The following is a 129,147-nucleotide window of genomic DNA, read 5'->3' on the forward strand; positions in this document are numbered from 1 at the left end:
AGTTCAGTTTACAATCTTTCAAACTGCGATTTATTCTCCTCCCTTATAGCTGTTAATTGTGTTGTGTGGTTTTCTAGTATCGCAAGAATTGTATCTAATGCACTCTGACTGCGTATCGCCCACGCATTTGCCTTGTGTTTCCTCGCTCACTCCCAAACTTTCCTCAACTGACTTGACCGTTTCCATATTTATCAGTCTCCCAGACCTCAGTTGCATAGAAAAATTAAACTAAAAACTAAACGCATTCCACAGAACGAACAGAGACAGTACAACGCCGATGACAACGCTGGTAACAGCGAACAGAACAATGGAAGTCGTGGAACAGAACATTCACAACAAACTACACAGTCTAAAACTGCATAAAAAAATACAACGAGGCTATGGGAACCAAAACTGACTACACTAGCTACCGCTATATCTACTTCATGTGCTCATTTGAAACGCACTTAGCACAAACAAACACACAATTCGTGAGCCTGATATCTCACACAATCAGGTTACCATATGCTAATAATGGAATGGGGAGTCTTGCTGAGTCGTGTAGAAAGTTAGAAATTCTCACAATAACAACATCGTGAGAATGAAGTCAAATCGAAGCCCCACGTTGGGCGCCAAAAGTGTAGCGTCCCGCTGTATGCTTGCAGAATGAGGCATTGTCCCTCTTCCCGGGGGCTCGACCCAGGGAGTCTGGCCTCTTCCTCCTCCAAGGCAGCTCGCAGCGACTTGGGTAAAAGGGCTGCGGTATTAGAATATCTATAGAAGTTTTGTAGCAACCACCTTTTTTCAGTGAAATAATTTAATTCTAACAGCCTTCAATAGCTGATGAAATGAAATTTGCTTTGAGCTTGGAACAATATATGTGAAGAAATTACAGTTTATTTCTATATATAGAGTGGGAATTTTCATAAACTGTTGAATTGTCTTTCCCCCCTAGTTGCTAGTTTAGTGCACTGTTTCATCATTCTGTCACAATTTCAACTGCATTAGAATCTTAGTGAGATGAATATTTGTAAACTCTGCTATGTTTTGGCAAAAGGAGTAGATTTTAACATGGCAAAAAGAGGAGGTAGGTATTACTCAAAACTCGTCACTGATAAGGTCTCGCTGAAGAAAAATAAGGGGAATAAGAAGTCAGGAGAAAGGAAATTTCTACTTCTGTCGATATTTCAAAGGAATCCTGTATCCCCGTGTTTTTGAAATAAAGAATGATATAGATTGAAGATGATCAAAAGATTTTATTTCTATGTCTCAACGATCTGAGATATATGAAAACATTTAAATTTGCAGAATCCTATTAACTACCCATCAAGGCGTAAACAGATTATCAACATCTTTGATGAACTAAAAGAACTTTTTTGTGACAGATGTAAAAAGACAAGAGAGTCGTCATTGCATCGCAAACTTGAAGCTGGCGTACACCAACTTAAGTAGCCATAACATTAGGTTCACCGCACTCATACCTCCATGGTTCACCTTCACCATGACGTCACTCTTCATACCCGTGCCCAGTTTAGACCATGCTGCGTGTTTTGATTTTGTGTGGAGATGTTGTTGTTTCATCCAAAAAGCCAACTTGCATTGTTTACGGGAGTACTAATAGAATCTGATCATAATGTAAAGCTTAAAGGGATCACATTTCATTCATAAGAGGAGTCGTTCAAGCAAAATTTTCTTTTGTATAGATGAATTATGGATGCGCTGTTCACATTGATTCTTTCCTGTGTTTTTCATTGCCTTCCAAAATGCGAACGCTCTAACATCCAAGCCACAATGTATCAACCGCTTCATCCCTGCACAACACATAGCTAAAAGACTTCTATGCTTGTTGGTGCAGCATCTCATGCCCTAAATTCCTCCTGCCGATAATTATTCATAGTTCACATTTCATCCCTCTATAAAAAGATTCTGGCTATAACAGCCAGAGACAGCGGTCATGTGTGTGTAAATTTTGTGTGTATGATTGTATGGATGTGTAGGTTTGTGTGTATGTGGGTGGGTTAGTGGGTGTTCTTTGCTTCCTTTCTGAAGAAGACTGTGGCCAAAAACTTATGTAAACACTGTTTGCATTGTGTCTGCTCACTGATTGGCGTGTAAGTAGCAATCTAACCGCTTCACAGTATAGTTATTCGCTTGTAATGTTTGTTGAAAATAATACACTGAACTTCAACAGGAACAATGATGTACATCATTACAACGCCAGAAACGAAAAAATGACATTCATTACAGCACATTACAGTTGCCTGTAGCACAAACAAGGGTTCACAAATCCAGAATGAGATTTTCACTCTGCAGCGGAGTGCGCACTGATATGAAATTTCCTGGCAGATTAAAACTGTGTGCCCAACCGAGACTCGAACTCAGGACCTTTGCCTTTCGCGGGCAAGTGCTCTACCAACTGAGCTACCGAAGCACGACTCACGCCCGGTACTCACAGCTTTACTTCTGCCAGTACCTCGTCTCCTACCTTCCAAACTTTACAGAAGCTCTCCTGCGAGACATGCAGAACTAGCACTCCTGAAAGAAAGGATATTGCGGAGACATGGCTTAGCCACAGCCTGGGGGATGTTTCCAGAATGAGATTTTCACTCTGCAGCGGAGTGTGCGCTGATATGAAACTTCCTGGCAGATTAAAACTGTGTGCCCGACCGAGACTCGAACTCGGGACCTTTGCCTTTCGCGGGCAAGTGCTCTACCAACTGAGCTACCGAAGCACGACTCACGCCCGCTACTCACAGCTTTACTTCTGCCAGTACCTCGTCTCCTACCTTCCAAACTTTACAGAAGCTCTCCTGCGAACCTTGCAGAACTAACACTCCTGAAAGAAAGGATATTGCAGAGACATGGCTTAGCCATAGCCTGGGGGATGTTTCCAGAATGAGATTTTCACTCTGCAGAGGAGTGTACGCTGATATGAAACTTCCTGGCAGATTAAAACTGTGCGCCCGACTGAGACTCGAACTCGGGGCCTTTGCCTTTCGCGGGTAAGTGCAAAGGTCCCGAGTTCGAGTCTCAGTCGGGCGCACAGTTTTAATCTGCCAGGAAGTTTCATATCAGCGCACACTCCGCTGCAGAGTGAAAATCTCATTCTGGCTTCGACGGTAAAGTTTCAACACAATACCAATGAAAAGTCTTTGATTTCCTGCGACAACCAGAAAATGGTCTCAACAACTGGGATACAACTCAGTCGATTAATATAACAACAAGTGTTCCTGAAAGGTCAGTTGCAGAACCATTTGTTATTTTAGCTGTGCCTAAAAGAGATCTCTTCCGTACTACGCACCTTGTCTTAGTGGTGTCTTGACACCTGCATGTCCAGCCAGAATGCTGCACAAAGAAGTTTCAATCCGTTTCTAATATGACTCGTAAGTGCACTCAACCTCAGTTGTGCCTAAACAACTGCCTGTCCAGGCATGGTGCACAAACGGTTACGATATGTTTGTATTGCTACACATAAATGCACTGAGGCCATGCAATACCTAGAAACCTGCACAAGTAGATGGGATGTAAAAACAAGAGTCATCCAATTTCTGTACTGTCTCATCCTGCACCTGTACTGTTCAATTACAAACATGTTTTAAAATGTCATGGTAGATTGGATGATTGTATGCTCTGTGTGGATAGAAAACTTCCTTAAATGCTTATCAAACGCATTTGAACATGCACTCTAAACCTACAAGCATTGCTTTTGACCTTCATGGATTCTATACGGAATCTAAATACATTGTTATCAAAGAAACTGCATTAACAGTAGGCTAAATGAGGATTTAATTAAATTTCATTCATTCATCACAATCATATCACTAAGTTTTGTGATCTCAAATCTATGAACACTATAAGAAACACATCTGTGAGGTTAAGAAACAATTATCAAGTATCAGGATAGGAACTGCTAAGCATGGATTATTATATAACAGCATGCATTGTGACAAGACTATATGATGGACCTGATAGTAATGTCTCCATCATAGGAGAACAGAAAGTGAGTTGTACAAAACAGCAGCTATTTCATGAAGCTAATGTACTTGGTATTAAGGAGTATTATTGCCTGTAAATTATGGTCAGTAAAAGTGTGTTTGTAATCCACACAGGAAACCAAACAAGATATGTTCTATGGAAAATGTTCTTTTAATTGTGCATTGGTTAAAGAAACGAAAATTGCTTATCAATTAATGTAATTGGAGTGTGAAGTTTATAATGATATGTGGGAGCTATCGTTCTGTCAGTAAGATGACTGAGTCATACAAAATAGGTAACCTCCAACTGATGGTAAATAATCCTTAAGCAAAAAACAGATTAATAAAGAAATTGCATACCTCCATCTTCGTGCCTCCTAAATATCCATGCTTTAATGATCACACAATTTGTCCAGAGACATAGATAATAGAAAAACAATCAATATTTGTGTTTGTAATACACTTCAGCTCAAAATAATATATATACTAAAAATAACTAGAGAAATAATGTTTTTCGTTATGAATGAACCACTGAAAAGATAACAAGATGAAGCGTTCAGTACCAAAGCAGCAAAAAAACAACATAATGATAATATACAGTTGATGAATATTTAGGTGTATGTGTTTCATTAGTTTTTGACGTTCTCATTTCAGGCGATGTAATCGAACATTCACTGACAAAACCACTGCTACAACAGGACCTATCAGAGGCTAAAGTATCAGTTTTCCACGAATGTTTCAGTTTAAATGCCAGCGACACTAAACATGCTGTTTTCAGAATGTGGTTGGATCATGAATTCAACACATTTGTTACTACTCTTGTTATGCTTGTTATTAATATGTTTGCTTGTAAAAGTCTTGTGTTGTATTTTGGAATTCATGACATGCTCTACACCTGATATGTGGTTATTATGTAAGTGATGTGATGTGGCTTAAACTGTTTTAACCCTAACCTTTAATGATAGTCTGTGACTGAAACCGGTCGATATTTGGATTTAAGATAAAAGCAGCTGATGTTCAGACATGCGTTTTATGCATTGATTGATGGCTGTTGGTAGTCACCTTTCAAAAATGTTTAGTTTAATAGAACTTGCATATCAGATCTACAACGTACAGAAAATACCTTCACATAACATTCTGAAGCATACTGTGCATCAGAACTTAGCACATGGCATATAAAACCCAATATCTTCTCGGAAACACGCAAAATGTACCCCAGCATGCAATCACATTTCTCACAGCAGAAATGCTACAACATACTTTCGAAGAGATCGCCATTTACATGGCAATACCACTGTGCACACTCCAGTACTGATCAACACTGTGCTTTCAGTGTTTGTGGTGTTACTGCAGCACATGCAGCAGGAATTCAGGCTTTCATGTTGTCCATTCTTGTTGGAATCTGCTGATACTCTACATTTTTCTCATGTCCCTAGACAAACAAGTCCATGGGGTGAGGTCCAGTAGCTGTGCTGGAAATCTCTGAACAGGATTGCTTGGCACTATCCGTTGATTTGGAAATTGTTGTTTTTTTTATTTTCACAAGTCCGTCTTGATCACACAGATTTCTTACACTTTATTACTGGTTTCGGCATACTACCATCCTCAGATGATGGCAGTATGCCGAAACCGGCAACATAGTGTAAGAAATCTGTATGATCAAGACGGACTTGTGAAAATAAATTGCCAAAAATGATTGCGGATTCAGTTACAGACTTTATGTCTTCAATTAATAAAAATTGTTGGTTTAGCGCATTTCTTGCTACCATGGTAATATGCTGATACCATATTATATCATCAACATTTAAGACTGATTATTATAGACACATCAAAAAAAGTTTTGCATTGTGGATATTGTATCAGAGACACAGTGTCTTTGACTGTTCAGAGATGTCACTAAACACGCCCAAAGATGTAAACAAGCATGCATGAGCAGCGCCTTTCAGATGGAGGGGGTCCAACAGCCGATCAGTTCCAGTTATTCCACAAGGAAGGCGGTACATGGCTTGTGTTGTCTGTAGTTCAACCATACCTAGACGGTCAATATCACGGTTCCATTGCGTCCACATTGTTACTTTGTGCCAGGAAGCGTTCTCAACAAGGTAAGTGTCCATGCGTCTCGGAATGAACCAAAGCGATGTTGTTCGGACATGGAGGAGATACAGAAAGACAGGAGCTGTCGATGACATGCCTCGCTCAGGCCGCCCAAGGGCTACTACTGAAGTGGATGACCAGTACCTATGGATTATGGCTCGGAGGAACCCTGACAGCAACGCCACCATCTTGAATAATCCTTTTCGTGCAGCCACAGGACGTCGTGTTACGACTCAAACTGTGCGAAATAGGTTGCATGGTGTGCAACTTCACTCCCGACGTCCATGGAGAGGTCCATCTTTGCAACCACGACACCATGCTGCACGGTACAGATGGGCCCAACAACATGCCGAATGAACAAAGCAGGATTGGCATCACGTTCTCTTCACTGATGAGTGTCGCATATGCCTTCAACGAGACAATAGTTGGAGATGTGTTTGGAGGCAACCCGGTCAGGCTGAACGTCTTAGACACACTGTTCAGTGAGTGCAGTAAGGTGGAGGATTATGTGGGGCCAATGCATGCTGCTGGTGGTCATGGAAGAAGCAGTAACGACTGTACGATACGTGAACGCCATCCTCCGAAAGATATTGCAACCATATTGGTAGCATATTGGCGAGGCATTCGTCTTCATGGACGACAATTCGCGCCCCCATCGTGCACATCTTGTGAATGACTTCCTTCAGGATAACATTTCTCGACTAGAGTGGCCAGTCAATATGTTCTCCAGACATGAAACCTACCGACCATGCATGGGATAGATTGAAAAGGGCTGTTTATGGTCGATGTGACCTACCAACCACACTGAGGGATCCCGAGGAGTGGGACAGTCTGGACCAACTGTGCCTTGATGAACTTGTGGATAGCATGCCACGACGAATACAGGCATGCATCAATGCAAGAGGACGTGCTACTGGGTATTAGAGGTACCATTGTGTACAGTAATCTGGACCACCACCTCTGAAGGTCTCTCTGTATGGTGGTACAACATGCAATGTGTGGTTTTCATGAGAAATGAAAACTGCAGAAATGATGTTTATGTTGATCTCTATTCCAATTTTCTGTACAGGTTCCGGAACTCACGGAACAGAGGTGAGCAAACCTTTTTTTGATATGTGTATGATGGGCAAGAGGAGGTAGGCCTCCCATCAGTCCTGATAAGGTACATCCGAAGAACTGCTCATACTGTTACTGGCAAGAATGCCATCAATGAAATATGGGCCAATGACGTGTTGTCCTTCAATACCACACCATAAGTTGACACTCGAAAGACGTTGGTGTTCTACATGATGAAGCCAATGCGGGTTTTTCCGGTGACCAGTGATACATATTGTGTAAACTGACATTCCCATGGTTTGGAAACATGTCTTCATCAGTGAACAGTACCCTTACACGTGAAGTCATAGCCTTGCCACAGAACCCACTGACAACATTCAAGGTGAATTTCGAAAGTCACTGCTATGAAGCCCTTAATGTAGTGAAACGTGTACATGTGGTATTTACACCTGTGAAGACTGCTCAAAACACTTGTTCGGGACCAATGACCATGTAGTTCAGTCCCTTTAAACATCAAACCAACCAACCAACCAACACTTGTTAGAGGGATTCCCACCAGTCTCTCCGTTTCACTAGAATTGGCATGAGGGTTTATTGCAGCTGCCGCCAAGCAGCTACTTCGGTTGCTTCACTGCTTACTGTTTTGTTTGAGATCCGCGTTCGTAGAGACATGCGTCCTGTCATTCAAAAGCATCTACCAATATTCGTGAAGCTGTGGGGGGTGGGGGTCAGATGATATCTATTAGTGTAGCACTGGGCATGCAGTTGTGCCACTCATGTGGCATTGTAGTGAGATTCTCCATAAAGTAATAACAAATGGTTCAAATGGCTCTGAGCACTATGGGACTTAACACGTGAGGTCATCAGTCCCCTAGAACTTAGAACTACTTAAACCTAACTAACTTAAGGACATCACACACATCCTTGCCCGAGGCAGGATTCGAACCTGCGACCATAAAAGTAATAACACGTCATCCATTTTTTCATTTGTGAAAACCATATCAAATGCGAGCTAAATTAATATCAAGTTTACAACATTGATACCAATTACAGTGTACAGTATAACAGTGCCATTTACCTGTACATACCTCAACACCGATCAACCTGCTTTGAAGTGAGCTGATCCCATACACAGCCGATTGTGGTCCGTCCCAGTACACAACTGCAGAGCTGAGAGACTGTATTGGGTGGTGTAAGAATGAGTCAGCGTAAATGATCAGTATTATTCTGTAATGTGCATGTTGATAAATAAAACACGCAAGGGAGAAACCATTACGTACATATCAATGTTTGTGGCACGAAATCCTGTTATTACTTTCGGCCCACCTGATAACAGTGAAAATAATGTTACGTACGCCAATCACATCTCAATTACGAGCAACGTGGGATTCACGCTTGTATCTACGGATGTGCAATAGTGGCCGATATGGTTTATGTCAAGCATCAACTTCGCCTTGCAGTTTCTTAGGGTGTAACTAACATATTGCGATGCAACCAACGACATTCTTTTTTGTAATTTTTCATGTTATTGACTGTGTAAGAAATAACATTGAGTGTCCATTTAAAAAACATTTTGTGTTGAAACTATTTGCTTCCGTTTCAGAATGTTTACTTTCATGAGCCCCTGCCTTAACATTCATACCTGTGAAAGTCGCTCTTCAATGTTTATAGTTGTTCCAGAGGTATGTGCGCTGAAACATTTAAATTGACCATCCTGCACATATCTTGAGGGGCTAAAATGACGACATTAAAAAAATTACTTCTCCCTGTGCGGGAGTCACAAAGTGAGGGCATAGAGAATATGAACAACCGGACAAATAAAAGTTTCGATTGGTCCAATGGGTGTGTATGGATAGCCAAAGTCTGTAAGGTGAGTGGAAATCAAGGTCTGCATCCTAATCTGGCACAAATTTTCGTATGTCACCAATAAAATCTACATCTGATGTCAATAAATATTCACAATTTGGAAATCCATGTCAGACTGCATTAATATAATTGCTAATGTACCCAGATGGAGTTCATTTTGAACATATACATATTTTTTCAAAAACGTTAGTCCAGCCCAAATAAGAGCTATTGTACTGTCAGGTACTGATGGTGTACCATACAAAATACTCACTGGAAGCAGCGATATTCCACTACAAGAAAGAATGAAGCCGAGTATTGTGTTTATTTTTGATGGTGTTGCAGTGCAAATCCGCATCAAATATGAAAATATTTCTGTTTCAGGTGCCATAGGAGGATAAATGCTTTTTGTTTGAGTCAGACTTGCTGTATGATTCAGGAACAGTTGGTAAGTGAAGACACAAACATTATTATCACTTTTAAACAAGATGATATGAATTTATAAAACCTTTAAGAAGCACATGTAGGAACCATTGTGACATTCAGTGACGTGGGACTTTTTAAAAAGATGATGGACATATTTACACAAGTATTACATGTATGTGAAAAGAGCTTAACATGAACAGCACATATATACACACACGCATATTGCCACAAGGCATAGTCCATACAGTGTAGTACACTGGACAGCATCACTGACAGGCATGCTGAAGCTGCCAGTTAAAACCCAGACACCAGAAATTATTTGTTATTTAGTATTTATCATTACTGTGAGATTCTTGAAAGATCTGATGTTTATAACCTTTGTATTTTCTGGAATGTTCGATGTTTGAATAAATAGTTGCATTCTCTGTTCATGAGATTAGTTCTTTTCTTGATGTATGTTGGTGTCAGTAATAAACACATTTTCAACGTGAAGGTAGAACCACTGACAACCCTGATTTCTGATTTAGTCTTGATTGTGGGTTACATGTGACATTGTTTGATGGAGACAAACAGGAACTTCAAAACATTTTCAGCATCATAGCTCTAATTATGCAACACAAAGCTATCACTTAATTGTTGAGAAAAGTTTTCTTCACTTCGGTCTCTAATTTGTCCCAAGTATTTAACTTTTCTTCATTGTTCTCGAACCACTAGACAAGAAACGGACTACAAGCAGTACATCATTTCTAAGATCTTTCCATTCACGTATCAGGTGTATTCCAAAACAGCAATAAGTCTGCTACACGTCAGACATCCATTGGTGTTTTCTGGAGATGCTGGCCAGGTTCCAATGAAATGGTTGAGATCATTAGACCAAGTCGCCAAATATAACATGTGTGATGACATGATGTGATTGGGGAATGTGACCTCCCATTTGGACAGCACAGCCCAGCACTGGTTCGAGAACAATGAAGAGAAGTTCAATACTTGGGACAAATTAGAGGCTGAAGTGAAGAAAACTTTTCTTGGCAACCAAAAGTAAGTCTGCACAGTGGAAGAACGACTGAAGAACAGGGTCCAATGTCATAGGATAATTACGTAGTTGTACATACAGAATGTTTTGGTCAAACACCATATCATACATCGGAATACGCGAGAAAATGAAAAAATATCACACTTGATGAAGGGAGTCACAAGGGAAATTTACAAAGCTCTTCTGACAAAGGATGTCACACGACAGAGGAATCCACCAATTAGCGCCATCGGATTGAGGAAATGAAACAGAAAACAGTTTGAAGAAAAAAGTACGACGAACTACTGAATGAGGCCCCTATGACAATTATAGAAGACCAACATGAGCTCCCTTCTCTCATATGCCAGATAGTAAGAAACGAGATACAACAATGTATGGCAGCCAGAAATGTAAGTCCGAGTAGACAAGAGTTAGCAGCCTTTAATATCAACCTGAAAAATCAGGAGGTATTAGAAAATATTGAAAAAGAGTACTAGTCTCCACCACCAGTCGACTGTGCCTTACAGAATGGATTCAGCCAACTCGGACTCACATCACCACTGCCGCCGTCAAACTACAACACAGCATCCAACCTACACAGATACAACCGACTCCTCCACCAAGTAGGAAGCTCTGCAGAAGAACAGATATTTGGAGGAAGCAGGACAAATGCCAGTCTGTGTTCACTGTGGGCGCCCTAGACACGTTGTGCGTCCTGCAGACAGACAAAATGGATTATTCGACGACTATGATCCCACTACACATTACACACCACAACAGTCCTATTGATGCCAGTCAGTTGCAGACGATTGTAGTCGACATGTGGGATGAATCACATCATGGTTCCCTCGTAGAGTCACTTCCTAACATGCTGTAGCCATTCTGCATCACCATCAAAGGTGGTGGTGTAGGTAAGTTCCTATGGGCCCAAACTGCTGAGGTCATCAGTCCCTAGGCTTATACACACCCCATTCCCGAGGGAGGACTCGATCTTCCAACAGGGGTAGCCGTGTGAATCTGTGGCAAGACGCCTCAGACCAGGCGGTAACACTGCATGGCACTGTCAAAGGTGCCAGCTAATCATGTAGCTGCTGAATTCAGGAAAACCGTGTGAGGTGACCATCTATGTAGATGTAGCCGCCACAGATGAAAAGGCTTCATGGATGACAGTCACCAAGGTGATAGGAAATCTCATCAATGTTATCATCGATGGCCAACCAGTCTGCTGCCTACTCGACTCAGGATTTTTTTCTCTGCATTGTTGAATACTTATGGCTGCCAGTAGAAGAAAGGTATGTTTGGTGTTATGAAATGAATTGTGCTGGAGGTGACAAATGAGTAACACCTCCAGCTGACAGGAACATATAATGCAACAATAACTGTCAATCACAGAAAACAGCCCTTCAAATTTGTCGTTGGGACTTCTTGCTGGTATCAGAAGTAATTGTGTATTATGGAAGGTCAGAACTTCAGACTGATGAAGGTATTCCAACAAGAAGACGTAGCAAAGATTGCTCCAGACGCATGTTTGCCGTTGAAGACGTTGTTATCCAGCCATCATCAATGAAACGAGTTCCAGTCATCATTCAAACTGCTCGGTAAAACTGTGAGGTTCTTTTTTTATCAAAAAAGCTACTCGCAGTCACAAAATAAATTTACGTACCTGCAACGATGAAAGCATTGCAGGTGGTCAAGGATTTCTCAGGAGCAGCCACAAATCATCCTTAAAGGTATGTGAATAGGGATAGCCGAACCAGCTCAGGAAGGACAGCTTAATGTCTTCTACTAAAAATAGTGCTCCACAATCACTGTAGGTAACACAGGGAATGGGAGAAATCAATTTTTGAACTGACAATAGAATCTGGATTGACTTAGGAACAGTGTCAATGGGTAATAGCCATCGTGTATCAGTTTTCAGGAACTTTCAAATCTTGAGTGGAAGAAAAACTGACCAAGCAACCCTTTATAAAATACTGTACCAACACCGAATATCATCCACTAAATTGTCAGCGCTAATATAGAGTGTCGCTGGCTGAACAACAGATAATCCAGTAGAAAATGGAGATGTTACAAGTCAACATCACTGCCCAGAGAGGCCTTAGTTCTCTCAAGTGGTCTTGTGAGGAAGAAGTCCAGCACATGGCGTTTCTGTGTCAACTACAGGCGATTGAATGAAATCACGAAGAAACATGTCTATCCATTTCCATACACTGATGATACCTTTGACTGCTTGAAGAGAGCAATCTATTCCTCTCGCAAGCCAGTATAGGTCATGCAAAACAAATGTAGTTTTTTCTGTTTTCGACTTTAATACATGTCTTCCTCCTTGTCGGCTGTATCCCTGTTAGATGTAGCTCCACACCCCTTTATTGGATCAAAGACATGTGAGTGGATGTCAAGATGGAGTCCATCCAGAACCCCTTTCCTGCATTTCAGAAAATTTGTTCTGTATGACACTCAAAGTTAATGTCTGAAATCACTCAGCAATAAGAGCCCACGGTATCATATCATTATCCAGCCTATGAACGGTGATCATCTCTTCAACACCCGAGTTCTGTTTTGGAGGGGGCATAAGCTCACAGGATAACACTGCACTACGCTTAATGGTGGGATATCGCTAATCGCTAACGATTTTGGGAAGTTTTCTTTCCAAAACAGGTAATCAAACGTCAGTCAAGCGTTCAGGACATGGACAGGATTTCGGTACCCTCCCAAACTATTGTCAATCCTACTGTACAAGATCCTGTTTCCAAATGCACTTCGAACTACAGAGTAATTTAAAGGTGACCTGTGGCTAATCTGATAAGCGTCTACATTATCATTAGTAGGACGGGACAGGGAACTGATGTCAGTCAAAGATGAAATCGCTGTTAGATGACAATGAAGATTGAGACCATCACTTCCACAGTGAACTGACCTTGCATGGCTGTCTGCTTGGTCTGGGATGTGGAGCAGCTGCATCTGTAACCCCTTGATCAAATTCATCAGGCCAGAAGGAACATCCAGGCTGCCAAAATGCGTCATGTGTGAGATGACAAGGCGTGTCGGCCACAGCAGCAGGTGCAACTCTGGAAACTACAAGCCTTGACGCAGTCGGCGGCGTCCTAATGACTGGGCATAGTGAACCAAAGGGCGGAAGCCCACATGCCATTTATCACCCACGTCTGCTAGTGCGATGGCGAAAGTGAGGCAGTGGTGGCGGAGGTGGTGGCGACAGCAGCGGACGTGGTGCAAGTGGCTGCCTATGCAGGACCAAGCCTCATCCTTACGGGCGAAACGTGCCTGATACGGCCACATTCTGATATCGCCTTCATCGCGACTCCCACGCTACTGCTTACTGTGGGGATGGTGGTGGTGGAGTAGGTAGGTATTTTGTGCCACTAGATCTCTTACAGACACTGTTGTCTCACTGACTGTAGAGAGACAGAAAGAATAAAGAAAATAAGTACTCCATTCCAGAAACACACATATAAACTTGCCCAGTGCAAAGAAAGTAAAAGTAGGATCAGTATATAAATTACCTGAAGTAGGATCATTGATGCCATACTGCATCTACGATGACACTATGTACACAGGCTACTGGAAAATCGAAGCTGACAAGGTATAATGGGAAAAGACTACCTTTGTAACTCCTGATGTCCTCTATGAGTTCAGAGTTATGGCATATGATCTATGTAATGCTATGACCACCTTCGAATGTGTGAAGGACAACCTTAAACCAAAGACATGTCTTTCGTATCTGGATGACACTGTCGTTTAGTTCTAAGGCAATTGAAAAACAACTAAGCTGATTGACAAACGCCCTAAAGTGGGTTCAGATTGTGGTGTAGACATGAATCCGAAAAAGTGACTCTTCATTGCCTAGGTAATATAATTATTGGGATACCTAAAGAATTGCGATGGAGTGTGTTCTGACCCAGAGAAAATAACAGCACTACAAATACTTTGAATCATTGGTATAATCCTGGTGCGAGAAATTTTCTCGGAATGAGCTTGTACTACCAGCGTTTCATAAAGGGCTGCTATACCAAGGAGTATTGGAACAAAATTTCTTTTGGTACAGCCCTCATTGTTGCCGAATATATCCAATATGATGGATCCAACATGGTATTGTTAGATGTGGAAATGTTATCCCCCATCCCCTGCCCCGTCCCCTACTTAATCTCTCCCCACATCTTGCCCCCCCACCACCACCACTCCCACCAACCCTCCCCTCCCCATCTGGAAATTGGTGGGGGATGCTCAGAATGTGCTGAGCTGTTGGTGCAATAGGATGTAGGATACACTCTTTATTTCATTATTTTTGGTATGTGCAGATGTTATCCTGTTGGAAAAGCTCTCTAAAATTTTCTTGTGTGTGTATGGGGGGGAGGGTGCTAGAAACAGGTGGGAAAAGCAACCTCACCTCCCCTACCCCACCTGGAAATGGGTGGGAAAAGATCACTCTGTGCTGAGCTGTTGGTGTCGAAGGATATAGGGTTTATTTGGAAGGTGCAAGTATTACCCGACTGGAAAATTTCCTGTCAAACAACTATATGTCCTAAGCCCTGTTACAGATCATCAATAGTAACCCAACTAGATCAGTTAAAAAATCATAAACATCTGTATACACTGCTACAGATCACATAAAGATCCAATACACAGTCCTAAACATATTTAAAAGATCGTGAAATACTGCAAAAAGGTGTACCCCAACACAGCTAATGATAATAAAAAACCTCACCTAACCTTCACCTACAGATCATAAACATGCACTATACGTACTGCAAATAGAGTCTAAATTGACATCTAAACATCCTGCATAATAATACTTGCACCTTTGTGGGAGTCAGAGCTGTATATGTCCAGGCCACTGCGGGCATGGAATGCGCGCGGTCAGTTCGGAACCCACAGCTACCTACATTCACTCACTGTGGCAGCTAGCGGCTGACACCTCATTGCACACTCAGGTGTATAAGCTGCCACATACAGATCATGCAACAGCAAGGAGAACTATTACTTTTCCTGAGATTACACAACTGAGCCATCTAGCAGTCCTTGAGTCAGCGGAGGCCTGTGGGCCATGCAACAGTGACCGCGCCCTTAGAGGTCCCACAAGCGACCAGTCCTGCCGAGGTGAGTGGTCTACCGTTACATGGGCTGCTGGCCTTGCCAGTCCATCCAAGGACTGCGTTGAGTATTGTAATTCTCTGGACATGTGCACTGGTGGTAGTTTGCTTTCTACAGTGCTGACCACTGGTCTACTCCAACATCCTGCTTTGTTGATCTGTGTAATAGTAGTTTGTAACCCCTGGGGGGGGGGGGCCTTGAACAGGTAGCTCATAATGCTGACTACTTGAAACTCCACGCTTCACCAGCAACGAAAAAAGTGATTCCTGGTAAGACAGATGCACTCTTAATCGCCGCCGACCATATGTAACACTGACGAAGAATGAAGAGCTTCCTGTCTTCCCAGACAAGTGGGTGCTTTGAGGGTGGTTCAGAGACATCCCTCAGCTTGTCCAGACTCACAAAAGCCATCCTAGTCTTCTCAGAAGGACTAACTAACAGCCAGGTGGTTAAATGTCACCGGCCTCCAGAACTGTGGAAATAACAGGACGTTTCACTGACAATGAAGAGTATGCTTCCTGTGTTCCCACATGCAAATCGTTAAGCATACTTCCCAGAACGAGACGTTCTGCGCGTGGTCCTAAAGATGAGTTTTCGAGACATGTCTGGAAAGACCAAAGGATCCTCTTCCCCAACGAACAAAAACAAAATACCTTTCTGCAGACCATCCCATCCCAAATGTGCCTGAGTCTGGAGACCTGGGTTTCTCTCCAAGTACCGTCATGTATAAGCATTCCTATTGGTTCCTGTCAAATTAGCGGGCTGATCTTGAGTATATATAAATCCACCACCAACCCTACACAGCCACTCCCATTCAGCTCCTGTCCACAGTTGCATCTGTTAGTCATTCGTCTGCCTCTTTAATTGACTAACATGAAGTGCTCGGCAACAACAAACACCAGCAGTGTCAGCGGCAGCGGCAAACGTCCCAGACAGTCGGAGTATTTGGAGGAATCGCCGTAGAAGGATATATTTTCGTTAAAAAAATCTCGTAGCATGTTTATAATATGTGTTTTTATTTCATCAAATCAGTATGTTAAAATTTCGTAGCATTGAAAGCTTTGACATTTTCTACTTCACGTTATCACAGTATGTAGCCCCCAAATTCTAGGCGATCTCGATCGACAACTGGAGGCTGAAAGGCAGCAACAGCAAGCCAATAATTGTTGGGGGTGGGGGTATAGGTAGCAACCCCCGAGATCATAGAGCAGCCTCCAGCAGCACTACGTCATCCGTCTCAGGTGTCATGAAAGTACATATTCTCATTAAAAAATTCGTCGTTCTGTAATTTACGTGTCCATGTGTGTCTGCAGAATAGTGGTACATTGATTCCTGTAGGAGTGCAAGTCAGATGATGGTGAAGTGCCAAACGAAATTGACAGATCTCTTTATTTCTCTAAATTTGCTGGCCAGCGTGATGTGCATGTAGATTTGCTGCTATTCACTGTGGCGGTTAATCAGCACTACTGATGGATCAAGACATATCCTAACTTATTTCTTCCCAACTGAGCATACACACTCATAAACTGCATTTTTGCTCCACATGTTTGAACGTGTTTTCAGTAAGTGAGTATTCAACAGAGCATTAGAAGATTGCACTTCACATGAATCAGTACATGTTGGCCTTCCCACCAAGGAAAATAGATTCTTAAAAGTTATGAACACACATCAGGAGTGATGTTCCTTTGCAGTATATGCTGATTTTGAGTGCCTCCTCCCTCCTGTGACACTCTATGAGGGCAACCGTACAGCCTCACTTAGCATTTTCACAGAAAAACATGTACCATATGGGGCAGCGTACTAATTTGTGTGTCCATACAAATCGATGCTTAACTGCCGAAATCATTTGTTGAGGTAATCCTACGATTTGGCTGCTTAGTGAGTTCGAAAAACTTTAGTGAGAGACCGGTATGAGGTACAGTAACAATGTTCCATGACTGTATTGCAGGAAATTGGTGATTTGTACAATAAGACATTGGCTATCATGTTTGTGTGCTGCCATTAGACAGAAAATCGGAAACCCCTTGTAGGGACCACTGTCACCTAATGGGTAGGTTCGGTGACGCAGATCATAATAAATGAAGTCTAAAATACCATGACACATATCCGTTTTCCTTTTCAATTTGAGCCGGTATGATGCTCACTTTCTTGTTGAGGACTTGGCAAATTTCGATATGAAGGATGATCAGGTCAGTGTCCTGCGTGAGAGCTTCGAGAAACATACACTGAAGAGCCAAAGAAACTGTTACACCTACCTAATACCGTGTAGGGCCCAGCGAGCATGCAGAAGTGCCGCAACACAACGTGGCATGGACTCGACTAACGTCTGAAGCAGTGCTGGAGGGAATTGACAATGTGAATCCTGCAGGCCTCTCCATAAATCCGTACGAGTACGAGGGGGTGTAGATCTCTTCTGAACAGCACGTTACAAGGCGTCCCAGAAATTCTCAATAATGTTCAGATCTGGGGAGTTTGGTGGCCAGCGGAAGTGTTTAAACTCAGAAGGGTGTTTCTGGAGCCACTCTGTAGCAATTCTGGACGTTTGGGGTGTCGCATAGTCCTACTGGAATTGTGCAAGTCCGTCGGAATGCACAACGGACATGAATCGTTGCATGTGATCAGACAGGATGCTTAAGTAGATGTCACGTGTCAGAGTGGTATCTAGACGTTTCTAGTCCTATATCACTCAAACTACACACTCCCCACACATAACAGAGCCTGCACCAGCATTAACAGTCCCCTCTTGGCATGCAGGGTCCATGGATTCATGAAATTGTCTCCATACACGTAGACGTCCATCTGCTGAATACAGTTTGAAACAAGACTCGTCCGACCAGGCAGCATGTTCCCAGTCATCAGCAGTCCAATATCGGTGTTGATGGCCCAGGCGAGGTATAAAGCTTTGTGTCGTGCAGTCATCAAGGGCACACGAGTGAGTCTTCAGCTCCGAAAACCCATATCGATGATATTTTGTTGAATGGTTCGCACTCTGAGACTTGTTGATGGCCCAGCACTGAAATCCGCAGCAATTTGCGGAAGGGCTGCACGTCTCTTCAGTCGTCGTTCGTCCCGTTCTTGACGAATCTTTTTCCTGCAACAACGATGTCGGAGATTCAATGTTTTGCCGGATTTCTGATATTCACGGTAGACTCGTGAAATGGCAGTACGGAAAATCCCCACTTCAACGCTACTTCGGAGATGCTGTTTACTGTCGCTCGTGCGCCGACTATAACACCACTTTCAAACTCTTGATATCTGCCATTGTAGGTGTAGTAACCGATCTAGCAACTGTGCCAGACGCTTGTTGTCTTATATAGGAGTTGCCGACCGCAGCGCCGTATTCTGCCTGTTTATAAGTCTCTGTATTTGAATACAAATGCCTATACCGATTTCTTTGGCGCTTCACTGTATTTCTTTCTTCAAACAAAAGGCAACAACAATAATGCTCCACTTCCTGGACTCACTTCCTTTCATGCAAGCACAGCTCCAGAAACTTGTTGAAATTCTGCCGCAGGAGGATATGCACATCACTCGAGGTGCATGTCCCGATGCTGCAAAGTTTCAACTTGCGACGAGAAAGGGGATATTCCCACACGAGTATCTGTATTGTATGGAAAAACTAGACGAAACCTGACTACCCGACGTAACTACATTCACCACTAACCTTACAGGCGATGACATATCAGGTGCAGAGTGTGAACATGCTGTGAATGTTTGGCACGAGTTCAACATCCTAACTTTAGGGGAGTATGCAAAGCTTTATGTGGGCAGGGACGTGCGTTTAATTGCTAATGTTTCTGAGAAGTTCTGGAGCGTATCCATTACCACATATACTCTGGATCCCGCCTTTTTTATATAGCACCTGGGTTGTTTTGGGAGGCTATGCTGAATATGTTGACATGCTTCTCTTCTTTGAACTCGGGATCCGTGCTGGATTTCGCCAGTGTGTCCGTAGACACATGGTTGAGAGGTTCAACATATCCAACGATTTGAGTTACATTATGTATCTGGATGTCAATAACTTATAAGAGCATGTCATGCTACATTGCTACCCATTGGCGAGTTTCTATCGGCTCCTGAAGATGAATGAGTTGGGTTAGCAGAAAAAATACATAATGTGATGGTGATTCTGGTGTAGAGTATGTTGTGGAAGCAGAACCCACATACCTATTAGTTTGCATGATGCGCACAGTGATTTGCTACCATGCCCAGAGCAACTAGTTCTGCAAGGAGACTCCAGCTCCAAACTGATGACAATATTGGGGAACAAGCAGAGATACATTATCTCCAGCAGTGTCTCAGCTTATGAATCGAGTTAGTTGAAATCAAGTGCTCTCTAGCATTCAAGCAGTCACCCTGGGTGAAGGAGTATATTGAATTCAATACTGAAAAGAGGAGTTCCACGGTGAGTGATTTTGAAAAATATTTTTTTAGGTTAATGAATAATGCAATTTTTGGTAAGACAGTGGAAAATTTGAGAATAGCACAAAATTCTTATTAGAACATAAAGGGATGGGGTTGAGTCATAAGGAAATGTATTGCCAGATCAAATTTTAATGGATCACTGTCTTCAGTAAGTTTTTTGCTGTGGAGATGGTGAAGGTTGCAATATAGTTCACAAAACCTGTCTATGTGGGGACGTGCGTATAGCTGTAAGACCTATCCAAACTCCACATATATCGATTGCATTGTGAGTTTGCAAAAACTCATTTCGCAGATCCCAAGCTACTTTATATGGATACAGATAGTGATATCACAGTGAGAGCTATTAAATAGTAAACCGCTACTGTTGAGTAGCACACAGAAGAGCTGGGTTGCTCGAAAGTATTCGAAACATAGGATAGTGGCTGTTTTGGGTGCGGTACGGTGTGTAAAATACTGTTGTCTATAGCAACGAACTAGGCTTCAGTTATTGGAACTACCAGATCGCTGCAAAAGGGGGGGGGGGGCGCTTGCTCAGTGAGAAACAAAGCGACTTCGCATGCTTTTTTATGGGTACAAAGGATAGGTGCTGAACACATGTAGTACTTCCCATGCTGGCAGCTTTGCAAGGCGCATTCGGATAGGACAGAATGAGTTCGGCAGTTCTTACTGATAACAAGTATTTCGCGGGTTTTCCACATGACGTGAACTTGTACAGAGGGGCAGTATACTGGAAAAACGTGGATGCGTAGCTTTCAAATTCACTATTAGCACAAGTGACTGGTAGATGAATCTTAGTTTCCAAATAATGGCGGTCTATCTGGACACGGGCTGAACTGTAGCACAATGCAAAAGACAATGCAAGAGTTGCCTCTCGTATGGGATATATCATCTGTAGAGGGGCCCTTAGACAGGATGAAATATTGGTTAAGATTTGCAGAAGAAGTTCAGTGGTAGTAGATGGAAATTTAGCTGATGTCCTAAACCGTTCTGAATGACATTATGTGGAGAGCTAACATGTACTCGGGTAGCCTGTGCATTATATAAAAGTATCTGCAAGGTCTTCATCACCTCGAGCATGGTGGTTACGTTATTAAGTTCCTGATGGACCAAGTTGAGATCATGCTGAATCGAATTACGCATTTCCTCATATTGGTGGACTAACTCAGTAGCAGTTTCGCGTACTTGGTGGGTGGTTGCCAATATGTTATCTTCTATATGTATGAGGCGAACTTCCTGATGTATTATAGCCTCGTGGTTGTTCTCTGCCTGATGTGTGGCATCATTCCAACGTTTCGCATCTGATTGATCGGGAGTACCGAAAATTGTTTTCAAAATTGTACCACCAGCACAAACCAAGCTCGCTTAGTGCGGCGCAAGGGTACGGCGTCGGATATGCTACGCAGGTGTCCCTGGCTGTCTTAAATCGCGCAACGTGCGAAGAGTTTCTCCCTGGTCGGCACGTGCTAATAAGCGCTCACAGGTTAACAATCTGTTTACCACGTCTTGCTACACAGCTTCTTCTTCCTTTAGCGCAGATAAATCCAAGCTGGAAGAAATTACTACCTGGTGCGGAGTATAGAACAGTTTATTCAACCGTTCGAACGTAACTCCTGAGTTAAACGGGTGATTCCGAATTGGTGGAAGGCCGACAACAATAGCAACAAGAGCGAGCACTAAATAATATGTCATTGCGTTAACACTCAGAGGAAGACGTTAAAACACTGACAGTGCGCGTCGTGTTGACAGGTGGTAGAACATAGTGCAGGTGGCCAGGCTTCAGTACCTATAAGCTCGAATTAATCTTGTTAGCTCCAGCGCGTGGTTAGGTTACAAAAGGGAAGTGGATGAAAAAGTAGTAAGTACACTACTGGCCATTAAAACTACTACGCCACAAAGATTACGTGTTACAGGTGCGAAATTTAACCGACAGGAAGAAGATGCGGTGATATGCAAATGATTAGCTTTTCAGAGCATTCACACAAGGTTGGCGCCGGTGGTGACACCTACAACGTGCTGACATCAGGAAAGTTTCCAACCGATTTCTCATACACAAACAACAGTTGACCGGCGTTGCCTGGTGAAACGTTGTTGTGATGACTCGTGTAAGGAGGAGAAATACATACCATCACGTTTCCGACTTTGATAAAAGTCGGATTGTAGCCTATCGCGATTGCAGTTTATTATATCGCGACATTGCTGCTGGCGTTGGTCAAGGTTCAATGACTGTTAGCAGAACATGGAATCGGCGGGTTCAGGAGGGTAATACGGAACGCCGTGATGGATCCCAACGGCCTCGAATCACTAGCAGTCGAGATGACAGGCATCTTATCCGCATGGCTGTAACGGATCGTGCAGCCACGTCTCGACCCCTGAGTTAACAGATGGGGACGTTTGCAAGACAACAACCATCTGCACGAACAGTTCGACGACGTTTGCAGCGGCATGGACTATCAAATCGGAGACCGTGGCTGCGGTTACCCTTGACGTTGCATCACAGACAGGAGCGCCTGCGATGGTGTACTCAACGACGAACCTGGGTGCACGAATGGCAAAACGTCATTTTTTTGGATGAATCCAGCTTCTGTTTACAGCATCATGTTGGTCGCATCTGTGCTTGGCGACATCGCAGTAAATGCACATTGGTAGCGTGTATTCGTCATCGCCATACTAGCGTATCACCCGGCGTGATGGTATAGGGTGCCATTGGTTACACGTCTTGGTCACCTCTTGTTCGCATTGACGGTACTTTGAACAGTGGACGTTACATTTCAGATGTGTTACGACCCGTGGCTCTACCCTTCATTCGATCCCTGTGAAACCCTATATTTCAGCAGGATAATGCACGACCGCATGTTGCAGGTCTTGTACGGGCCTTTCTGGATACACAAAGTGTTCGACTGCTGCCCTGCCAGCACATTCTCCATATCCCTCACCAATTGAAAACGTCTGGTCAATGGTGGTCGAGCAACTGGCTCGTCACAATACGCCAGTCACTACTCTTGATGAACTGTGGTATCGTGTTGAAGCTACATGGGCAGCTGTACCTGTACACGCCATCCAAGTTCTATTTGACTCAATGCCCAGGCGTATCAAAGCCGTTATTACGGCCAGATGTGGTTGTTCTGGGTACTGATTTCTCAGGATCTATGCACCTAAATTGCGTGAAAATGTAATCACATGTCAGTTCTAGTATGATATATTTGTCCAATGAACACCTGTTTATCATCTGCATTTCTTCTTCGTGTAGCAATTTTAACGACCAGTAGTGTAATTAGCTGAAGTTGTAGTGGGGGTGAAAAGTCCCTGGTTAACTTAAATGTCAAATGCGCACTATGGCACTGAGCAATCTAAACTGGCAATTCCAAAGGACGGCAGTAGCAACGGGGTAGTGGGGGAAGGAGGGGGGTATGGTCGTGCTGAAAAGAGGCTTACTCGTCATCTTGATCAGCATGAGTGCAAGAATGTGGGGTTGCATTAATCAACGCCTGCAATCGATGCGTAGGTGAAATTCGCAGTATTTAATGGTTTCGTAAGCGATTTGCTGTCTCGCAAGCTTTAGTAATGGATGTTGTGGCTTAGGAGGAAAAGAGATTTGACTAATGGGAAAATCATGTTGGGTTTAATGCAGAGTTTTTTCTGGGTATAATCGAGGACAGCAGTCTGCGATCGCAACGCCATGGCAGCCCGACATATCGGCCATTTATGCGGAGCAGACCACCCACAGTGAACCGGAAGGGTGTTCATGTTGAAGAATAAGGAATGGTGTATAATCGGGATTAAGTTCAGGTAACGGGTTGCAGAATAAGATTGATTCAGCGGTGATATATCCGCTAGTTGCTGGGTACAGAGATATGAGGTCAGACACGTGTGGCTACTGGGTGATTGGACACTTGCTCGAGTAACTACCCAAAACACAGATTTTCCCCAACAGTAATACTCAGAAAGCAGCTAATGGACCAGTGTAATCAACAGAGGAGCAATACCTCTATAAAATGGCTGGAAAGGCTTGTCTAACATACAGTGTTATATTAGCTCTTGTGGTACTGCCAGAAGGCATAGTGGTAGGATCAGCCACCTAACACTGGCCTAGCAGGAGAGTAAGGAACCGAGTCAACGAAAATTGGCCTCTATTACACTGAGTTTACCATGGGTCAAAACAGGTCTTGTCTTAGTTATTTGGCAGTGAATCGACTATATAGCACCTACGGGGTGTGCAATGTCCTTAAAGAACAAGATAAATGGAAAGTCTCTGGGCACAAGTGTGAGTCAGTTGTAACCATCGTGTAGCAAATTCGCTCATGAGAGCAGGTAATTACTAATACTATAAGAAAATGGGTGGTGGAATTTCGAGAAAACTTCTCGGGCGGCTAGTGGGCCATACAGTAAAATCAGCCACAAACCATGTACTAGCTGGTTTGGAGGTGGGGCATCTCATTGCCTGGGATTATGAAAGTCGCATAGCCTCGACAGTAGGAAGTGTTAGTGTAGGAGGAAAGTGTCAAATATTCGAGGCTAATAGTGTTTGAATGTATGTTTGTGTTGTCGGTTGCAAAACAGCTCTACTTAACCCTCATGCCAGGGAAAAAGAAGAGGGAAGCAGTGTTGCTGCAGTTGTATCATCACTGAACAAGTCCGTAACAAGTTTCCATAAAAGAACCTGGGCAAAAATGGGCGGATAGTTTAAGGGCAAGCGCCTAGAGGAGCTCTGAAGGTCTGTAGGCTGGTGATTAGGGAAGACGACAACAGAGAAATTCTTGGCAGTGTGGCTGGACGTCATATCCTTCCCACTCCCTCTGGGGGGAGGCTATATGTCCGAGTAGCATTGGCTACCAACCAGGGTGCAAGCGAAGGCGAGCCTCGTCGCAAAGTGTCAATGAAGTATAGATGAAAGAAATAGGTCGGCGATCAGTTTATGAAAGCGAAAACTGAAAGAATAAACCGATCAGCTGGGCAATCTGCGGGCGCTAACCGCACAGTGTAAGGCACACGGCCCTAGAGGAGGGAGGTACAAAGTAATGGTTGAGGTTGGAACGAACAGACGAGCGACTCAGAGCAAGTGTAGTTACCTAGCGCAATGCACGGGCGGGGGAGGAACTGTGCTCTGTCTCCATAGGGGCGATTACGTCTCATGGGGGTTAACTACTACAAAATTCCCAGAATCCCAGAAGTAACAGGGTGAGTAGTTCTCGTGGGGGCGCGAACTACTGCGACAGTGTACAATAAAACTTTTATTCGTTTGGGTGGAAGTCTCTTGCTAACTACATTTCCAACAACATAATGCATAACTACGCTTGGGAGATGATATCACGTCATGGGTGCTAATTATCAACAATATAGTCCTTTTTCAGTGGGTGCCTCAATTTATTACGTCATGGGTGTGATTGTTTGAATAAACAAATGGGTGTCTCTAACTTCCTAAACATACGGCGGAGCACTGTATGCAAATGGTAGCAGTGCCGATTTCCGTGCTCGCTCGTAACATCTTCACTTCATCATTAAATTACTTCGTAAGATGTAGGGTGAACAATAACGAAACTTGTGTTCGTCTGGGTGAACTCTTAAATGTGTAAAACGGACATGGGGTGCGAACTACAAGTCTTCACATGTTTGAGTGAAAATTCTTTTGTTTTATCCGATCACAAAATCTATTTCGCTTACCGCTCTACAGCGAGAGGGTAGCACACTTCTTCTCAACTCCAGGAGCGCATTCGACTCTTCTCTATTGAGTAACTTATATGACTTGGGTGCTTCACTTTCTTCTAAACATACCAGTCCGGCTCTGTAAACGAACATGGCACATAATGGGATTCCGGAATCGATGACACACAAAATCGTGTATCACGACTGAAGGGAAATCTTGCGTAATGGGAGTATTGCTATAGAGCAACATATCTAGAATCCAGGACTGTGGTGGGCCTTCACATACTGGGGTCAGAAAGAAAATACAAGTACGTATTGTACAAAACAAATGGCATAAATTTTAAAAAAATACATGCATGGTATAACATGTAGGGCATAACAAGGGCTTTGCTGTGCAGCAAAATGTTTGGGAAATGCTTAAACGTAATACAAAATCATAAGGGGAGAGAAATACAAGTTATTTGGTAATAATTATTAAACAGCAAGCAACTGGCAACGCATAGTGGGTCGCACATTGCTCAACACCTCTAATCATACAAAATACGGATAATACTGGGCCGTCCGGTATATCTCTGGGTAGGTAAAAGAGGTTAGGCATCGTTTACTGGCGGGGTGTACTTGTTTTAGTGTTCTGGTGGTGTATCATGTTGTAGTCACGGGACTGACTTACCTGTTCAAAATGGCTCTGAGCACTATGGGACTTCTAAGGTCATCAGTCCCCTAGAACTTAGAACTACTTAAACCTAACTAACCTAAGGACATCACACACATCCATGCCCGAGGCAGGATTTGAACCTGAGACCGTAGCGGTCTCAGGGTGCCGCCAAAACTGGGTGGTAAAACAATTTATCAAGCTCGGTAGATGGTGTAGCAAGTATCGTTATGAAAGTGGCGAGAGACTACAGCAGACCGCTACGGCGGATGCAGGTGTCACGTTAGTGCTGAGGTAGTGGAGCAGCGGCGTGGCGCGTTAGCGCTGAGATAAAGGAGCAGCGGCGCGACGTGTGTAGCGCGCCGCGCGTGTCCTGAGTGAGCAACTCCTTCGGGAGTTTCAATTAACCATTTATAAAATGCATTTCACGTAAATTAATAATATTAGAGTGGGATTAGTGACTGTTGCGAATAGTATCCTAACTCCTTTCTTGAACGAATTGATATACAGTTTGTTACAAAAAGGTACGGCCAAACTTTCAGGAAACATTCCTCACTCATAAATAAAGAAAAGATGTTATGTGGACATGTGTCCGGAAACGCTTAATTCCCATGTTAGAGCTCATTTTAGTTTCGTCAGTATGTACTGTACTTCCTCGATTCACCGCCAGTTGGCCAAATTGAAGGAAGGCAATGTTGATTTCGGTGCTTGTGTTGAAATGCGACTCATTGCTCTACAGTACTAGCATCAAGCACATCAGTACGTAGCATCAACAGGTTAGTATTCATCACTAACGTGGTTTTGCAGTCAGTGCAATGTTTACAAATGCGGAGTTGGCAGATGCCCATTTGATGTATGGATTAGCACGGGGCAATAGCCGTGGCGTGGTACGTTTGTATCGAGACAGATTTCCAGAACCATGGTGTCCCGACGTTCTAAGCAATTGATCAGCGTCTTAGGGAGCACGGAACATTCCAGCCTATGACTCGCGACTGGCGAAGACCTAGAATGACGAGGACACCTGCAATGGACGAGAGAATTCTTCGTGCAGATGACGATAACCCTAATGTCAGCAGAGACGTTGACCACGTCACTGCATGGAGAGTGCTACGGGAGAACCAGTTGTTTCCGTGCCATGTACAGCGTGTGCAGGCACTATCAGCAGCTGATTGGCCTCCATGGGTACACTTTTGCGAATGGTTCATCCAACAATGTGTCAATCCTCATTTCAGTGCAAAAGTTCCCTTTACAGGTGAGGCTTAATTCCATCGTGATCAAATTGTAAATTTTCACAATCAACATGTGTGGGCTGACGAGAATCCTCACGCAATTGTGCAGTCACGTCACCAACACAGATTTTCTGTGAACGTTTGGGCAGGCATTGTTGGTGATGTCCTGATTAGTCCCCATGTTCTTCCACCTACGCTCAATGGAGCACGTTATCATGATTTCATACGGGGTACTTTACCTGTGCTGCTAGAACATGTTCCTTTACAAGTACGATACAACATGTGGTTCATACACGATGGAGTTCCTGCACATTTCAGTCGAAGTGTTCGTACGCTTCTCAACAACAGATTCGGTGACCGATGGATTGGTAGAGGCGGACCATTTCCATGGCCTCCACGCTCTCCTGACCTCAACCCTCTTGACTTTCATTTATGGGGGCATTTGAAAGCTCTTGTCTACGCAACCCCAGTACCAAATGTAGAGACTCTTCGTGCTCGTATTGCGGACAGCTGTGATACAATACGCCATTCTCCAGGGCTGCATCAGCTCATCAGGGATTCCATGCGACAGAGGGTGGATGCATGTATCCTCGCTAACGGAGGAAATTTTGAACATTTCCTGTAACAAAGTGTTTGAAGTCACACTGGTACTTTCTGTTGCTGTGTGTTTCCATTCCATGATTAATGTGGTTTGAAGAGAAGTGATAAAATGAGCTCTAACATGGAAAGTAAGCGTTTCCAGACACATGTGCACATAACATAATTTCTTTCTTTGTGTGTGAGAAATGTTTCCTGAAAGTTTGGCCGCATCTTTTTGTAACACCCTGTATATGGGTTAGTTGGGTAAAATTACTATAGCTCATGTATAAAGAATTTTTTTTCTTTTTTTTTCTCTCATGGTAGCCGTCAGGCGCATGGATGGCACTTGGAGAGAGGGGAAGGGGAGGGGAATCAGGCGGCGACAGCCGGCGAGGCTAGGGAGACGGCGAGGGTTGGGGAGGGACGGGGAGGTAGCAGCAGTGTCAGGTGTTTGAAGTGACTTCGCCCTTCACATTATCGCCGCCGCACATGCGACTCTTTGTTGACGGGTCTACCTGATCTGGCAGGCAGAGCGCACGTTTATAACTTCACAGTACTGCCGAGCAGCTAAACTTACCTTCTGAGTTAACCTGAAAAGAAACAGGCGTCCGTGAGGTACAGTAGGGGAAATTTAGAGTGTCACTGTTGTGTGTAGGCCACACGGCCATGGTACAGGAATAATCATTGAGTTATGTAACATTTCTTTTGGTGTCAAAGCGAAAAGTTACGTATCTTCATTAGGAGCAAGTTTCTCAGTTAGTACTGTGTGTTGTTAATTATCACTCTGGGTGTTCAAATGACTTAATGAAACAAGGTGCCATTTCAGGGAGAAAGTCTTTGGAATAAAAAGGTAGAGACTTAATGCAGTCATTACTTCATACAATACAACACTTCATACAATATTCTAATACTGATCCATAAATTCTCCATATGATACTCTTATTTAGAATTAAATGTATTAGTATTGGAAATAGAGCTGTTATCCGACCACTAGAAATGTCGTAACACATAAATAACATAATAAAAAATACTGGTTAAGATTAGGAATTACATTGCTAGGCCAGCATTGCAGAACAGGCTGGGTGGGTAAAGGTCTGATAACCTCTTTCAGAGAGAAAGGCTAGGGTGATATCTTCATTTGCAAAGGAAACTAATAATGTGGTTGCTTTAGCCTTGTTACTTTTCTTTGTTGGGTTGATATAACTGGGAATCCCCTAAGTAAGAAAACGTACCTTGGTGTTTAGTCCCTGGATCTAAGGGCATATGGATTTTTAGATCTCAGAGTGTGTCTGGGGCGAGCTGGGAGTGGGGAGGAGTGGAACTTTCCTTTTCCTCCACTTCACAGGGGGCAGAACCTGCTGAAGGTCCGGCGCTTGTCTCAGAAGGCAGTGGGAGAGGCATAGTTCCTGAATATGGTTTTAATCTATCAAAATGGACGACAACCTTGCGGTCAGGCAGTTGTAATTCTGCATTGACAGGGGAAGTGAGCCGAATGATTGAATAAGGACTATCACACAGAGGGGTAAGTTTCTTCACTCTTCCTTTCTTTATACTTGGTTTCTTTAGCAAAACCAAATCACCAGCTTTATAGGGGTAGGGGGGGGGGGGGTGGGGGGGAGGATGGCATATTTATTACTTCTTTCCATCTGTTTCCTGGTTGCTTTTATGTTGTTCCCTTGTACCTTCTTCCAAATTGCCTTAAGGCAGCGCCCAGCGGGTGCTACGGCTGCTAGGGTCTTTTAAACTTAATAGCCACTGAAGTGCTGCATGATGTGTTACTACTGTAAACTTTCTACCATAAAGATAGCATCTAAAATAGTTTACTCCAAACATTAATGCCAGCAATTGTTGCTCTGTAGTACTGTAATTAATTTCCGCCTGGTTCAGCTGACGGGATGCGTAGCCATTTGGTCTTTCCTCACCGTCAATAATTTGACTCATAATAGCCCCCACTGCAAAGTCGGACGCGTCACAAGAGAGAATGAGTGGTTTTTCGAAATCGGGATAAATCAATAAGGAGGAATTATCAGAACATCTCTGACATGTTGCACAGTAGCTTCACACTCGGGAGTCCATTGATATGGTATATCTTTTTTCAACAGGTGGAAAGGGGTTTGGTTACTGTGGCATAGTCCTTTACAAAGTGCCTGTAACAATTGCTGGGTTCAAGAAAGCTTTGCAATTCTTTAACATTTTTAGGGGAAACGAATGTTCTAACTGCTTCAGCCAGGTGGGGATCTAGCTTTACACCATCAGCACTAATAATATGCCATAGATACTGTGCTTGACTCTCAGCAAAGGAACGTTTTTCTATTTTCAAACTTAAATTGACACTTCTTAGTCTAGACAAAACATTTCTTAACCTGGTAACATGCTCATCTACGGTTCTGGAAAAGACAAAGACATCATCTAGATAAACTAGGCACATTGTAGATTTCAGTCCTCTTAACAGTAAGTCAGTGAAATGCTGGAATGTGTCTGGCACGTTGCGCAGCCCGAATGGCATTCTCAAAAATTCATACAGACCGGAGGGGACTACAAACGCTGTTTCGGCCTGTCCTGTGGTGCAATCGGTATTTGATGGTACCCACTCTTCATATCAAGGGTAGTGAAGTATTTGCAATTTCCTACCCTGTCCAGTGTTTCGTTGATATGTGGGAGAGAGTAAGTATCAGGAATGGTTACCTTATTTACTGCTCTCATATCGACGCAAAGATTGATTTCTTTGGGATGACTATGATTGGGAACGACCAGGGGCTGGCGGAGGGTTGTATTATCCCTGCCTATAGTTGCTGTTAGATAGTTTCCTCCACAACAGGCTGGAGGTGATACGGTATTTTATATAGTTTCTGCGCAATGGGCCTTAAATCTCCGGTGGGAATTTCTTCTTCCAAGATGGAGTACAATTTGTTTTGGTCAGCCCCAGGCAGATGAGCTAACTTGTCTTTAAATTTGTCTCTGAGCACGGGAGCAATATGACATATGCTGCATCCTGGAAGCTGATGTCTCCGGTTAGATTTTGGCTTCTCTTGCACAGGGTGGTTTTCTTCAATCTCGTGGCCCCTAGTTATAATGGCCCCACTAGAAATTACTGCCTGTTTTGTTCCGAAATTGTCCAAACAGACGGGAACATAAAATTGCTTTTCCTGCACTTCTGCTATCGTTAAGCCAAGTTTAACATGTATTTGTAATCTGTCGGGACATCGTTTCGATGAAGAGTGTCCTCATACAGCTGTTCTCGGCATTTCGCGGGATTTGATCCCAAGCCAGAGAATGCGTCCCGTACCACCGCTGATTCTAACAGAGGTAGTTGTACGTAAAGCCCACGTTTGCGCTGAAGGAACCTGTGGAAGCGGCCGCGTTTCACAAGTACTTTGCGGCGGAATGACGTGGAGGCCGCCGAAACGGTGGGTTTCCTCACCAAGACGGACAGTTTGCGTTCTGTAATCTACTACACTCTGATAGTGGTGGAGGAAATCATTCCCCAAGAAGATGTCAAAATCTCGCCTTCGTTTTCAAATTACATCCATGTCAAAAGGGTACTGGCTGGCTCCGACTTTCAATTTAACTTGGCAGTACCCAGCGGGTATGATTATTTCGTCGCTCAGACCGTCAATGTGGTGACAGTGTGGTTTTAACACTCGTCTATCACCATGTCCTACGAATAATACGCTGGTTTGTGCTCCCGCGTTGATAAGCACTCTTACATGTTTTCCTCGAACTTTGTCTTTGAGGAGGATACTCACCGCCTCATTTAAGACACGGTGGCGAACTGAATGCATGAATTTTACAGGGGGCGCGGTCTGGTAGCGTGACTTGCCCCCCAACCATTTCCCGGCTGATGTTGGGGTCGCGGTGAAATATTAGTGACTTATTCCCTCTGCTGGTTGCGTGAGGGGCCCCCGTTTCCTGGGTTCTGCAGGCAGTTTTTACTCATGTGCCCTATGGTTCCATACCAAGAACATTAAGGTGCACGGCACTGCGTAGCAGCATGGCCTGTCTTTCAACAGTGTTGGCATGCCTTCTCGTATATAAAAATTGGATGCGACTGTTCTTCTGGACGCACCAAACTGGCAATAAAATGTCCTACCTCCTCTCGCATCATCGAAAGTCATGTGGCATCATGCAACAAGGCGGGTGATGCTATTTCGACCTCTCCTCCAACATACGGGTTGATTCCACATATAAATACGTCAATCAAGTAGGTTTCCGCCTGCTCAATTAACACCTCATTACGGGTGGGATCGTGTATGTGCGGCAGGCCACAGCGCGGATTCGGTCAGCAAATCTCTCTACATCCTCCCCTTGTTTCTGGCTGAGGGTGGATAATTTGTCCCTGTAAGAGCGGGCGTCACGCCTGTCTGAATATCTCTCTTTCAACCCAGCCTCTAACGTGACAAAAGAGGTAGTGTCCCTAAGGTTGTGAACTGATTCGATATATGTACGGGCGTCACTTGACGATTTAAAGTGGAGTACATTTAATAGGAAATCGTCTGGCCAAGAGCAAGTGCGGCCTACATCTTGGACAGTTTGCAGAAAGGAATTTATTTGTTCATTAGGTTTCCCAGAAAACGTCGGGATGAAGTTGACTGCACGGAAACTGTTAGCCAAAGTTGCAATGAATGACTGGAGTACTGTGCTACGTAAGGTGCTTGCAGCCGTCATTTGCGCCCCAGCAGGGTGTTTTTCTGACGCACTTAGATCGGCAGACTAGATTTGAGCCAATTTTTGGAAGCCTTCTGTCAGTTCTATCTTTCTCAACATTAACTTATCGATTTCTGCTTGAAGGGCAGCTACTGTGTCTGTTTTTTCCGTAGGTGGGGAGTTCCCTTCGCCAGTGGCGGTACTACGTGTTTGAGGCATGGTTCCAATATTAGGACACCTACTGCTCGCTGAAAAATTTACTGTTACAGCATAAAAGGAGAAAGGCTTACAATTGACAAGATGATGGCGTAGCTGACAGCAAGGAGGCGGCGGCGAGGAGAAATTGAGCGATGAGCGTCGACGGCTGCATCCCGTTGGGCGACAGCGTCAGGAAGCAGCGGCGAAGATGATGTCGCCGGCCGGAACATGTGCGTTTCCTGGATGTCGGCGCGCGGCCAGAACATGTCACCGTGCTACATCGGAGCGGTGTGGAGGATGGCTATCCATGGCGCGGCTTACCACCGGACTGCCTGGGAATGGCAGCGGCGGCAGCTGGCTGTATGGCGCGGCAAAGCACCTGGTCATGCAAGCGGCCTGGTGGTCACTGCGGCAGCTCTTAGGAGAGAACGCCGAAATGGCGGAAGACTGCGTGGCGAACCACGAAAGTGTGCACTTGTTACTGCGCATCACATCTGGTACGTCAAGTGCGAAATACTTCTGGCAGCTTCATTGGGTACAGCATGTTGTTCTTCAATTAGGTCAATAATATGGGCCTAATGGTGAGCAATCCCACTTCTGACACTAGATGTTAAAGAGTCAGGATTGGTAAGGAAGAGAAAGCAGTGGGCATCCGCTGAGGTGAAGAAGTTAAACATTTTATTAGGGCACGGTGATTTAATGCAGTAAAAAAGGCAGGCCTAGAGAAGCCGCTAAAACTGAATGGGCTGCCGCCCAAGAGAGCAGGACAGGAGAGCGTCTAGTCGGGTCAGAAGCTGCCTGCAAGAGAGAACAGACGGCTGGCCATGGCTCCACCCCCACATGACCACCTCCAACCCTCCCTATTGGAAAGCCAAATTGTAGACGTGCAGTTCAGTATGGTTGGTAGAAATTAAAATGGCTGCCTGTCTTCCGATTCCCAGTTAGAAGGCACATTTGATCATACCTGTGAATCTTTTACTGCCTTCAGCATAGTCAGCATCGATCCTCATTCTTCAAGCACGGGTTTCTGATTACACAGGCCAACTATGGAAAAACTTTTTTGCTGTAAATACCTTATTCTTATGGCTTTGAGGGTGGGAAATCCAAATATGATACTTAGAAAACTGAATCATCTACCATTTACTCAGATTTTACAGTTAAATTTATTTAATTAAGCGATTTTTAAAGAATTTAGCACGTTTTATATAGTTAAAATAATTTTAAAAAAGGTGTAATTAATGTAGGTGACGTTGGTACACTGCTGAAAAAGATTTGCAGGCACAGAAAGGTAGATTCTATTTTTGCTATAACAGATGGTGTTTTGTTCACTGTCAACCTAACCTCACTTTCCCATTTCTTGTACATGTGCTCAGTACAATGTTATCTATCATACTTTGGATCTAGACTTGTTGATCAAGATAAATCTTGGGCCCCACATAAGGTATGTTAGTGACAAAGATCTGAGAAAATGCTACAAAAAGGAGAAAAATAGCCATTAGATTTGTTGTTTCTAATATGCAGAGGGAGCCAAGAAATCATTCCAATGATTGCTACTTTTGCAGTGTTGATATTACTGGTCATAATTCAAAAAAGAAGAAGGTAATAAGCTACCCTAACCTTCCATCTGCCATCTGACCAGTAGGGCATGGTGTAGATTTGCCGGTTCCTGAACCACCAGATGATTTAAATTCTATTCCAACAGAAGTATTTTCTGATGTATGATCTGATTTACACAAACCAGATGATGATGATGAATTCCATTGTAATACGGAAAGTCTAGAGCTCAAATTGTTTACTCAGACCGAGCTCAACGATTTGGTTAGGGATCTGGACTTAATGGAAGAAAAAGCTGAATTGCTTGGCTCTAGATTAAAAGAAAAGAACTTATTGGCAGTTGGAACCAGCATATGCATGTATAAAAAGAGAGAGCAGCAATTTTACAACTTTTTCAGCAAGAAGGTGGCTTAGTGTACTGCTCAGGCATTCCCACTCTGATGAATGAGTTTGGTATTGACTACAAAAAGGAAGACTCGAAGCCATTTATTGATTCATTCAAAACTAGTGTAAAGGCTGCTTTATTACACAATAGTAACATATATACATCTATACCTGCTGGACATTCTGTACATATGAAAGAAAGCTATGAAAACCTAGAAACAGTACTAAATAAAATAGGCTACTCTGCTCATGGTTGGATGATATGTGGCGATCTAAAAGTAACATGCATGCTCCTTGGTCAGCAAGGTGGCTTCACCAAATTTCCATGTTTCTTGTGTGAATGGGACAGTAAGGCTAGGGATCAACACTGGTGCAGAAAGAACTGGTATGTGAGGAAGTCTTTAAAACCTGGTGAGAAGAACATTCTACGCAAAAACCTTGATTATTTCCCAGACAATATGGGAAATGTTAGTGAGGAGCAAGGAGAGCGTTTTCATCAGCACATTAAAGTGATGGAAAACGCTACCAAGGCCGCTGGAACACCAACATGATGGGGGACTACTGTATGTCACTTCGCCAAGCAATTCGGCTAATGACTGATCATAGAAAAAGGTACACAAGAAGCTTCAATGGAAAAAGAGATAGAAAATACAAACTAATTCTAGCTGACAAGTGAAACCTCTATTGACACATATCATTGACTTAAGTAGCTTACTGTAAACACATACCATGCTTATGTTGTAACAAAGTGTTTCATTAATTTCCCCATTTACCATATAGCATAGGATTTTATGCTACATAATAAAAAGAGTATTGCTCAAAAACCATGGGTGATACAAAAAAACTAAGGCTAGATTTGGATTCAGCTCGTTAAAATATATAAAGATCAGCTATCAAAGTAAAACAAGTTTTTTTAAAAGAAGTTTTCCTTGGCCTATGTTATCAATTAAAGGGTTTTAGGTGGCAACAGGGGGATTCTGCAGAGCAGAAGTCAGAGACATTTATTAGAAGCTCGCATGGATTTCCATAAACACACACTTGGAAATGCGAGATAGGCTGTTACAGCTAAAAGATCGGATACTGCACATTTAGGAGTGGCACAAATGTGACACAGAATAGAAGTCTTGTTGCAAGACAAGACAAAGGGAACAATTTGCAATATAAATAAGCTTTCTGTTAACTCATCCAACCCTTGATCAGACACACACACACACACACACACACACACACACACACACAGAGAGAGAGAGAGAGAGAGAGAGAGAGAGAGAGAGAGAGAGAGAGAGAGAGAGAGTACACTGAAAGCGCGAGATGAATTGCAGTGATTATTATCCATGACAAAGAATAAACTGAACCTCTTGTAGAGGTAGTACAAAAAACTATCAGGCAAGCATGCTTGACTTTTTCATGCCTATCAATGGATATGAAAAATGTTGCAGTTCTGGTGGTTCACAACCAAAATGGTTATAGCTGCATTATCTTTACCACAAAACAGTACCAACCAGTGTTGTAAGCTCCATGGCTCTTACTGAGAATTGTAAGCGTGCACGAAGATGTCTAAATAGCGGCAACTTTTATGCTACTGTACTCCACAGATCTATTCCAACTAATAACTGCCAACAGCTTAGGATAAGAGAGCCCCTCCTGTCTGTTTTGTTACTGGGAGTACCCAGTTAGCATCTGCCAGCAGAAAGAGGAGCCTTAGTCGACCTACTCAGGGTAATGGTTAAGTTTTCTTTTGGCCTGTAAAGTCCAGTCTTACAGTTCCCTGTAGTGGCGGCAACTCATCGAAAGGGAATGGACAGGCTGGTGTTCCTCCACCATGAAGAAGCCATGATCTGTAATTCAAAATAACATCTTAAACAGCCTTGATGGCTGTTCCCATATTTCAAATTACTAGGAAATTCTAAATCAAGGCTCAGAAAATTACTCCATCAACACGAGACAACAGTCATCTGGCTAAGAAAGCTTGTAGTGATGCCTGACGTATGGCAAAAAATAATTTAATATGGTTTAATTCCCCCCCTCCCCATGAACCATAGACCTTGCCGATGGTGAGGAGGCATGCGTGCCTCCATTGATACAGGTAGCCGTACTTTAGGTACAGCCGCAACGGAGGGGTATCTGTTGAGAGGCCAGACAAATGTGTGGTTGCTGAAGAGAGGAACAGCCTTTTCAGTAGTTGCAGGGGCAACAGTCTGGATGATTGACTGATCTGGCCTTGTAACACTAACCAAAATGGCCTTGATGTGCTGGTACTGCAAACAGCTGAAAGCAAGGGGAAACTACGGCCATAATTTTTCCCAAGGGCATGCAGCTTCAGTGTATGGTTAAGTGATGATGGTGTCCTCTTAGGTAAAATATTACGGAAGTAAAATAGTCCCCCATTTGGATCTCCAGGCGGGGACTACTCAAGAGGATGTCATTATCAGGAGAAAGAAAACTGGCATTCTACAGATCCGAGCGTGGAATGTCAGATCCCTTAATCGGGCAGGTAGGTGAGAAAATTTAAAAAGGGAAATGGATAGGTTAAAGTTAGATATAGTGGGAATTAGTGAAGTTCGGTGGCAGGAGGAAAAAGACTTTTGGTCAGGTGATTACAGGGTTATAAATACAAAATCAAATAGAGGTAATTCAGGAGTAGGTTTAATAATGAGTAAAAAAATAGGAGTGCGGGTAAGCTACTACAAACAGCATAGTTTATTGTGGCCAAGATAGACACAAAGCCCATGCCTACTACAGTAGTACAAGTTTATATGCCAACTAGTTTTGCAGATGACGAAGAAATTGAATAAATGTATGATGAGATAAAAGAAATTATTCAGATAGTGAAGGGAGACGAAAATTTAATAGTCATGGGCGACTGGAATTCAGCAGTAGGAAAAGGAAGAGAAGGAAACGTAGTAGGTGAATATGGATTGGGGCTAAGAAATGAAAGAGGAAGCCACCTGGTAGAATTTTGCACAGAGCATAACTTAATCATAGCTAACATTTGGTTCAAGAATCGTAACAGAAAGTTATATACATGGAAGAAGCCTGGAGATACTGACAGGTTTCAGATAGATTATATAATGATAAGACAGAGATTTAGGAATAAGGTTTTAAATTGTAAGACATTACCAGGACTCTGACCCCAATCTGTCGGTTATGAACTGTAGATTAAAACTGAAGAAATTGCAAAAAGGTGGGAATTTAAGGAGATGGGACCTGGATAAACTGAAAGAACCAGAGGTTTTACAGAGTTTCAGGGAGAGCATAAGGGAACAATTGGCAAGAATGGGGGAAAGAAATACAGTAGAAGAAGAATGGGTAGCTTTGAGGGATGAAGAAGTGAAGGCAGCAGAGGATTAGTAGAAATCCTTGGGTAACAGAAGAAATACTGAATTTAATTGATGAAAGGGGAAAATATAAAAATCCAGTAAATGAAGCAGGCAAAAAGGAATACAAACGTCTCAAAAATGAGATCGACAGAAAGTGCAAAATGGCTAAGTAGGGATGGCTAGAGGACAAATGTAAGGATGTAGAGGCTTATCTCACTAGGGGTAAGATAGATACTGCCTACAGGAAAATTAAAGAGACCTTTGGAGATGTATGAACATAAAGAGCTCAGATGGAAACCCAGTTCTAAGCAAAGAAGGGAAAGCAGAAAGGTGGAAGGAGTATGTAGAGGGTCTATACAATGGCGAGGTACTTGAGGGCAATATTATGGAAATGGAAGAGGATGTAGATGAAGATGAAATGGGGCATATGATACTGCGTGAAGAGTTTGACAGAGCACAGAAAGACCTGAGTCGAAACAAGGCCCCCAGGGTAGACAACATTCCATTAGAACTGCTGACAGCCTTGGGAGAGGGCATGAAGGGGATCAGTGGTTAGGAAGGGAGTGAGACAGGATTGTAGCCTCTCCCGGATGTTATTCAATCTGTATATTGAGGAAGCAATAAAGGAAACAAATGAAAAATTCGGAGTAGGCATTAAAATCCACGAAGAAGAAATAAAAACTTTACGGTTTGCCGATGACATTGTAATTCTGTCAGAGACAGCAAAGGACTTGCAAGATCAGTTGAACAGAATGGACAGTGTCTTGAAAGGAGGATATAAGATGTAAAAATTGTAGAGGGAGACCAAGAGATGAATACACTAAGCAGATTCAGAAGGATGTAGGCTGCAGTGTGTACTGGGAGCTGAAGCAACTCGCACAGGATAGAGTAGCATGGAGAGCTGCATGAAAACCAGTCTCAGAACTGAAGACCACAACAACATCAACATGGTTTAATTGATGATTAATTCCATTTACTTCCTGAATATTAATCATATCGACCTTTGAGATATATCAAATGGTTCACAAATTTGTGTATAATTTGAATCTGGCATCATAAATGTAAAGTGTATTTTGTTACGACACTCTCTCTTTGTCAGAAAGGCCGGACAAGGTGGAAGTCATACCTACTGCACATCTTGTGGTATGCTAGAGAAAAGTCTCTGTTCTACATGTTACTATAAAACCTAAATCATTTGTCACTTTCTGGTATCTAGCACCAATTGTGGAAAGCACACGAAGGAAAAAATATTCAAGCTGTCACGGAACATTTCCCTTTTGTCATGAAAACAAATAAAAATCACAAACTAAAGCTCAAGAAGACATAAATGTACCAAATGCACTGGCATAGAAGGAGTGAGAGCAGGGAAACTAGATTAACCTGGTATGTTAGCAGACAACACAGCCTGCAGAGGAAACTTTCGTCCAGTGAAACCATGGCGTGATGTAATGTTGATAGTTTGTATGAAGATGTAATGTTGATAGTTTGTATGAATAATGCCATTTGAACGTATTCTGGAACGTATGGACGAGACATAGCGGCTAGCGTGAACTATCCTTCAAACAGCTGTGGTTCTACTAAGTTCCATAGTTCTAGTGGATTGCTGTTAATGCGAGGTAAACAATAAAACAATTTTCATACCACTGTCAATGACTCTCAGGAACGAATATCCGCATTCATACGCTAATTTCATCCGATAAACAGTTTTTTCCTCAGTAAAAAGATTTTCTTGTAAAACACAGTCAATTTTCGAGAGTTGAAGCTACAACCAAGGAACCACTTTCGAACACTGAGATGCAGTAAGCAATGACAATGTGCTGTGGCGGCGCGCGATTTACGCTTTATTGTTCATCATTTTCTTTGCAAATAATTAAAATTTCGGCATTCTGGCGATAAGAAGAGATGCGCTGAGTGCCAAGGATATCAACTGAATGAAAATCGTAAAAATCGACACATTGTCTGTTACGCGGTATTGTTCCTTCACAAACGATGTCGGAAATTATGTTCGATGTTTATATGTGGTTGTTACTGTAGCCAACAAATTTGCTGCCCGTACTTTAAAGAGAGGTGGCATGAGAAGATTGACAGAGAGAAGTGGAAGGCGGAGATCAGGAGTACATCCAATTCCCATACATATGTAGGAACTGCTATGCATTGTCGGGTTCACTACTTCGATGTAACGTGTATATTCCAAGCGAAATTTTAGGGTTATTCACATAGGAAGCACAACAGCTGATAATAATCAATGTTCTTTCCTTGTGTATAATCCCATGTGGACCAACACTACAGGTCGGCCTTATCCACTATCATTTGGTACATTTGCGCCCGATTAATTGACGATTATGTTACTGGCGCCATCAAACGTCAAACAAGCTGCAGTGCACACGACGCGAAAAATAGTATATTATCTTGCTGATAATTAGGTGGTGACAGAGTCTTAAATTATGTGTCGTACCCTTAAACAGTGAATTTTCTTAATATTGTTGTCCTAACTTTCTTTTGTGTAAAATGTCTCCACCCGTCGATGTTGCTTGTTCAACCTGTCACTCCGTAATGGAATATTGCAAACATTACTTTTGGTTGTCCTTTTGTCATAACTATCACTCTGAGGATTTACCTGTCCATTTACTCCAGGCATGGCCGCCTGTGTTAGGCGATCGTGCTCCAGGTGTTCTGTCAATTAGTAAGAAGTGTTTCGTTTTTCAGTTGTTCTTTGCTTGAGCAAGTAGTACAGTTTGCGATTGTGGCGCCAACAGTTGTTTGTTTGTTTGTTGATGGACGTTTAAAGGGAATTGGATTTTTGCGCTAATTGTAAAATGGTGAGTTTTCGATTTACATTTGTATGGAGAGGGTTCGTTCGTGTGTGAAAGGGGTGTTATGTGGTACAGCGCGCGTTACGCTTTGACCAAAAATAATTTGTTGTTGTGGTAGGTCACGTAAGTTAGTGAGCAGATGACCATCTTTTGCGATTAATAATCGCATATTTCATAGTATAGCTATATTTTTCTAGTAGAATGTGGGAGTAAGTTAAACTGCGTAGAAGAATGATTAAGAGAGTGCAAATTGTCTTTCAAAGCCGCGAGAAATTCACTGATAAACATTTTTGCAGCCCCTTTAAAGTACGTGTTAAGGCATTATTTGTCAGTTGTGGACGTATTTCGGCGCTTACGAATGTATCTTTGTGAGGAAAAAGATGAAAACTGCGGAATGTATCTTCTAACAGCTTACACGTTAATTTTTCGTTAACACTGTAATGTGTAGGCCTAAAGGTAAAGGCAGCGTTAGATTTTTATTAAAAATTTAGCACTGGGCGACCATTCAGTCTTTTTCCCTGTGCAGTGTGATAGTAACTTTATTTTTCAGTTTCTGTTAGCATTTTGATGCATGTTATGTATATACATCACACATCAACTATTAATAATTTATGGAAGATCCACGATTTAACATTAATGCTAAACACTGTTTCAGTCCTCTCCCTCCCCCCTCTCCCCCTCACCTCTTTTATTTAGAGATCTTTTCACACTGGAAGTGCGAGATTTTTATTTGTGTCTGGGATCCTTAAAACACAAAACATTTCCGACATACCATGCAAATAATGAGGATAATCTTAAGACCCCAATTAAAAATTTTGGTGGCGGTTGTATTGTTCAACTTCCTACTTGTTAACACTGGAAGTCGTCTCAAATCCCCATTGAGTTTTCTGGATAACTCAAAAATATCCTTTCAGTGTGGCAATAGACATGGTAAGAGGACAGTGCTCTGTGCACAAATTTCACATGAGTTCTGAAGTCCTAGTTGCAAACATGAACAGGCTCGTTGTCAGTGTGGCAAGTGGGCCAACATTACAGGTTGTAGTGTAGTTTCCAGTTACAAGTTGCTGCAACTTCTCCCTAGTGCATGTAAAGTATTGTCTATAAATTATGAAATATTCAAGGACAGGCTGTAGTGTAGTAGCCAGTATATGTATAGTATTGTCTGCCAACTATGAAAAATTGTGCGACATTATCTAAGACTAACTTACTACACTCAGATTAAAATTACTTTGTGCATGACATTTCAGCAAATCAAGTGTTAGGTGTCTGCTGCTGTCCAATCATAAAGGGCACTCTATGTACACCATGTTGCCTTTTTTTTTTTTTTTTTTTTTTTTGGAGCATGCTGTGCGTTATGAAGCATGGTCGCCTGCCCTCTGGCAGCATTGCCCCCATCACCTCGCAATGTAGGCTCCGTTTCAAAGTAATTTTAGTGGGAATATACCTATACCTTCTCAAGCTCTTTCACTCAGTCCAAAAAGTGACTGTCTATAACTTGCTGAAAATTATGTAGTTACTACAGAATAGTTTGATTTGGAATTGAAAATGTTACTTGTAAAGATCAGTTTGCAACTTGTTTCCTTTGTCTGTCACTGTAGTATAGTGTTTCTTTGTCGCTTAAATTGTCATTTTCTTTTTACTTATTTGTTTGATATCATTTATTCCTCCATTCTGCTGTCATTTCTACACTTTTCAGGTACCTTTCAGTGTAGTTTAGGGGATTGACTCATTGGTAGATTTCCTTGTAGATGTAATTTAGTCTCCAAATATCCACATCAGTTTGGAACTGAGGCTTGATTTATTATCAGCTAAATGGGATGTGTTGAAGATTGGCACATTTTTAAGGTTCTGGTGACAAACTGTGCTATTCATTTGCATGTTGCCTTCTAAATTTCCATTTGTTATTTTATTTGAGCAACCAGTTTTGGTACTATGTTATGCCCTGACTGACATTGGTAAGTGATGATAAAAGGGATCACTCTGTCAAAAGTCTATGGATACTTGTCAGTGAATGCTGGTCCCCAATTTGACTGGACCAGAGGTGGAATTCTTTCTACATGTCTGTCAGGGGTCTGAACATGGTGTAATGTAGTGCTGAAACTAGTTACTCAAATAAAATAACAATTAGAAATTTATACAGCTGAAAGGCATTTTAATTTGACATTTTACTTGACAGTATACCTGATTCTCCATGAAAGTAGTTTTTGTTGTGATACGTAATAGTGTTAAACTATTTTAGGACAAGAATAAGATGGTTAGGGCATCTCCTGCCACATGTTTTGCCTAAGGTACCCTCAACGCCACCTCCTTTGCCAGCTGACTTCATCATCCCTCTTTTACTCTTTCTTTAATTGCTTTTAGATGTGGTTAGCCTCTTTTTTTCTGCCATACCATGTTTTCTGTTTTATAGGTAGCACACTGATAAATAGTTGTTTTTGCCCCCCCCCCCTTCCCCCCACTATAACACTGGTGACTATAATGGATTGGGGATGGTGGTGAGAGAGATAACTGCCATTGCGGGTAGAGCCCTGGGGCCCACCCATCTATTAGTCTCATTATTTACTTTATTATTGTCGATCCAACTGATGTCCATTACAATTTTAGCCATCTCACTTTTACTTTTAAGAATCTTCCAGCTAGATAGCATTCTCTACTCTGCAACATTAATTTTTCTTAATCAGGAAGGCAAGGATTGAGCTACAGGTGTGGTTTTCTCACTACAGGTGAGTCGTGTGGGATATCTCATCTGCGCTCTTGATCTGTATAGCGACCCAACGTGTGTATGTTTACTTCCCTTAAATTACTTCTTGGCTCTTGTATCAGCATTGCTTTCAGTGCCTAAATTTCATACTTAACTTTCATAATTCAATCAAATTCGTAGGTCTATGCACCATCTCCAAATGAACTATCTGTTGACTGGGGGACTGATGACGTGAGCAAACAATTGATGAAAATTGTGAAAAAAGATTGTTTATATGGAACAGATGAAGCTGCCAGAAAAGTTCAGGTACATTATATAATGGCAAGACAGATTATATATACCAGGTTTTAAACTGCAAAACATTTCCGCTAGTAGATTGGATTCTAACTCTAATTTGTTGCTTGTAGACTGCAAATTAAAACAGAAAAAAATTCAGTAATGCAGGAGATATGGAAATGAAAGCTGGATAAACCAAAGGAACTTGTTGAGTTTTTAAGGGACCATTAAGCAACCATTGACCAATGGGAAAGGAATACAACTATGAATGGGTAGCTTCGAGATATGAAATAGTATAAGCACCAGAAGATTAAATATGCAACTGATATGAAGGTCCAGTAGAAATACTCGGATAACATACGATATATTGGATTTAATTGATGAAAGGGGAAAATATACATATGAAATTGGCCAAAGGGAATACGGACATCTAGAAGATGCGACTGACAAAAAAATACAAAATAGCAAAGTGTAAATGGCTAGAGGATAAGTGGGTCATTCCATGTCAGTTGAACCAATTTGAGAAAATGTTCCAGCGAATAGTCTCAGATTTGGCTGAAATTTAGCACACCAGTGCTACGAAGTGTGGAACACTCATGTACAAAATTTTAAGTTCCCCTGCCAATTAGTTCCAGAATTATGGCTTGTGAAAGAAGGTGGCATGACCTGGAAATTGCAAACCACATCTGGCAATCTATCTTCAGACTCAGCTTCAGGTTGTAATAACTTTGGACCTATCCCACACAGTCCAGTAAAATTTTTACAACCCAGTAACATCCACTTAGAGAACACGCTCAATGAATCAAAGCACCAACAACATATTTCTAAGGGAAAATAAAAAATTCCAAAATGTGATTAAAGAAATGTAATATGTTCACTCAAAAAGGGTATACGTTTTGTTATTGCAAGGCATTTGTGTGCAATAAAAGTTGACAGAGATGTATTTGGTTATGTTTCTTTTAACAAGATGTAGCAAGTAATAGTGATAACGCAGTAAGCTTGTTGGGGACCATTAGGCAACAGAAAGTTAAACAAAGGTAGGTTTCCGGGACAGAATGAGTGATTGTTAGGCAGGAACAACGAATGAAACAAGGAACAATTACAGGTTACTCATGTTTTTAAGATTCTAGTTCAAACTGCCTCCCCCAAGGAACCATGGACCTTGCCGTTGGTGGGGGGGGGGGGGGCGGCTTGCGTGCCTCAATGATACAGATAGCTGTACCGAAGGTGCAACCCACAACGGAGGGGTATCTGTTGAGAGGCCAGACAAACGTGTGGTTCCTGAAGAGGGGCAGCAGCAGCCTTTTCAGTAGTTGCAGGCGCAACAGTCTGGATGATTGACTGATCTGGCCTTGTAACACTAACCAAAGTGGCCTTGCTGTTGTGGTACTGCGAACGGCTGAAAGCAAGGAGAAACTACAGCCATAATTTTTCCCGAGGGCATGCAGCTTTACTGTATGATTAAATGATGATGACGTCCTCTTGGGTAAAATATTCCAGAGGTAAAATAGTCCCCCATTCGGATCTCCGGGTGGGGACTACTCAAGAGGATGTCGTTATCAGGAGAAAGAAAACTTGTGTTCTATGGATCGGAGCGTGGAATGTCAGATCCCTTAATCGGGCAGGTAGGTTAGAAAATTTAAAAAGGGAAATGAATAGGTTAAAGTTAGATATAGTGGGGAATTAGTGAAGTTCGGTGGCAGGATGTACAAGACTTCTGGTCAGGTAACTACAGGGTTATAAACACAAAATCAAATAGGGGTAATGCAGGAGTAGGTTTAATAATGAATAAAAAAATGGGAGTACGGGTAAGCTACTACAAACAGCATAGTGAACGCATTATTGTGGCCAAGATAGACACAAAGCCCATGCCTACTACAGTAGTACAAGTTTATATGTCAACTAGCTCTGCAGATGACGAAGGAATTGATGAAATGTAGGATGAGATAAAAGAAATTATTCAGGTAGTGAAGAGAAACAAAAATTTATAGTCATGGGTGACTGGAATTTAGTAGTAGGAAAAGGGAGAGAAGGAAACATAGTAGGTGAATATGGATTGTGGCTAAGAAATGAAAGAGGAAGCCGCCTGGCAGAATTTTGTGCAGAGCATAACTTAATCATAGCTAATACTTGGATCAAGAATCGTGAAAGAAGGCTGTGTACATGGAAGAACCCTGGAGATACTAAAAGGTATCAGATAGATTATATAATGGTAAGACAGAGATTTAGGAACCAGATTTTAAATTGTAAGACATTTCCAGGGGCAGATGTGGACTCTGACCACAATCTATTGGTTATGAACTGTAGATTAAAACTGAAGAAACTGCAAGAAGATGGGAATTTAAGGAGATAGGACCAGCATAAACTGACTAAACCAGAGGTTGTACAGAGTTTCAGGGACAGCATAAGGGAACAGTTGACAGGAATGGGGGAAAGAAATACAGTAGAAGAAGAATGGGTAGCTTTGAGGGATGAAGTAGTGAAGGCAGCAGAGGATGAAATAGGTAAAAGGATGAGGGCTAGTAGATACCCTTGGGTAACAGAAGAAATATTGAATTTAATTGATGAAAGGAGAAAATATAAAAATGCAGTAAATGAAGCAGGCAAAAAGGAATACAAACATGTCAAAAATGAGATCGACAGAAAGTGCAAAATGGCTAAGCAGGGATTGCTAGAAGACAAATGTAAGGATGTAGAGGCTTATCTCACTAGGGGTAAGATAGATACTGCCTACAGGAAAATTAAAGAGACCTTTGGAGAAAAGAGAGCCACTTGTATGAATATCAAGAGCTTTGATGGAAACCCAGTTCTAAGTAAAGAAGGGAAAGCAGAAAGGTGGAAGGAGTATATAGAGGGTCTGTACAAGGGCGATGTACTTGAGGACAATATTACGGAAATGGCAGAGGATGTAGATGAAGATGAAATGGGAGATATGATACTGCTTGAAGAGTTTGACAGAGCACTGAAAGACCTGAGTCGAAACAAGGCCCCTGGAGTAGACAACATTCCATTGGAACTACTGAAGGCCTTGGGAGAGCCAGTCCTGACAAAACTCTACCATCTGGTGAGCAAGATGTATGAGACAGGCAAAATACCCTCAGACTTCAAGAAGAATATAAAAACTCCAAACCCAAAGAAAGCAAGTGTTAACAGATGTGAAAATCACTGAACTATTAGTTTAATAAGTCACAGCTGCAAAATACTAACGCAAATTTTTTACAGATGAATGGGAAAACTTGTAGACGCCGACCTCCGGGAATATCAGTTTGGATTCCGTAGAAGCGTTGGAACACATGAGACAATACTGACCCTACGACTTCTCTTAGAAACTAGATTAAGGAAAGGCAAACTTACGTTTCTAGCATTTGCTAACTTAGAGAAAGCTTTTGACAATGTTGACTGGAATACTCTCTTTCAAATTCTGGAGGTGGCAGGGGTAAAATACTTGGAGCGAAAGGCTATATACAATTTGTACAGAAACCAGATGGCAGTTATAAGAGCCGAGGCGTATGTAGGGAAGCAATGGTTGGGAAGCGAGTGAGACAGGGTTGTAGCCTCTCCCCGATGTTATTCAATGTGTATATTGAGCAAGCAATAAAGGAAACAAAATTTGGAGTAGGTATTAAAATCCATGGAGAAGAAATAAAATCTTTGAGGTTCGCCAATGATATTGTAATTCTGTCAGAGACTGCAAGGACCTGGAAGAGTAGTTGAACGGAATGGACAGCGTCTTGAAAGGAGGATATAAGATGAACATCAACAAAAGCAAAACGAGGATAATTGAATGTAGTCAAATTAAGTAGGGTGATGCTGAGGGAATTAGATTAGGAAATGAGACACTTAAAGTAGTAAAGGAGTTTTGCTATTTGGGTAGCAAAATAACTGATGATGGTCGAAGTAGAGAGGATATAAAATGTAGACTGGCAATGGCAAGGAAAGCGTTTTTCTGAAGAAGAGAAATTTGTTAACATCGAGTATAGATTTAAATGTCAGGAAGTCGTTCCTGAAAGTATTTGTATGGAGTGTAGCCATGTATGGAAGTGAAACGTGGACAGTAAATAGTTTTTACAAGAAGAGAATAGAAGCTTTCGAAATGTGGTGCTACAGAAGAAGGCTGAAGATTAGATGGGTAGATCACGTAACTAATGAGGAGGTATTGAATAGGATTGGGGAGAAGAGAAGTTTGTGGCACAACTTGACTAGAAGAAGGAATCGGTTGGTAGGACATGTTCTGAGGCATCAAGGGATCACCAACTTAGTACTGGAGGGCAGTGTGGAGGGTAAAAATCGTAGAGGGAGATGAATACACTAAGCAGATTCAGAAGGATGTAGGCTGCAGTAGGTACTTTGAGATGAAGCATCTTGCACAGGATAGAGTAGCATGGATAGCTGCATCAAACCAGTCTCAGGACTGAAGACAACAACAACAACAGCAGCAGCAGCAGCAGCTCAAACTGGTCAGTACTGTTGTGGAAAGTCGGTATGGAGGCAGAACAGTGTACTAGTGATGCTTTTGTTCAAACAAGTTGCAGTATTGGTAGAGCACAAGCATCTGAATGTTATAAAACAACATATGGAACAAAATGTGGCATTCGCTTTGTACTGTATGATCTGGATGAATCGGACCAAGATTTGTTGCTGAGATTCGGGATACACCTTGTGGGCACAAGAAGTACAGTTCCAGGAAACTTTAGTGTTTGTTATCATATGAAAGTGTTTCTGGATAAGTATTTTTTCCTACAAATAAGTTGTTTTGATCCATTTCAGATTCATAAGAAGACAGTGAAGTGTTGCCTCAGAGAAATTGATATAAAATCAGTATTGAAAGTGAATCAGTGCATGGGACTAAACATGAAACCAGGAAAAAGTTATGTTCCAGGTGTGTTACACTGCTAAAAAATGTAGAATATTCTGATAATTTGCATGACAGTGACAAAGAGTATCAGCCACCTACAACCACAGCGGATGAGCAATTAAATACTTCAGTGAATGCTCTTGGTTTGTCTCCCATGAAGACACACATAGTTGGGAAGAGAGACAGGCCTAGCTATGGTAGAAGAAAACTACAAGAAGCTCAGATGGAATTAAAATACAAAATAGCTGACACACTAATGGTGGAAGAGGAAGAACTATCTGTTCAAAAGGAACAGAAATCATGCCAGAAATGCTCTGATTTGGACAAAATTGTGCATGATTTGAAAGAAAAATTTGCTATATTCACACACCAGAAAAAAGTAACTATTTTTGTCTTTGCACCTTACAGCTGGTCTATTGACTACACTGCAAAGGAATTCAATGTTTCTACATATATGGTAAAGCAAGCTAGGAAAATAAAAGCTTCAACAACTCCAGCAGGCTCAGGGTAAGCAATTGAGTTCAGAAATAAAGGTGGTAATGTTGGAGTTTTATGAAAATAATGACTACGGCCGAATAATGCCTGGAAAAAAGACTATGTAATGGTGAAAATGGGAAATACATGCGCACAGATGCAAAAAAGACTTTTGCTATGCAACATACCAGAACTATATGTAGAATTCAAGGAAAAGTATCCGAATACCAAAGTAGGTTATTATCTTTTTTCAATCTTCGGCCAAAATGGGTTGTGCTTGTAAGTGCAAGGGGCACACACAATGTTTGTGTATGTGAGACCCATCAAAATGCTAAGCTGACGTTTGCTGCTATAAAGGATTCTGGTCTGGATTACAAAGGTGCAGTGAAGCTGCTGGTGTACAACATCAGTTCCTACCAGTGCATGATACCAAGGTGTGAAAAATGTCCTGGTAAGGCAAATCTTGCAGAACACATGAATAACAAACTGTATGGTGAACTCCTTATGGATGATGATGAACTTGTTTCTTATAAACGATGGACACACATGGATCACACATGTTTTGAAACAAAGCAAAGTACAGTGGAAGATTTTGTTGAAATGTGTTGTCAAAAAACGGACAAACTGACCATACACAGCTTCACAGCAACAGCACAATCGGCTTATCTCCAGTTTTGTGAGGATAATTTGAAACAAGATGAAATTATAGTAATACTAGACTTTTTTGAAAATCGTGCATTTATAGTTCAAGATGCTATCCAAGGATATCATTGGGGCAACAGTCAAGCAACTCTCCAGCTATTTGCGATTTACTATAGAGGTGAATCAGGTGATGTGTCTGTCATGAACCTGTGTGTTTTTAGTGACTGTTTAATTCATGATGCCATTGCAGTTCATGCCCACATTCGCACTGTCATGGCATATGTGAAAAACAAGCTGGCTCACATACAGTTTGCTGAAATTATTCAGTGATGGGGCAGCTAGTTAGTACAAAAAACTGTAAAAGTCTCAGAAATTTATGCATGCATTACCATGATTTTCAGATTCGCGCAGAATGGAATTTTTTCGCAACAAGTCATGGTAAAAATGTATGTGATGGCATTGGTGCTACCATTAAATGCATGGCATCCTGAGCTAGTCTGCAGCACCCTACAGAAGGTCACATTCTAACACCTCTTCAATTATTTATCTGGGTAGAGAAACATATCTCTGGCATACAATCATTCTATGTTTCAAAAGATGAGATGAAATCAGTCGAAGAGTTGGCAAAAAGCAGACTAGAACACGTTAAAACTGTTGCAGGCACATGCAGCCATCATCACTTCTCTACAGCGGACTCTGACAATGTGCAGATGAGCAGACTGTCTGGTTATAACTATAGACTCATGCACAACATGTGCCTTCACAGTGTGTCTGACTCAGGATTCAGAAGCAAAAGCAGCAACAAACAACCAGGTTGCTATGTTATTGCTGTTTTATGATGACAAATGGTACTTAGGATGTGTTGCAGAGTACTGTGAAGCAGAAGGTGATGTATTTGTGAACTTCATGGCACCAGCAGGACCAGCAAGATCATTTCATTGGCCACGTTTGGCAGACAGGTGTTGGATTCCTTTTGAACATATTCTTATGACAGCTCCAGTTCCTACCACAGTGTCAGGAAGGCAGTACAATTTGCCACTCAATGTACAGAGTACAGTAGCTAAAGTGTGGGAGAACTTCTGTTCGAAGCACAATCGACTGGTTTTTAGCAGTTAAGGTGCAGTAAACATCAATGATAGGTTGTGTTAATCTGTCTATATGTTGTTGCTTTGTGGTTAAACAGTTGTTGGAGAGGATAAGTAGAGGCAGAACAGTTTACGATATGTTTTTACAAAGTTGTGTTGTGGAAAAATGGCCACATCACCAAATACATCTGTCAACTTCCATTATACACAAATGTCTTGCAATAACATGCTAAAATTTTGAGATATATATAATTTTGGTCTACTTATGCAGTGTGTGAAAGTTGGCTAGGATACTATTTGTCTCTTTTGTGCTACCACACTTTGAAATTCCATGTTTTTCAGGTGATTTTTCAAATTTTTGTAGTTTCGTGTGCATGTAACTCAGTTTTTGTTACTGTTATGGGCGTGATGAGTTCTGTGTGTGTTTAGGCCACATTAAGCTTACCACAAAAAATGTATACCCTTTTTGAGTGAATTACATTTGGCATAGAGGGCACCTACAATCTGTGCCTTTTAACGTTTTATTTTTTTAATCACAATTTGGAATTTTTTATTTTCCCTCAGAAATATGTTGTTGGTGTTTTGATTCATGGAGTGTGTTCTCTAAATGGATGTTACTGGGTTCTAAAAATGTCACTGGACTGTGTGGAATAGTTCCAAATTTATTAAGACCTGAAGTTGGGTTTGAAGATGGATCGCCAGATGCGGTTTGCAATTTCTGTGTCATGCCACGTTCTTTCACAAGTCATAATTCTGGAACTAATTGGCAGGGAAACTAATACTTTGTACACAAGTGTTCCACACATGGTAGGATTAGTGTACTGAATTTCAGTCAAATCTGAGACTATGAACTGGAGCCCCTGGTTGAACTGACATGGAATGACCCAGAAGTAAAATATGGGGAGCTGAAAGTTACCTATAACTTGTACAGAAATCAGATTACAGTTATGATTCACAGGGCGTGGAAGGGAACCGGTGATTGAGAAGAGAATGAGATATTGTTATACCTCATCCGTAGTGTCGATCTGTTTGCACATGGAGTATAGTACATGCATGGTGAGCATGGGGCCCTAAGCTATTGCAGCACCTCCTTTGTTTTTTGTGTTGCAATCTTTTGTGAATCTTGCTCTCTTTTTCGTAGTGGCAGAATTTGATGTTGACCTTGCTAAGTCCTTAGTTCTGCCTTCCATTCTTGGAATGTTTATTGACCACCTTCTGGGTGAAGTAATTGGTGGTTGCGTGCTGGGTTTGACCATCATTTTCAAGACTTTTTTGTAACGACTGACTCTGCAGAAACACCTTAAATAGCACCAGATGCCTTCAGCTCCTCGTGCATGCCAGGAAGTGTATACCTGCATTCCTGGAGCATCAGCACTTCGGCAGTGGCCATTGTGCTAGGTGGCACATATGGGGAGAGCCCTTGATAGTAGTAGATAGCATCAGGACAGATCGTTTGCACGTGATACATATTAAACTACACCAGAACAATGGCCGCTCTGATTTGGTCATATCTTCAGGAATCAAAACTTCAACGCAGAAAGTTACAACCCCACTCCTTTCCTTGCCCCAGCTATCCCATTAGGAAAGGGTCGAGCCGAACGTCTAGAAGCAAAACAGTTTATTCAGTATTTAGTACGTACTCGAATTGATGGGGATACTTTTACTGTGACAAGAGTTGTTACTGTTGTGTTACATATTGAAGATAAAGTAGGAGAAGTTGAGTAATTAGGAAAAATTTGCAGTGAATCACTATTGATTAAAGCCTCTTCTGCGTACAATCTTCAGGTCTTCAGGCACGTGATCATTCCACCACACAAGAAGGAATCATCTTCCACTGAGCCCGTAAGCTCCAAACAGATGGAGCCATGGGTTAATCTTGATCAGCAAGACACACACTTTACTCAGTGTATCCAGAAATGTCCAAAGGGTAATTAAACAGATACAGATGCCTTTATCTTAGCCTTTGAAGGGAATATCCTCCTGGAAAAAGTGAGTCATAGTGTACAGGTGTGATGTGAAACGTTACATCCCACTGCCATGAGCTGCTTTTGGCACTTGCACATTAGTCATGTCATCCTAGTGCATGGTGGACCCAAAAAGTGGTGACAGCGGATGATCACTCCGCGAAGGTATTCCTTGTGAGCAGCCATCTTTGTGTGCCAATTGCACGGAACACCATCCTCCACATTTACCAGTTGCCCACTCTTCAAGGAAGGAAGATACAGAAATATAAATCTATTGACCACCTGCCCCTGAAAGGGCATATGGAGGGGTCTCTGTCAGTTTGGAAAGATTCTGCCAGTCATTGGCCTCTCCTTGGTACCGCGTTGGAAGCGGCAATGCCTGAATGCAAAAGATCTCAGTGATCGCACCACTTGCAATGTCTACATGTCTCCTGGCAGGCCACGTACCTTGAGTTGACACCTTAATCCAACAACTTCTCCCCATCCCCTTTTTCTCGTACAAGGGGACGTCAATGCACACTCTGACTGTGACCTGTCTCCCCTGAGTGGTGGTGTTCCAACACATTGCAGTACAACCCGTGGCACCTTTTCAGTTGTCGTTCTAATTCTCTCCCCTCCCCTCCCCCCCCCCCCCCCCAGTCTCGTGGCTTCACTGCATTGGTCTCTATGTGACAATGTTTCTGCCAGTGGCCACTTTCTGGTGATCTGTCACTTCCTTGTCACCAGATCACCAGATGGACTGATAACCACAGTAGGTGCTTTAAGAGCCAACTAGCAGACGTATGCCTTCGCTGTTACCTTCTCCCTCCACCCCCCCCCCCCCCTCCCCCTGTGGGTCTGGGGTTAGAATAGGCCTCAGATATTCCTGCCTATTGTAAGAGGTGACTAAAAGGAGTCTCTCACTTTTTGGCCCTACGAGTTCAGGTCCCATTCTATGGTTTGACCCGCCACTTCCAAATTCTAAGGAAGTGCGAGCCATATCGGGAAAGATGCCTTATGTGGTGCACAAGTTATCCATAGTGCCCTTAGATTCGATCTCCTAAATCTCGTCATGGCTTTGTATCTCCAGCTGCAAGTCAACTATTTGGGCGAGGACAGTTTCTGTGATATGTCATCTTCTGTTCTCTCCAGTCCTCTTTTGCCCCCATGACAATATTGGATTTCTCTGCACACAGTACCAGTATGGTAGCCAGTCCATTGTGGTGGGGTCTTCTTGTACTCTTTCTGTTGTAGTCCTCTGACAACACAGGGGTTGGACTGCTGATGCCTGAGCTGTAAACTCCCCATGTATGCCAAGGAGTAGATGCCCATCTTCCTGGGGCATCAGGACTCCCAGCAATGGCCATCACGTCAGTTGGCCTTTGCTGTGGCTAGGAGGCACCCATGGGGAGAGCCCCTGATCGGAGTTAGTGGCATCAGGGCAGATGACCCGCAATGAAGTGGACTAAGTCATGTCTTGCTGGTGACCGAATGGCACCAGCAATCTGTAAGAAGGGCAAGATGAAATACGATGCTGTCAGGTAGGACCCTAAATCGTTTCCCTCCCACGCTGTGGGACAAAGGTAGGGCTACAGAACAGAGAGGGCCATATTTGCCTCAGGTTTTAGTCTCTAGCAGAACTAATGGGGACTCCTTTCTTCCTATGAATCCTCAGTTTTTCATTGAACACCTTAAGGATAAATTTTGAGAAGTGACAGCGATGTCCAAGTTGCGAAACATCGCAGTCTTCGTTCAGACAGCATCCCCAGCCCAATCCCAAGCATTACTCGCCAGTGACAAGCTGGGTGATATTCCTGTTTCCGTCACTCCCCATCAAAGCCTCAACATGATCCAGGGGATCATTTTGCATTGTGATCTCCTCATGCAGTCTGACAACGAGCTGCATGCCAATTTAGAATGGCGGGGCATTCATTTCATCTGGGGCATTTACAGGGGACCCAAAGACAACAGGGTTGATAGCAGTGCCTTCATCTTGACCTTTGAGGGTGATTAATTGCCTGAAAAGGTCAAGGTGATGGTGTACCACTGTGATGTTAAACCATACGTCCGTCCCCCTATGTGGTGCTTTAAGTGCTGGAAGTTGAGGCATGTGTCTTCCTGCTTCACTTACAGTGCCACATGTCAAGACTGCAGACATCCACTGTACCCAGATACTCCATGTGTGCCTCCTTCCACTTGCATCAGCTGTGGAGAGCATCACTCCCCCTGCTCACCAGACTTCCCAGTACTCCAAAAGGAGCGGAAAATTATGGAGTAAAAGACCCTGGACTGGTTGACTTACAAAGAGGCTAAACATAAATTTGAAAGATTACACCCCATTCGGTTGGCGTCGACATAAGCTGCAGCTATGTCACCATCGCTGTCCCAAGTGCCAGTGATGAGCAGGTAACTACTTGATCCCCGTTCTTCAGGGTGCGCCCAGCTAGAGACACTCCCTTGGTGATCGCCGGAAGTCGCTGAGGCAATTAAGGAATGTCAGTGAGCTCTACCACAGCACAAGGGGGCACCCATTCACTGGAGCAACTCATAGCCTATAATCGGCTCTGTGTGTATGTTCACCAGCTTATCAAAAGATGGAAACAGAAGAGTTGGGAGAGATACGTCTAGACCATTGGGTGCCATACGTCACCTTCCCAAGTCTGGGCAAAAGATCAAATGAATTTTTGTGTACTAGACCTCAACAGGTATCCCCAGTGTTAACGTAATTGGTGCGTTATCTACTGACGCAGATGTGATTGACGAGCTCTTTGCTGAGTAATATGCTTGCGCCTCCGCGTCAGAGAATTACCACCCAACCTCTTGCACTCTGAAACGGTGGATGCAAGGAAAAGTCCTCTTGTTCACTACACGCCACCGTGAAACCTATAATGCCCCATTTATAGAGTGGGAGCTCCTCAGTGTCCTTGCACATTGCCCCGACACAGCTCCTGGGCCAGATCGGATCCACAGTCGGATGATTAAACATCTCTCGCCTGACATTTCCTCGTGATCTTCAATCGGATCTGGTGTGATGATGTCTTTCCATCACACTGGCAGAAGAGCACCATCATACCAGTGCTCAAACCTGGCAAAAACCTGCTTGATGTGGATAGCTATCGGCCGATCATCCTCACCAACATTCTTTGTAAGCTGCTGGAACATATGGTGTGTCGGTGGTTGGGTTGGGTCCTAGTCACGTGGCCTACTGCCTCCGTGCCAGAGCGGTTTCCTCCTGGGTTGCTGTACCACTGATAACCTTGTGTCCCTCGAGTCTGCTATTTGAACAGCCTTTTCCAGCTGCCAACACTTTGTTGCCATCTTTTTTTGATTTACAAAAAGGAAATGACATGACTGGTCAACATCATATCCTTGCCACATTATACGAGTGAGGTCTCAAAGACCCACTCCCAAATTTTATCCAGAATTTTCTGTCACTTCATACTTTCCATGTCCAAGTTGGTGCCTCCCATAGCCCTCGCCCCCACCCCACCCCATATCCAGGAGACTGGGGTCGCACGGGGCTCTGTATTGGAGTGTGCCTCTATTTGTAGTGGCCATTAATGGTCTAGCAGCAGCTGTAGTGCTGTCTGTCTCACCCTCTGCTCCACCAGTACTGGTGTTGCTGAGAGGCGCAGTCATGGGCTCTAGCTCATGGCTTCCACTTTTCGGACGCAAAGTCATGTTATGCATTTCTGTCTGCATCATACCGGTTCGTGCAGATCTAGAACTTTACCATACTGATGATCCCCTCACAGTAGTGGAGACATACCGATTTGTAGGATTAGAATATCGAGAATCACAAACTAACATAGTGACTGAGGTGAACATAGGAATGGCTGGGGAAATGCATGCTGACTATATAATAACTCCCAACTGTTTCAACAAGCCTTACAGTATAATAATTGGAATTAAGGAGCAGTGGGGAAAAAAACAGTTAGACACCGTATGGGGAACATTGTTTGGTTCACTGATGGGTGGAAATCAGACCAAGGCGTTGGGTGAGGGATAGGGGGTTCAGCCAAGGCTGGAGGGCATCATCTCTCTAGGTAAACTGGCCTCTGTATTCCAAGCTGAAATTACTGCAATCAGGGTATGTGTGGAGGAGAATATGCATAGGTACTACGATGACCGTAGCATCTACATCTATTCAGACAGCCAGGCAGCTCTGAAATCGCTGGCAGCTCCTGCAATGAGATCTCAGATTGTTGCAGAATGCCATTGTGTGTAACAAAAAACTCATAAAGGGACTCCTTGCACTATTTAAGGGCATTGGTTGGCTTTACTAGATATATAGGGAGCGATACCACACAATAAACTTGGTTTCGGTGCGGGCAGTGGCAGGTTAGACCTAAGGTGTTTTAGCTTCCCTGTCAAAATCGAATCATCAAATCAAATCAGCATCCTGTCAGAGGCTGAAGTCCCTCCATTGCAGGTCAGGTGTGTGGAACTGTGTGCCAGTTACCTTACACACATTCTTAGTTCTCCTGCACATCCGAATTACCATCTGCATTTCCCGCCCATGGCGGTTCATCTCCCACATTGGCAGCCCCGGTCAGGGCTTATAATTGCAGTTCGCATCTGAACCCTTCTATCTTGAACTGCCTTTACCACCTACATTCAAGGTCCATTTGCATACAACTCCATGGTGTACACCTAGGCTGTGGCTTCACCTGGGCCTTTCACATGGCCAAAGGGTTCACCCCGTGGCTCTCTACTGTCATTTCATCTCGATTCTTGACATGTACCAAGGCCATGAAGTGGTTTACACTGACGGCTTGATGGCTGATCGTCACGTCGCTTTTCCGTATGTCCATGGAGGACATAATGAGCAGCATTCCTTGCCCGATGGGTGCAGTGTTTTCACTGCAGAGCTGGTGGCTATATCTCGTGCTCTTGACCACGTCTGTTCATGCCCTGGGGAGTCATTTCTTCTGTGTACTGCCTCCTTGAGTAGCCTACAAGCTATCAACCAGTGCTACACTTGTCATCATTTGGTAGCGACCATCCAGGAGTCCATCTATGCCCTGGAATGGTCCGGTCGTTCAGTGGTGTTTGTGTGGTCCCCAGGACATGACAGAATCCCAGCCAACGACTTGCTGACAGGCTGGCCAAATAGACTACACGGAAACTGCCTATGGAGATCAGCATTCCAATAACTGACCTGCATTCGTTTTTACGCTGCCAGGTTTTTCAACTTTGGGAGATGGAATGGCACAGTCTCGTTACGCACAACAAACTGTGTACTATTGAGGAGATTATGAATGTGTGGCAGTCCTCCATGCGAGCCTCTCGCAGGGACTTTGTGGTTCTCTGCTGGCTCCACGTTGTCCTCACTTGGGCGACCCACAGCTACATTTTGTGCCATGAAGACCTGTCACCTCAATGTCGATGCAGCGCCCAGTTGACAGTGACCCATATTCTGGTGCACTGTCCCACTTTGACTGCCGTGCGACAAAATTTTCGGTTATCGGACTCGTTGCTGCTAATTTTATGAGGCAATGCCTCATTGTCTGCTTTAGTTGTACGTTTTATTCATAAGGGTGGGTTTTATCATTTTATCTAAGTTTTAACGCATGTCCTTTGTCCCTCTGTGTCCTCCACCCTAGTGCTTTTAAGGTTGAGGTTTTAATGTATTGCAGAGTGGCTGGCTTCTCCTTTTTATACTCATGGTCTGCCAGCCATGGTAATCTGTTTTATTGTTTTAATCTCTTGTACCTATTTCTTGCGTTTATTTAATTTTCTTCTCCAATTTTCTCCATTTAAGTGTTGCCTTTCCATCGTTCTTATGGTTTTTCCTTTCTCTCTGTTTTGTGTTGCCAGTCTCGCTTGTTTTATTCCCACCCTTGTGGAATTGTTTTATTCAGCTCAAGTGACCAATGACCTAGCAGTTTGGTCCCTTCGCCCCTCTTTTAAACCAACCAACCAATTTCTCCCCTTTCTGTCAGATTGCATTGATGAGATTGTAAAAGACGCCTTCAATGTGAAAACTGCCGGCATGTGCCATGGTGGACCATAGATATTGCAATAGGTTTTCAGGATCATCAAAGTGCCCTTCAACAATTCAAGCAACATCCTCTGCAGCCCAACTTTTCAGCAACTTTGTTCTAAAGCTTGCTCTCTAAACAAACTCGGTAAGAAGGATGGGAACACTATGGCTCCTCCCTGGGAATGTGTCTCTCTTCAGTTAGCCTTCTGGTGCCGAGCAGTGTGTCAGCAGTGCACAAGTAGCAGCATTACTGCATTTACTAGGCAGTCTTGTATTTTAATAACTGTTTAAATTTTATTTTGAATTGTTTGTGCTCTCTGTAGATCAGTTCAGATGTTCGTTGCACAACAATATTTAACATGGATAGGGACTGCGACTGCCGTGTTCAGATGCAGGCTGAGTTGGCATCCCTTCGCTCCCAGCTTCAGGCAGTGTTGACTTTGGTCACACAGTTTGAGGCTGTTGTCAATGGACATCACTGTTGAGGACGGCCAGCTCGTCCCACGCATCACTCGATCGGACTACGGCTGTGGTTGCCCAGGATACTGCCCACATTGAGGCTGACCCCTCACCCGTGGTAGAGGGGGGCGGGGGGGGGGGGGGTCATCTTGATGTGTGGCAGGGGGCGTAAGACATTCCGGAGGGCTGAACGGAAGTCCCCGCCAGTTTGTCTGATGAACCGGTTTCAGGCTCTGTCTCCGGCTGATACTGATCTTTGGCCAGACATGGCTGCTTGTCCTGAAGCAGAGGTTGCCCCCTCAGTCTGCAAGATCCGGGTGGTCGCAGAGGGTGGGCTTACTGGTAGTTGGAAGCTCCAATGTCAGGCGCGTAATGGGGCCCCTTAGGGATATGGCTGCGAGGGAGGGAAGAAAACCAATGTACACTATATGTGCATACCGGGGGGAGTAATTCCAGATGTGGAAAGGGTCCTTCCGGATGCCATGAAGAGTGCGGGGTGCACCCATCTGCAGGTGGTCGCTCATGTTGGCACCAATGATGTGTGTCGCTATGGATCGGAGGAAATCCTGTCTGGCTTCCGGCGGCTATCTGATTTGGTGAAGACTGCTAGTCTCGCTAGCAGGATGAAAGCAGAGCTCACCATCTGCAACATTGTCGACAGGACTGACTGTGGAACCTTCGGTACAGAGCCGAGTGGATGGTCCGAATCAGAGGCTGAGATGTTCTGCGCCCGTGTGGGCTGCAGATTCCTCGACTTGCGCCGTAGGGTGGTGGGGTTTCAGGTTCCACTGGATAGGTCAGGAGTCCACTACACACAGCATGTGGCTACATGGGTAGCAGGGGTTGTGTGGCGTACACTGGGCGTTTTTTTTAGGTTAGATGGCCTTGGGCAAGTACAGAAAGGGCAACAGCCTCAAAGGCTGTGGAACAGAGTCAGGACATGAGGGAACCAAGTGGCAGTCGGTATTGTAATTGTAGACTGGACTCTGTAGGGTGGACTCTGAGCTAAATATTTGTAGTATTGTTCCCAAAACCGATCGCGGTCCTGTGGTTTGGTGTTGAGTAGAAGGCTTAACCAGAGGCTCAGACGATCCTGCAGAGATCTGGGGTGCAAATTTCTCGACCTCCGCTATCGGGTGGAGAAATGTAGGGACCCCCTGAATAGGTCAGGCGTGCACTACACACAGGAAGTGGCTACAAGGGTAGCGGAGTACGTGTGGGGTGCACATGTGAGCTTTTTAGGTTAGAGGATTCCCTCCCTAGGCCCGACAAGACGCCTCCTGAGAGGCGGCAAGATAGGAGTAGGCAAAATGGAGCAGGGAATAACAATATTAATGTGCTAATAGTAAGCTGCAGGAGCGTCTATAGAAAGGTCCCAGAACTGCCCTCATTAATAAACGGTCACAATGCCCACATTGTACTAGGGACAGAAAGTTGGCTGAAACCAGACATAAACAGTAATGAAATCCTAAATTCAGATTGGAATGTAAACTGCAGAGACAGGCTGGACAGTGAAGGGGGAGGTGTGTTTATAGTGATAAGAAGAGCAATAGTATCAAAGGAAATTGATGGAGATCTGAAATGTGAGATAATTTGGGTGAAGGTCACGGTTAAAGCAGGCTCAGATATCGTAATTGGATGTGTCTATAGGCCCCCTGGCTCAGCAGCTGTTATGGCTGAGCACCTGAAGGATAATTTGGAAAATATTTCGAGTATATTTCCCCACCATGTTATAGTTCTGGGTGGAGATTTTAATTTGCCGGATATAGACTGGGAGACTCATATGTTCATAACGGGTGGCAGGGACAAAGAATCCAGTGAAATTTTTCTAAGTGCTTTATCTGAAAACTACCTTGAGCAGTTAAACAGAAAACTGATTCGTGGCGATAACATATTAGACCTTCTGGTGACAAACAGACCCGAACTATTTGAAACAGTTAACGCAGAACAGGGAATCAGCAATCATAAAGTGGTTGCTGCATCGATGATTTCAGCCATGAATAGAAATATTAAAAAAGGTAGGAAGATTTTTCTGTTCAGCCAAAGTGACAAAAAGCAGATTTCAGAGTACCTGATGGCCCAACATAAAAGTTTTGTCTCAAGTACAGATAGTGTTGAGGATCAGTGGACAAAGTTCAAAACAATTGTACAATATGCGTTAGATGAGTATGTGCCAAGCAAGATCGTAAGAGATGGAAAAGAGCCACTGTGGCACAACAACCGAGTTAGAAAACTGCTGCCGAAGCAAAGGGAACTTCACAGCAAACATAAACAAAGGCCAAAGCCTTGCAGATAAACAAAAATTACGTGAAGCGAAATGTAGTGTGAGGAGGGCTATGCGAGAGGTATTCAATGAATTCGAAAGTAAAGTTCTATGTACTGACTTGACAGAAAATCCTAAGAAATTTTGGTCTTACGTCAAAGCGGTAGGTGGATAAAAACAAAATGTCCAGACACTCTGTGACCAAAATGGTACTGAAACAGAGGATGACAGACTAAAAGCCGAAATACTAAATGTCTTCTTCCAAAGCTGTTTCACAGAGGAAGACTGCGCTGTAGTTCCTTTTCTAGATTACAAACAAAATGTTAGATATTGAAATAGATGACAGAGGGATAGAGAAACTATTAAAAACGCTCAAAAGAGGAGAGGCCATCGGGCCTGATGGGATACTAGTTCGATTTTACACAGAGTACGCAAAGGAACCTGCCCCCCTTCTTGCAGCGGTGTACCGTAGGTCTCTAGAAGAGCGTATCGTTCCAAAGGATTGGAAAAGGGCACAGGTCATCCCCATTTTCAAGAAGGGATGTCGAACAGATGTGCAGAACTATAGACCTATATCTCTAACGTCAATCAGTTGTAGAATTTTGGAACACATATAATGTTCGAGTATAATGACTTTTCTGGAGACTAGGAATCTACTCTGTAGGAATCAGCATGGGTTTCGAAAAAGACGGTTGTGTGGAACCTAGCTCGCCCTATTCGTCCACGAGACTCAGAGGGCCTTAGACACAGGTTCACAGGTAGATTCCGTGTTTCTTGACTTCCGCAAGGCATTCGATACAGTTCCCCTCAGTTGTTTAATGAACAAAGTAAGAGCATATGGACTATCAGACCAATTGTGTGATTGGATTGAGGAGTTCCTAGATAACAGAATGCAGCATGCCATTCTCAATGGAGAGAAGTCTTCTGAAGTAAGAGTGATTTCAGGTGTGCCGCAGGGGAGTGTCGTAGAACCGTTGCTTTTCACAATATACATAATGACCTTGTGGATGACATCGGAAGTTCACTGAGGCTTTTTGCGGATGATGCTGTGATATATTGAGAGGTTGTAACAATGGAAAATTGTACTGAAATCCAGGAGGATTTGCAGCGAATTGACATATGGTGCAGGGAATGGCAATTGAATCTCAATATAGACAAGTGTAATGTGCTGTGAATACATAGAAAGAGAGAAAGATCCCTTATCATTTAGCTACAAAATAGCGGGTCAGCAACTGGAAGCAGTTAATTCCATAAATTATCTGGGAGTACGCGTTAGGAGTGATTTAAAATGGAATGATCATATAAAGTTGATCGTCGGTAAAGCAGATGCCAGACTGAGATTCATTGGAAGAATCCTAAGGAAATGCAATCCAAAAACAAAGGAAGAAGGTTACAGCACGCTTGTTCGCCCACTGCTTGAATACTGCTCAGCAGTGTGGGATCTGTACCAGACAGGGTTGACAGAAGAGATAGAGCAGATCCAACGGAGAGCAGTGCGCTTCGTTACAGGATCATTTAGTAATCGCGAAAGCATTACGGAGATGATAGATCAACTCCAGTGGAATACTCTGCAGGAGAGACACTCAGTAGCTCGGTACGGGCTTTTGTTAAATTTTTGAGAACATACCTTCACTGAAGAGTCAAGCAGTAATTTGCTCCCTCCTACGTATATCTCGCGAAGAGACCATGAGGATAAAATCAGAGAGATTAGAGCCCACACAGAAGCATACCGACAATCCTTTCCACGTACAATACGAGACTGGAATAGAAGGGAGAACCGATAGATGTACTCAGGGTACCCTCCGCCACACACCGTCAGGTGACTTGCGGAGTATGGATGTAGATGTAGATATTGCTCCCTCCTACGTATATCTCGCGAAGAGTCCATGAGGATAAAATCGGAGAGATTAGAGCCCACACAGAGGCATACCGACAGTCCTTCTTTCCACGAACAATACGAGACTGGAATAGAAGGGAGAACCGATAGAGGTACTCAAGGTACCCTCCGCCACACATCGTCAGGTGGCTTGCGGAGTATGGATGTAGATGTAGACGTAGACTGTCGAAGCTGCATTGGTAAAGTATCTGAACTTCAAGCGCTGATAGAAAGCACCAAAGCTGAAATCTGCCAACATTTTTACAAAGGCACAGACTGTGTTCAGGAAGGATAGATTGCATGCAACCGTTGGTGACATGTTTGTTGCTGTTAGTAGTAGTTTATCCTGTAGTGAAATAGAAGTGGATAGTTCCTGCGAATTATTATGGGAGCTAGCTTAATAATTGGCTCCTTTTACCGACCTCTCGACTCAACAGCATTAGTGGTAGAACAAGTGAGAGAAAATCTGGAATACATTTCACATAAATTTCTTCAGCATGTTATAGTCTTAGGTGGAGATTTCAATTTACCAGATACAGACCGAGACACTCAGGTGTTCAGGACAGGTGGTAGTGACAGAGCACAGAGTGACATTATGCTGAGTGCACTATCCGAAAATTACCTTGAGCAATTAAACAGAGAACCGACTCGTGGAGATAACATCTTGGACCTACAGATAACAAACAGGTCCAAACTTTTCGACTCTGTAAGTACAGAACAGGGAATCAGTGATCATAAGGCTGTTGCAGCATCCCTAATATGGAAGTAAATAGGAGTATAGAAAAAGGGAGGAAGTTTTATCTGTTTAGCAAGAGTAATAGGAGGCAGATTTCAGACTACCTAGCAGATCAAAGCAAAAATTTCTGTTCCAACACTGACAATGTTGAGTGTTTATGGAAAAAGTTAAAGGCAATCGTAAAATGCATTTTAGACAGGTACGTGCAGAGTAAAACTGTGAGGGATGGGAAAAATCCTCCGTGGTTCAACAACAAAGTTAGGAAACTACTGCAAAAGCAAAGAGCTTCACTGTAAATTTAAATGCAGCTAAAACCTCTCAGACAAACAGAAGCTAAACGATGTCAAAGTTAGCGTAAGGAGGGCTATGTGTGAAGCGTTCGGTGAATTTGAAAGTATAATTCTATGTGCTGACTTGACAGAAAATCCTAGGAAGTTTTGGTCTTACGTTAAATCCGTAAGTGGATCGAAACAGTATATCCAGACACTCTGGGATGATGATGATGATGATGATGATGGCATTGAAACAGAGGATGACACGCGTAAAGCTGAAATACTAAACAACTTTTTCCAAAGCTGTTTCACAGAGGAAGACTGCACTGCAGCTCCTTCTGTAAATCCTTGCACGAACGAAAAAATGGCTGACATCGAAATAAGTGTCCAAGGAATAGTAAAGTAACTGAAATAACTCAACAGAGGAAAGTCCACTGGACCTGACGGGGTACTAATTCGATTCTACACAGAGTAGGCAAAAGAACTTGCCCCCCTTCTAACAGCTGTGTACCGCAAGTCTCTAGAGGAACAGAAGGTTCCAAATGATTGGAAAAGAGCACAGGTAGTTCCAGTTTTCAAGAAAGGTCGTCAAGTAGATGCGCAAAACTAATCTGTGACATCGATCTGTTGTAGAATTTTAGAACATGTTTTTTGCTTGCATATCATGTCATTTCTGGAAACCCAGAATCTACTCTGTAGGAATCAACATGGATTCCGGAAACAGCAATCATGTGAGACCCAACTTGCTTTATTTGTTCATGAGACCCGGAAAATATTACAGGCTCCCAGGTAGAAGCTATTTTCCTTGACTTCCGGAAGGCGTTCGATACAGTTCCACACTGTCGCCTGATAAACAAAGTAGAGCCTACGGAATATCAGACCAGCTGTGTGGCTGGATTGAAGAGTTTTTAGCAAATAGAACACAGTATGTTTTTCTCAAAAGAGAGTAGTCTACAGACATTAAAGTAACTTCTAGCATGCCACAGGGGAGTGTTATGGGACCATTGCTTTTCACAATAAATATAAATGACCTAGTAGATAGTGTCAAAGTTCCATGCAGCTTTTTGCAGATGATGCTGTAGTATACAGAGAAGTTGCAGCATTAGAAAATTGCAGCGAAATGCAAGATGATCTGCAACGGATAGGCACTGGGTGCAGGGAGTGGCAACTGATCCTTAACATAGACAAATGTAATTTGTTGCGAATACAGAGAAAGAAGGATCCTTTATTGTATGACTATATGATAGCTGAACAAACACTGGTAGCAGTTACTTCTGTAAAATATCTGGGAGTATGCGTGCGGAACGATTTGAAGTGGAATGATCATATAAAATTAATTGTTGGTAAGGCGGGTGCCAGGTTGAGATTCATTGGGAGAGTCCTTAGAAAATATAGTCCATCAACAAAGGAGGTGGCTTACAAAACACTCATTCAACCTATACTTGAGTATTGCTCATCAGTGTGGGATCTGTACTAGGTTGGGTTGACAGAGGAGATAGAGAAGATCCAAAGAAGAGCGGCGCATTTCGTCACAGGGTTATTTGGTAAGCGTAATAGTGTTACGGATATCAAGTGGCAGACTCTGCAAGAGAGGCGCTCTGCAGCTTGCTTTCCAGGTTTCGAGAGGGTGTGTTTTTGGATGAGGTATCGAATATATTGCTTCCCCCTACTTATACCTCCCGAGGAGATCACGAATGTAAAATTACTCTGTTTCGAGCACGCATGGAGGCTTTCCGGCAGTGGTTCTTCCTGCGAACCATACGCAACTGGAACAGGAAAGAGAGGTAATGACAGTGGCACATAAAGAGCCCTCCGCCACACATCATCATAGACTCAGATCACAATTTGTTAATGATGTTTGAAAACTGCCAGGAAGAATTGGTGTGAAAGGGAGTGGGACACTGAAGTACTTGAGGAAAGATGAGAAGTGTCTGGAGTTCACTATGGATGCAGATCCTGCGATAGGGAATGACAGAGCAGTCAGTTCAGTAGAAGAGGAGTGAACATCTCTAAAATGGACAATCATGGAAGTTAGACAGCCAAACATAGTTTCAATAAGTAAATGAGAAAAAACTACGGATAACTGAAGAAATACTTCAATTTATTGACAAAAGAAGTAAGTACAAAAATATTCCGATGTTGATGCTATGACAAATTTCAAGAAATACTGCAAAATATTAAAGACTGTAATACGGACGTCAAAGCAAATATATTACAAGGAAAAGATAGTCATATCAGATAACAAAATAAAGACAATATGAGAAATAGTGAAGGAGGAGACCAGTAGAACCAGACATGAAGAGGTACAATTAGCATTAAGTGTAAATGATACATTGATGACAGATGCATGTAGTGTTGCAGAACTTTTTAACAAACATTTTATAACTGTTACTGATAACGTGGGGATGCTGCTATGGAATACCTCAGACCAGACATTTCAAGTAACTTTCATAATATGAATTTGACCCTCACTACCCCAGCAGAAATAATGTCCATCATAAAAACCTTTAAAATCAAAAACATCTTGTGGGTAATGAAATATCAACAAACTTAATTAAAGAATGTGATTCTGAGCTAAGTAACATACTAAGTTATCTGTATAACCAGTCGTTTCAGTGGAATATTTCCTGAATGGTTGAAATATGCTAAAGTTTAAGAAGGGAGATAAAGAAATAGTATCAAACTTCAGTCCAATTTCACTGTTGCCAGCATTTTCAGAAATTTTTTTGAAAGAAGTTATGTAAAATCGGCTTTATAACCATCTTATCTCAAATAACATACTGTCAAAGTCACAGTTTGGTTTTCTGAAGGGTTCAGATATTGAGAAGGCTATCTACACTTACAGTGAAAATGTGCTTAATTTATTAGATAAAAAAATTGCAGGCAACTGGTATATTTTGTGATCTGTCAAAGGCATTTGACTGTTTAAATCACAATATCCTTTTAAGTAAATTAGAATATTATAGTGTAACAGGAAATGCTGCAAAATGGTTGAAATCTTATGTCTCTGGCAGGAAACAAAGGATGTTATTAGGAAAGAGACATGTATCAAGCTATCAGGCATCATCCAACTGGGAACTAATTACATGTGGGGTCCCACAAGGTTCCATTTTGGGCCCTTACTTTTCTTGTGTATATCAATGACCTTTCATCAGTATCATTACCAGATGCCAAGTTCGTTTTGTTTGCCAATGATACAAACATTGCAATAAATAGCAAATCAAGTATAGTCTTAGAAAGATCAGCTAATAAAATATTTGTGGACATCAATCACTGGTTTCTACGCAATTCTTTGTCACTAAACTTTGAAAAAACACACTACATGCAGTTCAGAACTTTTAAGGGGTGTCCCAGGAGTATATGTTTAACATACGATGACAAGAAGATAGAAGAAGTGGACAGTGTTAAATTCTTGGGATTATAGCTCGCTAATAAATTCAACTGGAAGGAGCACACAACTACTGCTGAAGTGTCTTAACAAACCTCTATTTGCAATGCGAATCGTGTCAGACATAGGGGATATAAAAATGAAAAAGCTGGCATACTTTCATTCCATAATGTCAATTGGGATTATTTTTTGGGGTAATTCATCAAGCCAAGCTAAAGTTTTCCGTGCACAAAAATGTGCAGTAAGAGTTATATGTGGTGTGAACTCAAGAACATCATGCAGAAGCCTGTTTAGGGAACTAGGGATACTAACTACTGCTTCCCAATATATTTATTCCTTAATAAAATTTGTCATTAAAAATATATCACTTTTTCACACCAACAGCTCAATTCATGGAATCAGTACTAGAAATAAGAATAATCTTCACAAGGATTTAGTCACTTAGTCTGATACAACAAGGTGTGCATTATTCAGGAACACACATTTTCAATAACTTGCCAGCAGCCATAAAAAGCTTAACAACCAATGAAATTTAGTTTAAGAGAAGCTTTTATTTATTGGTAGCCAACTCCTTCTACTCCATTGATGAATTTCTCAGTAAAACCAACTGATATATTAAAAACAAAGATTCCAAGACTTACCAAGCGGGAAAGCGCCGGTAGGTAGGCACAATAAAAAAAACACACAAACACACACATAAAATTTTCACAACCGGCAGTTGCTTCGTCAGGAAAGAGGGAAGGAGAAAGAAAGATGAAAGAATGTGGGTTTTAAGGGAGAGGATAAGGAGTAATTCCAATCCTGGGAGCGGAAAGACTTACCTTCGGGGGAAAAAGGATAGGTATATACTAGCACCCCCCCCCCCCCCCCCCACACACACACACACACGACTTACCTCAGGGGGAAAAAGGATAGGTATATACTCACGCGTGCGAGTGATGAACACACCCATCAACTCCTATCCCAATTCAAAATCCTCAATCTTTCCTCTCCCACATCCACACCGGCTGTTCATAGCATCCTCCTACAGGCCAACCGCAAATTAGAACAGCATGCCACCCTCCACCTCAAAAAACTATCCAATCTCCTGGTTTCCCACCTCCAGAAAGGCAACTCACTCACCCTCCGCAATCTTTCCAACAAACCTCAACCTCCTCTCATTGCACACAGACACAGTCTCTCCCATCTACTCAATCTCCCACTTCCAGCTCCATTCCCAACACCTCAAAATTCTAGTCAACACAATCTGGAACCACAACACCCCATTTCAGTAGTTAACCTTTCCTCCAAACCTCTCTCCCAATCCGAAACCTCTGTCCTATCCAAAGGCCTCACCTTCAGCCCCACTCCCAGGTTCAACCAAACTGCCCTTGTCAAAGATTTACTGTCCTACACTCATAGTCTCTGCTGGAAATATCACTTTGCCACGAAGAAAAATAATCCTGATCCCACTCCTAATGATCCAACTCCCCAAGACACAATCCAAATTGAACCCTGCCTGGAACAGTTCCGTTCTCCATCACAGCGGGACCCACCTCCTCTTCCTCAAAATCACCCTCTCCAAGCCTTCCAGGAATTTCTCACTTCCAGCCTTGCTTCTCAATCTTTCTTGAAAAGCCTTAATCCTACTCCCAACATCACCACAGCCAAAGCCCAGGCTATCCGTGATCTGAAAGCTGACCGATCCATCATCATTCTTTCGGCTGACAAGGGTTCCACGACCGTGGTACTTGATCGTCAGGAGTATGTGGCTGAGGGACTGCGTCAGCTTTCAGACAACTCTACAAACAAAGTTTGCCCAGGTAATCCCATTCCTGATGTCCAGGCGGAGCTTCAAGGAATCCTCAGAACCTTAGGCCCCCTACAAAACCTTTCACCTGACTCCATCAAACTCCTGATCCCACCGACACCTCGCACTCCTACCTTCTACCTACTTCCTAAAATTCACAAACCCAAACATCCCGGCCGCCGCATTGTAGCTGGTTATCAAGCCCCCACAGGACGTATCTCTGCCTACGTAGATCAACACCTTCAACCCATTACATGCAGTCTCCCATCCTTCATCAAAGACACCAACCACTTTCTCAAACGCCTGGAATCCTTACCCAGTGTGTTACCCCGGAAACCATCCTTGTAATCATTGATGCCACTTCCCTAAACACAAATATCCCGCACGTCCAGGGCCTCGCTGCAATGGAGCACTTCCTTTCACGCCGATCACCTGCCACCCTACCTAAAACCTCTTTCCTCGTCACCTTAGCCAGCTTCATCCTGACCCACAACTTCTTCACTTTTGAAGGCCAGACATACCAACAATTAAAGGGAACAGCCATGGGTACCAGGATGGCCCCCTCGTATGCCAACCTATTTATGGGTCGCTTAGAGGAAGCCTTCTTGGTTACCCAAGCCTGCCAACCCAAAGTTTGGTACAGATTTATTGACGACATCTTCATGATCTGGACTCGCAGTGAAGAACAACTCCAGAATTTCCTCTCCAACCTCAACTCCTTTGGTTCCATCAGATTCACCTGGTCCTACTCCAAATCCCATGCCACTTTCCTTGACATTGACCTCCATCTGTCCAATGGCCAGCTTCACACATCCGTCCACATGAAACCCACCAACAAGCAACAGTACCTCCATTATGACAGCTGCCACCCATTCCATATCAAATGGTCCCTGCCCTACAGCGTAGGCCCGTGGCAAACGAATCTACTCCAGTCCTGAATCCCTGAACCATTACACCAACAACCTGAAAACAGCTTTCGCATCCCACAACTACCCTCCCAACCTGGTACAGAAACAAATAACCAGAGCCACTTCCTCATCCCCTCAAACCCAGAACCTCTCACAGAAGAACCCTAAAAGTGCACCACTTATGACAGGATACTTCCCGGGACTGGATCAGACTCTGAATGTGGCTCTCCAGCAGGGATACGACTTCCTAAAATCCTGCCCCGAAATGAGATCCATCCTTCATGAAATCCTCCCCACTCCACCAAGAGTGTCTTTCCGCCGTCCACCTAACCTTTGTAACCTCTTGGTTCATCCCTAAGAAATCTCCAAACCACCTTCCCTACCCTCTGGCTCCTTCCCTTGTAACCGCCCCCAGTGTAAAACCTGTCCTATGCACCCTCCCACCACCACCTACTCCAGTCCTGTAACCCGGAAAGTGTACACGATCAAAGGCAGAGCCACGTGTGAAAGCACCCACGTGATTTACCAACTGACCTGCCTACACTGTGACGCTTTCTATGTGGAATGACCAGCAACAAACTGTCCATTCGCATGAATGGACACAGGCAGACAGTGTTTGCTGGTAATGAGGATCACCCTGTGGCTAAACATGCCTTGGTACACGGCCAGCACATCTTGGTACAGTGTTACACCGTCCGGGTTATCTGGATACTTCCCACCAACGCCAACCTATCCGAACTCCGGAGATGGGAACTCACCCTTCAGTATAAGCTCTCTTCTCGATATCCGCCAGGCCTCAACATCCGCTAATTTCAAGTTGCCGCCGCTCATACCTCACCTGTCTTTCAACAACTTCTTTACCTCTGTACTTCTGCCTCGATGGACATCTATGCCCGAGCTCTTTGCGTTTACAAATGCCTGCTTGTGTCTATGTATGTGCGGATGGATGTGTGTGTGTGTGTGTGTGTGTGTGTGTGTGTGTGTGTGTGTGTGTGTGTGTGTGTGTGTGAGAGTGTACACCTGTCCTTTTTTTCCCTCTAAGGTAAGTCTTTCTGCTCCCGGGATTGGAATGACCCCTTACCCTTAAAACCCACATCCTTTCATCTTTCCCCTCTCCTTCCCTCTTGCCTGAAGAAGCAATCGTCGGTTGCGAAAGCTTGTAATTTTGTGTGTGTGTTTGTGTGTTATTTTATTGTGTCTGTCTACCGGCGCTTTCCCGCTTGGTAAGTCTTGGAATCTTTGTTTTTAATATATTTTTCCCATGCGGAAGTTTCTTCCTATTTTATATATAAAGTGCAATATAACTTCTGCACAATTTCAGTGCAGTAGTGTGTTCATTGTAAATCAGAATTATAGTAGTTGTATTACATGTTTATTACCTAATAAATAAATAAATAAACTTTTTTATTTTAAATTCACTGCATTAGTATTTGTAAAATGACTGTTTCATATAGTGTTCATTCATTAAAAAATGAAGATCATTCCACTTTGGACCTGTGGAATGGTACATTAGCTTATTTGTTTTAGTTGTAAATATTTGTCATTTGTTTTTGGTTTCCTGACATCTTCTACATCCTGGAGGACCACCTCACTACGGATCAATTGGAATGAAAGTAAATCGAATTGAATCTAATTCGGGAAACAAAAGGAATACAGCAATATAAATCCATTAGGAATGAAACAAATAGGAAGTGCAGGAGAGCCAAGATGAAATGACTGCAGGAAAGATGCAAACAATTTGGAAAAGAAATATCTTCAGGAGGACTTTCAGCATTAGAAAAGCCTAAACAGCCCATGGTGGAACTAAAAGCAAAGGTGGTAGCATTAAGAGTGCAATAGGAAAAAAGTTTTTGACAATGTAAAATAGTGCAAAATGTTTAAAATTCTAAGAAAAATAGGAGTAAGTTTTAGAGAAAGACAGATAATCTACAATATGTGCAAGAAGCAAGGGGGACAGTAAGGTTGGAAGATTGAGAACGAAGTGCTCGGGCGAAAAAGGTTTTAAGACAGGGATGCAGTTCTTCACACCTACTGTTCAGTCTATGCATGTAGAAGCAATGGCAGAAATAAATGAAAGATGAAAGAATGGGATTAAAATTTGGGGTGAAAGGATATCAGTTATAAGATTTGCCAATGACATTGCTATCTTCAATTAAAGTAAACAAGAGCTGTTGAATGGAATGAACAGTCCAATGAGTATAGAATACAGATTGATAATAAACTGGAAAAGACAAAAATTATGAGAATTGTGAAAAGATTAACATGAAAATTGATCATAATGTAGATTAAGTTAAGGAATCCTGCTATCTTGGAATTAAAAAAAAACCTGTGATGGATGAAGCAAGGAGGACATAAAAAGCAGACTAACACAGGCAAGAAAGGGAGACCTAGTCAAGAGAAGTCCACTAGTATCAAACATAGGCCTTACTTTGAGGAAAAAATTTCGGAGACTGTATGTTTGGAGCATGGCATTGAATGGTAGTGTATCACAGCCAGTGGGAAAACGGGAGCAGAGGAGAGTCACATGGTGCTACAGAAGAATGTAGAAAATTAGGTGGACTGGTAAGATGGGGTGAAGGAGAAGGGGAGGCATGGGTTGAGACATCAGGGAATGACCTCTCAGGCACTAGAGGGGGCTGCAGATGGTAAAAAAATGTAAGGGAAGACAGAGATTGCAATACATTCAGCCAATAATTCAGGACAGAGGGCACAAGTGCTGTTCTGAGGTGAAAAGACTGACACAGTAGAGAAATTCACACTGGGCTGCATCAAACCAATTTGAAGACTGATGACTAAAACATAAGTTATTTATTGTCAGGCATACTCCTACCATTGACCTGATATAGTCATCGTAAACTCAGACGAGTTCAGAGTAATTTTAGTTGTTGCACAGCATTTTGTAATGGATAAAATCATAATTATGCTAAACCGAAAGTTAAGAAAATATCTGCAGTGAAATGTTTAAATAAGTCACTTTTTTCTTTTTTCAGTTGCCACTGTCATTACTTCGGACAGCACAGAATCATCCCATGGTGAGTTAAAACTTGAAGGCTTGAAAAATGGTAATAATTACAAAAATGTATTAATCATGATGCTGTTATTGATTGACCTCAATTGCTTTTAGTTGGTGGAGCTGAAAAATGGTGAGACCTACAACGGCCACTTAGTTAGCTGTGACAACTGGATGAACATTAATTTAAGAGAAGTTATATGTACATCAAGGGTATGTAAGGACATTGTTAATACCTGATTTTAAAAGCTTTTATGAGATTGGTATCTGGTACATGTACTGATTTACAAGTGCTTTTCTTATCTGTGTTGTTTACATTTGTACAGGGTTTGGTAGTATGCAAGTAATAGTTCATTTATAATTGCAAGTTTGTTAACTTCTGTAAATGAGAATATGTGACAATATTTTTGAATATGATTTACTGTATTCAGACTAGTGGCAGTTAATTCTGCTTCCTAGTGGATTGCTTTTGAAATCATAACCACATTTATTGGACAGATTTTTCCTCATACTCAGGGACACAATTACACCTCCATCTGCAGCTCGGTGTATCGTGTAATTTGCAACCCTACTCTGTGGCACAGGCATTTACGACTACAGTTGAGTTACATAAGTTGACCCCTGACAGTTGCAGTGGGCTGGGTGTGGCAGCTTTGTTGTGGGCCTACCTAAACCAGTATACATCTCCATGGCAACACTCAATTTTGCCACAGCTCTATAAACGGCAGCCGTTGTGCCAGCAGCTATCAATGCTTCACAGTTGAAAGTTGGCAACAGCTCTGCAAGCTGTGGATCTTCTTACAGAATGTAGCCTGTAGTCATTGGATTGACACACACACACACACACACACACACACACACACACACACACACACACACACACACACACACACACACACACACACTATTGTGCTATGGGAGGCTAAAAAAGAGCTGCCTATTTGGTACCTATTTTATCATACTTGATCACTTTCCATATTGGGCATTCCCAACTGTTGTGATCAGTTTTGTTAGGGCACAACTCTAATTGTATACAAATGTTTGCTGTCACATCTGCTTTTGGCTCCTAGCCATTATCAAGCTCTGATATGTAAGCGATCACAAGAGGAGTCATGTTGTAACTTATCGTCTAATCAAATATTTTGTTAACTTTTTAACAATGGGAGAAGTGCTAGTAAAACACAAAATGCCTTCCAGAGTGACAATGGAGGCACACTGTATATATCAGGATCTGGTAATGAGCAGTATGTTCTCTTGAATGTTTGAAGACACACTGTCTTCACAACATATTAACAGTTCAGACATTTTAACTGTCTCTGGTTGACTTGATTTTGTCTGTGGCTTAGATAAAATGCAAGCAATTGTGTCCACCACATGTGGAATGCAATAGTACTAACCTTTCTGCACTGCAAGTCTAACCTCAAAGTCCAGCGAATAGTGGCTGGGTGTGGGTCTGGTGAACTAGGACTATTTCCAAGCCTTGGGGTGGTAAGTACTATTAGTCATTTGGTGCCATAAACTCTGGGCATGTTTTGGTGACAACAATATGGTGTGAGGGGAATATTGTGCATTTAAGAGAGAAGTGATATTGGTATAATTAACCACATCATTTGAATGATTAAAGTGTCAAAATCCTCATATGTCCTGTCTGCCATGAATGGCTGTTGAAGCAAAATACTTGCTGGCAGGCACAACCCACTCCTTGAAGAATACCCAGACAAGTTAGGCTCTGTCTGGATGGACATTTACTTCTGTGGCTCCTGCTGTTAAAACTCTGGATGGAGTGGGTAAACCATCTGAGAGCACCAGTATACAGGCAACAGTGAGACTTTGGATGAAAATATGTCTTAAGAAAACAACAAAATTGTAGGATTTTTGGTAAAGAGTATAAAAAGGCACAAATTTTGCAAAAATATTCATTTATAGGAATTAAGAAAGATGAGTCCTTTTTAAAGACATCACTGTTCTTTATTTGCAAAGTTTTACAATATAATACTTGATGTTGGAAAGTCAAAAAATGTAACAGCACTGTTCTAGTTTAGACAGCTACATCCAAACAGTTGTTTAAGCTTCTGGTGTCCAAAAAATTAGGTGACTACCATATTGAAACTGAAATTCTTATGCCAAACACCCTTAACTGCAGCAGTGTGTAATAACTTTCCACAGTATAATGGAAATTAATCCCAAGAAATTACAGAAAGACTGGGCAAATGTCTCGCGGACATAAAGAAGACAATGAAGAAAGTAAATGGGCCACATATTTTAGCATTAACCTTCCCCATATTGCCGGGGCATACTGCAGCTTGGTTTATCCGCATCAAAGTTACACTTGACAAGGTGGTTTGAATGCCAAAATGTTGGAAATAACACTCCAGGTTGAAAAAGTGTATGGTAGTTGCAGATGAAATGTACATGAAGCAGATTGATCATGTACCTCTCCACCGAAATGTGTAAACTGTTCAAATGAACATCCTATGAAACGGGTTGCTGTATTTGTGCCAAGGAGAGGAAAAAATCAAAAACTGAAGGTGAGGAGAGTAGACTATGGCGAGGTTTACAGAGTCCTAAAGGGCCATGCAACCTCCAACATTTCCCATACCCTTTGCAGCAGGTCATAGAAAACATGGCATCAAAAGAAACGCTGTACACCAATTCAGGCATCTGAGTCAAGGCTGAGTACATGTGCTAGCAGTTACAACCACCAGAGACTCCAAAGCCAATGGGTATTCCAAATCGAAACATTCAACCTCAAGAATCTAGAAAGGCATCATTGTGTGTGCAGCACACACAAACACCATCACCTCCATGTGTAGAGAAACCTCCTGCTACAAGCTGACTGAAGTCAAAGAAGAAAACTGTATTGTCAAGCACAGACATTGCGGAGTGGTCTAATCTATGTTATGAAGATGGAGGAAAGTCCCTTATCTGCAGTGCATCACTATGGCAAAGAAAAATATGTAAATAAAACATTACAGCTTGGCGCCTCTCATAATTAAGAGAAATATGAACAGATTCAGTCTGGGATTCCGTGGAAGAATCTTATAGGAATGTAATTCATCCACTAAAGAATTGGCTTACAAAACACTTGTTTGACACATTGATTAGTCTGGGACCTTTACCAAGTAGCATTGATAAGAGAGGGAGAGAAGGTCCAGCTAAGAATGGCACATTTAATTACGGGTTCTTGCGGTAAATGCAAGAGTGTTACAGAGAAGCTCAACAAACTCCAGTAGCAGTTGCTACAAGAAGTGCTATGTGTCACAGAGAAGGTTTGTGTAGAAATTGAGAGCATTCGTTCAAAGAATTAGGCAGAATGTTACTTCTTCCCACATTTTTTGCAGAATGACCCTGATGAAAAGATACAAAGAATTAGAACTTACACAGAAGTCCATTGACAGTCATTCTCCCCATGCGTCATTAGCAAATGGAACAGAGGAGGTGGAAAATTATAGTGGTAGGTAGCGTCATTCATTAGTAACTTATAACACACCTTGTTTATTCCCACTGTTGTCAAATCTGTAAAGAATTGAATTTGCTATCTGCTCCTTTCTTCCTGAGGAACCACCTTTCATGGCCGGATTGTATTACGACAGACCCTACAATTTGTTTCCTTCCCAGTCACTGCAAGATTGCAGACAGTAGCTGTTGTCATTGTTGAAAATTAGCACATGTGCTGGGTACTTACTGCCTCACAATCCATATGTTAAAGATGGTCTGTTAGACCTAGGTAAACAAGTTTCAGCCATTCCTGTTTGTTGAGGAATTTAATGTTTGCTGCTTGCTTTTAGGTTCCAACAACAGCTGCTGCAGTACTTGAGTTCTTGAGAGTTGTGTTATGAGAGAGACATATGTCTTATGAACAGAAGTTAAGTGATGCATTTCAGCTGAGCCACAGATTCATTCTTGGCCATTAGCCTTTCCTTCTGTTCACTTGCCCTCTCAGTAGCCACTGACCTTTTTGCAATTGTTCACTTACCCTCACAGATGTTTTGGAATGGGAAGTGGACATTGGTCTTTCTATTGACGACCACTTCCTTATCTACACACACTTTTGAGACAAGCAACCCAGACATGAGGTTACTGAAGTGGGTACTCTGCAGAATAAACTACATATTTCATGGCCTGTTAACTAGGTTTGGACATGACAGCCTCCAGGACTGTGTGGGTCTTATTCAGTGTGATCTGCCAAGCTGCTGAGACATCCACACTAAAACCGCTCAAAGCATACTAACAACCAGCCTTTTCTCTCAGGAAACGAGTGTTGCAGTGCAATCAAACTCAGGCATGAGGCACTGCAGATTCGAAGATCATACTGTCAGGACAGAATGTAACAGACTGCTGTTTGTGAGCCCAGGCACAAGGCACTGCAAATTTGAAGATTAAACTGTCAGGATAGGACCTAGCAGACTGTCATTTGTGAGGCCAAAAGCATGTCAAACCATTGAAGAGAGCAAAGAAAGTTCATGGATGAATTCCATTAGTTGTTCCAAATCAGCCACAAGAGTCAAAAGGCGGATTTCTGGTAAAGGCTGATAGACACTTGTGTCTTCTGTAGTGGTCATTTTAACTCCACTATTTTATGTGGCATAAGTAGTGACTAATTACTCTCATAACATAACGTTATGGCAGTAAGACACCACATTCTTAGTCAGGAAGGAAACACTGTAGGGGACACACTTGGACCTAATTTCAGTCAATTGGTATTAAAGTTTTAACGATCGAACATTTGCTCAAACAGCTGTGACAATTGTAGATGAGCTGATCAACAGATGTAATAAAGATATAGAAATCAGTCAGTAGTCATGTTTATTGGCCCGTTGAAAAATAGAGTTAAGTCTTGATGGCTCCAAGGTTGCATCCGAGACTATTTTTCTGAAGGTCAGGGGGTTCAATTCCTGCTAATCCAAAGTGTCCCCCCACCCTCTTGTCCTTGTCGTCGTCCACATTAAACCGTAGCTCCCCATATATCTGGACAGGTAAGCCTGATGAAAGGTCAAAGAAAGCAGTGGTACACTACCTCCAAAAGGACTGTGCCCAGTAAATAACTGTTGTGGCCAAACCAACTTTCAGGTAGAGGACAACTCTGAAATTGTGGACTATTGAAACTTTTGAGAAAATTGCTAAATCCATGACCGGTGATCTGTAACATGTTTCCAGTATGTTCAGAAAACTTCCGAAAGTCTGATATGACACTATAGCCTTCTACAGTTTGTGTTCTAACTGACCTCGCCCCTAAACAACCTATGCTGGGGAGCTGTGAATTATGAGCTGCCAAATGATATATTGTCTATAATGTTAGTTATTTAGTTAGTTGTGAAGACAGTTATTAAGTACATAGCCAGAAAAATTTTCACTCTGTAGCAGTGTGTGCATTAAATTGAAATTTATTGGCAGACTGAAACTGTGTGGTGGGCGGTGACTCGAATCTATGACCTTTTCCTTTTGTGAGCAAGTGCTCTACCGACTGATACATCAAAGCATGAGTCACAACCAACCCAACACTTTCTGCAAGCAATCTTCTAGCCTGTGCCTAATCAATTTCTCCGGACTATCCTCCAATCCTTCTTTCCGTAAGTTCTAATCCTGCAAGGTATGCAGGGCATTCTGTGAAGTTTTGAAGATAGGATATTAGATGCTGGAATAAGGGAAGCTGCACGCTTGGGTTGAGAGTTGTGCTTGGATAGCTCAATAGGGAGAGCACTTGCCCTTGAAAAGCAAAAGTCCCTGGTTTGAGTCCTAGTCTGGCACACAAATTTAATGTCAGGAAGTGTCATAACATTGTTTTGAAATCATGCTGCCTGAATATTCCACTTGCTGCTTCCCTAATGTTCTGGGTCACTGTGGTGGATGGTGTTCTATGCTAAAGAGTTTTAATTGCTGAGAATTATATTGTTCCTTTTCATTTACTTCTGGAAATTTCCTCGACTCATTTTCTTCCATCTTTACATCAAGAAACCCAAAATAAAGAATAATGCATATCTATGATGTATGATCAGCATCAGTGGTTGAAACACGGTTAATATGGCGATAGCTAATTTAAGTGTCTTGTTTAGTTTAGGTCAACACTTTTCTGAACATTGACTAAAATTGATCTTTAGTCGGCACTGTTTATGCAGTTGGCCCTATATGTTACCTGATTGTCAGATTTTGTCAGTGATCATCATCATCATCATCATGCTCATTCAAAGCTTTCATTATATTTATTGTAATTAATGATTTTCTTATAGTTTCACTTTATTCAAACTATTTACAGGATGGTGACAAGTTCTGGAGAATGCCAGAATGCTATATCAGAGGCAGCACAATTAAATACTTGCGAATTCCAGATGAAGTAATTGACATGGTTAAGGAAGATACATTAGTGAAAGGTCGTGGCCGTGGAGAAATGAAAGGCAGAGGCGGCCAGGCTCAGAGAGGACGTGGCAGTGGAAGAGGTAAAGTACAATTTTCAACCATGTGAACATCCTGTATGTATAAGAGCAAGTAATCCCTCTCCCCACACACGATTTCTTTAAAGGCTCAAATTTTCATGTATAAAATAGCTTCAAAGTCTCATAACTTTACAAATGAATTCATGCATTAAATATTTGGCATTAAGCATGTAAAACCTTTATGGTTGAAGACGCAAAACCCTAATTGTGTTGGTCCCATTCGTTTTGGATTATCCATTCGTAAACTAACGAGAAAGTCAAAACCAAAAATTTAATTCTATGCTTCAAGTTGTTTGGAAGTCACCATTGCTCTCATTACCAAACAGTGCGTGAGTATAGTGTGGATAATATGCTCTCAGTTTTAAGAAAAACTAGTTTTTCACGCATCTCAATATTTATGTGCATAATATCTCCTGAACTATATGCAGTACAATGATACAATGTTGCAGGTGCATTCAGTGGTATACACTGAGGTGACAAGTCATGGGATGCCTCCTTTTGCCCAGCATAGTGCAACCATCCACAATTATGAAAGTGTTTCCAGTCAGGATTTTGTGCACAAATTGATGTATCAATTATGTAGCATAATAATTCGTTGGGTTTCATGTTGGGGTGATTTGGGTGGCCAAACCATTCACTCAAATTATAGAGAATATTTCTTCAAATCATTCACTAAGAATTGTGGCCTGGTGACGTAGCATGTTGTCATCCATAAATATTCTGTCATTGTTTGGGAACTTAAGGCCATGAATGGCTGCAGAAGGTCTCAAAGTAGCCAGGAATAACCATTTCCAGTCAGTGATCAGTTCAGTTGAATCTGACGACCCAGTCCATTCCATGTAAATGTAGCCCACATCATTGTGAAGCCACCACCAGCTTGCACATAGCCTTGACAACTTGGGTTGATGGCTACATAGGATCTGTGCGCCCTACTCAACCCTTACCATCAGCTTTTACCAACTGGAGTAGAAACTCATCTGTCCAGGCTACAATTTTCCAGCCATATAGGGCACTTTTGTTAATTGTCTGTCACAGCCCATTAACGCAAAACTTTGCTGCTCTGTCCTAATAGATAAGTTCATCGTATGTTCCACATTTACTTTAGTGATTATTTCATGCAGTGTTGCTTATCTGTTAGCACTGACAACTCTATGCAGAGACTGTTGCTCTCAGTTGTTGGAATGAAGGCCATTGGCAGTGGTGTTATCCATAATTAGAGGTAATGCTTGAAATTTGGTATTCTTGGCACACTTTTGACACTGTGTGTCTTGGAATATTGAATTATCTAATGATTTCCGAAATGGAATGTCCCATGAGTGTTCCTTTAACTACCAGTCTGCATTCAGAGTCTGTTAGTTTCTATCATGTGGCCATAATCACTATTTCACACGGATCCCCTGAGTACAAATGACAGCTCCGCCACGGCAATGCCCTTTTATGCCTTGTGTACACGATTCTACTGCCATCTGTATATGTGCGTATCACTATTCCATGAATTGTCTGTGTATGTGGATACTGTCTACAAAATGTGTTGTGAATAAAGTTAGTAGTAATTAAGTAATAAATTAAAACTTTGTGCCTGATGCTGCTGTTTTACAGCATGAACAGTGATAATTTTGTAAGTGATAAACTTCTTTTCTTTCACTATTTCCTGAGGGTGTCAGAGAGAATAACTTTCAGAGAAGTTTAAAATTATATGCAATGTTTGTTGGAAATCACTTAAGTTCTTTCCCTCAAATACTGGATGAATATAGTCTGGGTAATTTGCACGCCATGAGTTATACTGTCTCAAGACATATACTAAGAAGACTGGAAAGTAGTGCACAATAATTCTATTACCAAAAAGTTTAATAAGTGACAAAACAAAAAAGTGACAAATGAACTTACATCTTGTATCTTTGTTCCCACATATTCTCCAACATCCTCCACATTTTTGTCATCATAGTACCAGTTTCAGTATGCTCTGTGTGTACAAGTCCAGTTGGTTGGAGTATAGCCATCTGTAGACTGCTGACTTCACTTCCACATGTCACAAAATGTTGGCTGACCAGGACTTTCTTCATGGGACCAAATAGTTGACAGTCCAATGGTGCAAGGTCTGGGCTGTATGGTGGATGTTCACCTGCCACCCAAATTTTTCGATTTTCTCACAAACCAGAGTAGCAACATGGAGGCAAGCATTGTCATGAAGTTTGACTCTGTCAGCATTAATGTTGTGGCATTTGTCACAAAGGGCACGGCACAGCGTAACCAAAGTTTCAACACAGTCTGCAGCCTTCACAGTGGTCTCATGTTCAGTAAAGTCCACCAGTAACATACCATACATATCCCAAAACAATGTCACAAGCACTTTCCTAACAGACTGGGTCACTTTGAATATTTTTTGTGATGGAGAACCAGCATATTTTCTGTTCCATAGAGGCTTGCTTGGCTTCGGGCTTGTATTGGTATGTCCACGACTCATCATCAGTGATGATACCTTTAAAAATTCATGCCATTCTGCAGCATAATGCATTAAATGATCCACGTTTTGTCATCATTCGCTGGTCCTTGTGGTTGTCTGTCAGGTTCTGAGGCACCCAGCATGAAATTTCAACATGTCATGAACAATATCGTACACTGCACCATAGGAAATATTGAACTGCCATGATAAAGTTCACAGTTGTTAAAAATGGCTACCTAAATGACTCCAACATTCTGTGGGGTTGCAGCTTAATACTGGCCACCCACTGTGGCGAATCACTAAGGTTCACATGGCCCTCCTGGAAGAATGTATACCACCTGGAGACATTGCTACGATCCATATGGTTGTCCCCACACAAGTTACACATTTCCCTGAGAATTTCACTCTGTTTAATACAATTTGGTCCACAAATATCGAAACAGTTCTCTGCTCTTCACAAGTTGATTACAGTAGCATGCATGCCATGTTCGTTTTGTAGTCCCAGTTTCTCTCTCTAGAGCTGCATATGAAAACAAAATACCCTCCGTAGTGCAAACTTCAAACTATATTGTCATGAAATTTCATCATCTATCTGCAATTTCAGGAGAGAAAAAAAAATTATTGTGTGTTACTAACTGAAGTGTGCTAAACTTTTAACATAAATTATACCTCTTAATGATCAGTTTATGACTACATTTAATTTTTTTTAAATGCAGCCAGCAAAAGCCATTAAATAGGCAACCTGTAACTGGAACTGTGCACGAAGTTAGCAGTTTAATAATATAGGTGATTGATATGCTGATAGATCTTCTTGTAGAAGCTATTGTAATAACACAAGTACTCAGTTTAATTGATATAATCTTCAACTGCTGTTCAGATGTAAGCACCAAATTTTGTTTCAGTTGAACAGACAACTTTTATATAAAATATCATACCATCAAAAATAAAACAGTAGCTCTTATTGGTTAGAAAATGGGATACTGATTCATAAATGATACAGCTGTGAAGCAGTTGCTGCAGACACTGCCACAGTAGGGACATGGGTTATGGAAACCCTTCTCTTCTCACATGTAGTTTGTGCCAAGAGACATGGGAACTGTTCTGGTGTTTTCCACACTGAGCACCTTCCTATGGTAAAACTGTAAAGAACAGTAAGCAAACAGTGAAATGAAATGTTTCATCTAATTGAAGCTGAAGTTGCTTCTCTAAGAGGCGGCACATATAATCCTGTGACAGAAGGGAAATTGCGTCTTGTTTTGTGTTCTCACAAAAATATTCAGAATGCAGCAGAACAGTGGAATTTTCCACCTGATCAATATTCTAACTAATAAAAAGCAAATTTTACAGGAAAACAAAGAAACTTATTTTATATGTAAACTTCTTTTATATGTAGGAGTTCTGGATGTGTGGTAGTACAGTCGAGGTGAAATGCCACTACATATTTCTGTAACAGTTATTGCACAATTGCTTAAATAATCCTTTGATAAAGTACAAATTCAGTTTTCTGGGACTAATGAAATAGCAGTATTGTATTACTGAAACAAGTTGATTTTTCTATATTAATCATTGCAGAAATAGAAATCCAGATCTGCACAAGCAGCAGCAGCAGAAGACACTGAAAAAATTAACATCATTGCGTCTTGATTACTCTAAACATGTACATCCAGCATTAAATTTTGAGTCTTCGATACATGGATTTTACCACATGGACATGCAAAACAGCTATTCATTTGGTAGTTGGTGATAGAAATATAGTTCTTCAGCTGGGATATGACAACACATGTCAAGTCAGTCTTCCTTTTCGAAGCTTTTCCTTGGAAAAAGTTATCGTACAAGACAGGGAAAACAAATATTAGAGGGTGGAAGAGTTATTTTACCAGTACATCTCAGTTGTTTTGCAATGCTTTGACAGGCATAGGGTTGCAGAATATTTAGACTCTCTCTTCTCCATAGTGTAGTAGGGTAATCGGATGAAACATGAAGAATCTTTTAGCAAGATTATAAAACAAAATCAAGAAAAAATAGCGAACATTGAAATACAATTTACACAGAAAATTCTGATTGTAGATTTTAAATATTTACAAAAAATATCTTTTACAAAGGTAACATCACATGATATTCATGTTTTCAAACATGACATGAACAGCATAGAATGACTTGAAAAATGTAAATCCTCATCCTTACAGCATCAGTTCAGACAACAAGTAGCCTACTGATAGTCTAGGTCACAACTGCGACCCAAGCTTGGCCAAAGATCGTATGGTTGAAGACAAACTGAGAATAAAGTGAAGTTCAACACACATCATCAAAAAGAAACATACACTACGTGGAAAAATGAACTATTAATGTAACTAGGATTGTAACTATACATATAAAGTCAAAAGAAGTATAGCAAAAATTTCTTACTGGCAATGTCTTACTTGAGCGAAAAGTTTGGAAAATTGTTAGTATCAGTCATAATCTAAAATTTGGTTCTGATTCCACACATGTGCATAGGTTTGTTAAAAGGGAAAATACTGGAACATGTAAATGGAAATCATATTCTGTTAAAACATTAATAAATAATAAAATCAATCACTTACATAGTGTAAAATCTAAATGATATCACAACAAAAATGCTAATGAGTCAGTCTTTCCTTCTCATCCTGTCCAGTAAGTCTCCCCTGACTCGGGGTTGTGGTGTCTTTTCCAAACTCTACCCCTTTTCTTACACCTCTCCAGTCCTTTTCCTTCACCTCTCCTCCTTCCTCTTCAGTTCTTCTGCCATAAGAGCGAGCCTCTTTTTCCGAAAGCTTGCATATGTAATACCTATTCTTTGTGTATATTCTCCTCCTCCTGCTTCCAGTTACAAAATCTAAATGACAACATACTTGTATTATTATGTCCCAGTGAAGAACAGTTAGACTATACAGAAAGGATCAGGACACTTCTGTAACAAAAACAGCTCAAATGTCAAGTCTTAAGTAAAAGGCTAAATGATAAATCTTGTGTACCAAAATAAAACTAGATTCAAATCATACATTGGTATGCTGTAAACTAAATTATAACAAGAAAGCTACAAAAGAGACCAAGAGCATCTGAACATAAATAACAATAATGTCATTGCTTACTTTATGCCATATGTGAATAAAGTGTCCAACAATACCAGTATATAAAATTACATTCACAGTACATATTCAGGGATCTACCACTAATTAATTCCATTCTCCTAAACTGTCAGTGATCCCAGCATACCACATTTATCAGTCAGTTTAACAGAGCTGAAAAAGTCATATATATAAATCTGATTCGTCAGTTGTTGTTGTCTTCAGTCCTGAGACTGGTTTGATGCAGCTCTCCATGCTACTCTATCCTGTGCAAGCTGCTTCATCTCCCAGTACCTACTGCAACCTACATCCTTCTGAATCTGCTTAGTGTACTCACCTCTCGGTCTCCCTCTACGATTTTTACCCTCCACGCTGCCCTCCAATGCTAAATTTGTGATCCCTTGATGCCTCAAAACATGTCCTACCAACCGATCCCTTCTTCTAGTCAAGTTGTGCCACAAACTTCTCTTCTCCCCAATCCTATTCAATACCTCCTCATTAGTTACATGATCTATCCACCTTATCTTCAGTATTCTTCTGTAGCACCACATTTCGAAAGCTTCTATTCTCTTCTTTTCCAAACTAGTTATCGTCCATGTTTCACTTCCATACATGGCTACACTCCAAACAAATACTTTCAGAAACGACTTCCTGATACATAAATCTATATTCGATGTTAACAAATTTATCTTCTTCAGAAACGCTTTCCTTGCCATTGCCAGTCTACATTTTATATCCTCTCTACTTCGACCATCATCAGTTATTTTACTTCCTAAATAGCAAAACTCCTTTACTACTTTAAGTGTCTCATTTCCTAATCTAATTCCCTTAGCATCACCCGATTTAATTTGACTACATTCCATTATCCTTGTTTTGCTTTTGTTAATGTTCATCTTATATCCTCCTTTCAAGATTCGTCAGAAGAAAACAATATTTTATTTCACACATTAAAGTATCATACAAAAATATTATAAAACTAGGTGTATGGTAATCCAAGGCGTAAAGAGAAAAAGATTATCAAAAAGAAACAGCAACATCTGGACATAAATAGTGCAATTATAAATTAATCCACTTGAACAAGAGATACTGACTACATAAAACTAAGCCCTATTATCTGATATTGTTGATAATGTGAATAAACTACCATAGAAGTATCTTTTGTGAGTATGTGTATGGCATGCACTGGTCCCCAAGTTATTTCAGACTTTATTCTTTTCCAGACTACTTTACCTTACCCTTCCTTCTCCCTCCCTGCCCTTATTCCTTTCCCTTTGCCCCTTCTGTTCCCTCTTGTGGTGTTCTTATTAATATCAGCCCGGCTATTCTCTTCTGACTTTGTTTCGTATTGTGATTTTGCTGTGTTTGCTTTTCTTCCTCCTTTTTCAGCTTTTCTTTTTTGGTTCCCCTTAGGGATTGGACGTCCATCTCTAAATTTGACATTTGTTATGTGAGCCAGAACTTCATCCCTAGTGTCTGTGGTGAGGGCTCCCCTCCCTATCTTCTTCCTCTCCCACTCCCTTTTCCCCTTCCTCTTCCTACCCGCCATAGCCCTTTAGCTTTCTTGCTAGGTCACCTGCTCAGTAGCCAGTCCTTGCGGTGAGGCCGTTATGTACCCACCTGGCCGAGCCCCCTGACAACACAAGGGTCAAACTGCTGGTACCTGCACTGTGAATGCCTTGTGGAAGCCTAGGAGTGGTTGCCTATCTTTTCTGGGCATTGGAACTCCCGGCAGTAGCCATCATGACAGGTGGCTGTTGCTGTGGCTGTGTGGCGCCAAGCCCCAGATTGGATTGGATGGTACCAGGGCAGACTTTGGCGCATGAAACAGTTAAAACTCTCTGGCCACTCTTCCGCGGCTGTGTCTCTTCCTAGGAATAGTTCTGTCACTACCTTCCTGGCTTTTCCTCTTGGCTACTCCCTGGTAGGAGGGCCAAGCCAATTGGCTTAAGGGAGAACCCTTTCTACAGTTCCTGGTCTGTACCAGGACCGACGGGGTGACTTTTGCCACCACCAAATGCACCCCCTTTTTTTAAAAAAAAAAAAAAAAAAAAAAAAGTTGAGTACAAGTTCGGTGAAGTTGAGTCCTACAATTAGATCAGATTTGGCTCCCTCTTTATAAAGACAAGTTCTGCCAGCCAGTCGGCCTCCCTCCATGCTTGTAACCATTTAGGAACCATCTCGGTGAATATCAGTGCTCAAAAGTTTCTCAATACTACAGGGTGTAATTTTCCATAGGGATCTTCTCCTCCATTCCAGTGATGAATTTAGGGTTAATCTGGGACAACATGGCGTTCATTTCGTCTGGGACGTCCAGAGAGGTCCTACATTGGCACTTTCATCCTGGCCTTTGGGGGGCATACCCTGCCCAAGAAAGTCAAGGTCATAGTATACAGGTGTGACATCAAACCATTCATTCCACCTCCCGTGCATTGCTTCTGTTGCTTGAAGTTCTGCCAGATGTCCTCATGATGCGTTGCCACTAACACCTTTGGTGAATGTGGCCACCCTCCTCACGTGGGGAGCCCTCACACTCCACTGTCTAACTATGCATACTGCTCTGGTCTACATTCTCCCCACTCACTGGAGTGTCCAGTGTACACAAAGGAAAAAAGAATCCCGGAAATGAAGATCTTTGACCTTCTCCACTACTTTGAGGTCCAGAAGAGTTTGACTGACTTCACCGTGTGAATTTATCCTCTAGCTGTACCTCAGTTATGCCTTCCCCTTCTCCCTCTCCTCCTCACCCCAATTGTACTACCCTCCCCCACCCCACCCCAGCAGCTCCCATCCCTTTCCCTCAAGAAGCCATTCCTCCTCCTCCTCCTCCTCCTCCTCCTCCTCCTCCTCCTCCACCACGACCTTGTCAGCCAGAGAAGAGATGTTCTCCCTTGGGTCAGATAAGGGACCCACACTCAGAGATCTCAAAAGCTGCTTGCTATCTGTCCAACCCAGATGTCACTGTTACTGATAACACCACCTCCCTCCCAAAGTAGTAGTAGTCCAAGAACAAGGCCTTCCCAGCATCCCGGGAGAGGGGGGGGAGGGGGAGGGGTGGCTTTGCCCCCTCCTACCCACTCTGAATCGGCGCCAGTTTTAATGGACGTCACCCCTCCTCGTCGGTGATTACCACTTACCCAGTGACATGACCTCCCCTCGGCTTCTTTATGTCTAACCTGGACTCTCGCCACATGATGATCCAGTGGAATTGCAACAGATATTACAGTCATCTACTGAAATACAACAATCTGTTTCTTCTTATTCTGTATTCTATAGTGCTCTTAAAGAAATGTCCATTGATGATGACCTCACTGCAGTGATTTGTGTTTATCTGCCATCCTGTCGGTATCGTGCCAGCCCCAAGATAGCTTCTGGATGGGTCTGTACATTGGTTCAAACAAATGTCATTAGTGACTGGCTTCCCCATCATACCAACCTAGAAGCAATAGCGTTAAGATTACAAACTACCCCAACAATCACCATTTGCAATGTCTACCTCCTCCAGATAGGCCCTCTTCCTTATGTTGAACTGCCTATCTTAATACAGCAGCTCCGGCCCCCGTATCTCCTCCTCCATGACTTTAATGCAAACCACCCCATGTGGGAGAGTGCCACTTTGACAGGTAGGGGTCTTCTAATCGACCAACTTATTAGAGACTTCGATTTGTGTCTCTGAAATATTTGGTGCCCTATCCACTTCAGTGGCATATTCGTGGCACCTTCTCTGCTGTTGATCTCCTCTCCTGCTGCTCTCGTGGCATCACTACATTGTCCCCCCCCCCCCCCCCCCCCCGCATGATTATCTTTGTGACAGTGACCACTTTCTGGTGATTGTATCATTCCCCCCTGCTGCTGCCAGGCAAGCGGGCCCCCATTTTGGGCATTCTGTAGTACCAGTCAGCATTCATATACGTCTACTGTGCACTTAGAGACCTCTCTTGGATTGCATTGTTGTTATCATGCAAGTTGCCTCTGACACTGTTCTTCATGCCGCTGGCACTGCTATTCCCCTATCACAGGCCTCCCTTGTCATCGACCGGTACCATAGGGGACCAAGAACGTAGCAGTTTGCTAGCAAGGACTGCCAACGGGCACTGCAACAATTTAAACAACACCCTTCACAGACCGACCTTATTGTTTTTAAACATCTCCATGATAAGGCTCGCTACCTTATTAAATTAAGTAAAAAGGAATGCTGGGAGCACTAAGTTTTCTCCCTGGAGACGTATGCCTCTTCATTGCAGATTTGCTTCAAGCTCCGTAGCCTCTGGGCCACGAGCAATGATAGACTGTCCAGGGTGATCTGTATAGTGATCCAGTGTTCCTTGCAGAACACCTCACGACACACTTTGCAACAGCATCGGCATCCTCTTCCTATCCTGCTACCTTTCTCTGGCAGAAACGATGGGTTGAAGAAATCCCCTGTGTTTCAACCTCCACCAAGCTGAAGTCTACAATGAATCCTTCACTGAATGGGAATTCTTGCAATCTTTTTCCTCTTCACATGACATGGCCTCAGGCCCAGATTCCACCCACAACCAGATGATCCAACACTTGGATGTTACCCTAAGGCAACTCGGGGTCTTCAACTGCATTTGACTCACTGGTGCCCTCCCCTCTCAATGGCAAGATGGCATAGTTATCCCTGTCCTTAAGCCCTGGAAGAACCCAACGTCTCTCGAGAAGCTACTGACTGATTAGCATGAGCAACATACTGTGTAAACTGCTAGAGAGGAAGATTAGGTTCCGATTATGTTGGGTACTCAAATCTTGTGTTTTAAGTCCCCGTACCAATGTGCCTTCCGGAAAGTTCGATCTACAACTGACCATTTACTCAGATTGGAAATGGTAGTCTGAGTCTTTTACTAACCACAAGACCTTATTGACCTACATAAAGCATACGACATGGCTTGGCGCCATCGCATTTTAGTTACCTTCCATGACTGGGGCTCTCACAACCCCCTTCTGATTTTTGTCCGCACATTTTTACCCTACCAGCTGTGTTAGACTTGGCACTTCACTCAGCACGCCTCGGATCCTGGAGAATAATGTCCCATAGGATTCTGTGTAAGTGTCACACTCTTTATCACCATCAATGGGTTTGTAACCTCTGTTGGGCCTCTGGTTATTCTGGCATTGCATGTTGATGATTTTTGCACCTGATCAGAGACTCAGAGGGCCATAGACATAGGTTCTCAGGTAGATTCCGTGTTTCTTGACTTCCGCAAGGCGTTTGATACAGTTCCCCACAGTCGTTTAATGAACAAAGTAAGAGCATATGGACTATCAGACCAATTGTGTGATTGGATTGAAGAGTTCCTAGATAACAGAACACAGCATGTCATTCTCAATGGAGAGAAGTCTTCCGAAGTAAGAGTGATTTCAGGTGTGCCGCAGGGGAGTGTCGTATGACTGTTGCTATTCACAATATACATAAATGACCTTGTGGATGACATCTGAAGTTCACTGAGGCTTCTTGCGGATGATGCTGTGGTATATCAAGAGGTTGTAACAATGGAAAATTGTACTGAAATGCAGGAGGATTTGCAGCGAATTGACACGTGGTGCAGGGAATGGCAATTGAATCTCAATGTAGACAAGTGTAATTTGCTGCGAATACATAGAAAGATCCCTTATCATTTAGCTACAAAATAGCGGGTCAGCAACAGGAAGCAGTTAAATCCATAAATTATTTGGGAGTACGCAATTAGGAGTGATTTAAAGTGGAATGATCATATAAAGTTGATCATCGATAAAGCAGATGCCAGACTGAGATTCATTGGAAGAATCCTAAGGAAATGCAATCTGAAAACAAAGGAAGTAGGTTACAGTACGCTTGTTCGCCCAGTGCATGAATACTGCTCAGCAGTGTGGGATCCGTACCAGATAGGGTTGATAGAAGAGATAGAGAAGATCCAATGGAGAGCAGCGCGCTTCGTTACAGGATCATTTAGTAATCACGAAAGCGTTACGGAGATAAACTCCAGTGGAAGACTCTGCAGGAGAGATGCTCAGTAGTTCGGTACGGGCTTTTGTTAAATTTTTGAGAACAAACCTTCACCGAAGATTCAAGCAGTATATTGCTCCCTCCTACGTATATTTCGCGAAGAGACCATGAGGATAAAATCAGAGAGATTAGAACCCACACAGAAGCATACCGACAATCCTTTCCACGAACAATACGAGACTGGAATAGAAGGGAGAACCGATAGAAGTACTCAAGGTACCCTCCGCCACACGTCGTCAGGTGGCTTGCGGAGTATGGATGTAGATGTCGATGTAGATGTAGATACAGCTCCCACTCTAAGCCACGTTCTGAACACGAGTTCCAAAGCTCCATCTGACGGGTCTCTGCATGGGCTATGGGCTCTTTCCAATGCCCTGCAGTTTTGCCCAGACTAGATTATGGTTGTCAAGTTTATGGCTCAGTGGCTCCTTCCATCAGGCTATCAGTGCCTTTTGCACTAGTTGTCGACAGTCTCCTCACAGAAGTAAGGATTCCCTCCTCTACAAATACGACAAAGCCAAGATCATGATTTCTTACTCAAATGCCATTCGACGATTCACTAGCCATCCCGTGTACCCTGTCCTCTTTGCAAATGAGGAATGCCTCGCTCCTGATACCCACCTTTTGGTGGGATTGCCAGTTGGAATGCATCTCCACCTCCTCTCACTGAAAAGTGCCCTGTTTTCCTCCTGCACCCCTCCTTGGATAGTGCCACAACTGTGGATTAGGGCTGACCTATTCCACAGTCCTAAGGTCCTCCATTGCCCGTATGATATTCCAGCATCTTGTAAGTTCCATCCTTGAAGAGTTCCATAGTGCTATCATTTCCTATGCTGATTGTTCTGAAATGACATAAGGTGGGATACGCTTTTATGTCTCCTACTGGTATGGAACACCATGTACTGCCGGGATCGTGTACTGTGTTCACAGCAGAGCTGCTAGCCATTGACAGGGCCCTCCATTTTGTTACTCAGGCCTCCCCCCACAATGTTTGAATATGTACTGACTCAATTAGCAACCTGCAGGTTATGGACCAATGCTAGTATCATCACCCTTTGGTCTCTGATATCCTCCTTTCTGCCCTTGGCCATGTCGCCTGCTCAGTTGTCTTTATCTGGCTCCCAAGTTATGTCTGCATCCCAGGGAATGAACTAGCTGACTGTTTGGCTTGAGAGGTAGATATGTACGCCCCATTCCTTTTCGTGATTCCAGGTGCAGATATGTGGCTATACGTCAGATCTCTCTTTACCCAAAAGTGGAACGACATCTTGAGCACTACCGCTCTTAGTAATAAACTTCGCACAATCAAGGAGATTACTGTAATTTGGCGCTCTTCTTTCCACTCCTCTCTGAAGGAGTCCACTGTCTTATGCTGTGTACACACCAGTAATATTAGGCTCACCCATTGTTTTCTTTTGCTTAATGGGCCACCCCCCACTATGTGGTTGTGGAGCCAGACTGACAGTATCCCATATGTTGGTGAATGTCCTCTTCTTTTGGCCCTTCCTAGTCTTTAATATTGGCAGATGATTCACAGGTGATTGAACTGGTCCTCAGTTTTCTTACATGAAAGTGGCTTTTCTTTTCAGTTATAAAGTTTTGCTTTACTTCTGGAGCAGGGGCAGTGTAGCTCTCATTGGGGCCCCTCTTGATGTTTTCTTGGTCAGGAACACATGATCACTCCCCGTGCGAAGACTGCTCTTATATCCCTGTGTTTTTCCACTTTCTGGATTTCGCTTACCCTTTCATACCTTCTACTATGTGTTTTTAGATGCCTTGATTTATAGTTGGACCCCTCTAGCCGGATCCACACACTTTCAGTGGACACCTCTATCTTACGCTTGTAATTTTTCAATCACAGGATTGGTGACCTCACTGTTTAGTCGTATAACCACCCTCCCTAAATGTGTCTACGTGATTCCAGTATTACTCCGTACTGACATTAGAATGATGTACTTGTATGTTGATCAGTGGTAATATAAAAGGTTAAATATGAAGTCCTGAATAGGGTATCACCTATCACATCCTGTTTTACTGTCTTGATTTGTGTAAGGACAAAATATCAGGGAACAGCAACCAAAATGGAGATGTGCGGGGATGTAAGTGGGATCGAAGACATTTTTATTTTAGGCTGTAGCCACACTTCTGCAGGTCACTAATATACCGTATTTGCTCAAATTTAAGCCGCACTTTTTTCCAGTTTTTGTAATCCAAATTACCGCCTGTGGTTTAGAATCGAGTGCAGAGTAAACGGAAGTTTTGAAAAATGTTGCCAGGTGCCGCCAAAACTAACTTCTGCCGTCAAATATATATAGTACTACACAGGCATGCTTTGCAGGCACAAAGATAAATACTGGCGCCAAAACCTCTGCGTCAGTAAATAAATTAAAAGAAAAGGTAGAAGAATTTAAACATTATGCCATGTATTCTTTCGTGTTTGCTGCTATCTTATTTAAATCCTGTCTGCCTAATAAACTACAAAACTAGAGTGAGACAACAGCAAACACGGAAGAATATACATATCATGTCATGTTTATATTCGTATTATTCTTGTGCTGTATGGTGATACAGTCAGAAATGAAGCATGGCAACTGACTAGATTTTTTAAATCTTAAGATGACTGTAATATCTGTGCAGAATCTAATTTACTAAAGAGGCATCTGCAAAGATTTTCAAACGGAGAAAAATTTTTGCTAAACTCTGTCAGAACATCTTCTATCATAGGCCGTCTATTATTTGGTTCTTGTTGATCATTATCAAAGAAAGCAGCAGTGTAAGTAACAACAAATAGCAGAGTCTTTGCCATTGTTTCGCTTATGAGAAAATTCCTCTTTTTTTTTATTATTGTGTGGCGGTAGCGCCTACAAAAGCAAGCCTTGCCGCGAGCGACGACATGTCATAAACACGCATTATCAGAATGCGACAAACAATGCATGACACATTACTTTAATGCATTTTCAGCTTAGAGTGACGTAAACACCTATAACAAAGAGAACGGCACTCATCAGATCAAAGCAAAATAAGCAATCGATTCAAACCAGACGAAGCACGTGAAAACGGAAGGGTACCAGTATAAATACAGATGGAGCGCCTGACACATAGCAATGGCTACTTGGTAAAGCTTAAATGTTAAGCTTACGACTTGAACCAAATTACAGTAGCTGTATCTTCATCCATTCGACCTAAATTGTGTCTTATGTTACAGTGGACCAACTTTGTTTCGATTTCAAGGTGCGGTCTAAAACTTTTCTCTCCCCTTGAATTTAGAGTCTCAATTTTCAGGTGCGGCTTAGATTCGAGTAAATATGATTCTTTTGATTACATGTGAAAGTTATTCAAATCATGTTTGTTATTCAAATAAGGTTTAAGTCAATCTGTTCGTAAAGAGCTCTATCTGGGTGTGAAATAAGTTTGTGAAAATTTGTCTCTTCTAGCAAATTCATATTAATACCTTTATGAACTTTCTGTAATAGTTCCCTCAGAGACGAGATGAGATGTTGCCTAGTGTAAGATTATGTGCTTTCAACTTGGTGAATAAAGCATATGTATTGCTGTCATTTGAACCGTATTCTTAGTTTCGTACCTGTCTGACTGATATTAATTTTGTCACATTGCTGACAACTGATTCTGTAAACTCTAGATTGATCATTTATAAACTCCTGACTAATGTCATGTTTTTTACTCAACCTGCTATCAGTCTGAAATGATAAACAGTTTTTCAAGAGAAGTAACATTTTTATCATTCTCAGAAACATTCCCACAATAAGACAGAACTGCATATTTGTAATTTTGTTTGTAATTTTTTCTTAAAAGTACTTTTATAAGTACTTTATTCTCCTTCTCAATGGCTCCTCAATTGGTACATAAGTATATAAATTCACTACATCAAAAGAGCATAAAGCAGTGTTATCACTAACATGGGTCTCATTCAAAAATCTGACCAATTCAACACTGTTCTTGATTATATATTTCTCACAGAAGATGTAATTATTATTAATGGTGCAGTTAAGCTTTTGACTAAGTAATTAACCTCAGCTGTTGGTGTATTTGACAATCAGGCTAAATAGTATGCCACTTTTGTGTATCTTCTGTTGGTTTAAACCTAGATGATTTTGTGTTCATAATAAGTGTATTCTTTTTTAAATTCATTTAATACATAATGAACATTACTTTTTTGTCGGGGATTTTTAGAAAGAATGTATGGGGGTCGTGTGTGTGTGTGTGTGTGTGTGTGTGTGTGTGTGTGTGTGTGTGTGTGTGTGTGGTCTACTTTTGACAAAAGCATTACGGGCTGGAAGCTTTATTTGTGACAGTCTTTTGTTGTTTCTTTTATATGTTGTTTAATAAATTTAGCTATATTACAGGACATGTAATTTTCCTATGCTAATGAACACTCAGCTTTCAACTGCTCTTTTAAAATTTTTATCATTAACTGAAGGATGTAAGTTGTATTTTACCCCATTTTCTAACACTTTGAGCTCTTCATTTGAGAATGGAATATTTGGTAGATTTACTACTGTCATAAAATTGGAATTCTGCTGCAGGATTATTAGTATATGAACACTTTCTTATGTCTATCACTAACAGATTGTCTGTCCAAATCAATATAATAGTCAGCTGTTTCACACATTGACCAGAGGTATGCCCAATTTAGCATTTTGCCCAGTAACAAGTAGGACACACCGTTTCGCCTTTTTGGTAAGAGTGAGCTCCTTATATTTCACTTTCAACTCTTCTTACAAAACATATTTTTTCAGAACACTTTCATTTCTTAAGAAACATAATATTATACCTTTATTTTTACGTGGCAAACATGGGTACAATATTTGTCAAAAGGCATTTTTTGATGAATATAATTGCAGCTCTACATTCATTAGTTTCCTTTTTGGTTACTGTTCCCTGATGATTTATCCTCGCACAAATCAGTACAGTGAAATAGAATGTGATAAGTGACAATCTTTCAAGATTTCATATCTATGTTTTACCATCAATTAACATAAGTGTATCATATTAATGTCAGTATGAATGTAATACTGGAATCGTGTAGGCTCATTGCCTAAATGGCATGTTGTGCATGCTGTAGTACAGCCACAGCTTACATGGAGGGTCCTGTTATAGTAATCGTCATTTAGATTTTACACTAAATGAGTGATTCCTTGTAGTATTTGACAAGGTTTAAATACAATATGATATGATGTTGGCTTACATGCCCAACTATTTTTCCTTTTAATAGACCTATGCGTAGGTATGGAATCGGATCCAAATTTTAGATTACTACTAATACTAACAATTTTTCAGACATTTTACAGTAAGACATTATTAGTAGTCTACTTCTTGTTGTTTGAGCCAGTGCTTAGCACTTATATTTCTTTCTGTTAAACCTTTTTTAATTCCATCGGCGTTATCAGTACTCACCATCTACATGAAGAGTTTGCCACAATATGAACGTGCATACATTTGACACACTAGATTTTAATTTAAAATCTCTTCTAAAAATATCTCTGTAAATATTTTTACTGATATTTAGTTCCGGGCACTACTCCAGGAAAAAAGACAACATTTTGTGCACTCTCAGATCTGAACTTAAATAGCAACTGACTCCTTCAAAAGTAGTGGCTTTCTAACTTAACAAAATGATTCAACGAGTGCCAGTACATCTGCTGATGCTTCTCGAAATCAGTTTTGAGCAAAATTGAAAAACCATTACTGTGCTACAGGGAAGTTTTCAGACTTTCTGCCCCAGTCAGAAGGACAGAAAGATGTTAACTATTACATAAATCATGAAAAATCTTCAGCAGGTTGAAAAGTTGGTTTTAGAAATAACTTGAACGTGTGCCTCATTAGACGTGATTTCTATGCGCATGAGAAGTGAAAAAGTAAACTTTAACGTGTTGGAAAGGTTCATACTGTATTTTGTGTGCTCAGCCATCCATATATAGAAAGAATTTCCAATGAGGCTGTATATCATTTGAATAAGACCATAGAGTGATGAATAAAGTGCCTTCTTCAAATATTACATAGCCTCAGTAGAATCAAGTCTCCTTCAAATCAATGTTTCGTGACTGTGGACCCAAACACAAGGGAAAAAATCCATCACCATGCTGTTAGCATATTATTCAAACCTTGAACCCCCAACCAATAACAGTACCTTTAAAACTAACTGCACATAGTGTATGTGAAGGTTTCTGATTAAGCTTGTTTCTCATCTGTTTCATAGGCACATTTGGAGGACGTGGTGGGAGACCAGGACAGCTAGGTCGAGGAGGCAGAAATCCCAAGCAAGTGAAGAAGTGAATGGGCATGTGACTCACTGACATTTCTGCAATGAGTGCTGTTTTAAAAAGAACTGTTATTTTTGTACTGGAACCACTGTGATCTAAATGTTCTGCAGATGCTTTAAGTGAATTGTAAACAAATGAAAGGTTAATGATGTACTTCATTATCATTATTATTGTTATGTGCTGTGTAAAATGTGTCGGACAGATTCCTTGAGTTTTATGCCCTGAGAGGAGAGAAAGATTTGTTGTTATCCTTTTTTTACTAGTCAGAATGGACATACATAATAAATTTATGAACTACATACTGTGGATATTTGCAGTGTAAGACTATTAATGCCTTCAGTTTCTAATAAAATGACTAAACAATTTGCAGTAGCAATTTTCTGGGGCGTGTTGTGATTTCCCTAGCAGTCGGCTCTCGTAGAATCTAAGTGCAGGTTTTCTGATTTTTTACTTCACAATGTAGTGTATTATTTCCAAGGAGATGACTGTTTGAAGTCAGTCGCCTGCTCTTGTAGGAGAGCTGCTAGATAACATTACCTGCTTACACAAGGCATCATGTGACTTGAGGAACGTATTAAAAGTGTGATCAGTTCCTGCACTTTCATTGTTGCAATGTTGTTCTGTTGTTGTCTTGATTGCAAAAGTGTGTCATGAAATGGAGAATGGTTTGACTGAAAAGAAATTGGGGCTACTCGAAGAATCTAAATCAGCAATTGACAATGACAGTTTAAAATTGACGACAGTATTTTTTTGAAACAAACTGTAAATATATCAGCCAGTTGCATTCACGGTAGTTTTACTGACTCTTGTATTTTGAAGATAGCTAATGACCTGAAAATGAAAATGATATATCAGATAAAATGGAATAGTGGGAAGCTCTCATTCAACAAGGCAAAACACAACAGCAGGAGTCTCAAACCAGCGCCATTGCCTGGGTTAATGAATACATATGTAAGTAATGTGTTTGCACCTTTAGACACTGAAAGCACCAAATTTGACTAGTTTGAGTTGTTTACTGTCAAGAATGTGACGTACAGGTTAGAGCTTAAACAAACCACTACCCAGCATCAATTGTTTCTAAATTGCAGAGGCAAGAAAATGACCCCCAAGTAGCTTTGGACCAAATGGTCTGCTGTGGAGCTGCATGAGGTGTATCAGTTTTGTGCTGTAAGTATTCACATATGCCTTGTGCACAAACCAAATATCACAGACTGTTGGAACAATGAGCTAATGTTCTAACATCTTTACCTTTGAAAATCATGAAGAGAGCTTTGTGTCAGTTTACTTTCTGCTTCATCTGAACAACACTGACAATTTCGTAGACTGGGGCCAACTGAAACATTTTCCTTCACACAAGATCCAGCCTGTGGTAACTTTATATTGAGAAGCAAGAGCAGCTTTTATCCTGGCAAGGATGTAATGGTTGATGGAGGTTTATGTCATTGAAGTGGAAGAATTTGATTTAGGTTATATATCAAGGACAAGACACAGTTGTGGTATAATGTTTTTCATTCTTAATGATTGTGCCACAGGGTATGTTTTAAACTGTGAAGTGTATACTGGTGCAGGGGGAAACGATAATACTGCAGATTCAGTAGTCCGTGTGTACAACAGTTATCTACGTAAGGGTCATACATTGTACATGGACTAGTTTTATACCAGTGTAAGGTTGTTTGAAAGATTGTTTCATAAGGGCATGTGTGCCCTTGGTACAGGAATGAGGAATAGAAGAGGAGTGCCACAGGAATTTAAAAAAAAAAAACTAAGAAGAGGTCAAACCAAATCTAGGGTTAGTTCCTACAAGAAACTTCAGGCTTGTCTCTCTCAAATGATCAACTTGTTTACATTTATAGTGAAACTAGGAAAACAAATTCTCGGGAAAGTTTGTAGAGATTTTATTGAAAATGGAGAGTAGTGCTCTACACCAAACAGGCTACCTCCAAAAGGATGTTCTCACTCGTGTACCATAGACAGCAAGCAAGAAGTTTGCTTCAAGATACTGCCAGATGGTGGTGTGAAGAATGTCAAGTAGGGTTGTTTACCAGACTGTTCCAAACAATATCACATAAAGGTGAGTTTTTCACAGTTAAAAGTGTCATACAAATTCTTATGTATATCATTTACACACATTTCTACACCCAAGTCTTCTAATTTTGAAAATATAATTATTGTGTAAATATCAGGTGAATTTCAAAACACCTTGAATATAGGTGTAAGTAAAAGGTGGTCAATGTTTCAATAAAAAGTTTAGCTTTTCTCCTTTATCTTATAAACAGGAGCCATACCAAGAAGTTGAAAAAGTGTATGGCTTCTGGAGGATTGCTAAGGTCACTGGACCAGCTGGAATGTGTTAAACTACACCTTTACATTGAACTGATACTTCCCAAATAAGATTGGTCAAATTCTTCATTTATTTTTCGTGTTACATAACTGCTGAAGTTATTGTAGTAAAACTTGTATTCTTAGGATCTTAGATGCTTTTTACAGAGAGAAAATTCACCCAGAAATTGCCTGTTTTTGAATTGTAATAGTTTATACAGAAATGCCGGCATAACACTTTACTTCCCTAAATGTTTAAAATTTTCTGCCCTAGTTTACTCAGCCCACGATTTATTTCCTTAGCCTCATAAGAATTATCTGTCTCTTTTTGTAGTTCTGGAAGCAAAGGAAATAGTCTCATTGACTGCTGATTCACTACTTACTGAAATAAACTCTTTCTCTTCAAATGCTAAAAACAGAACAGCAAAACACGGTTGAATATAAATATCTACCAAACTGATGAAAGAATACTAGAGCTTCAATGATGAACAGTGAAGTAACAGAAACAGACTTGACAGTGATGCCTACTAATAAGGCAATATTTTTCAAGTGGACATTATCACTGACCATAGGCTGCTTCAGGGTGGAAGGGAGTGAGAGAACGACTTTTTTTCCCATGCCACAGCTCGCCCTTCGCAGGCATTTTTTGTGAGCTGTCTGTGGTATATGACCTCCATCCCACCTCTTATCATATTGACTACTCATAATAAATCTCTTGTCATATTTTATTATTAGGTTTCCTTTACATCTTTCTTTAATACCTCTCAACTTCACTTGCACAATTTCATATTTTTCATTTGAACTACTTACCAAAATGTAGAAGTTTCATCAATGTCCAGATTTGCATTTTCGTGAGTAGCCATTTTAATTTATCTCATCATAATTTAAAAGAACTATAATGAAAATGAATATCTTATAGAAGTATGTAAGAAACAATTTTGAAATAAAAGTAATTTAGCTTTTATAACTTTCTAACCTTCATAAGTTTTCAGAATGTGTGTCTGGGTCCAGCAGTTGCTTTATTCATGTATTTACAGAGATCATGGATGGTTTTGCATTGAGTTTAAATTGTAGTTCTGTGTCACCCTCAGTGAAGTTGTAAGGTTTCTATTTTCTCTATACACATAATTTTCCTTTCATATCGCTGATCAGAACTTTTGTTGCAATACATGGTTGTGTGTCACACTTCCATAGAGATGAAAGCATATAAAGATACTAACCGCATTTATGTACTTCATTTTAATTTCTTGCTAATACTTTGTGAGAATTCCTGCATTACAAACTTCTTAATGTGGGATTTTAAGTTATACAAGAGAATAGGGGTTGTAAATATGAAATAACGAGTCTTAAACACTGCAGCTATTAATAAAATCTGTTGCAATTATTATTATTTTTTTTTTAAGTTGTGCTTACCCCCCCCCCCCCCCCCCCCCCACCTCGTTAAACGTGAACGTTAACCGAATGAAGTTCTAATGTGCATGTGTTTTTGAATCACATAAAAAAAAACTAGTGTAAATTGCAGTAAGCACATCATTGTTGAAATAGTTTTATTTGACATAGAAGTTCCATAACCATATGAAAGATTTGGATGAAAAAATTAAACACTTTTGTACAACATGTGGATGATGTAGAAGCAGACATGGAACAGATAGTGTTTTATAGAATATTACAGTAATATTCTTGGCTGTTTTACTGGATAAATAAGGAATTTTGTGACTGTTCTATGTGAAGGAAGAAATAATTGTGTTTCTGATGCTACAGCTTCTCTAGTGTTATAGTTCAAATAGCATTGTCTAGGATCAGATATTTCATTTATATTTCACAACAGCATGTTCTGTGTATTGAGCACTTAAGTTCATCACAGTGAGTATATATTTAATTGGTTGTAAAATGTGCTAAAACCTAATGAATTTAAAAATAGAGATTTGTAATTTACTTTAAATATATGCAGTATATAACAGTGTAATTAGATTGAAATTTATTCAGTTTAGACGCTATAAGATATCTTTATAGTAACAAGTAGCTCAATAAGGAGAAAGTAAGAATAATTGTAAAACTGGTAGTTACAAATTAATGACTAGGTTCTCCAATAAGTAAAGAGTAAACATTAAATGAAGACAAAAGGCAGTATAAGGCTAAATGCTAACGAGATTTCATTTACTGAGCAGAATACAGGAAAAACTACTTGCACAACATTTTAAATTGTTGTTGTTGTCTTCAGTCCTGAGACTGGTTTGATGCAGCTCTCCATGCTACTCTATCCTGTGCAAGCATCTTCATCTCCCAGTACCTACTGCAACCTACATCCTTCTGAATCTGCTTAGTGCATTCATCTCTTGGTCTCCCTCTACGATTTTTACCCTCCACGCTGCCCTCCAATACTAAATTGGTGATCCCTATATGCCTCAGAACATGTCCTACCAACCAATCCCTTCTTCTGGTCAAGTTGTGCCACAAACTTCTCTTCTCCCCAATCCTATTCAATACCTCCTCATTAGTTATGTGATCTACCCATTTAATCTCCAGCATTCTTCTGTAGCACCACATTTCGAAAGCTTCTATTCTCTTCTTGTCCAAACTATTTACCGTCCATGTTACACTTCCATACATTGCTACACTCCAAACAAATACTTTCAGAAACGACTTCCTGATACATAGATCTATATTCGATGTTAACAAATTTATCTTCTTCAGAAACGCTTTCCTTGCCACTGCCAGTCTACATTTTATATCCTCTCTACTTCGACCGTCATCAGTTATTTTGCTCCCTAAATAGCAAAACTCCTTTACTACTTTAAGCGTCTCATTTCCTAATCTAATTCCCTCAGCATCACGCAACTTAATTCGACTACATTCCATTATCCTCGTTTTGCTTTTGTTGATGTTCATCTTATATCCACCTTTCAAGACACTGTCCATTCCATTCAACTGCTCTTCCAAGCCCTTTGCTGTCTCTGACAGAATTACAATGTCATCGGCGAACCTCAAAGTTCTTACTTCTTCTCCATGAATTTTAATACCTACTCCGAATATTTCTTTTGTTTCATTTACTGCTTGCTCAATATACAGATTGAATAACATCGGGGAGAGGCTACAACCCTGTCTCACTCCTTTCCCAACCACTGCTTCCCTTTCATACCCCTCGACTCTTATGACTGCCATCTGGTTTCTGTACAAATTGTAAATAGCCTTTCGCTCCCTGTACTTTACCCCTACCACCTTCAGAATTTGAAAGAGAGTATTCCAGTCAACATTGCCAAAACCTTTCTCGAAGTCTACAAATGCTAGAAACGTAGGTTTGCCTTTTCTTAATATTTCTTCTAAAATAAGTCGTAAGGTCAGTATTGCCTCACGTGTTCCAACATTTCTACGGAATCCAAACTGATCCTCCCCGAGGTCCGCATCTACCAGTTTTTCCATTCGTCTGTAAAGAATTCGCGTTAATATTTTGCAGCTGTGACTTATTAAACTGATAATTCGGTAATTTTCACATCTGTCAGCACCTGCTTTCTTTGGGATTGGAACTATTATATTCTTCTTGAAGTCTGAGGGTATTTCGCCTGTCTCGTACATCTTGCTCACCAGCTGGTAGAGTTCTGTTATGACTGGCTCTCCCAAGGCTGTCAGTAGTTCTAATGGAATGTTGTCTACTCCGGGGGCCCTGTTTCGACTCAGGTCTTTCAGTGCACTGTCAAACTCTTCATGCAGTATCTTATCTCCCATTTCGTCTTCATCTACATCCTCTTCCATTTCCATAATATTGTCCTCAAGTACATCGCCCTTGTATAAACCTTCTATATACTCCTTCCACCTTTCTGCCTTCCCTTCTTTGCTTAGAACTGGGTTGCCATATGAGCTCTTGATATTCATACACGTGGTTCTCTTCTCTCCAAAGGTCTCTTTAATTTTCCTGTAGGCAGTATCTATCTTACCCCTAGTGAGATAAGCTTCTACATCCTTACATTTGTCCTCTAGCCATCCCTGCTTAGCCATTTTGCATTTCCTGTTGATCTCATTTTTGAGACGTTTGTATTCCTTTTTGCCTGCTTCATTTACTGCATTTTTATATTTTCTCCTTTCATCAATTAAATTCAATATTTCTTCTGTTACCCAAGGATTTCTAGCAGCCCTCATCTTTTTACCTACTTTATCCTCTGCTGCCTTCACTATTTCATCCCTCAGAGCTGCCCATTCTTCTTCTACTGTGTTTCTTTCCCCCATTCCTGTCAATTGTTCCCTTATGCTCTCCTCGAAACTCTGTATAACCTCTGGTTCTTTCAGCTTATCCAGATCCCATGTCCTTAAATTGCCACCTTTTTGCAGTTTCTTCAGTTTTAATCTACAGGTCATAACCAAGAGAGTGTGGTCAGAGTCCACATGTGCCCCTGGAAATGTCTTACAATTTAAAACCTGGTTCCTAAATCTCTGTCTTACCATTATATAATATATCTGATACCTTTTAGTATCTCCAGGATTCTTCCATGTATACAACCTTCTTTTATGATTCTTGAACCAAGTGTTAGCTATGATTAAGTTATGCTCTGTGCAAAATTCTACCAGATGGCTTGTTAAATATTGGACACTATATTGTGTAAGCACAGTCTCAACAATGAAATACTTGTTCCACTTAAATGTGAAAACTGTAATTTTATTAATGCCACAAGATTTTAGTAATATATGCTTGTGTACGAACCTCAAAGCCTCCAAAACAGTTACAAATTGAGTGGGCCTAAAAGGCACAGATTTTAATTGCCTGGTAGAACCTTAACATTTCGAAAATAAAGTGTTTCATGCTGTCAAAGAGTACTGTGATAGATATTCTGCCTTCTGGTAATCGTAATACTATTGTATACTCTTTCACCTCACAGTGATTTTATCGTGAAAAGACAGTCTGTGCTCATTGCCCTTGCATATTATTGTACCAGTCTGTCAAGTACATTGGAAAGGTGAACTACCATTTCTTGAACTTTCAGTTACATCATCATAAGATGAATATTAGGCTGCTACATCACATAGATTTTACAGATTGCATAAAGTGAACAAGAATGACAAGCCATTTCATTATCAGTAACACATAGGCAACTGCATACGTAATATCATAGCAGAAAGAACTTCTAACAACTTCAGACTGTTGTTGTCAGGAAATTACTTCACAGGTTGTTTCCACTCACAAATGAAATTTTTAATATTTGTGGTTGGCACAGGATTCTAGTGGAATTAAAATCGCGTCCATGTTGATGAACACAAGTGTATGGCAGGAAAAACATTTACATGTCTTAACTCTTCTCCACGCATTTCGTAGCCAAGGTGTCATTGAAAATGTCACTAAGAGAATAACTGTTGATAAAATTAAAACTTTCATACATTCAGTGTGCCTCCTGTTTCTGAGAACTTAGGTTTCAACATAAAGATAATGATGCAAGATAACCAGACCTGTGTTATTTGTCAGACATACTTGTTGATAGGTGTCACTATCAATCAATGTGTTGTTATTCTTGAAACATCAACAGGTGTCATCATCATATATTCCTTGCTGTAAACCTTTGCAGTGATTGCCTCCACTGAAGACATATCTTGAAATAATGCAAAAACATTATAGCTGTTCTACAGTGCGCTAAGATTATATGTGACTTTTGACATTTGGCTCACTAGAGGATAGGTTACACCGCTGCCCAGGTAACACAAATGGTGAGCTGGATTTCCCTACTGCAGCCAAATGTGAAAATTATCATACACAGGGATCAGTGTTTTTTACAGTCAAGTGAATCTATGGCAGTGTAATCTGCACATTTGGCAGGCTATTTGACTGATAAAATTACATATAAGGAATGGTGTAACATTATGACACACCGTTCCCTGTTCATGTACAGTGTGCACTCATTGGGATGCTGTCAAGAAACAATTTCTCGATATTTTAAAGTATGTGGACAGCATTGAAGAACGAGAGAATTAGACGATAACAGTCGCTATGGAAAATGAGATGTTGCAAGCTTTCTTGCAATACAAAGGCAGGCTGAAGTGGCACAAGGCCAGAGGGGAATGGAATAAGTGATACTGGGATGACTGTTGTGGTCCACCCAAAAGAGAACAATGCTAGAATGAAATGCTGGACCACAGGCACTGTTTAAATTGCATTTAAGCATTATATAATAAGAAAGAATGTATAGTTGTGTGTGCACTGTTCTGACCTCATGAAAGGCAGAGGTGTGAGAGACCGCAGAAGTAGAAGACCGAAGATAGTTGGGTCTTTCGGTAAATGCCTTATCAGAAAAGGGGCACTACATATGCAAAGTGTTGTGCTGGTGATCAGAAGTGGAGGACAATATAGATCAATATTGTAATAATCCAGAGATGCTGCAACCGGTGTCCCTTCCAGTGAGATAACTGTGGAAGGAGTTGAGACTAGGGTACGCCTGCATTCTGTTTCACAAATAATGACACCTTCGGTACCTTTTTACTCTAAACTGGTGGAGAGTGACACTAAAGTTGCAGAGACCTCCTGTTAAAGAAAGGTCACTGATTTCCATGTTGGGGCAAAAAAGCAGCACTTAAGGAAGCAAGTCTTGGTGTCCCTAAGTGACAGAAGAAGCAACTCTAAGGAAAACGCTTTTGTTATTGATGGTTTGTCATTTAATTTTGTAATCAGCAATGATTTACTCCCTGGCAGAATCACAGTCATGTACTGGACCACAGAAACGGTGATTGATTTGTTTAAAGTGATTTAGTAACATGTAAGGAGGGCAAAGAAATTTCTATAGATGGGCTACAGGACCTAAAAGGCAATTAATTAGAGGGAACAGGGGTCTATGTAAGTTCAGTTTACCAACAGTGGGCTGTCTTGATTGTTCCATCCACCTAGCTGATGAAGGGAAATATATCAGACATGGTGCAACTACTTGTGAGTTAGAGAGCCTTGATATATGCTTATAGGGTTTAGAGTGCCAGGGGCTTTTATGAGCATGCTCTCAAGATACTCCGTTGCCCGTGTGAATAAGGAAGTTGTGCATTGAGAACAACACACTAATATGCAGTGTGGCTGTAATGAAATCATGAGCTGTCAAAACCAACAATAAGCTCTCCAAGACAGTACTAAAGGTTAGACATGGAACTCCCATTGTAACAAAAGCTCATGTCGAGTGGAGAACGCAGCAGAGGTGGGCAGTGCAGCATAGACACACAGAGGAGCACTATGGAAGTATGTGATACCCCACCCTCCAGTAGTGGTAGAAGACAATGTTGTGTCATCTACAGAAGAAAGAGCTGCAATAGTCTGACAATTGTCATAGAAGCATGAGTTTCTCCACATAGCCAAGTGGCAAGAGAGACTAGGAATGCCTTACTTGATGTGGATAATAAAGTGAGAGGGTTACAAACACTCAATATTTTTTGGTTAGCATGTTATTTATTGTCGTTAGACAGCCATGTGTGTGGTTTTTGTTTTTGTTTTTGTAGGGTATTGGTATAGACATTGGGAGGGGGGGGGGGGGGAATTTTGCATTGTGCAATATTACAACACAGCTCACTGTAATCTAATTGTATTTAGTTTGTGTTTTTGCTTGTTGTGTGTGCTTAATTCTAATCTGATTTGCCCATGTTTTGTTGTGTGCTTCCATAGGATGTGTAGAAGTTGATGGTGCTAATGTGGATGTTAAGAACTAACCTTACATATGATATTGTAAGTTCCATTTTGCACTTTGTGGAGACACGCCAGGAGCACCATGCAATTGGTGGAGACGTTATTATCTTACAAAGTTGTGCTTAGAAAGTAGTTTTAGAATGTTAAGATTAGTATACTATGTTAAAAGATTGGGTACGTAGAAGAGCTTAAGTACTTAATAATTAGGTACAGGTGTTTGTTTCTTCTCTCTCTTGTTGATATCGGAGTCACAGGACTTGCCCACAATAACACTAAGTGAAGGCACAGGATGCCTTGGAAGATAAGTAATGCACACACACATCTGATAATCACAAGTGGTGTGGTATAATTGAAAGTGCTGTCATTTTTCTTGTATTTATTGTTATTGTGGGAAACAAATACATAGATGAGGTACATGGTTGTTGTTGTTGTTGTGTTCTTCAGTCTTGATACTGGTTTGATGCAGCTCTCCATGCTACTCTATCCTGTGCAAGCTTCATCATCTCCCACTACTTACTGCAACCTACATCCTTCTGAATCTGCTTAGTGTATTCATCTCTTGGGCTCCCTCTACAATTTTTACCCTCCACGCTGCCCTCCAATGCTAAATTTGTGAGCCCTTGATGCCTCAGAACATGTCCTACCAACCAATCCCTTCTTCTGGTCAAGCTGTGCCACAAACTTCTCTTCACCCCAATCCAATCAATACTTCCTCATTAGTTACGTGATCTACCCATTTAATCTCCAGCACTCTTCTGTAGCTCCACATTTCGAAAGCTTCTATTCTCTTCTTGTCCAAACTCTTTACCGTCCATGTTTCACTTCCATACATGGCTACACTCCAAACAAATACTTTCAGAAACGACTTCCTGATACATAGATCTATATTCGATGTTAACAAATTTATCTTCTTCAGAAACGCTTTCCTTGCCACTGCCAGTCTACATTTTATATCCTCGCTACTTCGACCCTCATCAGTTATTTTGCTCCCCAAATAGCAAAACTCCTTTACTACTTTAAGCGTCTCATTTCCTAATCTAATTCCCTCAGCATCATCCAACTTAATTCAACTATATTCCATTATCCTCGTTTTGCTTTTGTTAATGTTCATCTTAAATCCTCCTTTCAAGACACTGTCCATTCCATTCAACTGCTCTTCCAAGCCCTTTGCTGTCTCTGACAGAATTACAATGTCATCGGCGAACCTCAAAGTTCTTACTTCTTCTCCATGAATTTTAATACCTACTCCGAATATTTCTTTTGTTTCCTTTACTGCTTGCTCAATATACAGATTGAATAACATCGGGGAGAGGCTACAACCCTGTCTCACTCCTTTCCCAACCACTGCTTCCCTTTCATACCCCTCGACTCTTATGACTGCCATCTGGTTTCTGTACAAATTGTAAATAGCCTTTCGCTCCCTGTACCTTACCCCTACCACCTTCAGAATTTGAAAGAGAGTATTCCAGTCAACATTGTCAAAAGCTTTCTCGAAGTCTACAAATGCTAGAAACGTAGGTTTGCCTTTTCTTCATCTTTCTTCTAAAATGAGTCGTAAGGTCAGTATTGCCTCACGTGTTCCAACATTTCTACAGAATCCAAACTGATCCTCCCCGAGGTCCGCATCTACCAGTTTTTCCATTCGTCTGTAAAGAATTCGCGTTAATATTTTGCAGCTGTGATTTATTAAACTCATAGTTCGGTAATTTTCGCATCTGTCAGCACATGCTTTCTTTGGGATTGGAATTATTATATTCTTCTTGAAGTCTGAGGGTATTTCGCCTGTCTCGTATATCTTGCTCATCAGCTGGTAGAGTTTTGTTATGACTGGTTCTCGCAAGGGTGTCAGTAGTTCTAATAGAATGTTGTCTACTCCGGGGGCCCTGTTTCGATTCAGGTCTTTCAGTGCACTGTCAAACTCTTCACGCAGTATCTTATCTCCCATTTCGTCTTCATCTACATCCTCTTCCATTTCCATAATATTGTCCTCAAGTACATCGCCCTTGTCTAAACCTTCTATATACTCCTTCCACCTTTCTGCCTTCCCTTCTTTGCTTAGAACTGGGTTGCCATATGAGCTCTTGATATTCATACACGTGGTTCTCTTCTCTCCAAAGGTCTCTTTAATTTTCCTGCAGGCAGTATCTATCTTACCCCTAGTGAGATAAGTTTCTACATGCTTACATTTGTCCTCTAGCCATCCCTGCTTTGCCATTTTGCACTTCCTGTTGATCTCATTTTTGAGACGTTTGTATTCCTTTTTGCCTGCTTCCTTTACTGCATTTTTATCTTTTCTCCTTTCATCAATTAAATTCAATATTTCTTCTGTTACCCAAGGATTTCTAGCAGCCCTCGTCTTTTTACCTACTTTATCCTCTGCTGCCTTCACTATTTCATCCCTCAGAGCTACCCATTCTTCTTCTACTGTGTTTCTTTCCCCCATTCCTGTCAATTGTTCCCTTATGCTCTCCTTGAAACTCTGTATAACCTCTGGTTCTTTCAGCTTATCCAGATCCCATGTCCTTAAATTGCCACCTTTTTGCAGTTTCTTCAGTTTTAATCTACAGGTCATAACCAAGAGAGTGTGGTCAGAGTCCACATGTGCCCCTGGAAATGTCTTACAATTTAAAACCTGGTTCCTAAATCTCTGTCTTACCATTATATAATCTATCTGATACCTTTTAGTATCTCCAGGATTCTTCCGTGTATACAACCTTCTTTTATGATTCTTGAACCAAGTGTTAGCTATGATTAAGTTATGCTCTGTGCAAAATTCTACCAGACGGCTTGTTAAATATTGGACACTATATTGTGTAAGCACAGTCTCAACATACTAATCAGCAACAATGAAATACTTGTGCCACTTAAATGTGACAACTGTAATTTTATTAATGCCACAAGATATTAGTAATATATGCTTGTGTACGAACCTCAAAGCCTCCAAAACAGTTACAAATTGAGTGGGCCTGAAAGGCACAGATTTTAATTGCCTGGTAGAACCTTAACATTTCGAAAATAAAGTGTTTCATGCTGTCAAAGAGTACTGTGATAGATATTCTGCCTTCTGGTAATCGTAATACTATTGTATACTCTTTCACCTCACAGTGATTTTATCGTGAAAAGACAGTCTGTGCTCATTGCCCTTGCATATTATTGTACCAGTCTGTCAAGTACATTGGAAAGGTGAACTACCATTTCTTGAACTTTCAGTTACATCATCATAAGATGAATATTAGGCTGCTACATCACATAGATTTTACAGATTGCATAAAGTGAACAAGAATGACAAGCCATTTCATTATCAGTAACACATAGGCAACTGCATACGTAATATCATAGCAGAAAGAACTTCTAACAACTTCAGACTGTTGTTGTCAGGAAATTACTTCACAGGTTGTTTCCACTCACAAATGAAATTTTTAATATTTGTGGTTGGCACAGGATTCTAGTGGAATTAAAATCGCGTCCATGTTGATGAACACAAGTGTATGGCAGGAAAAACATTTACATGTCTTAACTCTTCTCCACGCATTTCGTAGCCAAGGTGTCATTGAAAATGTCACTAAGAGAATAACTGTTGATAAAATTAAAACTTTCATACATTCAGTGTGCCTCCTGTTTCTGAGAACTTAGGTTTCAACATAAAGATAATGATGCAAGATAACCAGACCTGTGTTATTTGTCAGACATACTTGTTGATAGGTGTCACTATCAATCAATGTGTTGTTATTCTTGAAACATCAACAGGTGTCATCATCATATATTCCTTGCTGTAAACCTTTGCAGTGATTGCCTCCACTGAAGACATATCTTGAAATAATGCAAAAACATTATAGCTGTTCTACAGTGCGCTAAGATTATATGTGACTTTTGACATTTGGCTCACTAGAGGATAGGTTACACCGCTGCCCAGGTAACACAAATGGTGAGCTGGATTTCCCTACTGCAGCCAAATGTGAAAATTATCATACACAGGGATCAGTGTTTTTTACAGTCAAGTGAATCTATGGCAGTGTAATCTGCACATTTGGCAGGCTATTTGACTGATAAAATTACATATAAGGAATGGTGTAACATTATGACACACCGTTCCCTGTTCATGTACAGTGTGCACTCATTGGGATGCTGTCAAGAAACAATTTCTCGATATTTTAAAGTATGTGGACAGCATTGAAGAACGAGAGAATTAGACGATAACAATCGCTATGGAAAATGAGATGTTGCAAGCATTATTGCAATACAAAGGCAGGCTGAAGTGGCACAAGGCCAGAGGGGAATGGAATAAGTGATACTGGGATGACTGTTGTGGTCCACCCAAAAGAGAACAATGCTAGAATGAAATGCTGGACCACAGGCACTGTTTAAATTGCATTTAAGCATTATATAATAAGAAAGAATGTATAGTTGTGTGTGCACTGTTCTGACCTCATGAAAGGCAGAGGTGTGAGAGACCGCAGAAGTAGAAGACCGAAGATAGTTGGGTCTTTCGGTAAATGCCTTATCAGAAAAGGGGCACTACATATGCAAAGTGTTGTGCTGGTGATCAGAAGTGGAGGACAATATAGATCAATATTGTAATAATCCAGAGATGCTGCAACCGGTGTCCCTTCCAGTGAGATAACTGTGGAAGGAGTTGAGACTAGGGTACGCCTGCATTCTGTTTCACAAATAATGACACCTTCGGTACCTTTTTACTCTAAACTGGTGGAGAGTGACACTAAAGTTGCAGAGACCTCCTGTTAAAGAAAGGTCACTGATTTCCATGTTGGGGCAAAAAAGCAGCACTTAAGGAAGCAAGTCTTGGTGTCCCTAAGTGACAGAAGAAGCAACTCTAAGGAAAACGCTTTTGTTATTGATGGTTTGTCATTTAATTTTGTAATCAGCAATGATTTACTCCCTGGCAGAATCACAGTCATGTACTGGACCACAGAAACGGTGATTGATTTGTTTAAAGTGATTTAGTAACATGTAAGGAGGGCAAAGAAATTTCTATAGATGGGCTACAGGACCTAAAAGGCAATTAATTAGAGGGAACAGGGGTCTATGTAAGTTCAGTTTACCAACAGTGGGCTGTCTTGATTGTTCCATCCACCTAGCTGATGAAGGGAAATATATCAGACATGGTGCAACTACTTGTGAGTTAGAGAGCCTTGATATATGCTTATAGGGTTTAGAGTGCCAGGGGCTTTTATGAGCATGCTCTCAAGATACTCCGTTGCCCGTGTGAATAAGGAAGTTGTGCATTGAGAACAACACACTAATATGCAGTGTGGCTGTAATGAAATCATGAGCTGTCAAAACCAACAATAAGCTCTCCAAGACAGTACTAAAGGTTAGACATGGAACTCCCATTGTAACAAAAGCTCATGTCGAGTGGAGAACGCAGCAGAGGTGGGTAGTGCAGCATAGACACACTTAGAGGAGCACTATGGAAGTATGTGATACCCCACCCTCCAGTAGTGGTAGAAGACAATGTTGTGTCATCTACAGAAGAAAGAGCTGCAATAGTCTGACAATTGTCATAGAAGCATGAGTTTCTCCACATAGCCAATTGGCAAGAGAGACTAGGAATGCCTTACTTGATGTGGATAATAAAGTGAGAGGGTTACAAACACTCAATATTTTTTGGTTAGCATGTTATTTATTGTCGTTAGACAGCCATGTGTGTGGTTTTTGTTTTTGTTTTTGTAGGGTATTGGTATAGACATTGGGAGGGGGGGGGGAATTTTGCATTTTGCAATATTACAACACAGCTCACTGTAATCTAATTGTATTTAGGTTGTGTTTTTGCTTGTTGTGTGTGCTTAATTCTAATCTGATTTGCCCATGTTTTGTTGTGTGCTTCCATAGGATGTGTAGAAGTTGATGGTGCTAATGTGGATGTTAAGAACTAACCTTACATATGATATTGTAAGTCCCATTTTGCACTTTGTGGAGACACGCCAGGAGCACCATGCAATTGGTGGAGATGTTATTATCTTGCAAAGTTGTGCTTAGAAAGTAGTTTTAGAATGTTAAGATTAGTATACTATGTTAAAAGATTGGGTACGTAGAAGAGCTTAAGTACTTAATAATTAGGTACAGGTGTTTGTTTCTTCTCTCTCTTGTTGATATCAGAGTCACAGGACTTGCCCACAATAACATTAAGTGAAGGCACAGGATGCCTTGGAAGATAAGTAATGCACACACACATCTGATAATCACAAGTGGTGTGGTATAATTGAAAGTGCTGACATTTTTCTTGTATTTATTGTTATTGTGGGAAACAAATACATAGATGAGGTACATGGTTGTTGTTGTTGTTGTGGTCTTCAGTCTTGATACTGGTTTGATGCAGCTCTCCGTGCTACTCTATCCTGTGCAAGCTTCTTCATCTCCCACTACTTACTGCAACTTACATCCCTCTGAATCTGCTTAGTGTATTCATCTCTTGGGCTCCCTCTACAATTTTTACCCTCCACGCTGCCCTCCAATGCTAAATTTGTGAGCCCTTGATGCCTCAGAACATGTCCTACCAACCAATCCCTTCTTCTGGTCAAGTTGTGCCACAAACTTCTCTTCTCCCCAATTCTATTCAATACTTCCTCATTAGTTACGTGATCTACCCATTTAATCTCCAGCATTCTTCTGTAGCACCACATTTCGAAAGCTTCTATTCTCTTCTTGTCCAAACTATTTACCGCCCATGTTTCACTTCCATACATGGCTACACTCCAAACAAATACTTCCAGAAACGACTCCCTGATACATAGATCTATATTCGATGTTAACAAATTTATCTTCTTCAGAAACTCTTTCCTTGCCGCTGCCAGTCTACATTTTGTATCCTCTCTACTTCGACCATCATCAGTTATTTTGCTCCCCAAATAGCAAAACTCCTTTACTACTTTAAGCGTCTCATTTCCTAATCTAATTCTCTCAGCATCATCCAACTTAATTCAACTATATTCCATTATCCTCGTTTTGCTTTTGTTAATGTTCATCTTAAATCCTCCTTTCAAGACACTGTCCATTCCATTCAACTGCTCTTCCAAGCCCTTTGCTGTCTCTGACAGAATTACAATGTCATCGGCGAACCTCAAAGTTCTTACTTCTTCTCCATGGATTTTAATACGTACACCGAATTTTTCTTTTGTTTCCTTTACTGCTTGCTTGCTCAATATACAGATTGAATAACATCGGGGAGACGCTACAACCCTGTCTTACTCCCTTCCCAACCACTGCTTCCCTACATACGCCTCGGCTCTTATAACTGCCATCTGGTTTCTGTACAAATTGTAAATAGCCTTTTGCTCCAAGTACTTTACCCCTGCCACCTTCAAATTTTGAAACAGAGTGTTCCAGTAACATTGTCAAAAGCTTTCTTTAAGTCTGCGAATGCTAGAACCGTAGGTTTGCCTTCGCTTAATCTTTCCTCTAAGATAAGTCGTAAGGTCAGTTTTGGTACATGCTACACTGCTGTTAATATTATTGTGTTTTACCGATTCCACATAATCATAACTGGCCTATGTTAGTCTAAGATTACATCATGCCTATTTATTGGTTTATGTGACCAGTGAATTGGATGGGCAAATGGTGAATATTGTTACTGTTTATGGTTTTTTCTTTTATAAAAGTTCCATGTGACCTAATTCTCTGTATCTTGATTCTGTTTGTCATATTTTTTTAATTTCTGACGTTTTGAGCTTGTTCAATGTAATTTATGTTCTTAGAGTGCTATTTATAAGTTGTTGAGTGTTGTCTACATAAGTCATATCTTGGTTGGTAATGACTTACTATGCCTTTTTGAGTCCAACTAATATGCTTTAAAAATATATAACATTAAAAATTTTCACCTGGTTAACCTTAATTAGCATAGTCAGCAATGAATACAAGAAGAAATTAGCAAAAAGTGAACATTCAATTTTTTTTGAGGATGTGGTTTTACCTTGGAACCATTAGGACATACATTTTTCAGCCACCCATCATTTCATATGATACGTTTGAAAACAAATTCACATTTCTCCTAGAAACAATCCCACATCTTGAAACCTCAGTGAACTCCTAATGCCTAAAACAAATCATAGTCCTAAATAACAAGCAAAAATGGGCAAAAAATTTAATAAATTTTGTATCAAAACTATGTACTGCCCCAGTGGTTTCATTGTGAAACTACTCACAAAAGCATTAGTACACACTAAATTCACATTACAATAACTTTAAATATATTTATTTCTGCTGTCGGTGATCTCATCAACGTGCCCACTATAAAGAAAACCACGTGTCATAATCTCGTACAATCATGTAGCACAGTCTCAATGCCAACTATTGATTTGAATGTTAAAAATGACTGCGACAAAGCATTATATTCATAGCAGTACCTCAGTGTACCACGAGATATGTGCCTTGTAGCAGCATCGGTGGTTTCATGCTAAAGGCACTTCTACTTAAAAAAAAAAAAAACCAGTGTGGTGGTTTCAGATAGAAATCGCTGGTCTCGAAGTGTTATGGGCATTAGTTGGGTAAACTGTTGGTTGCAGTTGACAGAATTTGGGTCAACTGAAAACAATGTCACATCCTCACAATAGCCTCTCAGCTTGCAAATTAGTGTAATATTTATTTATTTTTTTAAATTATAAGTGCAGATTTTTTTTAATGAATAGGAAGTGTGAGTGGCAGGACCAGTGAGTGTAGATGAGCCATGTTGCCAGGACTCTCAACCTTTTGTACCAAAAGCATGAGAGTCATGCCAAGGAGCTATGTAATACTCTGATGTTGGATGCTCAGGACAACTGGGCTCCATTTAGGCCACACTTGCACTAGACAATTTCCTGAAAGCCAGACAGGTAAGGTTTAACTGAAATGTTTGCTTTGCTCCGAAAGAGTTGCCCTATTTAAATGTAAACTGGTAGCAGAAGGATGCAATCAAGTCCCAATTGCAAAGCAACATAGGCTCATTTCCTTTACAGACAAACAGGTTTGTTGTTGAGTTGCTGCCTTCTTGACGATTCAGGAAAGCAGACAAACAGGGTGTATATGTGGACACGGGAAAAAAATTCCCGGATTTTTCCCAGATCTCCCAGTTAAAAATATATTTTCTCCCGAGTGAAAATACACGTTTTCCGTAATAAGTGACAGTATACTTTGGGTTGGAACTGTAAAATTTATCATTCCTCAGAATGGATATGGTTTTATACAGCAAAGTAAAATTTTTCGACGCTTTAGAAAACGAAACTCAGGGGGAAGAAAACACGTTTTGGAAAGATCTTTAATGTGCAGCAACATGTACGCTGCATATTTTCGTATTACAAAAGTATAAATTCGAATTCCACCAGCAGAAAAAGTTAATGTTTTAAGTTAATATACATAGTGTTGCTACAAGAAAAGAAAAGCTTTCACATATAATATTTGTCTCGAAGATTTTAAGCTACAACAGGGTGTATACATAGACATGAAAAAAAAATTCCCAATTTTTTCCGGTTGAAAATATACTTTCTCCCGAGTGAAAATACACTTTTCCGTGTTAAGGACAGTATACTTTTTCTCAGCACTGTTAAACTTATCAATTCTTTGATGGTTTATGGTTTTATACAATGACGTAGAATTTCCTGGCACTTTAGAAAATGAAGCTCAGTGGGGAAAAACACATTTTGGAAAGATCTTTGATGTGCAGCAACATGTACAATGCATATTTTCGTGTTACAAACGTATAAATTAGAATTCCACCAAACACCACATGTTACTTTCTGAAGCATTAAAATCAAGTTTGCGATGCGCCTTTGTAAGCCAGTCACAGCTCATGTCACGTGATTTCGCCAGAGCTGATGACAATATTTGACATGTGATGTAGTCCACCAATAGCAAGATCACTCTTAAGTAGCGCGACACACAAATAAGAAAAGTTAATGGCTTAAATTAATATACATTGTGTTGTGTGTACCGTAAGACCTTCAATACACACACCATCAGATTATTTGACTTGTCGCTCTAACGAATTAGGCGAGTGTCAGCAATATGACTCATGGTCTTATCGTGGCATGTTTATCTTCTGCCATTAGGTCAGACGATAGAAACGCCACTTGCACGCTTAGAGTAGCAGATTGACGGTGACCAACTTTAAACAGAACTTGATTAATTTTCACACACATTTATTAAAATAATAACAAACATAAACATTACGTAACTTGATTCTGGATGCTATTTACAATTGACAATCTGAAGTTCCTTTGGTCTTGGTACATTAATCTTATTTTGACATATCTCTGTTACTTGACAAATTGTCTATACATTTCTCTTCATTGCTATGTACAGGAATATGATAACTTATTAGGTGCAGACTGAAACTTGACTATAGACTGGTACAGACAAATACAGACTGCTGCAGACAAAAGCAGACTGACTAATCGGAGGTCCGTACACTCATTATAATACCTCGTGCATTCAGGTATCATTGCACGAGTGTGATCCGCGAGGAGAAAAGGTTCTACGTTAGCAGCAATCTCATTGGCTGCGTTACATATTAATACGCGCATCGGCGGAAGCAGAATTTGGTCCGTCTCTAAGGCAGTGCCATCTCGTAGTTCGGAGACGGACGAACACTGCGCCTGCACTGTTGTGCTTAGCGGGGCGCTCTCTAGTGGGAAAGTTGTGTATGCGCTGACTACGCGGAACTATGTACACAACATACACATTGTTGCTACAAGAAAAGCAAAGCTTACACATATAATACTGGTCTCGGAGATTTATAAGCTGCAAGAGAAGTTAAGCTTCCATATATAATGTTGATCTTTTTTGAGCATCATACATCACATAAATGTGCCAGTAAAATTTTTAATAACGACATAAATGTCTCATCTTCTGGGCTTGAAATTCTTCAGGTGGTCGTCTCAAAGAGTTGATTTTTAAATGAGATCCAAACGCTCTGTGATATAAGAAATTCATCGTACATTCTCTCACATAGTTTACTTTGAAAGTAACACTTTTCAAAGCAATATTTGCAATATTTTTCCGTGACCTATTGGAAATAGGTTCGTTTCAGCAGTTGCCAGAGAGCGCCAGATAACAGACGTCACTGCACTTGGGCAGCTACGATGACGCATGTTTTTTTCCTCTCGTTCATGTTTTGTTGCTGCAGTATTATTCTGCAGAAGCAGGATACAGTAATATTTTTTGTTAGAGTAATGGTTCTTACCAGTCAAAATCACAAAAATGCAACTGAGGACAGAAACAATGAAAAATTCCCAGAATGAAATAAAATTCCCGGGTTTTTCCCGGATGAAAAAATTCCCGGATTTTTCCCGGATCTCCCGGTTGTCCCGGGTCATATACACCCTGTGTAAGTAATTCTTAGCCATGTCCATGAGAAAATCCGACATGAATTCTGCACAGGATCCGACAACCAGGACTGAGAGATGCCACATCAAGGAGATAGTGTGAGAACAATGTGGGAGTTCACATGTTACATGCCAGATGCTGCCCAGGTTTATTTTTTATTCACAAGATCAGAAATTTTATCACACTATACAAATACTTTGAGGCATGATTACATAGTATTGATCATTCATTGCATGAGATTGCAAATTAGGTTCAACAGTGTAGATACAATGGAAAAAATTAAGTGCCATGGATAATAGTGAGAGACCAGGGAGAACACTGCTGAGATGAATAAGAGGTAGAGAAGAGAGAGGTCAGTCAGTGAGTGAAGATAATGAATGAGTGTTAAGTGAGATGAGTACTCAGAAATGCCAGAGAAGAAATAATTTTTCATGCTGCTACATACAAGATGTTCCAACCTTGCGTTCTGGAGGCATATCAACCTATTTTCGACTCAGTTTTCACACTTTGAGCCAGATTTGTGCATTCATTCCAATGCCTGTCATCACCTTTAGATGTACCCATTTTCCATACAATGCAAAATGGACTTTCTTGAGTCAGATGCTTCAGTCTTCCAGCATTTTCTTTATCTGATCTCAGCCTCCAAATGTTATGCTGGCATCACCTCTGTCTGTGATAATTATCTCAAATAACAGACATTCAGTTTGAGGACAATAGTACTGTGTCAGACACCAGTGAGTGCTCTACCTGGAAGGCGATAATCTCAGGAACATGGAAGGAGTGCTGAGTTATGCTGCTTAGGGCATCACCTCTGTGCCACAGGAGATGTAAGTTGCCAGCTTCCAGCCCGTAGGTACACACAGCAAGAGGTGATTGACACATTTTGCTAACATTGAATTAACTGTCCAAGTCTACAAGTGGTGAGATGATGTGATTAAATCCCTCCCCCCTACTTGCCCAGTTACTGAGTCTTTATGTCTGTCAGGTTATATTGGTCCTATGGTTATATTTGTATTGCTGATCTGTGAATGACAATAATAATAATAACAAATGTAAATGTTGCTAGTCTCCTACCGAGCAGCTCCCTAGGTGGCGGATAGGGGGATGATCACCAGATATGGTGGGTACAGGGGAGATAAAGTACCGGGGGTGGACCACAACTAGTAGCAAGGGCACAGCAGTTCCACATGTCAGTGGCGATACCCCAACAGTGTCTGTTCCATGTGTTAGTGGCGGCTGGTAAAACGTACCTCAGGGCTAACAACCTTGAGAGTTAACTTCATCACTCACTAGGGTGACCCCATACATATACTCGTTGGACTCAACATGAAGAGAAATAATACCCCAAATGGTAACCAATCCACCCCCAGTCATGATGGGGCTAGCAGGTCATCGGATTCTGGGGAGCCTGCACCTTTGTGCATTCCACCACTACTGACCTCACATCAACAAGAACAGAAAAAGAAAAGAAACATCACTTACCTAGCTACAGTGAACATGACCTCCCTGTTAAAGGTTGGTAAACTCAAACACACCCTTGATGTGTTGGAGAAGTATAACATTAAGATAGGGGCATTACAAGAGACTCGGTTCCAAGATGAGGATGCTGTGGAATCCCAAGGATGTTGGGTCTATAAAGGAAAATCAGGTGAAAGAGTGATGAAGACAGTTCCACACCTGGGTACTGGCTTTTCTGTACATTATAGAATGGTCAACCATGTTTTAGAATTCACTTCCCCCAATGGCAGAACCTCCTCGCTATCCTTGAGATCCTGCAATAGAGCATACACAATAGTTAACTTCCATTCACATACAAATGATGCCAGTAGGAATGATCTGGAAGTTATAGAATACTACTGGAACACCCTAGACAAGACCCCTAACAACCACACCATCATACTCATGGGTGACTTCAACGCACAAGTTGGCAAGGAAAAGAAGTACTTCAGGATATTAGATGGTTACCCAGCCCACAAGAGGACCAACAGAAATGGCGAGTGCCTCATAGACCTTTGTGACAACTACAATCTGGTCCTAAAATCAACTGCGTTCAAGCGACTACCAAGGAAGCCCATGGCCTGGAGGAATCCAAATCACATGCTGGATGAATTTCAGATAGGCCATATGGCTATTGACAGGACATGCCACAAGGAAATACAAAATGTCAAGGTAATGAGGAAAGCAAGCCTTGACTCTGGCCACTATCTGCATAGTTAACATCAACCTACAATCTTTGATAAGAGCTCACAACACCCGAAAGATTTCGAGAATACCAAAGTTTAACACCCACTGGCTGAGTAGTAAGGATTGCGACTTCCAGACCACCCTTGAGAAGAACACACAGAAACAATGGTGGCCTACTCTTCAAAAGGCTCTACTGGATGCCGCTCTTGAAACTATACCTGCTTCATCGACAGAGGCAAGCATCCTTGGAGGACCACAGAATGTGATCAAGCTATAGAGGAAAGGTATAGAGCCTGGATCAAGTGGAATCAGTGCAAAGATGAGCCGAACCATCAGGCTTTCATGCTGCAAAGAAAAACAACAGCGAGCATCATCCGCAAAACAAAGAGGAACTACCACAGTTCTCAAATACTACAGGCAGAAGAAGACTTCAAGAAAAGCAATAATTCAATAGATCTCTACAAGCAACTCAAGAAACAGACTATTTCATACACGGCCCCAACCCTACATCTCAGAGAGCCAGATGGGAAACTCCAAATGCATAACAGGGACTTCACAAAAACCTTTGCAAAATACTTCCAGAAATTCCTCAATGCAGAACAACCGAAAGAGAGACTTGCTTTTGCTGAGCCCACTGTTAGGAACCAGGACTCTATACCACCCATCAGAGTAGAAATAGAGAAGATCATCAAAGATCTTAAGAACAACAAGACCCCAGGTGAATAAGGTATAGTTGCAGAAATTTGAAAGCATGTAGATGACCAGTCCCTGTAGAATATCACCCAGATCATTCAGGACATTTGAAGAACAGAGGGATGGACCTCAGTCGTGATCCATCCACTACACAAGAAAGGAAGTAACACTGATCTCAACAACTACAGAGGCATCCCCTTGTTGCGTAAAACCTACAAGATCTTCTCTAAAGCCCTGCAAAATAGAGTCACCAAACAGCTAGACTCCTAAACAGATGAATACCAGTAGGTCCTGCTCAGAACAGATTCATAACCTCAAGACCATCTTCTCATATAGGAACCGAGGGGAACACCCCTGGGTAGCCATTATGGTAGACTTCCAAAAGGCATATGACTCACTAAATCGACAGACACTTTTCTCTACCCTGTGGGAACTAGGCCTAGATGGGAAGACTACCAGACTGGTCCAAGCTACCCCAAAGAACGCCACCTCCAAAGTCAAGTTCAAGGTTTGAAGTCTCCATGAGCTTTCCCATCCAGACGCAGGGCATGGGGATGGCCTCTCTTGTATCCTCTTCAACTGTGTTCTGGAGAAGATTGTCAGAGAATGGACTTCCACATTGTCACCAGAAGCAGGACTGAAGGTTAGGTACAAGAAAGACAACCTAAATGTATCCTGAAACTTACTAACAGATTAAAACTGTGTGCCCGACCGAGACTCGAACTCGGGACCTTTGCCTTTCGCGGGCAAGTGCTCTACCATCTGAGCTACCGAAGCACGACTCACGCCCGGTCTCACAGCTTTACTTCTGCCAGTGTCTCGTCTCCTACCTTCCAAACTTTACAGAAGCTCTCCTGCGAAACTTGCAGAACTAGCACTCCTGAAAGAAAGGATACTGCGGAGACATGACTTAGCCACAGCCTGGGGGACGTTTCCAGAATGAGATTTTCACTCTGCAGCGGAGTGTGCGCTGATATGAAACTTCCTGGCAGATTAAAACTGTGTGCCCTTTCTTTCAGGAGTGCTAGTTCTGCAAGTTTCACAGGAGAGCTTCTGTAAAGTTTGGAAGGTAGGAGACGAGACACTGGCAGAAGTAAAGCTGTGAGACCAGGCGTGAGTCATGCTTCGGTAGCTCAGATGGTAGAGCACTTGCCCGCGAAAGGCAAAGGTCCCGAGTTCGAGTCTCGGTCGGGCACACAGTTTTAATCTGCCAGGAAGTTTCATATCAGCGCACACTCCGCTGCAGAGTGAAAATCTCATTCTGGTAAATGTATCCTGTCTAGCCTTTGCTGATGATCTCACCCTATTGGCCAACAGCATGGAGGAGGCTACTCACCAACGACAGAGCCTCTACAGTATTGCTGCAAAAACCGCCTTGAGGGTCAACATACAGGAGACTGAGTTCATCACCAATATCAAGTAGGCTTTTTCTACAATCCCACTAGCAAATAATACTATCTGTAAATTTCCTGCACTCAAGTACTTGGGAGAATGGATATAAAATACACTCCTGGAAATTGAAATAAGAACACCGTGAATTCATTGTCCCAGGAAGGGGAAACTTTATTGACACATTCCTGGGGTCAGATACATCACATGATCACACTGACAGAACCACAGGCACATAGACACAGGCAACAGAGCATGCACAATGTCGGCACTAGTACAGTGTATATCCACCTTTCACAGCAATGCAGGCTGCTATTCTCCCGATGGAGACGATCGTAGAGATGCTGGATGTAGTCCTGTGGAACGGCTTGCCATGCCATTTCCACCTGGCGCCTCAGTTGGACCAGCGTTCGTGCTGGACGTGCAGACCGCGTGAGACGACGCTTCATCCAGTCCCAAACATGCTCAATGGGGGACAGATCTGGAGATCTTGCTGGCCAGGGTAGTTGACTTACACCTTCTAGAGCACGTTGGGTGGCACGGGATACATGCGGACATGCATTGTCCTGTTGGAACAGCAAGTTCCCTTGCCAGTCTAGGAATGGTAGAACGATTTGTTCGATGACGGTTTGGAGGTACCGTGCACTATTCAGTGTCCCCTCGACGATCACCAGAGGTGTACGGCCAGTGTAGGAGATCGCTCCCCACACCATGATGCCGGGTGTTGGCCCTGTGTGCCTCGGTCGTATGCAGTCCTGATTGTGGCACTCACCTGCACGGCGCCAAACACGCAAACGACCATCATTGGCACCAAGGCAGAAGCGACTCTCATCGCTGAAGACGACACGTCTCCATTCGTCCCTCCATTCACGCCTGTCGCGACACCACTAGAGGCGGGCTGCACGATGTTGGGGCGTGAGCGGAAGACGGCCTAACGGTGTGCGGGACCGTAGCCCAGCTTCATGGAGACGGTTGCGAATGGTCCTCGCCGATACCCCAGGAGCAACAGTGTCCCTAATTTGCTGGGAAGTTGCGGTGCGGTCCCCTACGGCACTGCGTAGGATCCTACGGTCTTGGCGTGCATCCGTGTGTCGCTGCGGTCCGGTCCCAGGTCGACGGGCACGTGCACCTTCCGCCAACCACTGGCGACAACATCGATGTACTGGGGAGACCTCACGCCCCACGTGTTGAGCAATTCGGCGGTATGTCCACCCGGCCTCCCGCATGCCCACTATACGCCCTCTCTCAAAGTCCGTCAAATGCACATACAGTTCACGTCCACGCTGTCGCGGCATGCTACCAGTGTTAAAGACTGCGATGGAGCTCCGTATGCCACGGCAAACTGGCTGACACTGACGGCGGCGGTGCACAAATGCTGCGCAGCTAGCGCCATTCGACGGCCAACACCGAGGTTCCTGGTGTGTCCGCTGTGCCGTGCGTGTGATCATTGCTTGTACAGCCCTCTCGCAGTGTCCGGAGCAAGTATGGTGGGTCTGACACATCGGTGTCAATGTGTTCATTTTTCCATTTCCAGGAGTGTAGTAAAAATACATAAGAGTATTCACCAGTGATCGGATACTCAGAAATGCAATCATTTTGCTGAAGCTTTATGATAAGGCCTAACTTGGTCGTGAGTGACACCAATATCTGCATAACGCGTTCCCGTTCGCAGGAGTATTTTAGGTGGAGGAAGGGGGGGGGGGGAATTAAATAAGTTATAGGGAAGGGAATGAGGTGCTCTTCCAACTTGCAATTTCTGTGTGTGTATGGGGGGGGGGGGTTAATGGTTGTAGAGTTAATTGGACAGGTTATGGGGGGTATCATTTTATGATTATGTTGTAGAGGACCATCGTGGTTACAGTTTTTGTTGACTTGTAAGGTATGATTGATTTTGGTTTATTTTGTGTTTTTTGTTAGTGGTTTTTTTGGGTGGGAGGGGTGTGATGTGTGTGGTTTGTAAGTGTTGGATGGTTTAGGAGGTTCTGTGTGTGTATGTGAGCACGCGCACGCGTGGGCGATAGCATATGAATGTGGATGGGCGCACACATGTTTGGGATGGTCAATCTAGGATGTATCATCAGATTCTGTTGTTGGTAAGTAATTTTTATTTTTGGTTTTATTCTGTAGTAATTGTACGGTTCTGTGTATCTATGATTGGTGGATTGTGTTTTAATTGATGTAGTGAGATCTGATTTTTGGGTTGTTGCAGTGCTGGGGTTTTGGTTTTATTTTTTATAGTTACCACAGCGGAATCTACTGATTCTCAGACTGAAATGAGCAGTTGTCATAGCTTTTATTTATTTATTTATTTATTTGTCCATATAAATCTCTTTTTAAGTACATATATTGTACACAGGATATTGGACAGAAAAACTTTTTAGCTATTGGATTTTCAAATGTCAAACATTAATTTTATAAATTTTATGACAAATTGGATCTATACAGTTGATAATTACAAATGTTTGAAATACTGTATATTTATAACTTATTTCTACAATTAAAGATATAAATTAGATTTTTTCTTGCATAAGATACTGTGAGACTGAATAGTAGCAGTTTTTCAGAAGGTAGGATGTCACAGACTTTTTAAAGCTTTGTAGTTCAGTAAGAGATTTTATATGTCTTGGTAATCTGTTGTAAAGTTTTGTTCCTGCATGATATACACCTTTTTGGCATAACGTGGTGTTACAATGATTGACATGTATGTCACTGTCTGACCTGGTACTGTAATCATGGACACTTTTGTTTTCTTTTCTCAGTATGCTTTTTTTGACATGTGTGACTACTTCCAGTATATAAATGCAGGGAAGGGCTAGGTTCTTTAGATCTTTAAAGAAAGGTTTGCATGATTTTCTGCTGCCCACTTGTTTCATTATTCTTATAATTGCCTTTTGTTTCCTGAAAACTGTTATGGCCTGATGTACATTTCCCTAGAAAATGATACCATATTTCAGTATTGAATGTACACGAGCAAAATATACAGCCATAACTGTTTTACACTGGTACTGTTGCAGAGAATTCTTACCACATAGCTCATTTTTGCTAGTTTTGAATTTAGGGCTGTGATATGAGTGTTCCATTTAAGATTTTCCTGGATATGAATCCCAAGAAATTTAGTTTCATTGACAGAACTAATGTTTCGGTTACCTATACATATTACTGGTAGTGTCAGATTTTTATTTTTATCAGTGTGGAAATTCATGAGTACCGTTTTTTGGGGATTAACTATTAGCCTGTTTCTGGTAAACCATTCAGACACTCCTTTTGTAATATCTTTTGCAGATGCAGTAAGATTTTCTCCATTATTCCCTTCAATCAATAGACTGGTGTCATCTGCAAACAGTACTGAAACACCACAAGTTAGTCCACATGGTTCTGAGACTTGTACCTGGTGTTCATTTCCTTCTGTGTACTTAATTTCAGTTACCTGTGAGCGATATTCCAAATATGATTTGATCCACTGATTTGGCACACCCCGTACACCATACCAGTCCAGCTTCCTCTGGAGTATAGAATGATCAATCACATCAAAAGCTTTTGTTAGGTCCAAGAATAAATCTGAGATATTTCTGTGGTTGTCCACTGTATTTAAGACATGGTTTATCAGATTGAAAGTGGCAGTTTCAATTGATCTCTGTGGTCTGAAGCCATGTTGACATCCAGAAATAATATTATTCTTGTCAAAGAATGTCATTAGTTTTGAAAGGAATACTTTTTCAATAATTTTCGAAAACCCTGACAATAGAGACACAGGCCTATAGTTAACCATACATTGATGATCACCTTTTTTTATATAGGGGTATTACTTTTGCCATTTTCAGTTGCTGAGGGAAGACACCACATGATACGGATGAATTGCATATGTCCAATAATAGCCATTCCAGTACCGCCTGTTTAATACATTCCAGTACTGGTACTTCACATGGTACAGTATTACTTACCGCAGTGGCGGCGTATTGTGCTGATATTGGCAACGACAGGCCATGAAGTAAATAATTAATGTTGTCCCCACTCTGTTGTTGACAGGTTGTTGTAGGTACTGTTGTCACTCGATAAATGAATTATTCTCGTAAAGCGAATGTTTCATAACAAAACATCGGCTTACTATGAACGTCAAATAATCCCGAACATTCAACGGTCTATGCCGACATCAGCACACTATGCCGCCGCTGCCGTAAGTAAAACTTAACCCTTTGTTAAGGGGTTATTTTGTATCACATATACGGCTGTAAAATAGGTGCAGACATACATAAATGTAACGACGTGCCTCTTTTCACCGTAAGACGTGGCTGTAACAGGAACCATGAAGTCATTGTGTACTAGCTCCGTGGGCGCTTTGCTCATGTCCTCTTCGAATTGTGTGGAAGTCTTGCTTGCTTGCTTTCCATGCAGATAGTGCACGACTCTGGTGTCTTCATATTTTCATTGTTAATTCCTTCCACATACTTTGGTAGCACTTTTAGATCGGTATGGTTCAAGTCTCCTGATCTTTGATTTCACTTTTGAATGTTCCTGTAAAAAATGCCAAGTTTCTGGCGAATTTCAGAGCGAACATTTTCAACTCATTTTTCCTCGCAATACCGTTTCATCGTTGAATAATTGCCCTATAGTTTTCAAACGTGACTTTGAAACCACTTGTCTCCCGTCCTTGCACTGACAGTAAGTTGTGGTCTAGGCCAGGAACAAATAAAATATTTAATCACAATTGGCAATACCATTCTGTTGATATACTGACTTTCATCTCACCGAACTACACTGCCTTCAAAACAGATCCAATTTTTGCAACGTTAATCACCTCTGGTCTTTAAACGTTTCCACTTTATCGAGCCATTTACGGAATATTCACGGTAGTTTGAGTTTCCAAGAAGTCTGTTGTATCGAAGTCGCGGGCTCGTGGCGTTAGGTATCGAAATTGCGCCCGCTATGCCTCGATTGTCGAGGCGGCAGGTTTAGAAATTGTTTTGTGGATTGACAAGGGAATGTTCTTTAACATTCTGAATAGCCATGAGCGAATGTCATATAATAGCGAGTTCTAATACCCTTACGTGGCACAATTTAATTTCTCGCATGTGTACAGTAGATAAATGCTTACAGTTCTGTTGGCAATATGGTTTAATGTCGAGCCAAGATCAGAGAAATTGCGCGAATTCTCAGCGGAAAATCATGTTCGAAACTCAGCAATAAACCATCTGATTTAGACTTCCTGTACAAGTTGTACTGTACGATAAGAAAAAAAGGACCTTGGTTAAAAGAAATACTTTGATCAAAAACTCGAAGTTCAGCACTGAGAAAAGAGTAACTATCGTTTCGTACTGGAGTCGAGATCGTACATTACAAGCGACTGCTTCAAAATGTGAACTGTCTGTGAATACCGTCTGTGAATATTATGGATTTTTTCAGGAAGTGTACTATGTAATTGCAGCTAACTAAAGTGTTTCCATCGGTGGCGTCTGCAAGATTGCAGTGGTTGACGAGTCACACATCGTTACACGTAAATACGGGAGAGTACGTTTCTTTAAGAACGAGGTAGAACATATTTGGGTGTTCGTTGGGATCGAAATGGAATCCAGAAAGTGTTTTAAACTTCATATTTACTCTCGGGATAAGACAACTTTACTGTCACTTATAAAGAATTTCATTCTGACAGGTAGAAAAGCGGTAACTGACAGCTTCAAATCGTATTTAAAAAATTAAGAATGATGGTTTCGATCACGGGTTTGTGAGTCATTCCATAGAGTTTGTACCTTCAGACGATGCATCTGTGCACACCTA

The 129,147-nt window shown here is 41.5% G+C and overlaps 1 protein-coding gene across 2 annotated transcripts; it reads left to right on the top strand.

Annotated features, from left to right (window-relative positions):
• The first annotated feature begins 40,786 nt into the window (after positions 1–40,786).
• On the top strand, positions 40,787–98,206 carry LOC126321485 (U6 snRNA-associated Sm-like protein LSm4). Of its 2 annotated transcripts, none has more exons than XM_049994188.1 (5): positions 40,787–40,939; positions 73,577–73,618; positions 73,711–73,809; positions 79,850–80,030; positions 97,778–98,206. In XM_049994188.1, exons 1-5 carry the CDS (start codon positions 40,937–40,939, stop codon positions 97,852–97,854), a joined length of 402 nt encoding a protein of 133 aa, XP_049850145.1. In that variant the 5' UTR covers positions 40,787–40,936; the 3' UTR covers positions 97,855–98,206. The 2 variants fall into 2 exon arrangements, with proteins under 2 accessions (XP_049850145.1, XP_049850146.1); XM_049994189.1 differs by lacking the exon at positions 40,787–40,939 and adding an exon at positions 41,009–41,047.
• The last annotated feature ends 30,941 nt before the right edge of the window (positions 98,207–129,147 follow it).

This window comes from Schistocerca gregaria, chromosome 2 (genome assembly GCF_023897955.1).
Source record: "Schistocerca gregaria isolate iqSchGreg1 chromosome 2, iqSchGreg1.2, whole genome shotgun sequence".
Taxonomy (NCBI): Eukaryota; Metazoa; Arthropoda; class Insecta; order Orthoptera; family Acrididae; genus Schistocerca; species Schistocerca gregaria.

Excerpts from the sequence above, each read along its gene's own strand:
- LOC126321485 (XM_049994188.1), top strand. Across the intron at positions 73,619-73,710 it reads CAGCACAGAATCATCCCATG|TTGGTGGAGCTGAAAAATGG; the intron begins GTGAGTTAAAAC and ends AATTGCTTTTAG. Across the intron at positions 73,810-79,849 it reads AAGTTATATGTACATCAAGG|GATGGTGACAAGTTCTGGAG; the intron begins GTATGTAAGGAC and ends AACTATTTACAG.